Source organism: Macrosteles quadrilineatus, unplaced genomic scaffold, assembly GCF_028750875.1.
Source record: "Macrosteles quadrilineatus isolate MER2022 unplaced genomic scaffold, UCM_ALF_1.0 Scaffold_1__1_contigs__length_201487025, whole genome shotgun sequence".
In the NCBI taxonomy this organism is placed as follows: domain Eukaryota; kingdom Metazoa; phylum Arthropoda; class Insecta; order Hemiptera; family Cicadellidae; genus Macrosteles; species Macrosteles quadrilineatus.
In genome coordinates, this window is record NW_026542594.1 from 16,467,897 (window position 1) to 16,605,363 (window position 137,467).

A 137,467-nucleotide genomic window follows, 5' to 3' on the forward strand; every position below is an offset into this window, starting at 1 on the left:
GCACATTGGAAGTGGCGTACCTAATTGTTACAGTGATTCAGACTTTGGTGATGACCGTGAAACCAGAAGATCGACAACAGACTACTGACTCTGTACCCAGGTGGAGCGATATCATGGATCCACCAACGACAGCCTTCTGTTCAACTTTCAACCACGGGAGCAGAGATTGTAGTTGCGAGTGAGGCGGCCAGGGATGCAATTTGGTTAAAGCAATTACTAAGTTCATTAACTGAACTTAAAAGTACACCTGTGATCTTCATAGACAATGAAGCTGCTATATGTCTAGCACAGAATCCAGAGCATCACAGAAGAACCAAACACATTGTAATAAAACACTTTTTCATTTGAGTACAAGTGACAGCAGGAAACCTTGAAGTGAAGAAAATTGACACAAGTGAACAACTAGCTGATTTGTTTACAAAACCTCTTCTTGGACCAAGGTTGAAGGTTTTAAGCCAGAAAATTGGACTGGCTCAACATTCCTATGAAGCTCTAAGAAAACCTTAAGTAGGGGGAGTGTTGCATATAATAACTATTGGACTATGTTTATTAATACAAGGTGCGGCAGAAAGAACTCCCCTATTTCAGGACGCAATAAAACCAAAACCTTGTAAGATTTGATAAAATACGTTTTAATGAAATTAAGTATACAAAATGCCATTTACGTGGACATATTTTCATTCAATTACATGTAATTCAAGTAGGCCTACTCTTATGGGTTTTAAACAGTATGTTACTTAAATGCCGACCTTCATTGTTGATGCATTCATTCAGTCTGTCTCGGAAGGAGTCCATTACTCTGCGAGTCATCTCGGGTGGAATGGCAGCAATCTCATTTGTTATTGCTTCCTTTAGAGCATCTATGGTTCTGGGACGATTCACAAACACTTTGTTTGCTCTTGCTTGAGATATCCCCACAGGAATAATCGCAAGGTGTCAAGTCGGGTGAGCGTGGAGGCCACCCGATATCACCTCGAAGGGATAAAACGTGTCCAGGAAACATATCCCTGAGGATACCAAGAGACCGGCGAGATGTGTGCGCAGTTGCGCCATCTTGTTGAAACCAAACATTTTTGGCGCCGTGTTCATCCAAAATATCGTCCAACTTTGGCCGAAGAAAGTTTTCCAGCATTGCACAATTTTTTTTTTTTTTTTTTTTTTTTTTTGTGGGGGCTGGGGTAATGGCATACCCCTAGCTACTTCGGCCTGGAGACCTTTTGTAGCACCCTTTAATTCATTCTGACAGCCCTAGGCTCCTCAAGTAGCCCAGGAGCTGAAAGACACCCAGCTTCCTTATCTCTGTTGGTTCCAGGAATAACCTCCCCAGAGATATAAGCCTTCTATGGGCCAACGCTGGACAGTCCAGCCATAAGTGTTCTGAGGTTTCTACCTCGTTCTCACAGAACCTGCAGAGGTCTGTTTGTGACCTCCATATGGTCCTGAGATGTTTCCTGATAGGACCGTGCCCTGTTAACACTCCTACTAGCAGACTAATGTCCCCTTTCTTAAGGCTCAGCAAGTCTTTCCAGCCTTTATCAGTGGGGTCGATTAGTAATTTGGACGTCCTCATACCTGGGTGGTTGATCCAGGCCAGAGCCTTTTGAACCTTGACCCAGTCTTGGACTTTGGCTACTCCTGAGCTTATGGGGGTACCACAGTAGGGTTCTGGTCCTGACAGTTGGTCTTCCGCACCCTTCCTGGCCAATGCATCGGCTTTTTCGTTCCCCTCATGCCCCGAATGTCCAGGAACCCAAGACAATTTGACTTGGTTTCGCTCTGCTAACTTTTTGAGGGTGTTTTTACACCCTTTTACTGTTCGTGACTGTGTCACACATGACCCCAGCGCCTTCAGTGCTGCCTGGCTGTCAGAGAGAATAAGGATTTTACCCTTTCTTAGATTCTTGCTAATAATATTATTAGCACAGCACTCAATCGCCAGGACCTCTGATTGAAAAACTGTTGTTGTTCTGCCCAAGGCCAGAGATATTTTGGTTTTGTTACCATACACTCCCAGCCCTGATCTCTCATCCTTCCGACTTCCATCGGTGTAATAGACCAAGCATGCTCTGTCATTGCTGAAGTTGCACTGTTGCCAGTTGTCTCTTCCCCCTATTGCAACTTGGTAAGGAATCTCAGTCGTATTCCTTTGTCATGAGGTCTGGTGTGCCTAGTTCCATGTCCATGCTTGGGAATCCCCTCAGGATGGACAGGTGGCCAGACTGCCTCTGTAGATTCAGCTCACCTCTGCTGCCCATTTTTAGTGCAGATATGGCTGCGCATTTCTTAACTTCCAGCCCTAGTGGGAGCATGTCGAGTATTGCCTCCATTGCAGCTGTGGGACAGGATTTCATGGTCCCACAGATCCCCGAGCACGCTAGCCTTTGCAGCTGCTGCAGTTTCCTGCCAGCTGCTGTCTGCTCTGCCTTAGGCCACCATACTAAGGCTGATAACTGGAAGGTATGGGGGTTTAGTGAGTGGGAGAAAATTTCGCGCCGTTCCGGCCAAACCTCGCATGCGGGGTTGGTTCGGCAGATTGGCCACAACCTAAACCCCAACTCTCACTTGTTAGCTGCGGAGAGCTACCTTCTGCCACTGGGTGTTGGTCCACCTACAGAACCAAGTGAGGGGGGCCCTAGACTAAGGTGTAATGCGATCCGTGCCAAGAGTCTTGTGGCACTTGGGGCCTAATATTCAGTGTCTTAACGGAGCCTTCTGGGAACCAGGGGTAACCCAGTCGTACGCACCCCTTACCTCTCTAATCGGGTCACTGGGGAGGTGGACTTAAATACCCGGTATTCGTGAGAACAATGTAGACAATCTGACCCAAATGGAGGAGGAAGGTCTACTGAAATCTGACGATGACGACAAGCTCGCAGAAACCGGGAAAGGAACGAAAAACGACTTTCCAGGGGCGAGTTGCAAAGATGGAGGATAGCGGATGCTTAAGCCAAAGGCGAAAAGGTGCTATCCAGAAGTGAGAGGAGGCTGGTGTGGGCTGCCAAGCACCCTAACTCTGCTGCCTGCAAAGCCAGTTCCTCCGGGAACTAGGATGCTGGGAAAAAGCAGAGCAAGGGTGGTACCCCCAAAGCTGACTCTAATGAAGCCTCCCGGAAGAAAGGTGGAGGCTGTGCTGACGCAGCCACAAAGGATTGGCTGGTCAAGCAAGTTCAGGAGCTGAGTCCTTTCAGGAAAATCTCGCTTCGGCTTGCCCCAGCCAGAGACCTTGTGAAAGCTGTGAAGGTATATTTATATGCCCAGCCCTACAAGGTCTGCGTATGAGATCCCTCGTACGAAAAACGACTTTCCAGGGGTGAGTTGCAAAGACGGAGGATAGCGGGTGCTTTAGCCAAAGGCGAAAAGGTGCTATCCAGAAGTGAGAGGAGGCTGGTGTGGGCTGCCAAGCACCCTAACTCTGCTGCCTGCAAAGCCAGTTCCTCCGGGAACTAGGATGCTGGGAAAAAGCAGGGCAAGGGGTGTACCCCCAAAGCTGACTCTACTGAAGCCCAGGAAGCCCCTTCCAGGAAGAAAGGTGGAGGTTGTGCTGACGCAGCCACAAAGGATTGGCTGGTCAAGCAAGTTCAGGAGCTGAGTCCTTTCGGGGAAATCTCGCTACGGCTTGCCCCAGCCAGAGACCTTGTGAAAGCTGTGAAGGTATATTTATGTGCCCAGCCCTACAAGGTCTGCGTATGAGATCCCTTGGCCTATTGATGGGAGTTCAGAGGGAAAAACAGGTCACCATAGTCAAAAGGCTCTCACGGTTCACCAAAGACCTGGGATTTGACGGAGAATGAGGATCTGTGAACGAGGGTGCACAATAAGCTGTTCTAGCTGCGATGCAATCCCATGGTAACTTGTAAGCCTGGCCCTTTTTAAAAAAAAAAAAAAAATACTAAGGCTGCATATGTAACCATTGGTTTGACTATGGCTTCATAGGTCCAATGTGTGAGTTTGGGACTGAGTCCCCATTTCTTGCCAAAGGTTCTTCTGCAAGCACCAAAAGCACCTGTACCTTTTGCGAGTACATAGTCAAAGTGCCTGCTCCAGGTCAGTTTCTGGTCGAGGTAAACTCCAAGGTATTTTGTTTCCTTCACAAGTTTTACACTTTTCCCCTGAATTTTTGGGGCTGTTAGGTTAGTTCTCCTTCTCGTAAATCAAATCAAATCAAATCGTTTATTAAGCCAGAATTAACAAAATATTGTACAATTTGTATTGGCTATGTCATCATTACAACTATTTACAGAGGTCTTATGCAGTACTAAAAGCTATACAGTTCTATATACATATTTAAGCTACATCACTATTCATCGAGCTGATTTTATTTACAAATTCTTGGACGCTGTAACAGGTAAACTTTATCAACAAAGATTTTAATTGCTTTTTAAATTTTAGCAGGTTTGGTTCAAGTTTAAGAGGAAGTGGAAGTGAGTTAAAAAGTGTTATGCCATTGTACAGTAAGTGCTTCTTGAAAAATGTTGTTGAATGTTTAGGAATTGGTAATGTGTAAAGGAGATTAGCTCTGTTTTGTCAGGGTTAATTGTGAGCCCCTCTTTGGAGCACCACCCCTCAATGAAGCTAACGGCTGTCTGGGTAAGGTAGTTCACTGTGGCTGCGTGTTTGCCTCTAACAGTCAGCACTAGGTCGTCTGCAAAGGCTTGGAGGTCTATGTCTCTCCTGTCAGCCTCTCTCAGTAGATCATCCACCACAAGAGCCCACAGCAGGGGTGAGATAACCCCTCCTTGAGGGCAACCCTGTCGAGCAATGATAGCTGTCGAGTAGCCTCCCAATTCTGCCGTCACCACCCTGCTCTTGAGCAGGGCATTTATCCAAGCTGCTACGTCGGGGGAGATGCCCCTGCTTCTGACTGCAGCCTCTATAGATTTGTAACTCACGTTGTCAAAGGCACCCTGTATGTCCATGAAGACCCCTGCCATAATTTCCTGGTGTTCTAGGGTTTCCTCGATCTTTGCCACTAGGGTGCTTAGGGCCGTCGTTGTAGATTTGCCCTTCATGAACGCATGTTGGCTCGCACTTAGGGGGTTGATAACTAAATATGCATCCCTAATGTGGCGGTTTATCACTTTTTCCATAGTCTTTAGCATGAAAGACGACAGGCAAATTGGCCTGTAGGATTTAGGCTGGGCCTGGTCTCTACCCTTTTTCAGCAGAAACGCCACCCTTGATTTCCTCCAACAAATTGGGATGTAACCTAGGGCAAAGCTGCCCCTGAACAGAGCTATCATATGATTTAAAAGGACCTCTAGTCCTTCTTGGATGAGAGCTGGGAATATTCCGTCCCCGCCTGGAGACTTGAAAGGGCTGAATGAATCGACAGCCCACTTCACGACCTCCGGCTTGAACAGCTTACTCGAAAATCTTCTAGCCAAAGCAATGTCTCTAGGTGATTTCCTATTCCAGGGTATCAAGTGTTGTCCTGTTGAGTTGCCTAGTGGGGTGTTCCCTGGGAAGTGGGTGTTCATAAGGACTTCAAGAGTCTCCTCCATTCCTATTGTGTGACTCCCATCCTCCCGTTTTAATGTACCGAGCGGGTTAGGCACATCTCTCTGAAGGGCTTTTTGCAGTCTAGCTGCTTCTGGTAGGTTTTGAATCCCCTCACAGAACTGCCTCCAGGACTTCCTTTTGCTTTTCCTTATCTCTGAGTTGTACTCCGTTAGGGCTCTTGAGTAGTTAGCCCAATCCCTAGTTCTTTTGGTGGTGTTAAAGAGTTTACGGAGTTTACATCTCATCTTGTTTAGCTTCTCATTCCACCAGGGCACATTTCTTGTTGTCCTTTTGGTTTTGAGAGGGCAATTTTCCTCAAAGGCATTTAGCATTGACCTGTTTAACTGTTCTGCCTTCATGTCAAGGCCGTCAATGGTCATGAGTTGGATCACCTTTTCTTCAACTTCATCCCTGAGGGATTCCTTGTATCCCACTCAGTCTGTTGTTTTAGGAGCCCTATAAGTCAGAACGCTTTTGACGCTTGCTATCAAGTCAAACCTAATATGGCAGTGGTCAGATAGAGAGGCTTCATCAGAGACGTGCCATCCTTTTGTTTCCAGGTGACCAAGGTTTAACGATAGGGTGAGGTCCAAAATTTCCTCTCTTATTCTATTTCTGAAGGTTGGTACATTACCTATATTTTCTATCTGTAAGTCAACCTTAAATATAAATTCCAGGAGATCCTTACCTCTTTCATTAGTGTCCGAACTCCCCCAGATGGTATGGTGAGCGTTTGCGTCACAGCCGAGGATTAGGGGAATCCTCTTGCTTCTAGCATACTCCACCAACTGCACCACCGCCCCCGGAGGACAAGTTTCTCCTGGGTTGGGGAAGTAGGCTGAGGCAACTAGAGCTTTTTGCCTCCCTGCAGTGGAGTCGAAATCGACTTGGATTGTTACCAAGTCACGGCTGATGAATTCTGTAACAGCTAAGCATACGTTGTTAGGGTTCATGAGGATGCAGGCCCTAGGGTTAGCAGATCCCCTATCGTATACCAGCTTACCCACCTGGGTTGGAAGACCTCGAATTGTTCCTCCTCTTACCCAGGGTTCTTGAAGGAGGGCAAAATCGAGCCCTTCGGTGGCAAACCTCCTGCCCAGGGCTGCTGAAGCACCTTTGGCATGATGGAGGTTGGCCTGTATGAATCGGGAATTCATTCCCGTTTCCTGTCTGAGGGGTCACTCTTACCCCTCCTGTCACGGTGATGGGACTCCCTTCTGTCCCCTTGTCTAGGGTTGCTGCTCCTTGGCCGGTACTGCTCCCTTCTTGTAGTTGAGGGCCCCCTGTGCCTCTCCTCTCTCCTTTCCCGGGAGTTTCTCCTGTCGAAGATAGGGAAGTGCCGGGAGTCTTGGCTTCTCCTTCCTTCGCCCCTCCTTGACTCCACTGACCTCACCGTGGAAGTGGTTGTTGAGGGTGGTGTCTTTTTCCTTGCACCCAGGGTGGCAGTTGGTGGTTGCACTGGCGGAGCATTTGGTGACTGCGCTGGCGGAGCGGTTGTTGGCTGCGCTGGAGTGACGGTGGCCTCCCCTTCAGCGTTTGATGTTATGGTGGACGAGGGGGGCTCAGGCCGAGGTGCCGGAGCTGATTGAACAGCTCCCTCCTCCGGACCTTTGCCCCTCAGCTTAAGCGTGACTACACCGAATCTGTAGGCCACAATCAATGGACGGTCCCTAGTGATCCTGGCAGCCGTCTTTGGGTCGATGGACAGGACCAAAATCACTGCATTTCCTTCGACTTCCACTCTGCTCAGAGCCCTCCAAGTCTCTGCTGGCAGGTCTTCGTTTTGCCTGTTGAGTGCCCACAGGATGTGCTGGGTCGAGTACTGGCTACTGTTCGGGAAGTAGACCGTTAGGACTTTTGCCTTGGGAATGTCTCCCTCAGACACGACCTTCACGGTTCCCCCCCTCAAGGCTTATCCTTTCGCCTTTAGTTCTTATCCAGGCAGCCGTCTCCTCATTTGCGCAGACCAGAACCATGTAGCCCTGCCTGCTGTAGACTGCGTTGACGTTGCGTATTGCACAATAACGATCACTATTAACCGTAACTGTTACGCTGTTTTCTTAAAAAAAAAATACGGACCCAGCACACCACCCTGATAAATTGCACACCAAACAGTTACTTTTGGGCTGTGAAGAGGACGTTGGTGAAGTTCTCGGGGGTTTTGTTCAGACCAATATCTAAAATTTTGTTTGTTTACTGCACCTGACGGATGAAAATGGGCTTCGTCCGAAAAAAAGATGACATCTGTGCAGCGCACGTGTGTGAGAATTTCTTGACACAATCTTGTTCGAGTTTCGAAGTCTCTATCACTTAACTCTTGAGCCATCACAACCTTGTATGGGTGCATCTTCATATCTCTGTGGAGAATTCTTCGAACGCTGCGGTCCGACATGCGTAGAGCTGTCGCATGTTTTTGTGCTGAGCGCCATGGTGACTGTTGAATAGAGTTTCTCACCAAAGCGACATTTTCAGGTCCAGTTGCAGTGCGAGGACGGCCAGGAGATTTTCTTTTCAACGCAGAACTTGTTTCTCTAAAATTCCGATTCCTAAATTGTTTTTTTGTCAGGAACGGGGTCATGCTGACCAAGAGCAAAATGAACGCAGAACGATCGCTGTGTAGCTATCGGCGAGCCGCCATTTTTAATGAACTCTTCGACGACGAATGCGCGATGCGTCCCCGACCAAGCCATGGCTAACACTGAAAATGGCAAGTACGCAGCAGCCGAACAACGCTACCCCCACCACTCTACACCGTCCCCGCGCATAGCGGCGCAGCTTTAAAATCGGGGAGTTCTCTCTGCCGCACCCGGTATTTAGTACTCTTTGACTTCCTTATGAGAATTCAAATATTTTTGTTTTACATATGGTTTTCTGTTGTTAATTAATTATTCTGTAAATAAGTTTGACCAATATAGTACATCATAAAAGTTTCTTCCAGTAAAGTATTCTTTAATTTCATTCTATTAAATTAACTTGTAACAATAGTATTTTATAACAAAGGTAAATTGTCATTTTGGTGGCACGTGAATTAGGGATGAGCATTGATAGTTGAGGTTTTCGAAACATCGATGTTCGATGTGTTTTACATCGATGGAAGATTACTGAAGTTTTTTACATCAATGGAAGGTTACGAATGTTTTTTTTACATCGATGTTTTCATCAAACATTGATGTTATTGGCCAAGTATCGAGATAACGATGTTTTCCATCACTGGAGAGTACAAAGAGCAGACGAAAAACTGAAAAAACATCGATGTTTTAGTTCTGCAACGATGTTTTCGCAACGATATTATCGGTACATGTTGACATCAATGTTAAAATGTCAATGTTGATGTGGGTCAACCATGGATGGTGAACATAAATGGTTGACCTATTGATGCTCATCCCTAAAGTGAATGTTGGCGAAGCCCTTGAAGGAATGTCAACCTCACCTCCAAAAAGTAAAAACTTACTTGTTTTAAAGTGTTTGTCTATTCATGTGGTTAGCTTTGGAGAGAAAAAAAAACATGTTTAAAAATAAATTTCTATATTGTCATCATACACTATCAACAATAATACTGATTTGTTTACAAAATAAACAGATATATTTTTTTTACATTTTAGGTACAGTATCCAGATTCACTTTAAAAGTCCATCATGTTTATTTGGTACCTACTAAATTTAAGGTAATTATTTTAAAAGTTGTTTTGATACTAAAACAATTGTTACTTTACTCGCAAAATGTCGATATGACTTTCACCATTCATTTAACACTTTTATCTTTTAGTAGATAAATTGCTACATAAAATGCAAAACAATCAATGGTTTGTTGAACAATCACTTATAACACTAGCAAAAATTTAAGAACAACTAAACAAATATATTGATGAATTAAATAATTTATAATACAGGTAGATGGATTTACAAAAAAATATATGAATAGGATTTAACAAAATTGCACATTAGTGAAAATACATTTGACATGGGAATGTACTGAAATTTGGAAACATCTATTACATTTACTTTGTATTTGTCTTCAAAAAAATAAATGTTCAGGAGTAAAAGTGAAAATAATTGAAAAGAATTAGAAAATGTGTTTATAAAATATTTAAAATTAATTTGATCATTGAATTTTAAAGTTGAGGTAATACACAGCCTCAATATTCACTATTATTTAGTGGACAGTATTGGACAGAGAATGAAGGAAATTAAAAATATTAATAAACTAAAGGATAAAAGTACATATATTTTTTTCAATCTTCTTAAGTTTTGATTTGCCTGTTATAATAAGTTTAGCAGCTTACTTTTGTTACATTACCGCTCATATTTCTAAATATAACTTATAAAACTAAACAATAATTTATTATGAAAACAATATCTTACATAAACTTAAAATACTGGTACGTCTGGACGTTCTTTCTTCCTTTGTATTGTTTTGATACATATCATTAAAAAATTACAGTATTTTGACTTTTATTGGGTAACTATCTCGACCACATTGAATATCCCACAAGCAGGGGTTTAAAATTAGTAGCCTTATGGAAATACAACATAATTATCATCACTTTAACTCTGACTTAGCCATCAAGTTCTTTATCTGGTAAATGAGTGTTCACAAACCTAACCTAGGAAACTTAAAAGTATACAAGAGACTACGGAAGACGGACGATCGTTTGTGTCACGCAACATTTTCAGAATGCGGGATAACTGTAAAGTCGTCAATGGGCGATTGTAGTAGAGGTTTGGCTGTTTTTGGTCCGATGCAGCCGACCAATCGCTGCGCAGCGTAAAGAGACAGCAGTGGTACTGGAGACATCACAGCTACAGCCACAGGCACCACTGTGGAAAAGTGAAACATTACTTATCTCAACACTTAAGTATAGAAGGGGGTGTTGGGATAGCTAATTTTTCTGATAGTCAACCATTGTTGGTGAGATCACTATTTTTTTAAACTTTGCCTGATAAAATTTAAACTTATTAATTACATAGATATTTGCTGGTTTTCACTAATTGTATTTTCTGAGTGTTGTTGGGAGTGAAGCGCTGCATACTGAGGGAGTGATGTTAGGGTCAGTGAACCCACTACTCAGCCTTGCTATTGGCATCAACACCCGTGTCTACCCAAACCCCTAAGTTATTAGACCACAGTAATGTTTGTTAAAAGGCCCCCATTTACTGCACACAATAATTTCTCTACTGTTTGGCTGTAATTGGTTAAAGAAAAACTAGTGCATACCTTTTAGCCTAGTTGCATATATGTAAAATTATCAATTTTATCAAAAGTGGAGAGTCCTTTTCAGTAGATTTTGGTCCCAAAACATATTTAGGGACTGAAATCCCAAAACCTATCTTTCTTGTAGGCTGAAACACAGAGAAGCAAGATACAGAGGATACAAGCTTATCGGACAACAATGCGCTTTTAGCTCTGGTATGGTGGGACGGAAATGTACTTGTACCAAGTAAGGAAGAGCCCAAACAGCGATGACCACATAGCGTTGTTGTACAGCAGTTGTGGCGCACGGGGTCTTCCCATACTTGATGACAAGAGGGGGAAGGAGTGTGGAAGGGGATGACCAATGGAATTTGCTCTAGACACTAGCAATTGGTTCTAGACACCACTTAAGTCTAACATTGAATGTATCTTCTGTATCTTACTTCTCTGTGGCTGAAATCAATCTATAGCCACTACTTTCACTCATTTCTACCATGGTAAAGAATTGTTTTAGCTGCACTGTCTTTTAAAATATCAGGGTTTTCAGGCAAAATACTTTCCTAATAATTGACAATGCACTGTTTTTAACACAGTGTTTTACTTGTCTACGTTTATTTTTACTGACCGGATTACGACTTAATAATTTAAATCAAAAAATGCTGATGTAGTGAATACAAAAATTAATAATAACTCACCGATGCAATTACTTACGGCACAATTAAATAAATGAATACTAATAACTAACTTGGATAACTTCTTATATTCAAAAATCTGAGTTATGTTTACCAGATCTCAAACCTCTCTACAGTTCCAACATTTATGTTAAAATTAAAATTCAGGAACTGTTAAAATGTAGAATGCTGGCAAGCGACTCGGCGTATGTGAACCAGGCTTTCACAGTGGCAAGCAAATTTTTCCACACTTTCCCTTATTGTCTACAGGCCCTAGTCCTGTTGAAAAGCGAGAAGAGCTTCACTCCCAATACTTGACGAATGCAGTAGAATGTTGTTTATTTTCAATGTCAGATATCGTTGCATTTTCAGCTACATATTCCTAAGCTAAACTTTAACCATTTATACTTTTTTAACAGCTAAAAAATCATAAGTATCTTAGAAAGCACTATGATGTTAGATTTAGATAGGGTAGACTGTTAGAATCAAATCAAACATACCGACAGAATAGCGGAAGAACTGTCAATGACAAATGCCCAAAGGCAACTGAGTCGAAATGGCTTGCACAGTCATGGATCATGGGAACGGGGGTTTATGGGGGGTTTTATGGGGTAAAAATGGGTTTTTCCCATTTTTGACCATAAAAACAAAAAAAATTTCAATTTATTCTTAAACTGTTTTGTAGAGCTTAAAAAAGGAAATAATTTAGTATATTAAAGCGCTGTTGTATGCCTTACGGTCACAGAGAAAATTCAAAAATAGTGTAATAAAAAATTCCCATGTTATTCTTATGGAGAAAATGAAAACTGTTGTAGTTTACTTGTTTATGGATAGATATATTGATAAAATTTAGCAAATTTATTTATTTCATCCTATACTATTGACGTATGGTCAAAAAACACTTTTTACCTTCCCCGTAGCAGCAAACCTAAGCACTTGTTAAATCTAATGTTATTTAAATTGGGAATAAATATGTCTTATTTATGGAGAGAGTTTTAGTAAAAATGTAATCAGACAAGTTGAAATTCGCTTAGTCTGCAGGTATGCTGCGGCGGGGGTATTTAGTTTCTCTCTTCCTTTAGGTTAACGGACATTCTGATGACCAAACTTTGGATAATTGATGTTCTACTACTATGCTATTCTGATCCAATGTACATACAGATATACAGGGTGTTTCAGTAAAGCGTAGTGGGCCATGCAGATCCAGATTCTAAATGCAAAAATAAGTCAAAAATGTAGAAAAACTTTTTTTCGATTTCGGCTTAGTTTAGCCGTAATCCGCCATTTTGTATTTTTTTGAAAATGATTAATATCTCAAAAACCCTTGGAAATATTTTTATAACACTTGGTATAAACTTTAAGTCTACAGGTATAAACATTCTCCGAAAATATCTTTGATCAGGCTCATCAAATTTCAAAATGGCGGCCATTTAAAGTTTTTAAAGTAAAATTCCATGAAAACCAGCCATTAAAGCAAAATTTTAAATGAATTTAAACCATTTTGAAATTTGATGAGCCTGATCAAAGATATTTTCGGAGAATGTTTATACCTGTAGACTTAAAGTTTATACCAAGTTTCATCAAATATCTCCAAGGGTTTTCGAGTTGTTAATTATAAAAAAAAATACAAAATGGCGGATTACGGCTAAACCAAGCTGAAATAAAAAAAAAGTTATTCTTTCTTTTCGACTTTTTATTGCATGTAAAATCTGAATCTGCATAGCCCGCTACCCTTTACTGAAACACCCTGTATAGAATGACTGACGATCATATTATATTAACTAAGGTGATTAAAATAAATATCAATTCTTTAATACGTTCACAATGGAAATATTTTACTGTCTGTCTGGAAAGCAAAAATACATGAGAACATTTAAGGTTTATTCAGGGCCGGATTTACCATTTGGGGTAGGCCCAGGCCCATGGGCGCAAGCTCCCAGGGAGCGCACGGCTAAGGGGAAAATATTTTTTTAGTATCTAGGAATAAAAATAAATAGCCACAACTTATCATATTCTGCAAATTGGTTTTCAAAAAATCTGGCTAATAAAGCATTCTGATTTTAAACAAATAATTGTTATAAAGTTAAAGTATTTTTTAACATTACGCATCAACTTCATTACAACATTGGTCTTAAAAACAAGATAAGGCTGTAGGGTTGTCATCGAGCGGTACTCATTGTATTGCCACTGCCACTAGTTGGCTCGGTGCTACTGCTTGGAGTGATTCGGAATTAGAGCGCATGCCAATGTTATTGCCGAGACACTGTTACCATTCTCACCTCGCAAAACAAAAGTTATTAACCAATAGTTTTGTTTTTATAGCTTACAACCAGCAGGATCAAGTTCAAATATTGTGTTTAATGTAAAACAATTACGAGTTTGTCTTAAAAATTAACAAAAAGATATTAATCTGAGTTTGCAATAGGTTTTTCAAAAAATAAAATACTCTCCAAAGTGCCATTTTAATTCTACCATTCTCTTCTCAGGCCTGAGGATTGGTATGGTTGGTTAAAGTTAAAATATATTTCTTTGTGAATCTAATCTAGATGCAGTATCACCAATCACCAGTAAAACCTAACAGAATCAGGCCTCTAATCACATTGTTAAATCTAAGTATTGTTTTTCATGTCTAATTCATGTTGGAGTGCTAGTGTCAAAGAAATTTTTTTTTCTTATTTTGGGGTTCATTTTATGATTTGTGTTTTAATTTCTTGTAATATAACCAGAAAAGAAGCTCTTGTTTATGATTAGATTTTTTTATTTGGTTTTGGTTTTAAAAAACTTAAATAACAGGAATTGTCTTCAGCTGATCCACGAGGATGACAAATCTACAAAGGTAGTATGTATAATCTATGGTATCACTTACTGTACGGAGTTAATGTTTTTTACTTTTTTTTACTAAAAATTTGAAGCCACAACTGTGGCAGCAATGGCCATGCCTTGTTGCAGTAATGGTCTGCGGGTTATATCGCTTCGTTTCAGTCCTACAAACAGGGCATAAAAAAACATGTTATTTGGGCGACATTTGTGCTGAGATTTTGTCGCCCAGTGACTATGGGTGGTACCGGCATTTTTTTTTAATGATTCACATTTTAAATGTATCAAAATTTAAAAAATAACACTATGTAAATATTTTAGAATATTGAGCTATGATTTTGGCCTAAGAGGTCAAGAAGAGAGCCTTAGCCTGTTACAATGTTCTAGAATACGTAAATCCTATACTCTAATATGAGCAATGTTTGCTTGTATGCTTGCTTGCACAAAGATCTCGAAAACGACTCCGACAATTTTCTTCAAATGTTGTAAGTAGTTTATTTCTGGCCTAAAAACAAGTTTACTGCAGTTAGAACTGCCAACAAAAATCTAATCTATAAGTATAAAAGAGGATGTTTGTATATATATATTTGGCAGTGATAAACTCAGACACCGCTGAACCGATTGCCACGAAACTTGGTACATACGTGTAGAATTTCATGGAATAGGTTTATACACCATCAATTTCGTGATCCGTCCTATCGGCTCCGCCCCAGTGGCTCTGGAGTTTCCCATGTTAACCTTATGAGAAATGGAATTAATGAATCTTAACAGCTGTTTCAATTAAACAAGTTGGTTCTGTTCTATGATGTTCAATAGCATTAAAGTTACAAGGATTACCAACAGTATGCAGCACTATTATTTCTTTTACATTTATGACAACAGCTAATTTGCAACCAAAAGGTGAGTGAGCATAGCGAACGATTTTCAACCTGGAGGCGAGTTAGCGAAGTGAACGAGCTAACCTGAAGGCAAGTGAGCGTAGCGAACGAGCTAACCTGAAGGCAAGTGAGCGCAGCGAACGAGCTCCAACCTAAAGGTGAGTGAGCGTAGCGAGCGAGCCCCAACCTAAAGGTGAGTGAGCGTAGCGAACGAACTTCTACCAGGACGTGATTGAGCCATGCGAACGAGATCATCTTGAAAATTCAGAAGTTAAACGGGGCAAAGCCCGCGGGTTACAGCTAGTTACGTAGAAAAATGAAACTGAAAATCACATTTTTTTAACATTAGTCTTATGGGTTGCTAAGTATCCATCTTGGCTGAATTAAATAACAAGGAAATACCCCCGCCGCAGCAAACCTGCAGACTAAGCGAATTTCCATTTGACTGATTGGATTTACACTGAAATGTCTACTTAAAAATATAACATTTATTCTTGATTTAAATAGAATAAGTTTAACAAGTACTTAGGTTTGCTGCATCAGGGAGGGTAAAACTGATTTTTTTTGTAAAATGTGAATAGTTAGTAAGAAATAAAAACATTTTCCAAATTTGATCAAAATATGTTCACAAACAAGCAAACTACAACAGTTTACTTATTCTCCATAAGAATAACATGGGAATTTTAAATTTACAATTTTTTGGAATTTTCTCCGTAACCATTAGGCGCATAATAACGCTTCAATATACTAAATTATTTGTTTTTTTAAGTTCTACAAAATGGTTTGGAAAGAAATTGCTAAATTTTATGTTTTTTGGGTCAAAAATTAGAAAAACCTATTTTTACCCCATAAACCCCCCGTAAACCCCCGTTCCCATGGTCCGATCATGCTGGATTGCGAACTCGTTCAAATAAACGTACTTTTACACGTTTGTACCAATTTTCATCAAAATCGGATCATTTTTGCTCGAGTTATCGTGCTGACGGACACACATATATATATATATAAATATATAAATATATAAATATATATATATATATATATATATATATATATATATATATATATGAATTTGAACGGATGTTGTTTTTGGCCTCTAGGGACCTCAAAACGAAAAAAAAAAATCGGTCCCGCGTCCAGGTCTTACCATGAGTACTACAGTAATAGCTTATTCCCTATATGGGAAATTCGCTAAATTCCCTATATGGGAAATTCGCTAAAAGTAAACAAAAGACTTGTAAGTAAGTTGTCTATCCACAGTATACTAGCAAATTACAAATACAGTACAAAAGAAAAACATCAGTTGTTACCATTGAGCAAAGATTATACTGAAGATTGATACATTTTGACTTTTTTATCTATGATTATAGCATAGATAAAACATAGTTATAGTAAAGGCTTGCAATAACTATAACTTTTTAACTGTTTACGACGATTAGATTAAGGTATCTGCAATCCTAAAATGCTATTGGAAGGGAGGGAAACAGGTCCGCGACGTAGGAAGTGGTGAAGGGAGTAGTAAAGGCAAGAAATCCGGAGTGTGGGAACTGTTAATGCCGATTAGATTAAGTTATCTGCAATCCTAAAATGCCGCGGGAAGGGAGGGAAACAGGTCTGCGACATAGGAAGTGGTAAAGGAAGTAGTAAAAGTGAGCAGTCTGGAGTGTGGGAACTGTTTATGACAATTAGATTAAGGTATCTGCAATCTTAAAATGCAATGGGAAGGGAGGAAACAGGCCCACGACGTAGGAAGTGGTGAAGGAAGTAGAAAAGGCGAGCTGTTCGGAGTGTGGGAACTGTTAATTAAGATTAGATTAAGGTATCTGCAATCCTAAAATGCTATGGGAAGGGAGGAAAACAGGAAGTAGTAAAGGCAAGAAGTCCGGAGTGTGGGAATTTTTAATGAGGATTAGATCAAGGTACGGAAAGTAAATAAAGATACGTCTTATAACACTTTTAACATATATATACGCTTATACTGTTACTCACAAGACGGTAAATATACAAAAGATGGTAAGTGGTGATCGATTTCGATTGGACACTCCAATCATCATCAGACCCAATAGGCGAAAATAAGGAAAATAAGCGAAAATAAGCATTCGCCTATTGGGTCTGATGATGATTGGAGTTGTCCAATCGAAATCGATCACCACTTACCATCTTTTGTATATTTACCATCTTGTGAGTAACAGTATAAGCGTAAATATATGTTTTAAGTGTTATAAGACGTATCTTTATTTACTTTCCGTAAATTTAATAACACATACAATGCTGATCAAGAAGTTATTTAGATCAAGGTATCTACAGTCATAAAATGCTATGGGAAGGAAGGGAAGCAGGTCCGCAACGTAGGAAGTGGTGAAGGAAGTAGTAAAGGCAAGCAGTCCGGAGTGTGGGAACTATTTAAGACGATTAGATTAAGGTATCTGCGGGAGCGTTTCATAAACTCCAAATTTCACAAACTCCAACGCTTAAAATATTAAATAAACAGAGTGGTTCATAACCTCCAATTTGCATAAGCTCCAAATCTATAACATTCAAATAATCACTGTTTCATAATGTCCAAATTTCACAAACTCCAACGTTAAGATACCAAATAAACAGTGCGGTTCATAATGTCCAAATTTCATAACCTCCAACGGTACAGTCTGAGCCAGAAGTCTCTACAGTGGTTGCCACAGTCAGATAGCAGGCACCGTTCGCCAGCGCTCAACTACTGATTATACGTGCATTTTATGATTGAAGAACCCTCAGCTGTGTGACTCAAATATGTGTTAGCACACAATGTGCAAATCAAATTTACATTTTTACATTTTTAATACCTTTAATTCAAGCTTTCAGCTGAGTTTCTTAACTGTTCCGTCTCTCAATTAAAAAGCCAATTATTACATTACAAATATCGTAAGAGATTTTTTTACCGATGAAAAATTTAAAAAAAAAACATATAAATATGTTTTATAAGTATATTTTCTAATAGCTGTTAAAATTTCATAATGATTACATCAGTTGTTTTTTTTTTATGTGTAAAAATAGCCCTTTGTTAGAAAAGTGCCGAAAACCTTGCACTTTATTCATTCTACCCACTAAAAGGATGAGTTTAAACAACATAAAAAGGTAGAAACTAACATACACAAACGCAGAAATACATTTTTATAAGTAGGATTTAACTTATTCATCATATTGTAGGTATACTGGTCACGTTTCAATAAAAGCTCATACTCGAGTATTTACACTTTTTTACTCGACAGCAGTCTCGTTTCTCTTTGCAACTTAATGTGGCTAGTTCAATAATGTTAAAGTTTTGACAAGGTGATAATTTATATTTTGATTGCCTTTTCAGTGGAGAGCTAAGCATTGTATAACTTTTATTTACTAATAAAAATGCGTAATCACAAACAGTGGAGTCTTTGACTGTCGTATAAAATATTAAGGTATGAAGTTGTTGTTGTTGTAACGATTATTGCATATTCTATTTAAAAATAGTGTTCAATGTAAATAATTCAACAAGTTATTAGATAGGTACCTTTTATAGTTTTTAGATTCTATTTAGCAAATTTCCCTATAAGAAAGTACAGTAGCTATTACCGTAGGTGGCATGGTAAGACCTAGGCCCGGGACCGATTTACTTTTTGATTTTGATGTCCCCAGAGGCCAAAAACACAATTCGTTAAAATTGTTATATTTGTATATATATGTGTACAGCTGTCCGTGTGAAAGCATGCATTTTCTAAATTTAAACCGACGACAGTCAGGGATTGCCCTGGTGTCTTAAAATGGTTATTGCGAAAGCGAGACAAAAAGGAAATTTTAGTTTCTTAAATTCAGAGGGTAATTCGGATGAAATCATCATTATTCTTTGGATTATGACTATTTCTCCTTTAAACTTACCACTGATAATTTTTGCTTCAATCATTTTTGGTGTCATTTTTAGCGAATTTCCTTATAGGGAAATAAGCTATTACCGTAGGTGGCATGGTAAGACCTAGACCCAGGATGGATTTACTCTTTCATTTTGATGTCCCCAGAGGCCAAAAACACCATTCGTTAAAATTTTTATATATGTATATATTCAATTCAATTCAATTCAAACAATTTTAATTAATGCAATTTTTTTATTAAATACATAATCCCTTGTGACATGCAAAGCACGCGCGGGATGAAAAACATATTTTTCTTAATACATTTCATTTTCTTGTTTCTGGCAGAAAAAAGCTCATTTTTCCTTCTTTGTCACTTTAACAGAACAGTGAGTAGACATTTCCTATTGCAACAGTTTTAATCATATAAATAACACTTAGACAAATTAGAATAATTTAATAAGAACACGGTTTTTAGAAAGACAATAAATTCTACATGCAAATAAAATAGTTATTTATCTAAAACAAAGCTAAAAAATAAGTTACAGATTAGTTATGTTATATTATGATTGATAGAAAACAACAAAGCTTTTGACTTTATCACAGACCTTTTATCATTATAAACTTCATTACAGAACATTTTTACAAACGCATTAAAAATTTTGGACCAAGACAACAAAACTGATGCCTACTAGTTTCCTTTTTAAAAAAGCTTTCTGCTAACAAGTAATATTGTGCTGATCGAGATATTCTATTGACAGGTTTCATTTTAAACATGTACGGATATTAAAAAACAAACATAATCAAACAGTATACGTGCAATTGATTGAAGGTTAAAAGCTCTTCATGTTCAAAAAGATAACTTACTCTATCATATTTTTTAAATCCAAAAACAGCCCTCAGTGCATGTCTTTGGTTCGTGATGACAGGTTGTAATATGGCAGGATAAGTACCCCCATAATGTACTATTCCATATCTCATCACACTTTCAAACCAGGAGATGTATACCTTTTTTAAATGCTCACTCCTAATGTTGTCTCTTAAGTGATATAAAGCATAATTTATTTTCCTTAATTTAATTGAAAGTTGTTTTACATGCTGCTCCCACTTTAAATGATGATCAACAAACAATCCTAGATATTTAACATATTCTACTACTTCAATACAACTGTAAGAACAATTATACAAACAATGGTGTTTACGGTACAATAAATTAAATTCATTTTGTAAATTTTCTCGTGATTGATTATAATGTTTTGAGTGAAGTGCTTGATTTGCAATTTGACAACCCTCAAGGAGTGGTTTTGGGCCCCATTATTTTTTTATATATATAAACAACTTGCTGGAGCTTGATTTATGTTCAAAAATATTTGCCTATGCTGATGACACAGCTCTTGTGTGCTCAGCTTTCAATAAAAGGTCGCTGAAACTAAAAATAAGAAAAGATTTAGACATGATAACAAATTGGCTAATTGAAAACAGATTGTTAATAAACTCCTTAAAATCGAATTGTTTATTTTTCGATGTTTATATATAACGAACGATGTACGGAGGGATAATGCTACTTGATATTTAGATTCAGTGATATCACTACCGACCGTCCCCCCTCCGCGCCACTTCCGGCGTTCGAGGCCAGTAAATAGTATTGCAAATACTTCTTTTGGACAGTTTAATAACTCCCAATAAACGTGTGTTGTTTAAAATACAATTTAAGAATTAACAGCTGTTTAATTCAAAAGTATTATCCACATCATGAAAATGTAAACAAATCTGTGGAGGGATCTTTAAGGGCTTCTGGGGCGGAGCCCTGACGGGATTCACTTCGTTTTTTCTTTTGGTAACTCATCTAGAGACCAAGACCATTCTTTTTACACCTCTACCAAGTTTCTACGACTACTAGTAGTCGTTCTCTCAAATTAGCGGAGACAAAGTTTCCAATTAAATATTTAGATTCCTCCATGTTAATCCTATGGAAGAAAATCCAACTTTGATGGAAGATCCTGCCCAAACTAATAAAGATTTCAAATAATGTAAAAGACTTTGCAAAACTACAGATCAGGGCCATTCTTTTGACACTTTAATCATCGAAATCGGTCCAAAAATGAGGGAGGAGGTCTGTTTACAAAAATCGGCTTAGCGTATTATATATATAGATTTCCGTAGTGGTTAATTAATTATGAGATTTACTTTCTGGAGAGAATTTGTAGAATAGTGTTTTATTAACTGTAAGGGTTTCTGTAATATTATTTATAATATGTTACCTTAAATTATCACTTACATTTCATTACACAGTTTAACTTTAACTAGTCTGAATCTCAATTTTTCAGTGAATATAAATTAAAATGTATGCAGCACTTAGCTGGAATTGATTAGGGGTTTAGGTTGGATAAGAAAAAGTACAGTCCAGCAAAAACTTCGCACCATGGCCTTGCTGGCGTTGCAGTTAAGAGGGAAGCTATCGTCAAGAGGAAACACCATACTTTGCAAAAAAATATATAGGCCTATTTTTTGTTTTGGTCAGAGAGGTTCTGCCTGTGGCTAAGTTGTAGCCAATAGTTTAATGCATAAAATAGCCTGTATTTTTTAATTTTTTACAAACAATGTTTCTGTAGATTGCTTAAACAGGCAGGGCAATTTAGCATTTTGCAACGTGTAGAAAGAAACTACAATCGTACGCGTGCCGTATGGACTAATGTTTAATTACCTAAGGACAAAATAAAAATTAATTTATCTTTTACTGACTTTAAAAAAAAAACTGCAAAATCGGCATGTAAACTGCGAACTCAATTAGGCCTTTTACCATCACTAACTTTAACAACAAAACCAATATACCAGAAAACGCCAAATAAAATTTTAACACAAATCACTAATTTCACTAATTAATTATGGATTCAATATTAAATGGAAAACTCCTGCTTTGTTTTTATTTCAAAAACATTATAATGAGATGATATATTCTAAACGTTTCTGTAAACATTTGACGCTTACTTTAGTGTTTAATCAATATTTTGTTTAAAGTGGAATGACCTCAACGGCTACTCTGGAATTAACCTGAGAATTAAACTAAAAAAGTTCGTAGAGACAATATATTTTTTCACTAAAGCAATTACTATGACAAGTTCCAGTGAGCGGGATTTATTAATTTTGTTTGGAGAAGGTTTTAACTAGGTACATTCTGTTTCTCAAAGGAAAAGGGGTTAAAATCATATAGACTAGCATGCATAGTATGAATAAAGTACAGGGAAAACCTATAACAGTAATATTTTTAGGTAGTTTCCTTTTCTTTATATGCTTGTCAATGCTGGAGAAACGTAATTTTGTGATTGGTTTCGACAAATGGGTAATCAAACCCTAACCATGCACTGCAGTGGCAAAAATGTTAGACGTGAGCCGTTGATTAGCTTTTTCAAATATAGATGAATATAAACTCGTTAAATGTTTTAAAATAAAATCATAATATATCCATTGAATATAACATGTAATACTATCTAACAACTAAGTGGCTAAAGAGGATGAAGAAGCAAATAAATAGGTATTGTAATGTGGTCTCAACCATGGTCTCAACTATGAACCCGCTGAACGTTTTAAATAGGCCTATTTCGATAGAATGTAAAGTCAATCGCACTTTTAGCAGGAATTCAACCACATAAACTTAGAATAAGAGTAGTTTCTATTTTTGTTTATATTATTTTGACCAGAACCAACTCTAGGGTAAAGTTTAGTCAAAGGGATGCATTTACACTAATTTAGTTTACCTTAACGAAAGGAGAATAAAAGTAGAAATAATAACTGGGCCAGGTCGCTAATTCAGTGGGTTTTACCAAGAACTTAATTATCTCCACATCTTTATATGCCTTTTCATATTTCACGAAGACAATTTCCGAAATTACAATCGGGGAAGCATTTATATCAAAGAATTTTGTTAACTATAGACTACCGGTAAGCATTAAAATGCACAAACATACGCCTGTAAATTAAGTTACCATTCTTCGTAATGTAATGACATATTTGATGTAATATAATGATAATTAATAATGCTAGAAACTCAGTTTCTATATCCCGTAAACTGATGCTGAGCCGGCCAAACTCCTAGCGCCAATGCCGCGCCAAGCGATTTCATGCCTATTTTTAATCGCTTAAAAATGAAACAAGCAGGCTCCGTATCAAAAAAAGCTACAAATAAAAAATAAAATTCATACTTTGATCTAAAACTTTGCCGCAGGAATTTTTTTCCTGACCAAAAAATAAAAAAGTTCCTCGCTTACTACATTTTTCATGTTTTTATGGTGTTAAAAAACAATCATCTGTTTTAATTTGCCTAAATAAATTATAAAAATTATGTTAAGGTAAAAACTAGCTACATAGTAATGAGCACTGGTTTTTCCAGAAAAATAATATATCAATTTGAAATTTGTATGTTAACAAATAAGTGTAGCAGAGCAGGTTGAGTGAATGTATGTTTGTGTAAAACAGAGAGGTTCATTCGGCCCGTCCGCCTCGGTATCCCACCAATTCGATTGACTTATGGCAGAGACTGTACCGTTGGAGCTTATGAAACTTGGAGGTTATGAACCGCTCTGTTTATTTGATATTTAAAAGTTGGAGTTTGTGAAATTTGGACATTGTGAAACTGTGCTTATTTGAAAGTTATAGTTTTGGAGTTTACGAAGTTTGGAGGTTATGAAACACACTGTTTATTTAATATTTTAGACGTTGGAGTTTGTGAAATTTGGACATTATGAACCTCACCCGTATCTGCAATCTTAAAATGCAATGGGAAGGGAGGAAAACAGGTCCACAACGTTGGAAGTGGTGAAGGAAGTAGTAAAGGCGAGCTGTTTGGAGTGTGGGAACTGTTAATTAAGATAAGATTAAGGTATCTGCAATCCTAAAATGCTATGAGAAGGGAGGAAAACAGGTCCACAAAGTTAGAAGTGGTGAAGGAAGTAGTAAAGGCGAGCTGTCCGGAGTGTGGGAACAGTTAATTAAGATTATATTAAGGTATCTACAATCCTAAAATGCTATGGGAAGGGAGGGAAACAGGTACGCGAAGTAGGAAGTGGTGAAGGAAGTAGTAAAGGCAAGCAGTCCGGAGTGTGGGAACTGTTAATGAGGATTAGATCAAGGTATCTACAGTCCTAAAATGCTATGGGAAGGGAGGGAAGCAGGTCCGCAATGTAGGAAGTGGTGAAGGAAGTAGAGCAGTCCGGAGTGTGGGAACTGTTTAAGACAATTAGATTAAGATATCTGCAATCTTAAAATGCAATGGGAAGGGAGGAAAACAGGTCCACGACGTAGGGAGTGGTGAAGGAAGAAGTGTAGGTGAGCAGTGAGGAGTTTGGGAGTGGATTAATGTATCTGCAATACTAAACTGCTTTCAGAGTAAACTAATGATTTTCCCCGAGCAAAGCTCGGTCCCCAGGTACTAAGTGAGATTATATGGACTATTTACAAGCAAATACAATCGAAAAATTCATTAAAAGATATGTAGGAATGTATGATTTTCACTTTAATTTATGCCAAAATTTCTGGGGGAACCCTCGGACCCCCCTTTTTGATGGGAGTTTTCCATACCCTCCAGACCTCCCGGTAAGTCCGGTGCAACTGTTGCCCAGTGGAAAACCCCTAAAATATGCTCTGCCTACAAATGTGAGCTAACTACTTAATATATAAAAATGCTAAAGCTGGGTTTTCCTAGGCGCAGAAGCGGAGAGCGAAGAGAGGAACACGGAGAGCGAAGAGAGGAACACGGAGAGCGGAAAAGAGATTAACATGGTGTTCCCCTCCGCTTCTAGGAAAACAGTAACATTAAATTACCTAAGACAAGTGGAGTATGCTTTCCGCTTTCTCGCCTAGGAAAACCCGGCTTAAGCATTTTAAATAACAGAACCAAGAAATTTTTTTTTTTTAACCTGCAATAACAAAATTTGTTGTAAGGTGGTGTTAAAGCGATTAACATAGAGGCCTGATATGATTGTTTGATAAAGGTATATAGAAAAGTAACTTTAACCAGATTAGGGGCCGAAAACATTATTGGGCCTAGGGGAGCCAAAATTCTAAATCCAGCCCTGTGTTAAAATGTTTGTCTAGGTGTTTAGATTTGCAAACTCATCTTACATTTTTGAAAAAGTCCCTTGGGCTCTGCCCTAGTGGCTTTTAAAGTTCCCATGTTATCCTTATGAAGAACATATTTGTGCTGCATTTCTTGAGCAATTGTTGAAAGAGCCGAATCATTGCAAACCATGGAAACATAGGAAAGTCATAGAACACCACCAAGTAGAAGAAATAGAAATAATGTTTTTTTAAGAATTTATAATTGTTATGATGAGTGGGACACGTAGAAAACATTAAAAAATAATTTATGAATAAAATTTTTTTTTAAAATAAACGTTTCTAAACGCACTAAAAAGTTGAAAATAATTTATAAATATGTGGAGAGTATAAATACTTGTAAGATTTAAAACAAAAAATGTGGGGTGCATGCAATAGATAATTTACAATTACCTTCACCTATTGAACTACTGTAATGTATTATTATTATCAATTGCATGTACCCAACGTTTTTCGTTTTAAATCTTACAATTATTTATACTCTCCACATATTTATAAATTATTTTCTACTTTTTAGTGCGTTTAGAAACGTTTTGTTTTAAAAAAGTTTTTTATTTATAAATTATTTTCTTCTTTTTAGTTTTCAATGTGTGTGGATGTTAAATCTAGTTCAAGCATCTATATCAGATTAAGACAGAGGCATGTGGGAAATCTAAGGTTTATTTGAGATTTTTTTCATATAATTATGTATTAGATTGAATGTATGGCCTACCTACTAACTATAAATATATTAATCTATTTAATTTATTGTTTACTTTATAGAATCTTACTAATATTATAAATGTGAAAGTTTGTGTGTTTGTTTGTTTGTTTGAAGTTCAATCACGCATTAACTACTGGACGGATTGGGCTGAAATTTGACATGATTATAGCCAACATTCCCGATTAACATATAAGCATATTCCTATCTCAAAAATCCTTTCGGGCTCCGCCCCATTGGCTCTGTGGTTCCCCATATTAACCTTTTGAGTATTCATATTTAAAGGGAATAAAAGAATTTAGTCTGTTTCAACTAACCAAGTTGGTTCTATGGTATGCAAAAGCATTTAAAGTTATAAGATTTACCAACAGGGTGCAGCACTATTACTTTTTTTGCATTTATGGAAACAGCTAATTTGAACTAAGCAACAAAAAATCCATAATATGCAATGAGAAGTGTAAAAGTAGGATTGTTTACAGTTACTTAATTTCATGAATCATTTGTGATATTTTGCGAAACTTTAACAGTTTATTTTACTCTATTGTTTAGGTGAAGTGGTACATATTATGTCTATGGTAGATGTGTAATACTATAGTATACTGTAAATTTAAACAAGCAAATTTTATCAAATCGTGTCCTCCCCCATTGCAAACGCAAAGCTTGAGTATAACTGCAATAAGCATTTTATACTTATATGGCAATCCCGTACGTAGGACGGGTACTCGGCTAGTACTAAATAAATAACAAATAACATTATTAACAAACACCTTTATATCTTCAATCAGATTGTTTATCTTTATTTTGAAATGTTTGTTTGTATAAAGAATAAAGAATCTCTTGGAAGCATAAGGTATTTACTCAGGGGAGGTATAGATGAGCTTACGATGACAGCTGTGAGCTTCTCATTAGCTGAGGGAACACCATTACCGTAACAATACGGTTTGCAGCCGTCAGCCTCGGTGGTCTAGTGGTTAGCGTGCCGGGCTGATATGCTGAGAGTCCCGGGTTCGAATCCCGCTGGAGGCACTAACTTTTTGACTAAGATTTTTTCATTATCAGCAAGTTTGGTTGGTTTGGTTCGGTTATGACAGTTTAATTTTACTATTAAGTCATTATAAAATTTTAGTTGAGCAATTTCTAGTTTTATTTAATGAACAGAATTATTTTTTCTATTAATAAACTTTTTTTATATTATTTTATTATCAGCAAGTTTGGTTAGTTTGATTAGGTTATGATAGTAATTTTATAATAAAAAAATTATAAAATTGAATTTGAGGCATTTATAGCTTTATTTTATGAACAGAACTATTTTTGCGATTAGTAAACCTTCATTGCCAAAATGCTCTCTACTACAGCGCTGTTCACGGAGGAATTTTGAACTAATGCCTCAATCATACCTCCCCTAAGTCAGACCCGGAGCATAACCTGTACCTCTTAACCTCTGCTCTTCGAACTGTCAAATTTAAGTATTTACAGCTGACTTAAATTAGTTGATATATTTACATTCTTTCAAAATGTACACATGGAAAATTTAGAAGCCCATGGGGCGTAGCCCAAGGAAAATATGAAAATTAAATGATATAATATTGCGTTGTCATCCATTTCTGAGCTATGTTTCAAGTTTCAAGTCTCTAGCTCATCGGGAAGTATCAAAATTTGCAAGAAACCGAGTTAATAAAAACAAGCCCATGGGGCGTAGCCCAAGGGAAATATGAAAATTAAATTATATAATATTGCATTGTCATCCATTTGTGAGCTATGTTTCAAGTTTCAAGTCTCTAGCTTATCGGGAACTTAGTATAAAATTGATTGCAAAATTTGTACCGGAAAAGAAAGTGAGCTAATAAAAACGTTTTAACAAGATCAGCTTTTGAAAAATGATAAGATATTTACAAAAATATGTTGATTATATCAGACTGTTACATACATCGTGAGTATTTCCATAATCTTTGAGTCGACTATTTTTTAAAGTCATCGGAAATTATGACTGTTATTCATTTAAAAATAACACCTTCGCAAAATAATACTTCGCAATTGCTCGAATTCGAGCAACAGGTACACTAGGATTTGTTTTATCTTATTCACAGCTTGGGAATAAAATAAACATTTGGTTTGATTTAGTGAACAGTTATGAAGCAACAGTGTTAAAAAGCGATATATTTTTATGGATATAGTTTTAGCAAATTTCCCTATAGGGAAGTGGCTATTTCATTCTACATTTCTACAAAACTATATCAAAAACAGTTTTGACTAATGACTTATATTGTAAAAGCAGATGTACAGCAGCATTACCCAATATAACACCAGTTAATATTGAGTTAGTCCTACCTCCTATGCCAATTCACGATATTTGTTACTTTTGGAAACAAAGTGAGGTTTGTAAAACCAGAAAACCAGTAGAGGAAGAGGAGACATTAAAGCAACCCCTACTGGAACTGCTGTAACAATATTGTAAACTTTGAAACATCCAAATAGGATATAAAAATAATCTAAAAATAATAGAAGGTTCTTGATGAATATGTCCCATAGAAAGATAGTTTTGCCTCACCTAAAAGACCAGTACAATTTTCTTGCTGATTTAGTGGGTCTACAGCTAAAAGAGGGAGCTTGCTGCGTTTGGAATTATTTTATTTTAAGAAAAGCTTAAAAATTGCCAAAAGGCAGTATTTGAACCCAGAACTCCTTAGTAGGACATCTAGTCTGGGACCACAACTGGTTGAATTTCTTTGCCTTTAACGGAACATTAATTCAAGTTAGGGAGTGGACAGAGTTTGAGTCCTGTTTGTCACCAATGTTATTCTATATAAGATAACCAGCAGCTATACCCGTGCCTTGCAACGGGGTCAGTATGCAAAAGAGACAATTTTGGTTCCTTGAAAATGGCTTAAAAATGTTTTCACACCAACCATTTAATTTAGAAACAAAATTTAACTGTATTACTTAACCTGATAATAGTAAGTTTTCGGTAACTCAAAGACTGTAAACACTTATTTAGGCTACATAGGATACAAAATCTATGAATGATTTTAAGGTGCAGTAGAACCTTGATAAGAAGACTCTCATGGGGATTATTAAATAAGACTTGTTATCAAGGTTGTCTTCTTATCGAGGTTTGCAATAACATGTGATTAGGAGTAAAATAAATTCTAGGGGATTTAAAGATGACCCTTGTTATCAAGGGTGACTGTTATCGAGGTTCCACTATATAATCAAATAACATGTTGAATGGTTTGTACTGTAAACAAAAAGCTATCACAATAGTTCCAAACCTGTCAATCATGTAATTTTCTAACATATTTCAGTGAAATTATTTCCTATATCAATGAATAGTTAATTTACAATGACATATTCCCTGTAGAATCTTATTCCAGCATATCACAAACAAATATTAGAACAGACTCAATATAGATTATAAACATAAACAAATGACGTAACTGAAAGAATCCTATACTAATGACATAAACATAATGATTTGACAGTTCCATTTAATGTTAAATAATGTTTACATTCGGGTGAGTAACATCATTTTTAGCGAATTTCCCATAAAGGGAATAAGCTTAAACTGTAGGTCTCATGGTAAGACCAAGACCCGGGACCGATTTAATTTTTTGTTTTGAGGTTTCCCGGAGGCCAAAAACACCCTCCGTTCAAATTCATATATATATATATATATATATATATATGTATTTATAAATATATATGTGTCCGTTAGCGCGATAACTAGAGCAAGTTTGCAACTAGAGCAAAATTTATCCAATTTTGATGAAATTTGGTACAAACTTGTAAACTTATGTTTATTCGAACGAGTTCGCGAACCAGCATGATCGGACAATGGGAACGGGGGTTTATGGGGGGTTTTATGGGGTAATAATTGGTTTTTCCCATTTTAGCGAATTTCCCATAAATAGGGAATTAGCTATTATTATTATTAGCTATTACCGTAGGTTTCGCGGTAACCTAGACCCGGGACCGATTTACTTTTTTGTTTTGAGGTCCCCAGAAGCCAAAAACACCCTCCGTTCAGATTCATATATATATATATGTGTGTTTCCGTTAGCGCGATAACTCAAGCAAAAATGATCCGATTTTGATGAAATTTGGTACAAATGTGTAAACCTACGTTTATTCAAAGGAGTTCTTGAACCAGCGTGATCGGACTATGGCAAGGGGGTTTTATGGGGTAAAAAAAGGTTTTCCCATTTTTGACCCTAAAAACACAAATTTTCACAATTTCTTTCTGAAAAATTTTGTTGAGCTTAAAAAAAGAAATAATTTTATATAATGAAGCATTGTTGTATGCCTAACGGTTAGGAAGATAATTCAAAAAATTGTTACATTTAAAATTCCCATGTTATTCTTATGGAGAATAAACAAACTGTTGTCGTGTGCTTGTTTATGGATATACTAGCGGAATACCCGTGCTTTGCTACAAAAACTTTCAGGTTGGTTGACATTTTTAATAAATTAGTGTTTAAGTTCCAACAACCTTCAGTCAACAATTCAGCTACAACCTGTTTTGCTCCATTCGATCACATATTAAAGCAGCTGTTATAATGTCTCACCCGGTCCATAAAGTGTGTATGCTCAGGGTGGTTGCCCATTACCAGACTGCATAAAGGTTTAGATGCAAAGGTAGTAGCTGCACTTTACCACCATTGCAGTGCATGCCGGGTTTTTATTCTTTCCATTTTAAGGCTTCGCGAGCTATCTTCTTCATAGTCTATTTTCGGATGATATGTCATTGTTGATAGATGTTTCACCTTCCATTGAATCTTTGGTAAATGTATTTCAGGATGAGTTTGTTTCTACCTTTTGCTTGCGTTCTTCGCCTGCATTTCCTTTTGTTTGTCTGTGTACCTGCTACGCCATTTTTTGGCTGACGATTGGGAGAAATGCTTTTTTTTGTGGCTCTAAAACATCGAAGTGCCCGCTAGACAGGGATTGTGTCAATTTTCATGGGATTACGGTTACAGTAGAACCTCAATTACTCGAACCTCAATATCTCGAATTCCTCAATATCTCGATTTTTTTTAAATCCCCTTGAAATCCACATTAATCATAATGTTAAAAGTACCTTTATAAGTCGAAGTTTCTAAATATTTAACCTCAATAAGTCGAATTTTAACAACTTTTGAACAGTAACATTCTACCTCTATAACTCGAATTTTCCCGTCATCGAGCCTCAGTAACTCGAAGTTTACCTTTATAAGTCGAAGTTCGCATGAATGTGCCTCAATAATTCGAAGTTTTGCCATAACAGTGCAAGTCAGTTGTGATTCCTGTCGAGACGTGAAAATCAAACTTCCTGTGTTTGCTTCCCGTGTCTGTTTGGCTAGGCACTGTAGTCAGTGTAGTTTACCCGTTTTGCCAAAGTAGATTCAGTACTTAACTACATTACGATGCATTTTGTTTATTATTTTAATCACACTAGAATTTTCCCTTTAAATATTACTCTCTACAGTCTACATACTTTTTGTATGTACAGTATTGTACCTATTCAGTATTTTTGTTGTTACAGTACCTAGCTTGTTTTTACAGTACATATAAAGAGGTTGACTAACGTTTGCTTTAATCAAACATTATACACAGTAAATGTAGTTCCGTGTATGGATGATATATACTGTATTATTGTTTTGTACAGTATTTAAACTATTTTTTTTGTCATTTAACATGTTTTTTATGTACTTTATCAAACTTATTGCCAAATAATAAATACAGTACTTTATGTGCATTCAAATTGTTTTATTTTGCTTCCAAAGTTACTCTTCAGTAAGTTACGTATAAATACAGTTTGAGTTCGATTATTAAGGTTTAACATGTATAAGTCGAGTTATAAAGGCCATGACGTAACATCACTGTCAGACCCCAACACCTCAGTATCTCGAACTTTTTCATATGGAACCTTCATAACTCGAACCTCACTAACTTGAAAAACTTGATAACTCGAATTTTTATCATAACCCCTTCAGATTCGAGATATTGAGGTCCTACTGTATCACCAAACTTGACATATAATTCACACTATTCCGATAAACCTCGAAAACAAATTTGAATAGGATTGAAGCTACAACCTACCGTCCTACCGGCTTAAAAATTGCTTTGCACACAGTTATTAGTGTGTGTATGTGTGTAAAGTGATAATAAATTAGAGTGAAGTAAATAAACACGCTTCATCTCCTCTGATCACTAAAAGTATTAACTTAAAATATTAACTGTCTACTTTCCTTTTCCCAGACATTATTTTTTGGGAAATAAACCATACAAATACAATAGGCTTTTATAAATATTTTGGAAAAAAGAAAGTCAATAAGTTAATGAATTACGCACTTAAAAAATAAAACTCCTTATTCACACACTATCAAAAATTATTTATTAAACAAACTTCCTCTTTTATAAATATAAATATAGCTAATAATGCTAAAAAAAATTTACAATTAATAGTGCTGCACCCTGTTGGTACATTTTGTAACCTTTTAATTCTATTGATCATCACAGAATCAAATTGTTTAGTTGAAATAGCTGTTAAGATTCTTTAATTCCATTTAAATATGAGTACTCATAAGGTTAACATGGGAAACTCCAGAGCCACTGGGGCGGAGCACGAGAGTCCGATCAGAATAAAAACAGCTTAGTTTTCCTATTTAATGCCTAAAGAATCAGTGTACCAAATTTCAGCCTCCTAGGTAAATGGGAAGTAAGAGAATTAGTGATGAGTGAGTGAGTCAGTCAGTGAGGGCTTTGCCTTTATATAATTATATAATTTATATAATTATCGACCAAGTGCTGAGCAAACGATGATTTTTGTTTTGTATTACGAGGATCTGGTCTGGTCTGGTCTTCAAAAAACCATGATATGAACGATATTAGTAAAGGCCTTGAAATCCTACATGTTTGCAAAAAGGGAAGCAGACTTAACACTCTCGAAGAATTCAAAATTTATAAGGCACAGGTTAATGAGAAAAACAATTTTGAGAGCGTAATAATTCTGAACGAAAAACTTAAATTCAAATCCCATCACATTTTCAATAACATATTAAAACAAAGGCAGAGTTTGACGCCCATTGGTTAGCAGTCCACATCAGCTGATAAGACAAGACCGACACAACTAGTTCAGTCCGCATCCTGACCTTGACAACGGTGTGCGTGCGTCCTGCCCGTGTATTTAATAGGCCTATTTTAAGTATTATTCGTTTTCGTAATGTTTTCATCCCGTCCGTGTGTATGTGTTTGTGTATGTACTTTTAGTAGAAAACAATGACAAGGATTTCACCATCCAACTGCGACGTTTTGACAATGGCCGATACAAGCCGAAACATGTAAACAACCTTAATTTAAAATGAGCTGTTTGTCGGATTTATAAGGTATGTAACCTATTTATTATATTATAAATATAAATATACGAACTTCCTCTTTTATAAAAATAGATTTAAACCAAATTTGGAAATTTTGTTTATTTAATACTAAGCTATCAACATTGCAATAAAAAACACATCTCAATATCTTCCCTGTAGCAGCAAACCTAAGTACTCATTAAAATTAATGTTATTTAAATAGGAAATAAATCTGACAATTTTAAGGGAATATTTTAGTAGAAATCCAGCCAGGAAAATTGAAATTCGCTTACTCTGTAGGTTTTCTGCGGCAGGAGTATTTTACTCTAAAAACATAAAATTTTACAATTTCTCTCCAGAACATTTTGTAGAGCTTAAAAAGAGAAATAACTTGGTATATTGAAGTATTGTTATATGCCTAACGGTTATTGAGATAATTAAAACGTAACAATTAGGCGCATAATAACGCTTCAATATACTAAATTATTTGTTTTTTTAAGCTATACAAAATGGTTTGAAAAGAAATTGTGAAATTTTGTGTTTTTAGGGCCAAAAATGGGAAAAACCTATTTTTACCCCATAAAACCCCCCATAAACCCCAGTTCCCATAGTCCGATCATGCTGGTTTGCGAACTCATTCAAGTTTATCCCGCCTTACACCTTTAAACCAAGTTTTATCAAAATCGGACAAAAATTACTCAAGTTATCGTGCGGATGGACACACACACACACATATATATATATATATATACTGTATATATAATTATCTCTATTAGGGATGGACGAGATTGGATTTTTAGTTCGAGACGAGACGAGACGAGATTTTTTATTTCTCATAAAATTTCGAGACGAGATCGAGACGGGATTTCCCTTCTCATACACAACGGGAAATGCACGTTCAAAATTTTTACCTGATTTTGTAACATTGTTAGATGATTGTTTAAATACAAAAATAATGATAATAGGCAAGAATATTTACAATCTTTCATTAAAAAACATCAGCATAACATTTTTTATTAATCACGCCTAACTTATTAAAAATGCCTACGATTAGGAAACAGTGATATCAGTTAGGATAGAGTTCAACTTATCCTAAAATAAAATAAATCATAAAATAAAAGCAATATTAATTTTTATAAAATAGTTACTTGTTTTGACTTTTTATAGTAATAAAACATTCCTCACACTGCTTACACTTAACAAAACTTCTCAAATGTTATTAAAGTAATATTATTAAAATAATTAAAGTAATATTTACATTTAAAGAATTAATTAAATAAGAACGCCTTCGCAAAGGAAACGCAACTACAACACGCTCCTGTATTGCGGGTATTGCATTGACTTTCTGCAGGCGTTTTTAATTTTTTTTTTTTTTTTTTTTTTTTTTTTTTGTCTCGATAAAAATCTTGGCCAAAAAGAAATCTCGTCTCGTGTAACGAGATTTAAAATTTCCCGAAAACTTCCCGAAATTTTGAGACTTGACCATCCCTAATCTCTATATATAGATATATAAAAATTTGAACGAATGGTGTTTTTGGCCTCTGGGGACATCAAAATGAAAAAGTAAATCGGTCCCGGGCTTAGGTCTTACCATGAGACCTACGGTAATAGCTACTTCCCTATAGGGAAATTCGCTAAAAACTTTAAATTTAAAATTCCCATGTTAATCTTATGGAGATTAAATCAACTGTTGTATTTTGCTTGTTTATGGATATATTTTAATCAAATTTGGCAATTTTGTTTATTTCATACTAAGCTATCAACATTTCAATATAACAAAATTCGATACCTTCCCCATAGCAGCAAACCCAGGTACTCAATTAAAATAAAATGTTTTTTTTAATAGGAAATAAATCTGACATTTTTCAGGGAATATTTTAGTAGAATGCAGCCAGGTAAATAGAAATTCGCTAAGTCTGCAGGTTTGCTGCGGCGGGGCTATTATGTTTATGATCCATACCCTTTCTGTTCTAATATCTGTGCAGTATTTAATATGTTTGAACCAGCTGTGTGTAAAATTGAAATCAAAATTAATTTATTTGACAGTCTGCTGTAAACTTTAAATAACTTCTTGATCGGCATTGTACGTGTTATTAAATTTAAGGACAGTAAATGAAAGGTACGTCTTATAACACTTAAAACATATATTTACGCTTATACTGTTACTCACAAGACGGTAAATAGATAAGTAGTAAGTAAAGGTAAATAAGACGGTAGATGGTAAGTGGTGATCGATTTTGATTGGACACTCCAATCGAAATCGATCACCACTTACCATCTTTTTTGTATATTTACCGTCTTGTAAGTAACAGTATAAGCGTAAATATATGTTTTAAGTGTTATAAGACGTATCTTTCATTTACTTTCCATAAATTTAAACTTTGCGAGATCGTACTTTGTTACAATGGAGACCAATCAATATTTACTTTTAAATCTCTCACCTCAGAATTTTGAAAGCCCGCGGGGCCGAGTCCTAGTTCAATATCGAAGGGGGAATAGTTCTATATGTATCCTCGGAGCGGCACCTTTATTTTTTGTCCAATTTTAGCCCAATTGGCTCAGTAGTTGAGTTTTTGAGTTTAGCTCATACAAACACACAGACACACAGACAAAAAGTATAATAGTATATAGATAGATAGATGATTCATTATATCAACTAGGAAACCTGATAGAGCAGATATATTTGAGTTTAAAAATGATTATCATTTATCATACCACAAGTTATCTATCACAGTAAATAATTAAAAAGGTTAGTTACTGCATGTTGAGTTTTGTTTCAATGATCAATGATGGGTGTGTACCTATTCTCCCACTAAGTTAAGAAACACTAGTTTTTGATTGTATAGTTGTATTTACCTGTGGTCAAGTCAGCTTCAGGCTGGCCTAGACAGAACTGCAGCATAAAGATAGCGATGCCTGTGTTTTGGATGCCCGTCTCCACAGCAATGGCTAGGATATCTTGAGGACTCTGGCCTAGGGTCCAGGCTAGCATGGCTCCCAGCAGATAGCCCAAGAGAGGCAGCAACATTCCTCCCAGCATAATCTGGCAGTCAGAGTAAACAGTTAGTGGGTGTTAAATAGTCAGAGTAGTTGCCTCTTCATGTAGGCCTACTGTGGACAATTTCAATCAAACTGTTAACATTGCACAAAAGTCCAGAAAACAGTTTAGTTTTTGTAAGTACAATCAAAAAATTGCCAATTTATCTCTTCAAAAAAAATAAATAAAAATTGTTTTAAACACATTAGTTTGGAAATATTTTTCAGCAAATAATGTAGTGTTTGCTACATTATCTTGCATTAGAAGTGTATTGGTAAAGCATGGGCTCATACTATTGTCGTCACAAAAATAAATTTGCAGTTTCTACAAGCGCAAAAACGCTTTACAAAATTTTGTTATTTTGTTACTGTAAAAACAAACAGTTTTAAGCAAACTATGGGCTATTAATAAACAGCCTTGTCGAATTAAAGTATTATTTAAAACCAACTACAGAAGCTTACTTGCATACAAAAAATCCATATTTTAAAATTATTACTACCAGCTGTTGGCCCGTCCTACGTACGGGGATCAAGTAGTCGATTAAAACCATATAATTCAACAAATAATATAATTCAGATCAGTTAGTTTACACGCATAAAGACACATTCTGGCAGTTTTAGTAAGGAAAATCATCTTCTAAACAAATCTCACGTGACCACCTATTTCTTTCATCCGATTATAGGCCTATACGAAGTGCGTTTTAAATCCGATAATTTTACAATAAAACAGTGATTGTGTTGATTTGAAAAAAAAAACTTGAAATGATATTGCCGGTCGATTCACACACACACACACTGGTAACTGGTTTTAAGTAGCCTACTGTAGCTACACCACCTTCCATAGAATAGTATCACTTAAATAGTACTTTATTTTACCTCAGTGGCCACTGAAACCTTAAGAGGATTTTGGCCTCCCATTCTCTTCTATCCATTGTCTCTTTCTAATGTTGGTTGCACTTTAGTTTACGTCCTACATTTACTATTATACATTAACTACCAGCTGATTATAAAATGAAACTGTTCTAAACTAAACCTAACCTTAACCAAACTGCAGTATGTGAGTTAATTAGAACATAAACTAAAGTGGGTATTTACTCAGGGGAGGTATAGAAGAGGCTACGATGACAGCTGTGGGTTTCTTATTAGCTGAGGGAACGCCATTACCGTAACAAAACGGTCGGTAGCCATCGGCCTCGGTGGTCTAATGGTTAGCGTGCCGGGCTGATATACTGTGGGTCCGCGGAATTGGCTAACTCTGGAACTCGCTAACCCCATGTTAAATGTCCTAACTTCAAATTTGGTCGATGAGAGGAACTCGCTAACTTGTTCGGTTTCGGAACTGGCTAACTCCGGAACCCGCTAACCCGCTCTAGAGCCGGGTTAGCGAATTCCGTCCTCGTACGGAAGTCGCTAACTCGGTCCCTCGGCGGAACTCGCTAACTCCCAATCAGAAGCCTCGCGGGCTGTCCAATGGGAGCCAAGCACGAATATTTTTGGCCAGTGTTGCCGAAAGTGTAGTACCTATTCGTATCGGCACCATAATGTCGTATCCTACGATTAATAACAATAATAATAATAATATATCTTTATTGTCGTTTGGTAATATAAACATTACAATAGACAAGGTCAACATGTTTTGTTACATATGTTATATAAAATATTAAATATTCTACAGAAAATGTTAAAATAAAGTTAAAAGAATCTTAAAAGGATAAAGCATCAGTAATAATAAAAACTTTGAAATTAACAGGGAAAAGACCATAACACGAAAAAGAATCATCAAGACTGCTTGGCCTCACATTTAAGCGTTGAAAAATCTACATTCTGCAAAAACTCCTCAACTGAATAAAAAGCACGACTTGTAAGCCAATCTGATAATTTTGACCTATACAAATGAATACTTTCCTGATTTCTAAAATATATTGGAAGTTTATTAAATAGTTTTATTTGCAAGTATTTATAACTTTTGATAAATTTTGATAGCCTGGCTTGAGGAATATATAAATCTTTTGATTGTCTGGTGATATACCCATGGATTGAGTTGCAAGGAACAAATTTATTCAGATTCTCTTTAACGGAAACTAAATTGTAAAAAATGAAAATATTAGAGAGTGTCATAATTTTATTTTCAGCAAAAAATGCTTTGCAACTAACCCTATCCGGAATTTCAAACATAATTCTGAGAGCCTTCTTTTGCCATGTAAAGACCCGGTGAGCTCCTGAGCTATTACCCCACAGTATATTGCCATACAGCAAGTGTGAGTGAAATAAACTGTGATAAACAATTAGAAGTGTTGGTTTAGAAACACAATTTTTAAGTTTTCTTATCAAACAACATACTCTTGACAATTTTGAAATGATATTATTGGTTTGTATTTCCCAAGTGAGTTTAGAGTCTATGGATATTCCGAGTAATTTGACAGAAACTGCATTGTCTGCTTCAAGATTACGCAAAGTAAAACAAATTTTTTCTGTTTTATCATGATTTATTTCCAGAAAATTACTTTCAAACCATAGATTACCCAATTCAATGGCGTTTTCTATGCTTTGGTTTGCAGAGTAAAAGTTGTCAGCTGATGAGATGAAGGTTGTGTCGTCAGCATATAAAATTGTTTTGCAAGGAATGGAGTTTGGCAAATCATTAATATAGAGAATAAACAAAACCGGACCCAGTACCGACCCTTGAGGAACCCCAGCAAGGACCTCCTTAAAATTTGACCTATCTTTTCCTAAATTAACAAATTGTAGTCTTCCACAGAGGTATGATTCTAAAAAATTTAGTTCGTGCTCCATTATTCCATAAAATTCTAATTTCTGCAAAAGAATTGTATGTAAGACCGAATCGAAGGCCTTACTGAGGTCTAAAAGTGCCACACTAAGATAACCACCAGATTCAAAACTATCCAAAATATCAGACACCACCGATTCTATAGCCAAAGTAGTTGAACGACCCGGTCTGAAACGAAATTGGTTATTGTTTAAAATATTATTTAAGTTAAGAAAATCAAAGATCTGGGCTTTAGCACAGGATTCAACTATTTTTGATACCACTGGAACCATTGAAATTGGTCTATAATTTGAAATAAGAAATTTATCTCCCTTCTTATAAAGAGGGATTGTTTTACTGATTTTTAAGCAATTTGGAAAGGTTGAAGTAGAAAACACCATATTAACAAGATGAATCAGTGGTTCCATAATGTAAGGAGCTATGAATTTTACAATTTTGTTTGAAAAACCGTAAGCATCTTCACTATTTGATGGATTAAGAGATCTTATTATTTTTTTCATATCATTCTCTGTTACCAATTTCCACCAATTTCCAATTAGGAGTAAGAGCAACGTAGTCGATAAAATAAATATATTTAGAAGTATGTTTAACCACAGAGAAGTTCTTATGATTATTAGGGTGGAAAATGCATTATAGTCTTACCATAGACTAACCAACACAAGTAAACTTTACATCCCATTGTAAACTTTGAAGCTCGTTTTTCGTGTCTAGTTCATGTCCGGTGACACTGATCGCTAGTGTCGACAAAATTGTGTTTCTATTATTTTATAGTTAACTTCATGATTTGTTCCTTACTGTTTGGTTATATAACTAGGGGACGTGTTATTAGTTGTGATTAGAACGTTTTATTTGGTTAAACGAGGTTTTAAATTACTGAAAACAAGAAACAATTGTAAACAAAACACGACCTCTAAAGACAGTACACCTGACAGAACTAACAATACAACTGTCTTCAGATCATCCATAAGGATGAGAAATGTACTAATATAAGGGAGTATGTTTTATATGTGGGTTTCTTACTTAAATAGTAGCTTATTGGTATGAAAAAGATAAAAATGCACATTTAATTTGGATCTATTACATGTTATGAAATATCTATTTTCGTAGTCCGCCATTTGTTTCTTTTATTCGAATAAATACCATTTTGTGAACTTCTGCAAATACAATTTTTGAGTTCGTATTTTATATACTGGGCTTGTAGTAACCTTAAATCATAAATCATAATAAAATTTACACGTTAAACGTCATTACAGAATTACATTGTAGTGGTTATGTATTTTTAAATAGAGCTATTGAATTTAAATAAATATTTATCAATACATTATAAAGTGGTAGGCCTAATGTATTCATGGATTGCATTAAAAGTTAGTCTATGCGTAAATACAACTTGTAAATTTCTTTTATCGTAGGCTATTAGTGTAGAACCCGGGTCATCCTCTAAATTTTGTTAAATTAATATTAATTTTCCGTCTTTCAGAAGGCTTACTTTTTAAAAGTCTGGAGTTTTTTTCCAGGCTGATTCTATCTTATCCAAAAACAAAGCTATTGTCTATTGTGTAGCTCAGTACTGGGGAACGGTGAACCGAGCAATGGCTTGGTATAGTTTATATCGATTGTGAAAGCAATATAAAGGAAACCCAACACTCAAATCAGGAAAATCTGTCAATTAGTTTATTAAAAATCGTGAATTAAAATAACCCTGTCACGTTTTATTATATGAATATTATATCTTCTCCTATTTTTTACTAGTGGGGCTTAGGTGTACAATCTAAAAACTGTGTTAAAACATGTAACATTATTGCTAAAAAATTCAACACATTTTAGAATTAGGCAACTATTTACTAGTAGGCCTACAATGCTTTGGTTCAAACTATTAGGCCTAGATAAAAACTTAGTCTATGTCATCATATTTGTACACGTAAGTTGGACGGTTCAACGACGAACATTTAATTTAAAATCTATGAACTAATTATGAAAGTTACGATGGTTGATGACTGTATTAATTAATGGTTTTGGTTTATTACGACATTACAACTAAATCTGTTTTCCGTGTTTAAGAACTTGCGTGTATTTTAGCTTATTTTCGTAGAGGTTTAATTATTTATTACCAATTAAACTAAATTTTGAATATTTTTCATATTCTATTATTTTCTTTTATACTGATGGCATTTATATTTAAGATCGAAATCATAAACATTTAACTGGCTATTGTACAGTTTAATAAAAAACACTTTTTCATGATTTTTTAATTGTCTTTTAATTACTTTGGGCTAGTTATCTGTTAAAAGTGGAATTGATAACAAAAAAAATAACATTTACTGTATCTTTATAGACACTGACATTTTGAAATACGGCAGTGTACGATTATTTTGTCGTACAAGGTTGGCAACGCTCCGAGCAGTGGGCGCGGCCGGGTTAGCGACTTCCAGAGTTAGCGAATTCCGCCGCGAGACAAAATCGAGTTAGCGGGTTCCGGAGTTAGCCAATTCCTGACTGAGACGGTTAGCCAGTTCCAGAGTTGCCAGTTCCGCCACACGACCAAGTTAGCGAGTTCCTGAGTTAGCCAATTCCTACGTCTCTATACTGTAGGTCCCGGTTTCGAAACCTGCTGGAAGCATTAACTTTTTGTCCAAGATTTTTTTATTATCAGCAAGTTTGGTTGGTTTGGTTCGGTTATTACAGTTTAATTTTATTATTAAGTCATTATAAAACTTTAATTGAGCAAATTCTAGTTTTATTTAATAAACAGAATTATTTTACCGATTACTAAACTTTTGTTATATTATTTCTTTATCAGCAAGTTTGGTTAGTTCGGTTAGGTTATGATAGTTTAATTTTATATTTAAAAAATAATAAAATTGAATTTGAGACATTTATAATTTTATTTTATGAACAGAACTATTTTTGCGATTAGTAAACCTTCATTGCCAAAGTGCTCTCTACTACAGCGCTGTTCACGGAGGAATTTTGAACTAAATGCCTCATTCGTACCTCCCCTAAGTCAGACCCACTAAAGTGCAGCCTTAATGTTGATCCCGGTCTGTAGAATTCTTTCATGGCTTGGTCCTCCAAGTGGTCGTCTTACTTCTAATTCTTCTTCGAATACAGTGTTTAAAGTTGATGTATCTTCTCCCCTCCACGCATAGCCTGTCTATCCCAGTCTTTTACTTCTGGAAACCACCCATTTATCTGGGTGTTTAAACATTCCTCTTAGCTCTCTGTTCTTTCGTATCTCAACCATACAGAACTACTGGGACAATATGGTATTGTATCAATCGAATTTGGCTTCTACTGACACCATGCAGCTTATTGGGTTGTTTCCAAGACCTACCACAACAATTGACATCTTTCTTCACCAGCCAAAAATTTGGTATGCCGTCATAGTTCTGACATTAAATAAATCGTCCATAACCTATCCTTTAAATCAATTTCACTGAATTAATTTTCTAAATAAATAAGTAAACAAAGAAAAGTAAAAACAAAAACAGATAGTTTGTTTTGAAACAGATAGCATTAATTCAAAAAAGTAAACAATCTAGTAAGATAGTGACGTAATTTGTCTATGTTTATTATCCATACCATTATTCCTTCTAATATCCGTGATAATTACCCAAACTCATTGACTCTATCTATGTCCATCATAATTTCTCCATCTATATATTAATAGGCAAGCATGTTTCAAACCTTTTTTCTCAGCTCGTGTGCATCGCAGGGAAAATCTACGCATACTGATAGAAAGATATTTTCCTGTAGATGTGCAAAATCCCTTTAAAAAATTAAATAGGCTCAAATATAAGCACAAAACATGAATTTGAAATTTAATAAAAATTAACATGGGCTTTATGGGTTGCCATGCTGGTGACGAAATAACAACGAAATATAAACAGAAAATCAAAACAAATCGAAGAAATTACAATCACATGTCTTATTTACAGCGTGGGGTGAAAATAGAGACGCTACTTTTGACTTACAACTAGACATTCCATCCCATGTTGGTTGTTGTTGTTACCAGTTTTTTAATTAATTCGAAGTAGTTGATGTGAGCCATCAACAGATTGCGCTGATCTAAATGACTAATTTCTGTCGAATAGGCCCTACACGATGTGTTTTTACCAAGTCAAACTTATGGAATGACTTATTATGAGCTAAAGCAACTGTTTATGACCCATCAACTTTGCCAGCAACAAAAATAAGGTAGAAAATATAATTTTAGAAACACATTCTGTGACTGGCTCACACAACTACAAGTAAAAATTATAAAATGGCGACGGCTGGTCCATATCGATGGGATGTCTACTTCAGTATCCAATAGTCAATGCTTGCACATTAAATATTTTTGGCCAAGTTTTTGACCACTAGTGTTCATTAATTCAAACTATAAGATATTTAGTTGAAATAAATGAGATATTTTGCCTACATCAGCGCACCCAAACGTAATGAACACACGTAACACATGAACACACGCCAAAAACTTTGTAGATTATACAAAACGATAATAGGTCTACTTGCAGTATCCTAGGTCAATAATAACATTGTGTTTATGCCATCCATCTGTTTTTGTCTGGATAAAACCCGTCAGAGGTTGTGATAGTAATTTAAAAACGTGATTCCTGACCATCCTCGATCTCCTTGATTGATAACATCAATATTTTCAGGCCTAATCCTAACAAAGTTTACTCTATAGTCTGTGGTTTAAGTAGTCAAACATTTATTATAAACAAAAACCTTCCAAGATGAATTAAAACGTGTAAACATTGTTATTTACCTACTCTTTCTTAACATTTTGAGCAGTAAAATAATTTTCATAGGCTTTTCTTTGAATAATTGAGGGCAGAGCCTCGATTTGTATACAGCAATGGTCTTTCTTATCTCTGTGGTCTACTAATCTCTACTAATCTTACTTATTTCTTATAATCAATGACAAAATCATAGACGAAATAATCAATTACAAAATCATAGACGAAATAATCAATTACAAAATCATGGACGAAATAAAAAACCTCATAGTTCCAGCTGTTAGTTTTGAACAAATTCTATTGCACTAAAACAAACCCAATATTTTAAATACTGTTCTAAAAAATAAATTAGAACAGTCAGTATTTTACTATGTATATTTAAATAATAAGTCATCCTATTACCAAATAAATTAACGTATCAATGATTATAGCATTACAAATAGTATAAAATGAGTCAACACTACGTATGCCATTTCATTTTTTTTCCAAATGATGAATTTGTGTCACAAACTCTGAATGTTTACAGCTGTTACGTTAAGCAAATGGTATAAAAAAGCTAGTCTAGAATCTTAGCGTCGGCTGGTAGACTTTTTAAAAATTAAATCTTAAATTATAAAAAACTGAAAACCTAAACTAAAATTATGGCTTCGACATTCCCTAGTTCTCAAAATTATCTTTCTTTCAACACAAATATAATGAAAATCTGTCTAGAAACGTGAAATAAAACACACTGTCACGTTTTAATATATTCCTTTTCTTGACTAAAGTAAAGACGCAATATTGTAATACATTGTTAACGTTTTTGATTTGCGTTATTAATTAATGTACCTAGGTAAATCATGTGCCTGCTATAGAAAAATATCAAAACTATTTTTATTTGTTTAATAATACTATGATTCGGAATTATTTCGGTAACAATACAGAAATATTAAGAAGAACCAAACTATTGTTAACACTCGCACGACAGATATAATAGGCCTTTAAAGAGTCAAATATTATAACCTATCAAGGACAAGCATTCAAGGTTACAAGCCCAGTATACTAAATACGAACTTAATCATTTTTTATTTGCAGAAGTTCACAAAAGTGTATTTATTTGAATAAAAGAAACAAATGGTGGACTACGAGAATAGATATTTCATAACATAAGATCTAAATTAAATATAAATATACAACACTATCTTTTTGCATCCCAATAAACTACTATTTAAGTAAGAAAACCATGTATAAAACATCATCCTTATGGATCAGCTGAAGACAGTTTTATTGTTGGTTTTGTCCGGTGCACTGTCTTTAGATATCGTGTTTTGTTTGCAATTGTTTTTTGTTTTCAGTCATTAAAAACCTCATTTAACCAAATAAAACGTTCTAATCATAACTAATAACACGTCTTCTAGTTAGATAACCAAACAGTAAAGAACAAATCATGAAGTTAACTATAAAATAATAGAAACACAATTTCGTCGACACTAGCGATCAGTGTCACCGGACATGAACTAGACACAAAAAACGACCTTCAAAGTTAACAATGGGATGTAAAGTTTACTTGTGTTGGTTAGTCTAGACTATAATGCATTTTCTACCCTAATAATAATAAGAATAATACTAAACATACTTCTAAATATATTTATTTTATCAACTATGTTGCTCTTACTCCCAATTATTCACAGGATACAACATTATGCTACCGATACGATCATAGGTGTTCACTTTCGGCAACACTGGCCAAAAATCTTCGTGCTTGGCTCCCATTGGACGGCACACGAGGCTTCTGATTGGGAGTTAGCGAGTTCCGCCGAGGGACCGAGTTAGCGACTTCCGTAAGAGGACGGAATTCACTAACCCGCCTCCAGAGTGGGTTAGCGGGTTCCGGAGTTATCCAATTCCGAAACCGAACAAGTTAGCGAGTTCCTCTCATCGACCAAATTTGAAGATAGGGCGTTTAACATGGGGTTAGCGAGTTCTAGAGTTAGCCAATTCCGCGGACCCTTTCAGATACATTAATCTAATTGCCACAGACGGTTCCCACACTCCGCACGGCTCGCCTTTACTACTTCCTTCACCACTTCCTACATCATAAGCCCCGTTCACACGGGGCGAGTTTACAAGCTACAAGCCGGATTTTTTACACGCAGCTAGTAAAATAGCTCAGTGTGAACGACGTACTCGCTCAAAAGCTGCTTGTAAAAAAGCTCTGGAAAAAGTTGACGCTGCCGCTACTTTACACGCCAACTCGCCAGCTTTTGAGCGAGTAGGCGTGCAAAGTAGCCCAGTGTGAACACAGTTGCTTGTGCTTGTGCGCTTGTTACTCAAAGATGTTGGAGGATTTGGTTCAAGCCAGCTACTGAGCGAGTGGAAAAAGCATCGTGTGAACGACTTCAAGCGCACTCGCCGACTCGCCGGTGTCTTTCTACACGTCTGCGAGTTGGCGAGTGGACAAGCTCCGTGTGAACGAATACAAGCACACTCGCCAACTCGCCGGCTTCTTACACGCTGGCGTGTAGCTTGTAAACTCGCCCCGTGTGAACGGGCCTATAGACCTTTTTCTCTCCCTTCCCATATCATTTTAGTGTTGCAGATACATTAATCTAACTGCCACAGACAATTCCTTCTTTGAACGACTCCGTATAATAGTTAATATAGTAAAACAGAAATTGTCCAGTGGTTGAAAACTCGACCAAAAATATGTAGGTCTAATGTAGGCTACAGACTTCTCTTTTTCACCCCACACTTTAAATAAAACATGTGATTGAAATTTGTTAGGATTTTCTGTTTATATTTTGTTGTTATTTTGTCACCAGCATAGTAACCCATAAGGCCCATGTTAATTTTTTTTTAATTTCAAATTCATTTTTCATGCTTATTTTTGAGCCTATTTTAATTTATAAAGGGATTCTGCACATCTACAGGAAAATATCTTTCATTTGGTACCAACCGTGTGTAATTCGGTCCAGTAGTATGGCCAGGCTAGCTGTCATAGGTTTTGCAAAAGTTTTTTTAGTATATAAGATTACATTTCTTTGTAGTGTATTTTTCTGTTGTTTCGTTAACCTTTGTGGTTTATTTAAATTTAAAATGAAATGACACCTGTGAGACGATAAAACTGTGAGTGGCCGGAGAAAACGAGAACGTGGCCACTTGCAACACCCTCCCAATGGAACATTTTGATGGATACAGAGCGGCAGTACTAGACCGCCGTGGTGTTACATCCAACCTTGGACAAATGAACGTTAAATGTTTACATTGTGGTGGCTTAAATTCTTTTTTATAAAGAAAGAAAATACTAGGATTGCTTTCAGATCAGTGAAAGCCAGTTGAGCGGAGCAATCATGTTTCACGGTTTATAAAGTAATAAATGAAAAAATGTTTATAGATATAATACAAAATATAAATGTTCCCACACTCTGCACTGCTAACCTATACTACTTTTTTCACCACTTCCTACGTCGTGGACCTGTTTCCCTCCCTTCATAGAGCATTTTAAGATTGCAGATACATATTAATCTAACTGCCACAGACGGTTCCCACACACCTGGCCTGTCCTACTTCCGTCATCGCTTTCTAAGTCATGTACCTTTTTCCCTTCCTTCCCATAGCATTTTAGGATTGCTGATACGGATATATTAATCTAACTGCCACAAAAGGTTTCCACACTCAGCACCTTTAGCCTGTACTACTTCCTTCACCACTTCTTATGACGTGGACCTGTTTCGCTCCCTTCATAGAGCGTTTTAAGATTGCAGATACATTAATCTAACTGCCATAGACGGTTCCCACACACCACACTCCTAGCCTTTACTACTTCCATCACCACTTCCTACGTCATGGACCTGTTTTCCTTCCTTCCCATAGCATCATAGTATTGCAGATACATTACTGTAACTGCCACAAACGGTTCCCACACTTCGCACTGCCAGCCTTTGCTACTTCCCTCACCATTTCCAACGTTGTGGACCTGTTATTGCAAATACATTAATATCTGCCACAAGCGGTTCCCACCCTCCGGAGTGTTCGCCTTTACCATTTCCTTCACTATTTCCTACGTCTTGGACCTGTTTCCCTCCCTTCCCATAAGTTTTTAGTATTGCAGATACATTAACGTAACTGCCACAAACGTTTCCCAAACTCCGCACTTCTTGCCTTTACTACTTCCTTCACCACTTCCTACGTCGTGGACCTGTTTAAGTTCGCCATCTATGAGATTGATCCATGTGATTCACCTACGAATAGTTATAGATAAAATGTTATTGTTATAACCTTATTTAGCTAGGTAAATCAAATCTGTTAAATACTGTTCCTAAGAAAGTATGATTTATCTATGACTGTACCTATTCGATCAGTGGTCGTTTTCATATTGCGACTTAAATGTAAATCTAAGACTTCCTCTGTATTATTTAATCAGTTGTCATCATCAAATTTTTTTCCTTTGTGCTATGTTTACTTTACTTTTTTTTCCTTTGGCTTGATTTGAACATATGCTATGATTCTTTGTTTTGTTTACATTTACGTTGTTATTTTGTAACCATCATGGATGGCAACCTATAAGACCAATGTTAAAATTTAAAACTTTGAGTATATTAACTATAAAGTAAAAAAAAAAAAAAACTTTAAAGTTATATAGGAATTATCAAAAATTGAAATTAATTACGTCTAAACCATCTAAACATTTGACAAAACAACCTTCGTAAGTTTGGCTAAAATATGTTCAGCCGTTATTCAGATGAAGTGTTATAAAGATTGCATTGAAGTTGATCTCAAAGAGCTTCGCTTCGCTCCACTCAATAATAGATTAATAGTTGTTAAACTTAATCATAAACTTTGTTTTCAGAAAATGATTCAAGATAAAACAAACATACACATGATTTTATTAATTATAAACTATGTGATTATAAGTTACAGATTCAGATATTAAAGATATAATAAAGATTCATAATTAAGATTCAGATAAAGATTCAGAAATTATTCGGATTACATTCGTCAACTCAATTTCGCATTTGTCATGGTCAGCTCCAAAGCTCATTTAGATTAGAGGATCACGCATGGGATCTACAATTTCAAGACGAATGACTTGTTTTACCATCGAGTAGGTCCTCTCATTCCTCAAGAAGGTTGGGATCCTAAATACGCAGAAATTTATATGTACGACGTTGACAATGGAACCCAACCCAAGGGTATGAAACAAAAAGCTGACAAAAAATGTAATGGGTAATAGGGTCACTCAATGAAAACACCAACCAATTTGTCCAATCTTTTAAGACTGTGAAAAATTTGTAGGAACAAGAGCTCCAAAAAGTCAAATGAGATTCTTATGTGACTCTTTGATTAAAGTGTAGCTGTTTATTTTTTGTTCTTTATTCTTTTATTGAAAGTTGCAGTTTTTCTCGATTATGAGCAACGGATTAAACTAGGTAAAGATTAATTGATTTAAGTAGGCTAACTTAATATTCAAATATGGTGAAGTAAAGTTAGTATAGGCCTACCCTGCCAATTCTAACAAACCTGCCAAGTGAACAATCGGAAGAGATACCAGTTGGTGACCGTAGCAAAGATGATGATACTGAGGATGAGAATGATAGAGAAAGGCTTCAGTATGCGGACAAGTAGCTTGGAGAGTGACGGGGCGAAGTGTTGCACAGCGTAGCCGATGGAGAGAGGCACAACGAGGCCAATGGCTGAGGAGGCAATACGGTTGTATGGGACAACCATCGCACCACTGCTGAAGATCTCCTGACCCAGAGTGAATGCCCACAGGGGAATCATCACTATATAGAGACAAAACATCAACACCTTCAGAGTAAGAGTTTTCAATAACTTTTCTGGTAATGTAAATAATCACTGGGGAACTTATTCAAAATGTTGGAATTACAGTAGAACCTCAATAATCTGTCTTAAACTATAAACATAAATACACCAAAAACGGGTTTTTGTGGCCACTACTATATTATACAGTAACCCACCATTGGGTTTTAGGCAAATGGTCAATAGGCTGGATTTGAGAAAAGATCACATCGTGGTCATTCACCACAAAACTGATTATCATCATTCAAAACTAAAAAAAATCTAATTTAACTTCAAATTCTACACTCATAGTGAAAATACACTCAGTTGAAATTCAGTGGAAATGCAAATTAAATAAATGTGCTTTTTGAATTTTAAATAAGAACAAGTAATCGTCCAGTGGTCGAAAATTCTACCAAAAATATGTAGGCCTACAGTTGTTGTTTTTTCTAGCTAAATCAACCCAATTATGTACATACTTCTCTATTTTTCACCCCACACTGTAAATAAAACATGTGATTGGAATTTCTTACATTTGTTTTGATATTCTGTTTATATTTCGTTGTTATTTCGTCACCAGCATGGCAACCCATAAAGCCCATGATAATTTTTTTTTAATTTCACATTCATTTTTGTGCTTATTTTTGAGCCTATTAAAATTTTAAAGAGATTCTGCACAGCCACAGGAAAATATCTTTCTAACAGTATGCGTAGATTTCCCCTGCGATGCACACAAGCTGAGAAAAAAGGTTTTAAAGAAACATGCTTGCCTATTAATATATAGATTTTAAGGAAAAAAATATACTTTCTGAATTCTAAATTAGAAATGTAAACTAAGCGCTTTTTGCATTTCTTTAAGAGTTTTATGTCTTAAATCAAAAATCTAAAGCCAGTTTACATATCTCAGAATATTTGAGGGTAAGTTTTGAAACAAAAAAATCTTCACCGTATTGAGTATACAGATTGAAGTTAATACGTTTGCAAAACATCTTCTTTGAGTTGTTACTTGAAATGAGTAAACAGGTAACAAAATCTCATTTACCAAAAGATGCAATAGTGCTGACAGCCGTCATAGTGATGGAGAGGTTCAGGTTTCCACCGAGAGTGAACGTCCAGATGTTAGAAGCTCCGCCAGCCGGAGCTATCCCTGTGAAGAATAGACCGAGACGCATTGGCACTGAGTTTGCGAAGAGCAGCAAGCCTATCATGTAGGATAGCTGTGAACACAGTCACATAGGTTAGAGTTCATGTCTTAGCCATCTATTGTACAACTCTGTCTCGTCTGATTGAGCCTAAAATCCCAAACCCCAATGAATTATAGATTAGTGGCTTGTGGGGGCAAGGCCTCGAAAAATCCTAAAAAAGAAAACTAATATAGTAAATCAAAGGAACTAATAAAGAAATTATCTATGTGTCGTAATTTCCCTAAAAGTGAGTATAGTAGGCCTATTAGATCTCAATGTGGACTCAACACGGAAAGCAGTTATTTAACCACCCTCTCTGAAAATAGCTATATGTCAATTTGCTGGAGGTTTGCCTTCGGTTGAATTGAAGACACCACAATTTCATGTGGGGTAGGTTTATTATATCTACAAAATCCATATTTGTGTTATCTACAAATATAAGTTCGAATTCATTACTTTCTTCTTGTGCAACCATTTGTCCTGAAGCTCTTTTGTAAATATAAACATATGTCTATATATCTCAGGTAAAACTTTAGCTACTCCTACACCGTGTTGGACGTGTAGGACCTCGACACTATCTCATGTTTCAAGTCCCATCACTATTTTCTTTGCCCCTTAGACAAATTTCAGCAGCCGCTGAAGTTTTAATTATGAAGGCCATAGTTGACCATAAGAATGGTCTTTCTTTGAGTGTTGGCAGCAAATCAGAGATTGAACGATAAATCTGGCCAAACAAAAGGGAAATTTTTTTGGAATGTATTTATTTGTGGCTAAAAAAGTATCAAAAGCCATTGCACTGGTCTATTGACAAATGAATTGAATGAATTGTAAATGGTTGTGGTCTTCGTTCAAATAAATATTTTTGTTTTTGGCTGGGGTAGATAAATAAGTTTGTTGTGATAACATATATTTAAATGGTTATTATTACGTCTTTACTCTAAAATTAAGAACACCTGCATTGCAATGTTACACCTGCATTATCTATATTCATATTTCTCTCGCCAATTATCGGTATTCTGAATGGTGGTTGTAACATATATCTTAATTTTCCGAGATCATTTCTGTAAACGATTCCCCACCTTTCCTTTTGGGTCTTATCCCCTGGTGTTCATAGTTTTTATTTTTGAAATCAAAGAGTTTATTCCATGTTTATATTTGTTAAACGCTACAATAACATTAAAAGTGAAAAGTTATAAAAAAAATAATAATTTACGTTTGAGATTGAACATTTGTTTTAAAATAAAAAGAAGAAGTTTTTTTATTACATCTTCAATCTGAATCTATCTAAGAAAAAAAAATTTAATTATTCTGTATTTTATAGCTATTACATGTACATTAACTAGGTTAATATACCTGTAATTAACTTAAAAAAAATTAACTTAAAAAAATGTACTTTAAAAAAAAACTAAAAAGCGAAGAAATGTAAACAAATAGTTAACAATAATAAAGCTTTAACATATTATGTTAGAAAATAAAAAAAGCAACTGTGTTTATTTCGTGTTGGGTACAAAGTATCTATAATATTAAAACGAAACAGTGTTTTTTTATTTCACGATTCTGAATCAACCACTCGACGGATTTTCATGATTTTTATGTTGAAAGAAAGATAATTTTGAGAACTAGGGAATGTCGAAGCCATAATTTTAGTTTAGGGTCCCAGTTTTCTAGAAATTAAGTTTTAGTTTTTAAAAAGTCTAGCAGCCGACGCTAAGATTCTAAACTAGCTTTTGGCATAAAATAATTTGCTTAACATAACAGCTGTAAACATTCAGCTTTTGTGTCACAAATTCAGCATTTGGATAAAAATGTAAAGACATACTTAGGGTTGACTTATTTATACTATGTGTAATGCTAATCATTGATACGTTCAATTCTTCTCTAAGAGGATGACAGATTAATTAAATATACATAGTAAAATACTAGGATGTTCAAATTATTTTTTAAAGCAATCTTTGTAATCTTCGATTTGTTTTAGAGCAATATAATTTGTTTTAACTAACAGCTGGTTAAACATAAACTATGGAACTATGAGGTTATTTTATGTACTCTTATTTTGTCATTGATTATAGGAAATAAGTAAGATTAGTAGAGATAATTAGACCACAGTTTAAAATAGTTTAGACCAAAATTAATTAAACCACAGTACAAATCAAGGCTCTGTACACGAGTCTTAATAAAAAAGGATAAATGCAAATTATTTTACTGCTCCACTTTTCAAGGAAAGATTAGAAAAATAACAGTGTTTACATCTTTTAATTCTTCATGGTAGCTTTCTGTTTACAATTAATGTTTGTCTGCTTTAACTTTGTTTGGATTAGGCCCGGGAATATTGATGTCATAAAAAGAAGATCAAGAATAATCAGGAATCATGATTTTAAATTACCACCACAACCTCAGCCGGGTTTTATACAAAGATAAACAGATGGATGACATAGATTGAACACAACGTCAACATTACGAAATTACGATGTACATTTATTCGATGAGGGTGGATAATTATCAAGGATAGCACTGATAACGGTATGGATAATAAACATTGACAATTACGTCATTAGCTTTACTAGCGTGTTTACTTTTTTATATTCCTGCTACATGTGACCAGTTCTTTTTTTCAAATGAATGTTATTTGACCAAACAGCTGTTTCAAAACAAACTGTTATTGTTTTTACTTTTCTTTTTTTACACTTATTTATTTAGCAATTAATTGATGTTAGGACACCAAAGTTAAATTATGTGTACTATGAATTTTATTGGATATTATCGTTTTATTTTAGGTCGTTTCTATTCAGACCTACTGGAAATTGTGTATAGTAGTATTGTGGTGATAATAATTATGGAAGAGGCAGGTATGCGATGGAAGGTGGTATCGTTGCCTAGGTCTATACACTTCTCAATTGACTGTTACTCTCTCTACTATAGGCTACTTATAATCAGTGTGTGCGAATCGGCTGCAAATCTCACTTCAACGCTTTTCACATCGTAAAAATTGCAGAATTGAAATGAAATGAAATGAATGAAAAAAAATGAAATGAAATGAAAAATCCTTTATTTTTTCAGGCAAAGTTAGGGCCACATGGCCCTTTCTTACACTTAACCTGACTTAACCTGACTATGACAGAATTGCTGTTTTATTGTAAAATTATCGGATTTAAAATGCATATCGTATAGGCCTATGATGGAATAAAAACATATTTGGTAACACAACATTTGTTCACAACATGATTTTTCACATTTAAACTGAAAGAAACTTTGTCTTTATATGTGTAAACTAGCTGATCTGAATTGTACACGGTTTTAATTGACTACTGAATTCCCGTACGTAGGATGGGCTAACACCTCGTTAGCTTAATTATTTAAATAACCGTAAACTGTGAAGAAATGTTAACATAACAAAATAATTTAGAATGAAGTTTGATAGTTGAGTTATAAAATTGATCACATGTATCGATGTAAACCAAATCAGCTGTTTTTTTTTTTACTTCTAATGCTATTCTTATGGAGAAAATTTTGTGTTATAACAAATTTTCTGTTAAAACTATGAGAATTTAACTATTTTTCCTGCTGTCAAATAAAAAAGACCTTTAATTTGAGCCCTCTCTCGTCTTTCTATGACTTGCCGGACGCCCACAATTTTGACGGAAAGAATTGCCTTACGAAATATAATACAGTATATAGATAGATTGAGGTACAGTATTAATAAACTATGTGACTTTTATTTACCATGGGCAATTGATTCAGGTGAGTTTCAAACCAAGAAACAAACCACAATCAAATATCAGGCTTCTACAACTCACTTGCATTGAATCTATTATCTATTATTTACTATTAACAATCTCATTAAATAAAAATTACACGAATCAAAAATGTTATTTATTGAACCCGCAACACAAAAGAAATTACTGTTAAAAGAGAAATTTTCACTGATTAAAACTGGAAATTTATACAATATTCCTAGGAATGCCTACATGGTTTACAGTCAATCTGCTGATACAATATCGAAACTCACCAAAGGCATTATGATAAACTGGCTGAAGAAACCGATGGCAGGACCTACAGGCCTTCGGAGTGACTTGCGCAAGAAAGGCCAGTCCAGAGCACAGCCGAAGTTGATGAAGATGATAGATACAAGTACAATCACGCTGGACATGAATACTGTGTCGATTATTCGCTTCTTGCGGGTCACAGTGACCTTGAGGGGATCGGATGTACGAGATGATGATTTACCTACACATGGGATATCATATTTAAAACTACTTTTAACTCCACAAACACCATAGTTGACTACATTGACTTTAAAAAAATTTAACTAATCACACACCTCAGCTTTACTGAAGGATAAAAGCTTTGACTTTGAAATTTGCTTAGTGGAAAAACTGAAACTAATTCAAGTTCATCATTAGATTGATCGCTAGGTCATTTGGTGGTAGAATGGTCTAAGGTATTTTAAAAGAATTAATTATAATATTTTAATAGAAGGAGGGTGAAATATCAAGTAAGTTGAGTTGTGCAGGGGGTTTTGTGACCTATCAACTCCTTGACACTGTTTTCTCAGGTCAGTTAGTTGTGTATCCACTCCTTTTTCCTTATGTATAGCCTACATGTTTATTGTAATGTGTTGCTGGTCAATTTTTCTTTCATACAAACAAACATGAAAGACGTCAAGTCCACACATTATTTAATTTAACATTTGATCTATAGTCTGTATGATGGAACCTGTCTCCTAGTCTACCTGGGACTGGTGCAGGCCTTAGACAAATTACCAGTCCCAAAGTAGACGAAGGGTCGGGAGACATGTTCCATCATACATACTATAGTAAATTACCCATTATAGAGAATAATTTGTTGCATTTATCTTCTTTTTAGCCTAAATTAATTTTGAAAGAAAATTTGGTTGAAATACGCAAATCTAATTAGGCTAATTTGTCTTAATCTCAGGGTCGTTTTTTTTTTTATCTAAATATTAGGGTGCGTGGTGGAGCTGTGTGAAAATGATAACTTACAACATCAATTACTGAAAGAGTTATTTACTGTTTTAGAATCAATTACAATAAGTTAATTTTACATAGCCCAAGGTATAATTTAAATACAATAGGTAATAGAGTTAGCCTAGTTTATGATAAAATTAATTAATCTACATTATGGATGGGATAATTGAGGTTAAACCTACACCTGACTTAAACTATATGGGAAAGGTATCATAGAGTTTATAGTGGAGTCTTTGGTTAATAGATTGTTATCAAAAGTTTTTATATTAGTTCAATTTGTAAAAGTTGGTATGTACTTGCGAATTTGGTCAACGTGCAGATCTTCAAAATAGTTTACTTACAGTCTTCTTCGCTAATTTTAATGTATAATTAATAATTGTAGGCCTATTTTGCTTGTAGTTGATTTATTAATAGAATTTATGCCATTTTCAAAGTTTAAAAACAGTTTGTTAATTTCTTAAAATTGAGAACATAATTTTATGGCCACTTCCTTTGACTCGTTATCCCAAGAAGAAAGAGAAGTACGTTACGTTAGTTCTTTTCTTCATTGCCTCAGATTCAAGATGGCTAGCTTCTACTTACTTTTTTTTTTTGTTAAAAACGAGATAATTTTCAGAAATTGTTCACCTACACCGACTTGAATGTCAACTCGTAATCCTATTGGCTTAGAAATTTACGTGGTTTAGTCCAAATATATTGTCTGCATGTAGCTTTCTCTCAGCTTTTTTTTAGTTTCGTTGCAAAATGATTGAAAACTATTCCCGATCTTTGATCTAACCTCTTTATTTTAGTTCTCTTTGGTGTCTCGAGTTCTGACGTCATCCACCTTTTTGATTTGAATCTAACTTTCCGTCTGCAATGTTTTATGGTTATGTTTCTAAATTACCATTATTTACGATTTCGGCAGAAAAATATGTATTATCATTATTTAGGTTTTTATCACGGTTTTTTGTTTGCCGTTAACGATCGCTTTTACCCACCGATTTGGTTGTATGATTTGAATGCAGATTTTTAACATGTTATGAGGATCAGAATACAATTTTATTAAACAAATACCATTCCTTTTATCCATTTTTCCTACTAATGTAATATATTTCAGAAGGTTTATACTATTTATTCATAATTTACAGTAGAAATTAGTTAGTTGAGCCTAACTAGGCCTAGGCTAGTAACTGATTAAATAGTTAGGCTTTAATATGTTGGCTATTTTTTATTTAGGCTTTGTTTTGCAAATAGGCTATTGATATATGACCTGCCACAATTTTATCTTGGCAAGTTCATTTTTACTATGTATTTTGTGAGTTAGTTGGAGCACAAAACCATGTGGTAATCCGACAACTGGCTAAACAGGACTAGCTATATCCTGGAGCAAATGATTCCACACCATGGACGTTTGAATATTAAAAATCGTGAAACCTTACAACAACATTCAATACTCACTGTCAATCCTCATCTTCACTTCTGTGTAACCGATGAAGTTTGCGCTGACATTGAACGCTGTGGTCCAAGTTCCACCAGTGATGTTTTGTGTGTTGAGCACTATTGGCTGATCTACAAGAAGCTCTGCTATGTCTGGGTGATCGCTAAACACGCTCACTCTCCCACTCGCTAGATCCTCTTCGCTCAGATCGCTAGTTGTGAGTGAGACTTGTGCTATGTCATACATTGGTAATCCTAACAACTTGTCCGGATGAAAGTCAACTGCCCAAGTCGCCTTTTTCACCACCTGAAAAGTTATTTTATTTTTTGTTTCAAATTTTATAAAGTTGAAAATCACTGATAATTTGGTGCAAAATTACTTTTTTAGTAACATTTTTACTAAGTCTAACTTGTCAATTTTGTTTGTTTAATATAGCGTATTTGACCACGAAAGGTTGGGAAAAATCCAGTTTCCGTCCTTCAGCCTTTGAAATGCCCATGTTATTGTTATGGACCTTTTTGTAGCTGCAGTTAACCAAAATAGCTGATTAGCTGATGGCACGATAACTTCAGTAAATAAATGCCACAGCAAACCTGCACTAAGTGAATTTCCATTTGCCTGATTGTACTTGCATTAAAATATTTCCTTAAAAATGTCATATTTTACATACAGGGTGAGTTTTAAATGTCCCCCCCCAACTTTTTTCTACATTTTTTCAAATATCAATCCCAGACCACTTCCAAACATTGTTGGGTAGTAAGTACTTCATTTTGACAGAGTGGTCATTTCTGGCCGCCATCTTGGATGCAAAATATATTTTTCAAATGTAAAGGTGAAGTTGTGACCCATTATTTTGAACTAGATTTTTACCCTGATTACAATGCCACAAACCGTTTTTTAAAATCTTGATTCATTCAAAAGTTATGAGGGCTTTTTAAAACTTGATTTTTAGCCCATTTTAACATTGTGCATTTACAAACTAAGGACCATAATCTCAAAATAGTGCTAGATAAAGATAAGTATACACTACCAGTCATTGTCGACTTATTTTCTCCTGACCCTCAAAGGTCAAAAATATGTAAACCTAGATTTATTCTATCAAGTTCGCCAACCACTATAATCGGTGTGTTCGCTATAGGAACACATTATGTGGTAAAAGGTGGTTTTCTCCATTTTTGAACCCCCAAAAAATTTATAATTTTTCCAAAACTATTTTGTAGAGTACCTACATAAAAAAATAACAATGTAGAGTAGTGTAAAATAAATTGTACCTCTAGTTACAGGGAAATAAAAAAAAAAAATATGAATTGATAATGTTCATGTAATTTTTATAGAGAATAAGTAATCTGTTGTAGTTGCTTGTTTAGGGGTACCGGTATATTTTGATCAAATTTGACAATTTTTTTTTATTTCATACCTAGCTATTAACGTTTTTATTAAAAAAAAACTTAGTTACATTTTCTGTGGTTGCAAACCTAAGTACTTATTAAAATTTATTCATTCGATTTTGATCAAATTTGGAGTTAGCAAACCAGCATCAGACCATGGGAACGTTTGCTAGAAGTTTTATGCGTTGAAATATTTTTTATTAATTTTTGACCCTCAAAACATAAAATTTCCTAATTTCTCTTTAAACTATTTTGAAGAGCTTAAAAACAAATGATTTAGTATGGTAGCATTTTTCTACGCATATTGGTTACGGATAAAATTCCAAAAAAATTGCTTCCATTTAAATAATATAAAATGTGTTCACATTGATAACATAACAATTATTTTTTAATTTAGCTAATCAACTTATCTCATAAATGATTTATTCAATCCGAGCAAAAATCCCGGTACTAATATTATAATTACATACTGTATAAGAGCATATGATAAGAACTGTTAATGTGCCAACACAACCGTTTTACCATTCACAAATAACATTATCTTCAATAAGCATAATTGTATCGAACAATAAACATTTGTACAGTGCTACAAAGCCAATATCAACATAGCCCAAAAGTAAAAGTGATGGAAGCTGAATTATACATGTTCCAGTGCTACCAACCTGACATGAGACCATCCACAGAGGTGCCAACATTACTAAGTACATCAGTATGATGTGTAGCGGCCACAACGGACACATGTCTGTAACAGTAAACATACAGTAAAAAACTAGACAGGAAAAACATAGAGTACAATTTGAAGGTAAAGATTGTTAATTAGCATGGCGTGTGGGAGGAACGAGGGAGAGGCTCCAGCAACACTGAGAGGCACATCAATATGTCATGTCACCTTCACATCCTATAAAAAAAACACCTTAAAATCACATTAGGATCTATACAGGTAACAGATACAGCTTGTGAACTGTTATGTAAAGGTCATTTGGAAAATGTCTTAGTAATGAAAATTGCAAGAGACTGTGCAATAGATTGTTTAAAAGGATTAAAACATTACAAATCGCTAGCCTTTTGGTTCATTTATAATGGTTCTAAACATATTATAACTGCAACACTCCCAGGTTGTAAATTTAATTTAATTTTACGATGAAATATGAAAATAAATTACAAGCGGTTTTTTGGTTTGGGTAATATACGCTTTTTAAGGGGATTTTTTACTGTAATTATAAAAATACTAGATGAAACCCGTCAAAATCGTCCAGGTCTTACCATGAGACCTACACCAATAACTTATTTCCTGTGGGGAATTTGCTAAAAGGTACACTAATATCAAATCAAAACAATGAACACGTTCCCTATATTCAGGATGTTTTACTAAGTATGCAGGTGCACGGTAAAGATAGAAGTAGTCCCTTTAAGGTCACATAGTTTCACATGGTTGATTCCGAGGCAAAGGAGGAATCACAAGGACTATGTGAAGGCCGGTGCAAGGATTTTTATTTACACTAATAATTGTGTTAGCAGAACTTACCTAAATAATTTAAATATGTCCTGAATACTAAATGTAGAGTTTTCATTTCCTTCTTAATTGTCATAAATGTATCAAAGTGTTGTTCATAACTGCCAAATTAAAAGAAATCATCTAGCAAGCATTATTATTATACATCCAGTAGTATTAAGCATTATTAGTATGCTGTGTTATTTCTATACGCCAAATAGAGTGTACTAATATTCTATCGATTTATTAGTTGTACTCACCCATATTACTAAAGAAAATTTTCAAACAATTTTCATACACCTATGTCTCCGATTAGAAATAATAAACTTACATTGACAACCTAAAAAAATTACCAATATTGAAAAAAATATATCGATGGTGTCAGGGAATCATTGACAAACCTTCCTTGCGTTGAACAAATTCATTATAGAGAACTGATGTTAGTTTTCAATAAAACACATAGCATGATCCTGTCAACACTGATAATGAATTTGGGATAGTGTAGTTTCCTAAATGAACTTTTGATGTATATAAGATAACTCTCAACAGTACAATTGACTTGATAGTAGAGTAGTTAAACATAGCAAGTCATATGATAGAATCACAGTTTTTGCCTTTTTATAGCGAATTTCCCTATAGGGAAGTAGTTATTACCGTAGGTGGAACGGTTATTCTTATGGAAATTGGAGGGAAATGAACTTATTAATAAAAACTAGAGGACACTCAGTGGTCAAAAACTCTACCAAAAATATGTAGGGGTACATACTTCTCTATTTTCACCCCATACTATATTAACATTTGGTCAAAAACACCTTCCCCATAGCAGCAAACCTAAGTAATCGTTAAATTTAATGTTATTTAAATCCTACTAATATTATAAATGTAAAGTATAGATGTTTAATTGTAACTCTGAAGTTCCATCACGTGATAACTACTGGACCGACTGAGCTGACATTTTTCAGAGGTACTTGATAGTCTTGAGAAACACATAAGATATTATTAATAGCATTAAAAAGTTACAATGTTTATCAACAGAGTACAGCACAATATTATTTTTTTCATTTATGAGAACTGTCAAAGTACGATTATTTACAGTTATGTTTAAGTTTTTAACTTTATAAATAATTAGTAATATAGGGCTTATGTTTGATAATTTACTTTTTGCATTGTTAAGGTGCAGTGCATTATGGCTATGGTATATGTGTTTACTATAGCATACGGTATATTTAAAGAACCAATTTTCCTCAAACCGTGTCCTCCCCCATTGCAAACGCAGAGCATGAGTATAACTGCAATAAGCATTTTATACTTATACGCCAACCCCGTACGAAGGATGGGTACTCTGCTAGTGGGAAATAAATATGTCAAACCGTGTCCTCCCCCATTGCAAACGCAGAGCATGAGTATAACTGCAATAAGCATTTTATACTTATACGCCAACCCTGTACGAAGGATGGGTACTCTGCTAGTGGGAAATAAATATGTCTTGTTTAATGGGAATACTTTGGTATGAATCCAATTAGACAAATCAAAATTTGCTTAGTCTACAGGTTTGCTGCGGCGGGGGTATTTATTACCATTTTCTACAGAACAGTTTAAAAAATAATCGGATGATTTCTCAAGCAACAATTCATAACTTTAAAAAGAAAAAATTGACATATTATCATAAATAAGTTTCATGATCATTTTGTCCTTTCTATTTGAAACCCTGCAAAAATATTTTAAAGGAAACCAAAGTGATATCAAATAACCATTTGGGAAACTTCCCAGTTTACAATGACATGGCAAATGTGAAGGTCATTCAAAGTGTCTAATCACTCAAAACCTCTGTCTCTTGAGAAATAGATCTGGCATTGGTGAAACTTGAGAAGAAACCTTTGGTGGAGAACCCCTTTTAAGGGGAAACCCATATAAGTATACAGATCTCTTTAAACTTTCTTCCAATTGTCTTTTTGATGATATTAGTTAGCAATAAAATTGTTGGTAAGTATACTAAATATTGACAATTTCAGACATTAATATTAAGTTAGGAATGTAGCTGTGGTGCTAATATAAAATTATATGATAGAAGATCATATGAGTTAAAGTGGGTGTGCAAATAAATGAAAGTAAACCCCTTAAAATAAGTAGAAAAGATGAAGAAGACTACCTACTTAGAAGTATTAAGCTACAGGTTCGGGTCGCCGGAATTTTATCTCACTGAAATTTTACCCCCTGGACAAAGCTGACGTCACTATGACATAGTAACCTGAGCGCTCTAAAGTTTGTTCGTGGGCGGAATTTTACCCCCGGGGATTTGGAAGTCTAATGGAAATAGACAGAGCGTGATAAATTAGATTAGCAATAAAAACCGGAATTTTACCGCCTGACCATATAACTAGCATATAAACAACTGTGGATGTATGGCCCAGAATTTTACCCCCAGATTTTTAAGAAAGAAAGAAAGAGTTTTATTTCTCCATAAATATACAAATGTGTACATAAAGAATATTCGTACATTGATGATGAGTAAGTACAATGTCATCTCAAATCTTAAACTATCTTAGCACTACTGTTTAAAAGTCATTCAAAGTATAAAATGCTTTGTCATACAAGTATTGCCTGACCTTCTTCAAAAAACAATTGTCAAAGTCTTTGTCTTTTTCTAATAGTAAGAATTTATTTATTACCCTACGGGTCATATAATCAGGAGATTTTTCAAATCTTGCTGTTGAGTGCGAGGGGTATATTATGAAATTACGTCTTGTGTTATACGCATTTGTGTGATTTTCAAAAAGGATTCTTTTTTTTCATGTAGAATTTTCATCATTCATAAATATTAAGACAAGGTAAAGTTAATAATTTTAGTATTTTAAAGTTAATAAAGTTTTTAAACCAGGTGCTTAAATTAAAAATGCAATCCTCAATATTAAGATCGAGACCACCTTGACTCCTTTCTTGGACTACTACAGTAGTGTCATCAGCGTACTGAATTGTATTTGAAAAAGTGGAATCAGCTTTTTAAAATGTTTGTTTACCCCCCGGAATTATACCCCCGGATTTTTACCCCCTGGTCAGACATAGGAATTATTGAGAATGATTAATTTTCTTCTTTCAGTTGTAATTTAATAGAAAATATTTTATTATTAAACAGTTTATCTTAATTTATTTGTAATCTCAACTAAGTAAACTGGTTTTGCTATTAATTTTGATATTCGGGATTTGGGTTTGGGCCCAACTGTTGATTAATGTGTAATTATGTAAAGTAAACTGAGTAACTTATCAAATTTAAATGTAATGATAATTGGGTGAACATTTCTTTAACAATTTATTATATACCGCTGTGGAAAAAAATTTATTTCGTTTCTGTTGTACAATAATATAATATGCCTTTTTGTTTCTTCAGGCACAAACCGTGAGCTATTTGCTATAGCCATGACTAACCAACACAAGTAGACTTACTATCCCATTTTAAATGTTGAAGCTCGTTCGTGTCTAGTTCATGCCCATGACACTGGTGGCAAGTGTTGACAAAATTTTTTTCTATTATTTTAGAGTTAATTTCATGATTTGCGCTTTACTTTTTATGAGTTATTGTTCATGATTATATTGTTTTATTTGGTTAAACGGTGTTTTAAATGACTGAAATTACAAGAAACAAATTAAAATATGTCCAGTTGCAATTTATGTTTTAAAATTGTTGTGAGCAAATACACAACAGGTTTTGATAATATATGCATACAGGATAGCTTATAAATGTTTGATTAGATTATTTTTTTAAAGATTATGAGGCAATCAGGATTTATAGGAGACTGCTAAAGATTTTACATCTCCTATTCCACAAATACCTGTCAATAGTGTCACACAAGGATCTATTTTAGGCTTGCTACTATTTCTTCCAGACTATTGATCTTTTAACCTCAATAAATCAATTGATTAGAGCAAGTCACACATTTGGATAAGGAAAACAGTCCAATATGACCTTGGAGAAGTTACATAAAGACTCGCGGGGAATAGCTCAGATGATACACCAACAGTCTGGTGTTGTGATTGGTCGAGGCCCAAGGAAGCCTGGTCCCCTCATGTGGCTAATGGGCTATCAACACATCCTCCGTCCAGGTGGAACGTATACCCAAGTCACATATCAATCATACAATTTTACTGCTATCCATTACAACCAGCATACAAACATAAACAGACACAAATGCAAATTAATTGATTGATTCAGGCTTCTTAGAGCAATGTATGTCTATTTGTATATTATAACAAATTGTATCCAAACATATTTGGTGTGATTCAATTGAATTAAATTGTATGATACATGTTTTCAAAAAGTGAAATTGAGTATTACTGTTGTTGGCCAATAGTAAAATACTTCAATGATTAATAATGTGGCAATAGTATCTTTCAACAGCTTTAAACATCTTCCTTCAAGTCTTTAAACATCTTGTTATACAAAAAAGTTGTAATCACTTTTTAAAAGTTAAAATATATTATAACACTTTTTGTCTGATTGAAAATTTAAAAACATTAATTCTCTTCAAATATTGCTCTTCAAATATTGTGTTTTCTACGATATTTTACAAAAAATGTGCGTACACCAAATAAAATGTTATGTTCATTAGTAACCTGCGAGTTGTTAGCTCAGTACCGATCCCCACGGATTATAAACCTAAACAGTGATATTTTGAGTTTGCACCTTAATTTGCTAGATTTGTTATAAGCATAGGCTCTTGAGGCCTGTGGGCCATGAGGAGGAGCAAATGTAAGGTCTAATAAGGCAGCCCCTAACGTTTGCGACGTTGTCCGCCCAATCGGGTACACGAGTGCTGTTTTAAATGGGGAGCGTGTATCCGATGGGGTTCATGCAGTACATTAGTAAAGCACGTCGTACGTCCGACCGAGTACATTTTGTCTTTGTTTTGTAATACCTTTGTTAACCAACACCAATTAACATTGTTGAAATGTGTTTCCGCACTAAGTAGAAGGCCTATAGTAAATGCAATCCCGACGGGGTACTTGATTGCATCTATTTCAGGTGTGTAAAAAAATAATTTGGAATTCATCCAGGTATTTAGTATGTAATAAAATAAAACAAGGAACATTATTTTTAATTGGTTTAAGCCATTGGTTTTGTATTTTTTTTACCGTTTAATGATATTAAAAATAATGTATTGATAACTTTTAAACAGTCCAGCACTGATAACTGATGCTTATTGTTGAAGCAATCCAAGGACATTGCAGAATGATCCGGGCAGGTTCCACAAAAGGTATGACTCTTTTCCTGGCTTTATTTGTTCCCATCTTATTCACAAGAGCCTCTTAACAAGGGTAACATTGTTTTCTGCTGTTGTGAACAGGTCCCTCCTTCTTCCTTAGGGTGTGCTTCACCAAGTTCCGTCTTCCGTTGTCTTAGGGCTCCAGGCAATGGTTGTAGAAGTCCTTCATTATTATTTACCATATCATGAGTAGCTGAAATAAGCTTCTTGATTAGTTCTTCTCTGTACTGGAGCTTCTCCCACTTCCTTCTATGTTCACGGCCAGAATTTCCACCGGTACCTTATTGTACCATTTAGTAGTTTTTCGGAGCAAGGTGTAATGAGAAGACATCTGGTCTGATATGTCTATTCCTTTTTTTTATGTCCCGAAAATCCCACTGTTGCTGTTATGGCCAGAAGAGGGTATACACGAACGGCGCACTCTGTCCCAGCGTGAACATTCATTCTGTATGTGCATCGTGTACCCCATTGGGTACACTCATTAAATTACAAACAAAAAATATTAAAAAATTGATTTTGGTAAAAATCATGAAACCAGTGTATACTTAAGTCGTAAAAACAAAAGGGAATATAAAAAAACTACAGTTTTTGTCATGTTTTATGTGCTTAAACTGACCCCCCTATTACAAAAATCGAGATTTTCACTGCCGTCGGAAACGTGTTATAAAAACAAATTACGATTACTGTACTCAATTGATTATCAGTTGTAAAAGGTAGCAAATTTTAGTTATTTAATTGGGAAGTCCCAATCATTCTGTAACTACAGAAATGAACTCAAATTCTGTATTTTATTTAAGAAAGGGATTAAAATATTTTAAGATAAAAATTCACATGAAAAAGAAGTATATTGTTACCGGTATTTGAGAAAGCAGAAAAACCTTGTTATGATAAATAACACAGTTTTTTGTTTTTAAGATATCTAAGTTACTTAGAGACAGAGCTGCCAAAGACAAACATTTTTTATAACTGCGTAAAAACAGCAAAAAATATGAAAATAAATAGTTGCATATGAACTGAATCCTATAATATAAAACAAGCGCATGTATGTGCAAACTTTTTCTTTTGCCCGAGAATTTTTTTATTTTTTGTTTAATATGGTGTATTTGGCCACGAGAAATCGATTAGAGTTGGTCACAAGGCTGGGAAAATTCCAGTTTCCGCCCTACAGCCCTTGAGTAGCCATGTTATCGTCAATACCTTTTTGTAGCTGAAGTTAAAAAAACAGCTGCAAAGGTTATTTTTATTGTCATCATTTGATTTGACAAGAAAACAAAAATAACCATATAGGTTAGTTTGGACTAACTGTTTTAAAGAATAGTTGTATTTAGTTTAGTTTAATAGGTACATAATAAAATTAGATTAGCAATAAAAACCGGAATTTTACCGCCTGACCATATAACTAGCATATAAACAACTGTGGATGTATGGCCCAGAATTTTACCCCTCGGAATTTTACCCCCAGATTTTTAAGAAAGAAAGAAAGAGTTTTATTTCTCCATAAATATACAAATGTAGTCGTACATTGCAAACTAAGCTACAAAACTAAAATATTTTACACTTAGAGATAACCGATTTGCTTCTTTAAATTGGCGGTATACTATGGTATTACACATCTACCATAGCCATAATTTTCTACCACTTCACCTAAACAATAAAGAAAAATAAATTATTACAAATTCACAAAAAATCACAAAGTATTCATGCCATTAAAAACATAAACATAACCTGTAAAAAATCCTACTTTGACAGTTCTCATTGCGTATCACAGTTTTTTGTTGCTGCTTAGATCACATTATCTGTTTACATAAATGCAAAAAAAATTATAGTGCTGCACCCTGTTGGTAAATCTTATAACTTTTTAATGCTTTTGTATATCATAGAACCATAGACAAAAAGAATTAAATATAGACTGTCAGCCGTGCTGCGGTTGCCATGGTTACCATAGGTTCCGGCGCACACCGCTGCAGTTTACGTAGCGCTTACGCCGTAACTACGGTGGTGCTCCAAGCTGTGTGCGCCAGAACCTATGGTAACCGCAGCACAGCTGACGGTCTATATTTAATTCTTTTTGTCTATGATAGAACCAACTTTTTTAGTTGAAACAGCTGACTAAATTCTTTAATTCCCTTTAAATATGAATACTCATAAGGTTAACATGAGGAACTACAGAGCCACTGGGGCGAAGCCCGAAAGGATTTTTGAGAAAAGAATATGCCTATATGTTAATCAGGAATGTGAGCTATCATCATACCAAATTTCAGCCCAATCCGTCCAGTGGTTTATGCGTGATTGAACTTCAAACAAACACACAAACTTTCACATTTATAATATTAGTAAGATACACGCCCGTGAACGCGATAACTTGAGTAATTTTTGTCCAATTTTAATGAAATTTGGTTTAAAGGTGTAAGACGGGATAAACTTGAATGAATTCGCGAACCAGCATGATCGGACCATGGGAACGGGGTTTTACGGGGGGTTTTATGGAGTGAAAAATAGTTTTTCTCATAATTTTTAAAACACAAAATTTCCTAATTCCTCTCTAGAATTTTCTAAAGAGCTTAAAAAAAAAAAACAAATAATTTTGGGCGGGTTTCTGATTCAGGTATTAGCGCTAGTCCTAGACTAAAGCTCATTTTAGTACTGGACTAAGAAAAATATCTTTCTGATTCGAGTACTTATAAGTCAGCGACTAATCTTAGTCAAGAACTAGTTTTTAAGTCTGAACTAAAGAAATTAATATGCTTTAGTCCACGGTATAAAACATGCTAGATTTTAATCCTGCATAGGGGTAGGATTAATTTTAGTCGTCCACTTTTAACCTAAGCCATTTTTGTGTGTTAAAGTTTAAGATGATTATGGATTACACTGATTACCTATCATGATTTTTACCGTTTTCGTGGGCCGCGAATTCGTTGTGAGCGGGAAAACAATCCATTTGATGACTTAAGTGAGGATGAATTCAAGGATAAGTTAGGTATAGATTTTTCAAAAAAACTCTGTGAGAGAACTAATTGAATTGATAAGGCCTAGTTTGGGAGGCACTTCCACAAGGGGAACTAGGTTACCTTTGTGGCAGAAAGTGTTGGTAGCGTTGCGCTTTTTTGCAAGTGGAACACTTTTGCGGGAAGCCGGCTATCTAACTAATATTTTAGAATCATCGTCATGCCGCTATGTGCCTAAAGTGGCATTGGCAATATATGCCGTGAACTGAGGAAAGACTACATCAAGGGGAGATGTACGTCCCTATGCCTGTAATGTTAAAATTATGCATGCAATTAATTGACCCATTATCTCAGAAAGTATATGAGATACAACATTTAAATTTTCCCACATAATTATATATGCTACAATAAAGACACCCAAGTAATTTTATTTAATTTAATCTATGGTATGGCATTTTTTTAATAAATTATAAAATAAAAAAATATTTCGGCTGCAATTTCTGAAAAAAAGATTTTTTTATTATTTTTTGTTTTGAGCTAGATGACTAATTCTACTACGGGGTGTGTATATACATATGTTAAATACACAGTAAAAATTTGAATGATTTTGGCCTACTATTTCTTGAGATAATGGGATCTTTATGTTTAAAAATTCAACTTTCGGTAAATCGCAAAAACGCAGGAGAAATCGTGAACTTATACATTCCAGCTTCATAATCTTGCTTCTTTTCTTTTTCAGTGTCCAGATTTTTTTTTCTTATCATCCTGTTTCTTTTCCTTATAAGACTACCTAATTTAACATGTTTGTTCCCTCTAAAGCCTCTTTTCATCCAATTTTTTTAATATTTAGTCATTTTACAAAGTAAAACTCAACTCACGTTTGCACTTTCAAAACACAACTTCCACAAATAACATAACTAATCTTTGTTTGTAGTTTGTAAACAAAACATAAGCAGAAATGTCACTCAATAAATCAGGTGACATGTACAGACAGACCATGGGAAGAAAAACATCAGGTTAGCCAACGGTATCAACAGAAAGCTTTTATTAATTGAGTTGACAATACGTTGTTGTTGGTTGCTAGGTGACTATGCAAACATTTTTTCAAAACATTATTTCTATATTATTTTTTATTCGAGTATGCATGTATTATATATAATTTTAATCAAAAAATCCTAAGCAATAAAAGCAATTAAAAAACAAAATTTTTTCAAATTTTAGGTTTTTGGCCGTGCATCTCCCCTCAAGAGCTTTTACCCCCACCCAAAACCTCTAATTCCCACTGGTCCCCTAAGTTATATGGTAGAAGTTATTGCTGATATATATGAAATTGTAGGGATCAAAGGAAGCCTCGACAACAAAAAAGTCATTTGAGAAAGTTAGTTTTGGTGTCTAGGAACAGTTTAAACACGTCTTATAGAACATTTTAGGTGATTGGGAGAACAAGGATTGGTGCTGATGAAAAGCAAAACTTAGTTTAGAGTAGTATCTAAGTAAGTTAAACAGTGCGTAAAGAGACTTCCGCAACTTATCTGTTGTCAAGAACAACCGAATGAAATAATTGATTATTCGATATTTCGATTATTTCATTAGCCTGGTCGACAAGTTTAAAAGGCTAGGGTAGGCCAGTAAGTTAGTACCGGTAAATTATGACTCCCTGTTGAAATTACCTGAGCATTATTACAATAAGCCTATTCAAACTATGGCTGCACTTTACTTTACGTCCTACACTCATTGGAATGAAAATATCGATCAATATATTGATTATTCGATAAGTTATATCGTTTGGTTACCAAACGATCTATCGAATGAAGCAATTGAATAACCGATATTTTAATTTGAAGGAGTGTAGGACGTAAAGTGCAACCAAAAGAAATAGGATGAAACACCAATCCTACCTTTAAAACACTTTTAAAATTTTACGATACAACTAGTTTATAACAATAATAAAATATATTACAATGAAATGAATTAAAACAGAAATAAACCTCAAAACCAAGGTTTGACTGAGATCGTTGTTTGTTTACTTTTTCAGAGCAGTGCTCAGTGCGCACATCAAACTGACAGTGTTGCCAGCACGGCGGCACAAATTACCCTACATTTCCCTTGAAAATCATGAGCTCTTTTAATCTCTGACTAAACTAAGTACCCGCTTTAAATTAGTCCGTGTGTCCTTAATCCTTGACTCAGAAAGTGAATTTTTAGTACATGACTAATTTTAATCTCTGACTAGCTTAGTTCTGGACTTATAAATCCCTGACTCAGAAACCCGCCCTTAGTATATCAAAGTGTTTTTGTGCGGTTATTGGCAACGGAAAGAAAATTCAAAAAATTGTAAATTAAAAATTCCCATGCTATTCTTATAGAGAATATTGTAAAGTTTTAGTTTGCTTGTTTATGGATATATTTTGATCAAACTTGGCAAATTTATTTATTTTATACTAAGCTATTAATATTTTACAAAAAATACACTTTATTAGTTTCCTTGTTGCAGCAAACCTAGGTACTTGTTAAACCTAATGTTATAATTAAATAGATTTAATTGAAAATCAATTCAGACAAACTGAAATTCGCTTAGCCGGCAGGTTTGCTGCGGCAGGGGTATTTTGTGTATTACGATTGTATTCTAGTGTGCATTATACTATCGATACGAGTATCATACTATTGACAAGAAAGTAACAATAAGCTACAACTGATTAAAACAACCGATACATACTTTTGATACATGCAACTGCTTACAATCGAAGTTTAGAACAGCTGGTATTTACTCCTCGGGGAGAAAAAGAACTACTCTAGACCTGCAATGCATGCATAAAAAACAGCTGTTTTTGCTGCAGCATGACAAAAAATATGTTATGAAATAACAGACCATTGACATAAATTCCAAACCAGCATTTATTTATAAACAAAAAATAGCACTTATAAACTTTGAAAACACAAACAATCAAGTCCAAATTTCATCAAATGAAGTGGTACAATTGATTTTGTTGCTCAAACTGATGGTGAATGTGTATTCTTAATTTTATACAACAAATGTTAGGGAAAAAATTCTGTTTAGTGTCCTTTCCCGTTGCAAAGCACGGGTACAGTAGCTAGTATTTTATAAGCTTTGCATTGAGCTAAAAGTCAAAACATAATTAACTTATCACTTCATGATATCTTAGATTAAGTTTGTAAACATGAGAGAGCACTCAAATATTACGTAACAGATGACACAGCGGATATGTAACAATATCATGTTCTGAGAGAGTAGCTTGTAACATGCAACTATACCTAGGCTCTCTTCATGTCTTTGGGACAGAGTTAAATATAAACGTGGCAGGTTCAAGGGGACCTATTGTTACGCTCATTTGAAATCCAAACCAACATTGTATAGTTTTCATTCACACTTTGAGACCTTTGTCATGAAATCCATTCAAATTTTTCTGGGACGATGAATTTATCACAATTAATACAGAAAATGCTTTAAAATTCAAATCCTGTCCAATTTTCTGAAGTAAATATAGGATCTTTAGCAGTATTTGTCAAATATAAAATTATTTTTATTCTGTAGTTTTTTTCATTTTTTCTCGAATGGGTAGCCTCCGGATTATCAAGATACAATTAAAGTGGTTTAAATACCTGTAATGTCGATAATCCAATCGGTTGTGAAACAACTAGTTTCGGCTCACAAAGGAGCCTTCTTCAGGTTTTCCCAAGGACATTGTCACTTCTTCTGAAGGTCGTCAAAGATCACAATATTTAAAAAACATTTAAAACACGTAACACGCATGCCTAGGCCTAGCTTTAACGATGTGTGTTTTCATGTTTTTTAAATATTGTGATCTTTGACGACCTTTAGAAGAAGTGACAATGTCCTTGGGAAAACCTGAAGAAGGCTCCTTTGTGAGCCGAAACTAGTTGTATCACAACCGATTGGATTATCGACATTACAGGTATTTAAACCACTTTAATTGTAGTTTTTTGTATGATTTTAAATGTTCGAAACAGTATTTCTTTTTTCTGTATGATTAGAACTTATTGGCCAAAGATTAATTTGTAGCCTTTATGTGCTATCTAAAGTTATGAGTTAAATAGTCATTACCGGTATTCATTAGCCCTATATTTTTTAATTCATAAGTTTGAAATCATCGACATTAGTTAAATTTCATACTTTAACAAAATTATGTAAGTGTTAAATTTGTAATGTTGTGTTACAACATTAAAGCTTAATTTTACTAGAAAATTCCAATATTTTTTAAACCAAGAACTAACAATAAATTATTGTTGAGTTTTAACACTAATTGAGAGAACTTCAAATATCTAAAAGTGAACGACAGGTGCGTCAAGCAAGAACTAAAGCAATATCAGGTACTATTACCATCATAATTACCTAAAATAAATGGATTTACTAACTTCTCTAATTTTGACATAGGTACTGTAATGAGAGTAAGAATGAATGAAAAGAACTTTTATTACCTTTAGAAAGGTTTTTAATAACTTGAACAATACTACATTGAATTAATGGACTTGTTTACAAACACAACAAAACAATAATAAAGAATTGAAGACACATGTTTTTTACTACATTCTTCCTCCCTAATGTTAATGAACGTAGTCATTTAAATAATTAGGAGGTCTTCTGCTTCTGAAACTTCTTCTCGGATATGTGTTATGGTTCTCTCCTCTAGAAGCTTCTTGTCTAGGTTGTAAATTCTCGGCAGTAGTATTCATTTCATCTTCTTGGTTCTGTGTTGATGATGGACTAGGAAAGTATTCAGGTTCAGGTTGAGAAGTGGGTAATAGAATATTTTCATCACTCTCAAAATCGGTTTGCTCTATGTCGGTTTGGTACTCACCAACCGGAGCAAGATGACGTGTAGACACGGTAGTTTCTCTTCCGTCAGGCAACTTTACATGAGCATACTCGGCATTCCCGTGAAGAAGTTGGACCTCTTCAACAAGTGGCTCATACTTGGACGTACGATTGAATCTCTTCAAGTAGACAGGGCCGGAATTGAGAAGCCATGAAGGAGCTGAAACACCATTGTTCCCAGATCTACGTGGATGTAAGAACATACGCTCGTGAGGAGTTTGATTTGTGGCTGTGCAAAGTAATAATCTCACTGAGCTGAGGGCATCCTCTAAAACTGTCTCCCATTGGTTTATTTCTAAGTTAAGTGATTTCAACGCCAGTTCAATTGTTTTCCATAGAATGCCATTATACCTTTCAACTTGCCCATTACCTGCTGGATTGTACGCAGTGGTTCTACTAGTTGAGATTCCAAGTGAGTTCAAGCATAGACAAAAAGAATTAAATATAGACCGTCAGCTGTGCTGCGGTTACCATAGGTTCTGGCGCACACCGCTTAGAGCACCACGGTAGTTACGGCGTACGCGCTGCGTAAACTACAGCGGTGTGCGCCGGAACCTATGGTAACCATGGCAACCGCAGCACGGCTGACGGTCTATATTTCATTCTTTTTGTCTATGGTTCAAGTAGCTTTTTAAGTCTTGGCTCAGAAATGATGTTCCTCTGTCCGAATGTATGTAACTAGGAACCCCAAAAGTAGAAAATAATGTTTTTAGTTTCGACTTAACTGTTGACGATGACATGTCTGAACAAGGGAAAGCGAAAGGGAACCGTGAAAACTCGTCTACTATTACTAATAAGTAACGGTTTCGATTTGATGAAGGCAGCGGGCCTTTGAAATCGATATTCAGCCGTTCAAATGCTGAAGTGGCTTTAATCAAAATCCCTTTGTGTTTGAAGAATCTAGGCTTCACAGCAGCACACACATTGCAGGAGTTTGTTATTCGTCTGATTTCATCAATCGAGTAGGGCAAGTTTTTACTTCGAACCCAGTGGTACAAACGTGTCACACCTGGATGACATAGATTCGCATGTAAATCAATCAACAGTTTTTCTTGATTTTGGATTGAAGAACATACTCTAGTCAGGGCATCTGCAGCCATATTATCTTTACCGGGTCTATATACAATATCATAATGAAAGCACGACAATTCCAGTTTCCACCTCATTATCTTTTCATTTTTCACTTTGCCATGACGGTTGTTATCGAACATAAAAGAAACCGACCTCTGGTCAGTAATCAGCTTGAAATGTTTACCAACCAAATAGTGACGCCATTTCCGCAGTGCTTCCACAATAGCTTGTGCTTCTTTTTCGACACTTGAATGTCTTTGTTCTGCTGGAGAAAGTATCCTTGAGAAGAATGCAACTGGACGGTTCGATTGAGTCAAAGTAGCAGCAATGGTACTCTCAGATGCATCAGTTTCTACAATGAACTGTGCTTCAGGGTCAATGCAGCTTACTACAGATCCGATGATTTCACTTTTTATAGTTTCGAAAGACTGGAGCCCTGCTTTGGACAAAGGGAATGTAGTACGCGCAAGTGGAATCACTTTGGTAGCATAATCTGGTATAAGTGATGCATAATGTGAAAACATACCAAGGGTCCTCCTCAGTGATGCGGTGTCTCTGGGTGGAGGTAAATTTTTCAAAGGATCTAGGCAACTGGGGTCAGGCTTGATAGTTTTGTTTGATATATGATAGCCCAACAAGTTGATCGATCGCAGTGAAAATGAAGACTTCTCATTATTAATAGTTAGGTTGTATTTGGATGCAGCTTCGATAAACTTTTTTAAATTTATATCGTGTTGTTCTTGTGTTTTTCCACAGATTGTGACATCATCAAGATAGGCGTAAGTGTCTTGTAACTGTTCTGTTCGGATGACTTGGTCAATTACACTTTGGAATGCTGCCACCCCATTAGTGACCCCAAACGGGATACGTTTAAACTGGTAGAGTTGACCACAGGCCTCAAAAGCTGTGTAGTGCTTTTCTTCATTTCTTATCTTTACTTGGTGGTACGCACTTTTCAAGTCGATAGTACTGAAAAACTCATAATTTGCAACTTTGTTAACGATATCATCGATTCTAGGTAGTGGGTAAGCGTCCAGTAATGTAAAACGATTTATAGTCCTGGAGTAGTCAATGACCATTCTTTTTCTATGATTTTCAGTAGTAACTACTAATGCTTGAGCCCTCCATGGAGACATACTAGGCTCTATAACATCGTCTTTAAGCAATTTACTTACTTCGTTTTCAATAAACTTTAAATCATCGGTGCTATGGCGATGATACTTGATTGCGATTGGCTTACATTCCGGTTTTAAATTAGAAAACAAAGATACCGGTTCTACAGTTGAGGCTGCCACGCTACATACGGTTAGTTGTGACTTGTTGCCACCAAAGACTACTTTATTACTTGCATGGTTTTTCAAAATATCATGTCCAACAATTATATCAGCACAAAGATCTGGTAACAATGAAAGATTAACTTGCTTGTAAAAGTGATCAAGAATGACAAGATTTACTTTGCATTGACCTGTTATGTCGGATGTGATTGATGTAGTAGCCATTGAGACAGTACCCCTACCTGGTTTTATAGGAATACCTAAATTAAGAGCAGTAGATTTGTTTATAAAACTTAGAGAGCTTCCCGTATCTATCAAAGCAGAGACAGATTTACCATTAACTAGGGCTTGTACTGTACTCTTTGTTAACCCACCGGGCGAAGCTGCTAGGTCAATAGAGTTCATTACTTCTTTAGATTTATCCAATTGCTTGGTTTGTAGTTTATCTGCCCTGCAGACCTTAGCAAAATGCCCCTGTTTACCACAGTTATGACAAATTGTATTTTTAGCTGGACATTTGACCCTAGGATGTCTTAGATTACCACAAAAGAAACATTTTTCAGTCACAGCAGCTAGAGAACACTTTTCTAAACTGCTTGAAGTTGCATCAACATTCTGATTGCTCGCTTGAGTTTCTTGGGACGAAGTTGCATTTACTATAGATTGGAAAGATTGAAAAGCTAATGATTGCTCATGTGCAAGTTCTAGGGATCTGGCCTGATCTAGTGTCAACGAAACATTTTCTAGTAAGCGCTGGCGAATTGCAGAAGATTTTATTCCAGCAATAAATGTGTCACGGATATAATCATCCCTATTCTTTTCTGCTGTGACAGCTTTAAACTGACAGTCTTTACTTAGTAATTTTAAAGCCTGGAGATATTGGTCAATAGTCTCCTCAGGTTGCTGCTGACGTGCAGATAGTTTATGTCTGGAATATACTTCATTTACAGGTTTTACATAGATACTTTTTAGCACAGATATAGCATCGTTATACGTACCGCTTTCACTTATGTACTCGTTGATTTCTGGAGTAATAAAGTTTATAAGTATTTTGAGTTTATCGGAGTCGGATGGTTGTGGTGTGATGCTGGTAACAAAATTCTGAAATGTTTTGTGCCAATGTGTCCATTCCTTACTTGCAGATGATGAGCTTGGATCTACACTAAACTTGACTGGCTTTAGGATCGTATCCATTTCACAATATCAAGTTATTAAAATTGTAATGAGAGTAAGAATGAATGAAAAGAACTTTTATTACCTTTAGAAAGGTTTTTAATAACTTGAACAATACTACATTGAATTAATGGACTTGTTTACAAACACAACAAAACAATAATAAAGAATTGAAGACACATGTTTTTTACTACAGGTACACAGTAAACAAATAGTACTAAGGACATCACACAAATGTCCTACAATGACAGTGGGCATTGTAATTGGGCAAAAAGTATCAAACTCACAAACTTCAATGGATTACGGATTATGTCAGAACTTAAAAGGTTAACTAATAGGATGTAACAGCGGAAGCTAAAGAGATTAAATGAAGCTAGATGGTATGAATAAGGTGAAAGTGAAGATGTGAAGTGGGACGGGTCTGGGAAAGTGCTTTCTCTCAGATGAAAGTAAAAGTCATCCTCTAGCTTGGACTGGTCCACTGGCTTTATTATCACTTTGTATATCAACTCAGCAAATAACCACTAATGATTGGCAGGATCAGAACTTGTGCATCCAGTACTAAAGTCCCATGTTTTACCACCAGTCATTTATTAATAAATTATTCCACTGCAAATTAACTAATCAATTGTTGTTTTACCAAATAACATTTAACTATACATATTTCTTTACAAGAATGTGTACACTTAAAATACAGAAAACTCCCTCTAATCAAAAAACCTCTTAACCGGACAACGGTTTAACCGGCTGGGCTACATCCAGAAGTGATATATCTTTTAACCGGACAGGGTAGGCAGGAAGTGGGCAGTACTGAAACGACTTATTTAGTGGGAAAGATTTGAGACCAATGATCACGTGTCTAAATACAACGCTCTCCTGAATTTAAGTATATTTTCTTATTAAGTTATTTGGGTTAGTTTTCTAGTGATTCCTGTGGTGTGCACATGTATTGTTGGTTGCATTCATACTTGTGTCATTATTGTTTTATATAGTATGCATTAGAAGTGCTCCTAATTTAACGAGTTTAAGGGGGCGTCAATTTAACCAATAAACCAAGTCCAGATGAGAGGGAGTCTACTGTACTTTCAAATAACTTTCTAAGCTATTAGCTAGTGGAGTAAAACATTTTTTACTTTTCAATAGTAATAGGCCCAAGTACAAGCACATATTAACCACAAAAGTTCAGGCAGTAGCGCTGGATTGGTTCAAAAAGTCAATCAGGAGTTGTTAAAGGTAGCACTCTTAGTTAATTTATTCCTACTCACTTAATAGCATCAAGACACTAAATATTGTTTGAGATACAAGAGTGGTAAGTGGCCTGTTAATACTTCCAGTGCAATGGGTTCAGCTATGTGCACACAAATCTAGTAGTTAAAAAGTTACAATCAGAGATGCCAAGATGATTATTTAATTTACAATTCATCTCAATGTGTCAAGGACAAAGATAACAGTTCCAAATGTTGTACATTCTCTGAGAGGTTGAAGCCTTCACCTCTGCCAAGCCCACTGCTACACTGCGAGGCGAGGGCAATACAAGGTTACAGTCAGTAAGGGAATGAGAAATGGAAAGTGACCCACATTGGACAACCTGACGCGATCCGTCGCTGTCGGCCACCTGAAAAGAGCTGTCAGGCGGTGGTAAATTGAGGGTAAATCAAAACCATTGACAGAAGATTCCCGCCAACAGTTATTCTTTTATAAGTTACAGATTGTTTTACCCATTAAATGCAATTAAAATTACCCTCGCATAAACATTCTATTTGCTCTGCTGAAAGTATCTTGCTAGAATTTTGAAGGAGCCTTCCAAGTTTCATTGCAATTGCATATTATAATCTTCATATTTCATACAACATCTATACTTATTTAATATGCAAGCAGGATTTTTGTGACAATTACTCCTCCGAAACTACTGAACCGATTGACATGTTTTTGGTGTCATTGGAAAGAGTGTGACGTCGTGAAGTTGTGCAGGAAACTTTCTTTTTAGGAAAATAATTAGAGAGTGAGGCCCTGGGGCCCTTTAAAGTTTTGTATTTCTCCATAAGATTAACATGGGATAACAAACATTATTTTGAAACTCCAGCTGTTATCAGAAATTAAATCTATAGCCTACTAGCTGTACCCACGGGCTTTGCCCCGTTTAACTTCATAAGTATTCGCATGGCTCAATCACGTTCCGGTTGAAGTTCGTTCACTACGCTCACTCACCTTTAGGTTGGAGCTCGTTCGCTGCGCTCACTTGTTTTCAGGTTAGCTCGTTCGCTACGCTAACTCGCCTCCAGGTTGATGTTCGTTCGCTACGCTCACTCACCTTTTGGTTGCAAATTAGCTGTTGTCATAAATTTTAAAAAGTCATCCCTTTTATTGTTTATATAATACTTAGATAAAGGTTTTTATGTTTTAATATTTAACATTGGAGAATTTAAACGTTGTTAAGTGCACAGGTGTGCTTCGATTGGGGTTTAATACATTTGGACTTATTCAAAAGTAAAATAGTTTTCTGTGCTGCACTCTGTAGAAACACTGTGGCACTATTTAAAATCATGACTAATGCTAATACAGAATGTTGTAATTATTCAAACCTACAAAACAGTTGGTAAAAGTAAACATCTGCTTTTAAATTATATTTACGAGAGCACGCCCCGTGGTCGAAAAATCGACTAAAAGTATGTTTTGTACAAACTTCTCTATTTTCACCCCACACTGTAAAAAAAACATGTGATTGGAATGTCTTCCATTTGTTTTCATTTTCTGTTTATATTGTGTTGTTATTTCGTCATCACCATAGCAACCCATAAGACCCATGTTAATTTTTTAAAATTTCAAATTCATTTTGTGTGCTTATTTTTGAGCCTATTTAAATTTCTAAAGGGATTCTGCACACCTACAGGAAAATAGCTTTCTAACGGTATGCGTAGATTTTCCCTACGATGCACACGAGCTGAGAAAAAAGGTTTTAAAGAAACATGCTTGCCTATTAATATATAGATAGATTCGTAAACATTGTAGATCAAAAAGTCTGACATTGGCCCACTTAAAACCCTCTGGGGCAGAGCCCTTTTGACAGATCTGCACCAAACTTCACTCGAACCATCCTTGAAAGATGCTTAATAATGCCTGAAAGTTTCATTACAATCTGTTGAGTGGTTTTGGAGTACATAACGTATATACATATATATATACACACACACACATACATAGTTCCTCTTTTATAGAAATAGATACGCAAGCAGTTTTCTTTTCACAGTCATAACTCGATAACGGCTTGACGGATTTTAATGTTTGAGGTGTCAAATTAAAGGTATTTTCACGTAGATGTGCAAATAGGTCTCAGAATATTAAGAAAGGGCATCACTTAAGTAGAGTTAAGGGCTAAAGTTTGGGAACGGCGGCGCTATCTGTTGACATTAGATCAAACAATCAAACTCAATTCTCTTTGTTTACAGCTGAACATATGGACGTAGTTTGAAATAGTTTTTAAGTTTAACCACAGACTTCAGGACTTATTACTTCCAGAGCAAAGCCGGCATTTTATATTTTTATTTTAAACGTCTGTTAACTAAGTATGGTTCATAAATAAAGAGTTTCCTAGCAAGACTTGACAACAAATTCTTTGTAATGGTTTAATTTATTTACCTTACATTGTATTTTACTGAATTATCATGTAGTTTTGGTTACAGTTTGGTGTGAGTAAGTGAATGTTTGAAAGTGATTATTCACAGTGCAGTTACCCGTTACATTACCATATTATCATGTAATTTACAATGTGTATCAAAATTCCTTTGTAGTGTTTTCTGTTGATTGGTTAGCTTTCGTAATTTATCTAAATTTAAAATTAAATGCCACCAGTATGACGAAGAACTGTGAGTGGCTGGAGGGAACGCAAACGTGACCGCTTGCGTCAACCTCCTATTTGACGGATACACAGTGGCAGTACTTCCGTGGCAGTACTTCCGTGGTGATAATGCACAATAAGCTTCGGTTGACGTGCTTGGACCTTGAGTCCACCCTCACACAATCAATCAATCCGTGGTGATACATCCAATGTCGGACAAATGAACGTTACATTTTTACATTGTGGTGGCTTACATTTTAAGCAAGAAAAGACTGGCCGAGACAGTTCAATTTTTACTCTTTGTTGCCATAAATGAAAGGTTTGTTTACCTCATTTGCGGAATTCACCATACTTTCAGGAACTTACTGGAAACTCCCAATCTGAAAACAGGGCTGTGAGGCTTGGATTCAGAAATTATCTGGATAAAATTCGTCAATTCAATTTCGCCTTTGCCATGGTCAGCTCTGAAGCTCATTTTGACGAGAGGGTCACACAGGGGATCTAAAATTTCAAGATCCATGACACGTTTTACCACCGAGTAGGTAATCTAATTCCTCAAGAAAGTATTGATCCTGAATAAGCACAGATCTATAAGTACGACGTTGGCACTGGAACCCAACAGCGCATGTAAAACAATTCAAACAAAAAATGCAATGGAAAAATATGCGGTAAATAGGGCCACAATGCCAACCCAATTACCCAATCTTTTAAAACTGTGGCAGAAATTTGTAGCTCTAACCAAAGCAGTATGAGATCGGATCTACATTTAAATTTAATATTGTACCGTAGATTACTTTTATAATTTGTTACAACATAATATTTTTCACATTTCTATAATCAGTCATAGAAATTACTTTAGAGGGACTCTATGATTGAGGTTTTGCTGTTTATGTTTTTTGTTCTTCATTATTTTATTATTAGTTGCAGTTTTGCTTGATTTCGAGCAACAGGTTATCTAGTAAAAACTTTATTTGTTAACATGATTTTAACCTGAGTACCTACCATTTTTGTATTTAACTTATTTTAACAACTCGTTTTGGACATTGATGCATAGTTTATGAAACGTAAATTAAATAAAATGCGATAGATTATTGATATTTTGTATTGCATATCTGTTTTCAGGCAAAATGAACAACATTAAAATGGAAGAAATACAGGTTTTGGATCCTGTATGACACTAGCTGTCTCTGTAACGGAATTAGGGGGATAATATTGCATGGTAACTACCAGGAGGATTTATCTAACAAACTGTCAAGTTCAATAGTGTGAACTTGAAAATTAAAACAATCCGGTCAATTGTATGGTAATAATCCGAATGTTTACATCTGCAACCTGCAAGTTTGAACAATCACTATACAATCAAACTTGATCTATCCTATCTTACATTCAACTTGGCTGTATAACAGACTAAGTTAGAGGTTATTGAGTAAAGGTACATTATACTACACAAAGTTTGCTAAACTTTCTGCTTATTGTCAACTTTCTAACTTTGAACACAAGATTTTCTACCAAAGCGGAATAGCAGTTTTGAGGCATATAACTGGCAATCTACAAACCTAAGTGTTGGAAAGTAAACTAAAAATGTATACAAAACTAGTCTACCGTCCACCTGATAATTAACACATTCACTACCAGGTGACAAAAGGTATATTATACAGATGAGTGTGACGACCAAAATAATCTGTTAAAATACGGTCATTCAAAAGCTTGTCGTGCAACATTCTAAAATAATTGAAGTAAGGTTCAAAAACAAAATAAACAAAAAAAATTGTGATTTCAACTAATTTTATACAGAAAGAGTTGGATTTTAATTCAAATAAATTATCACTTTCAACCTCTGTAAATTACAAATTACCAGTTGAAATTGATTGTTTTTTCCTCCAAGGGTCAGGAGGTCAGTTAGTTTTGCAATACCGGTAATAAATAAGTCAGCAATGGAAAAATATGATTACTCAAAGTTAAAGGTTTTGCAGAACTAACTGGGAAGTACAAGGAAAAAGCAATAGCTAAATGCTTTTGATATGTCAACAATGCTAGATACAGAGGCAATTTATTGCTTATCTATATATTAATAGGCAAGCATGTTTTTTTTACCTTTTCTCTCAGCTCGTGTGCGTCGCAGGGAAAATCTACACATACTGTTATAAAGATATTTTCCTTAGATGTGCAGGATCCCTTAATAAATTAAAATAGGCTCAAAAATAAGCACAAAAAATGAATTTTAAATTTAAAAAAAAAATAACATGGGCCTCATGGGTTGCCATGCTGGTGACAAAATAGCAACAAAATATAAACAGAAAATCAAAACAAATGGAAGAAATTACAATCACATGTTTAATTTACGGAGTGGGGTGAAAATTCTGAATTCATGAATAATACTGTTTATTTATTATGAGATAAAACCATCATTGAAACTGGTTTTGGATAACACGTTTTTTTCTTAGACTATGTCCTTTAATTCTAAAGCCCAAAAATATGAATGTATTTAGATTGTTGTCAAAACATGTTGAAATTTGTAAACTTCTGGGCCGATTGCAAAAACGTAGGCCTATTTAATAACAAGGTCAGACATTAGTAGAGCAACAAGAATTAAGGAATGTAATCTTGTTAAAAGTAGACTAGACTGTATTGCATAACAGAGCATGTTAATACCCTGGTAGCCCCATTGAAGGATTAGAAGGGAGAAAGGAGAGGGAGAGAGGGGGAATTCCGAGAAACCTGACAAGGTATGTTAATGACTGTCTATATTGTGCTTTGTGCTCAGGGCAGACATATTCATCCTGTTTACCATCACCAAAGGTAGAAGGAAAAATACAATGCAGCAGGTTTTGTTTGCACACAGTGGCGGCGATGCCCACGAGCTAGGGGGCCCGTGAGCCTTGACCGGGATTTTTAGGAAAATTTTACTGGGTCACAGGCCCGCGATTGTGCGACAGGCTCAGCCTCACGGGCCCCCTATCTTAAAAAATTTTTATATGAGAATTACCATTCGTTTTTTTTATGACGAAAATTTTTTTAACCCAGTAAGAGCACTAGGACAAGTAGTTTACAACAACTAAACTGACATTATTACTTGACCAATCTATCTATATATATACCGGTATATAATACGCTAAGCCGATTTTTGTGAACAGAACTCCCTCATTTTTGGACCGATTTTGATGATTTAAGTGTAAAAAAAATGGCCCTGATCTGTAGTTTGGCAAAGTGTTTTCATTTTTTGAAATCTTTATTAGTTTGGGCAGGATCTTCCATCAAAGTTGAGTTTTCTCCCATAAGATTAACATGGGGGAATCTAAATATTTAATTGTAAACTTTGTCTCCACTAATTTGAGAGAACGGCTGGGCGTAGAAACTTGGTAGAGGTGTCCAAAGAAAGGTCTTGGTCTGCAGATGAGCTATCAAAAGAAAAAAGAAGTAAATTCCCTTAGGGCTCTGCCCCAGAAGCCTTCAAAGATCCCTCCACAGATTTGTTTACATTTTGGACATGTGGATAGTACTTTTTTAATGAAACAGCTGTTAATTTTTAATCTATATATTTAATACGTTAGGCATATTTTTGTCATAGTTGTTTTGGAGCGGAGGTGCTACCGATCACCATTTCCAAGGTGTCGTTCGAAAGGTCTTAGCATGTAGTTTTGCCATCAAACAAAAAACTTTGGAATTCCATCAGGGCTCTGCCCCAGTGGCCTTCAAAGTTCCCATGTTATTCTTAGGGAGAAAATGTTTGTTTACATTTGAACAGATGGATAGTTTAGAGAGTATGCTCATGCTGAAGTTTTAATTATACTTAATTAAATCTTTCTTTAAGTATAATTAAAACTAAGAAAATCACTCCCCTTACGCTGTACACACTATGCGGTATTAATGCTATTGTAGCTGATTGCTACTGATTAACCTGTGATTGTACAGCATATTCATTCCTACTGTAGGAACTAATATCAAAAATACTTCTTTTATTTTTTTAACATGTGTTTTATTTATTTAGGCTACAACGTAAGAAATGTGTAAGATTAAAATAAATTAATTTGTTGGATTGCCAAGTTAAAATTTCCATCATAATAAATTAAAATTCCACTGAAACTTAAATAATAAAAGCCGAAATTAGTTACCTATAAAGATAACGCAAGTTTCCATATCGAGTCGTAGCTCCATCCCCCGGTACTACCAGGCTATATTGTTAAGGTATCTCACAAATAGCACAACCAAACAATCAAAACACACAGACAGACTGATAGCTAAACAATGTGAGATGATTATGTATCTGATTCGATTCAATCAAGATTCACACCCTCTGAATTCAACACGTATCCTTGTTGATGGAAGCTGTTGAGCGTTTAATCAATAACTATAATTTGTACATTTTAGCGAATTTCCTATGTAGGGAGTAAGCTGCTATTACCATAGTAGGTAGGCTACTCATGGACCTGGAATAAGACCTGGAATCGGGACTGATTTAATTTTTTGTTTTGAGGTCCCCAGAGGCCAAAAACGCCCTCCGTTAAAATTCATTTTATTAAACAACTGTAATAATAAAATATAGGTAATAATAAAACAAGTTGTTTAGTAAAATGAATTTCAAAAAGGGTACTTAGTTTTTAATAATGCATTTGTATATCAAAATAGTAGCCCTAATCACTACAGTTTTTATAATATAAATATATATATATATATATATATATATATATATATCTTACTAATATTATAAATGTGAAAGTATGTGTGTTTGTTTGTTTGTTTGAAGTTCAATCACGCATAAACTACTGGACGGATTGGGTTGAAATTCGGCATGAGGATAGCTCACATTCCCGATAGGCATATTCTAATCTCGAAAATCCTTTCAGGCTCCGCCCCAGTGGCTCTGTAGTTCCCCATGTTAACCTTATGAGTATTCATTTTATTTAATGTGAATTAAAGAATTTAGTCAGCTGATTCAACTAAAAAAGTTGGTTCTATATTATGCAAAAGCATTGAAAGTTATAAGATTTACCAACAGGGTGCAGCAGTATAATTCTTTTTGCATTTAGGAAAACACCTAATGTTAACCATACAAAAGCTGTGATTTGCAATGAGAACTTTCAAAGTAGGATTGTTTAAAGTTACGTTTATGTTTGTAGTTTCATGAAAAAATTTTATTTTGTGAATATTTAATAATGTTTGTTTCTATTGTTTAGGTTGGGCGGTGGAACATTAAGGCTATGGTAGATGTGTGATACTAGAGTACTGTAGGTATAGGCTACCGTAAATTTAAAGAAGCAAATTTTATCAAAATGTCTCCTCCCCAATTGCAAACGCAAAGCTTGAGTATAACTGCAATAAGCATTAAGTTATAATTATATGCCAACCCCGTACGAAGGACGGGTACTCTGCTAGTATTATATATAATTATATACTAATGTACATGTTGCTCGAATTTGAGCAATTGCAAAGTATTACAGGAGTTATTTCAAAACGAATAACAGTCATATTTACAATGAGTTTAAAAGAGTCAACTCAAAGATTACCGGTGTGTAACTCAGACCATGTTTATCTTCATTATTGATAAACCTAAAACATTCCAGCCTGTTTTCTCCTTCTCAAAATGTCTCGCTGTACATGCAACACAGGTCGTTGAGAAAGGGCCAATTGAGAACGAAAAGTCTTTTTGGGGTAGTTTTAGGGCGCATTTGTAACCTAATAGTTGAGATTGTCCAGGGTCCGGTGCTGACTGTGATGAGTTAAGCCTATTACGCGCCACTGTTCTGTAGCTGCGGTCGTAATCACGATTACGCCTCTTGTCTATGTTTCGTTGTCGTCGCGTCGGAGGCATTTAAAAGAAAAAAAAAACAACAAATAAACAAATTATAGCTACACAAAACAACGATAAATGCACAAATTTCAGTTACAATCATGCTAACTCGATCCGTCATAGCGACACAAAACAACGATAAATACATAAATTTAAGATACAACCATACTACAGTAACACGTCTTGGGGGTTATGTTTACACAAACTCAGTAAATAAATGTACTCAGTGTGTTTATTTATTTATTTATTTATTTATTTGTTTACGGTATAACACCATTTTTACAGGGTTGACATGCTGATCAGATACAATATTGAAAGATTAGATTGATGAACGAAAAAAGTGATGATGAATGAAGGTGAAATGTGAAATACAATTGCTTAGCCTAATTAATTTTCTTCCCTTCTGCCTTTTCTCATGCTCTTTTACATTTTTTGTTATTTTGCAGGATTTATTGAAAGGCAGATAGGGACTAACATCACATATGTGCTAATGGAAAAAAAACTGGTTGAATAGCAAGCATAACAATGGATAGAATTAGGTAACAATAACAATCGATAAATACTACAAGAAAATATGCGACTAGATAACAAGAAAGATAATACATACATCAATTCAATACTAACATCACATGCTAATAGAAGAAAAAAAACTAGTTGAATAGCAAGCATAACAATCTATATATTTAATACACAGTTGTAACACTGTTTTCTCAGTAATTAATGGACCGATCTACAAGATTTATGTCTCAATTTAAAGGGGATAGTGTGTAGATTTGCCGAACTTCCTTAGAATTTACGTTTTTTCTAAGGGCTACGACCTACAGCCCTTTAAAGGTCGAGTCAATACAATTCTTATTGAAGAATATAATATACAGTTTATAAATTATTCGTCAGCTGTTTAATATTTGTCAGACATTTGTTATTATTTTTATAGCCTCACTTTCAGTATGCAATTATTAAGAGGGTTCCCTACCCCCATTGAAAAACGTCAGAAAACCGCTTCGCGCGGTATCATATAGCGATTCTAGTTTTGACATTTAAATTGTGAACCAAACACCATTTTGTACATAAAGAGTGGTTCTACTAAGTTTGCTTTTTAAAAAATGTCTATGCTTACGCAATCAAGGGCAACGACTTGTTAAAGTTAGTGAACTTTAACTGTAAAGTTCACTAACTTTGACAAGTCGTTGCCCTTGATTGCGTAAGCATAGACATTTTTTAAAAAGCAAACTTAGTAGAACCACTCTTTATGTACAAAATGGTGTTTGGTTCACAATTTAAATGTCAAAACTAGAATCGCTATATGATACCGCGCGAAGCGGTTTTCTGACGTTTTTCAATGGGGGTAGGGAACCCTCTTAAACTTGGAGTTTCTGTTCTTATTTTTGAAATGTTTTAGTTTTCCTGCAACGTGATCTGAAGGAAAGTGGTAATTGAGTTTAAGTTTGAGTATGGAATGTGAAATAATACCCATAGTAGGGAACGGAAACTTATTGTTTTGATCAATATAATTTATTCTCTACGGCCACCAGAATAATCATGGGGAAATCCGCTTGCAAGTTGTACATATAATTGCTAATGAGTGGGAAACATACAAACATTTTATAGTAGGTGACGAATCTTACTCAAGATCAGTGTTAGACATTCAGTGGTACCAAACTTTACCTTCTCGAGATGGCGAGTACGCTGGGATACGTGTAACTACAATATAACAGTAATTTTTTTTGTTTCAAGTACACAAGGAAGTTGCTTGAGAAACTGTGACTTCCCATTCGGTTCTGGCGAAGAAGTATGTGACTTGATGTTTAATGGCAATGTTGACTCGACTCGGGTCATTATAGCGTTATAAAACTTTATCATTAACCCCAGGGTGTGAAAAGTACAAAATCAAAAAGAAAAGGTAATCATTAACCGGGCGTAAAGAGACATACCGAACGGAAAAAAATGTAGAGAACCATCGAACTAAAAAGGTAAAGAGCAGTGTTGGTGTTAAATGTGCTCTGGAAGTCCCTACAAAAAATACCAACTCTTTTGAACTGGGGTCGTTAGATTGGATTTGTCACTACTTTAAATCTATGAATTTCGAGTCAGAACAGACTAACTGGGACACAAAAATGTTTTAGTTTTTCTGCAAAGTGATCTGAAGGAAAGTGGTAATTGAGTTTAAGTTTGAGTATGGAATGTGAAATAATACCCATAGTAGGGGACGGAAACTTATTCTTTTGATCAATATAATTTATTTTCTATAGCCACCAGAACAGTCATAGGGAAATCCGCTTGCAAGTTGTACAGATAATTGCTAATGATTGGTAAACATACAAACATTTTATCAAGTGATTAATCTTACTCAAGATCAGTGTTCGACGTCCAAATTTTACCTTCTCGAGATGGCGAGTACGCTGGGATATTTGGAACTACAATTTATCAGTGAACTATACCCTAACTATATTTGTTCGAGTAGGCCTACACAGGGAAGTTGCTTGAGAAACTGTGACTTACGATTTCGGTTCTGGCGAAGAAGTATCTGACTTGATGTTTAATGGTAATGTTGACTCGGGTCATTATAGCGTTATAAAGAAAAAGAAAAGGTAATCATTAACCGGGCGTAAAGAGACATACAGAACGAAAAAAAATGTAGAGAACCATCGAACTAAAAAGGTAAAGAGCAGTGATGGTGTTAAATGTGCTCTGGAAGTCCCTTCTAAAAAATACCAATTTTTTGAATTGGGGTAAAATGAGCTCCTTATCAACATTTTGAGTTAATGGAAAATCTTATCAACAGCGACTATAAAATAAGTATTAAGGGTCAAAAGAGACAAAAAACTATTTGAGTAACATATAATACAAATCTGCATTTGAAATGGCCAGTTCTAAGTCTCACTTGAATCAACATCTTTCTGGTAGTGGTAGTCTACATAGTTTTAAAATCCACTACTCCTTTTCCATCAAATTGGACCGTTAATACCCTCTAACATTGGACAAAGTATGCCCAACTTTATATATACGACGTAAACACAGCTTTTACTCACAGTATGGGTCAAAGATTCGTGAAATGCGACCAACTGCTGATGCGTGATTTACATGTAGACTAAGTGACTATCTTTATTCCATACAACAAATGTAATGAAAAAAAACGACGAACATAGGAATATACTTGACGAAATTATCTAAATATCATAAATAGCTGCTTATTAGGTTATCAGCATTGCCCAGTTCGTATACTATTTATTTTTCAAATGAAACTCGAATTAATATAAAACATTCATTTGGTTAAATAATATATCGGTTTGATTAACATAAAATAGTTTATACAGGTAAACTATCAGTTCTATTTCATATAAAAAATTAAACAACCCCTAAACAAAATACAAAGATAAACAGTATTTGTTAATTATTATTTCTTTTATTGCTGACAATATTCCCGTGGCGAAGCACGGGCGGTTAACTAGTAGATAGAAATTTGGAAACAATAACAGTCGATAAAATACTACAAGAAAACATGCAACTAGATAACAAGTTTCATTGAATTGAAAAATAAATAACAGCAATTAAATTATACCTTTGACTATTAATACAACTTCTGTATCCAATAGTCAATGATTATACAGCTGATCAAAATGTAAACAATCATGTTCTCCATAAGGATAACATGGGAACTTTAACAGCCACTGGGGCAGAGCCCAAGGGACTTTTAAAAAAATGGAAGGCCAGTTTGCAAATCTACGCGAAACGCTCTTTCCAATGAGACGTCAATGGATAAAATCGGTTAAGAAATGGCGGAGGAGTTCAACTGACAAAGTTTCATGTACCAGTAGCGTATTAATTATATAGATATGTATATAATAATTATATGTATATTATTTTCTTGTATGTTTAGGGCTAGTTATATAATAAAAATAGACGGTATCAGCATTCTGACACATACTTTCTCCCATAAGTTTGTCATAACCTTTATCATGTGTAAGCAGAGAGAGTAAATATACGGAAATGGGATTTGTACAATTTTGTTCAGAATTTAAAGGACTATAACATACTAAATTTTTATCAAAATCGTTCGGGCCATTTTTAGGGAAATTCGATTTTTCCGTTATTTTATGGGGTTTTTATGGGAAAATAACATAACTAATTTACAATAACTTTTGAACCGTAATTTTTACAGAAATGGGATTTGTACCATTTTGTTCAGAATATAAAGGACTATAACATACTAAATTTTTTGCCGAAATCGTTCGGGCAATTTTTGGGAAAATCCAATTTTTCCGTTATTTTATGGGGTTTTATGGGAAAATAACATAATTTACAATAACTTTTAAACCGTAATTTTTACAGAAATGGGATTTGTACCATTTTGTTCAGAATTTAAAGGGCTACAACATACTACATTTTTATCAAAATCGTTGGGGCCATTTTTGAGAAAATCCAATTTTTCCTGTTTTTTATAAGTTTTTATGGGAAAATCCCCATTAAAAATCAAAATTTAAAAAAATGAAAAAAACGCCTGGAGATACGGTACCATAGATTAGAACCTACATACCAAATTTCATCGAAATCGGACCACAGGTGTAGTCCCTAGCTCTGTACACATCCAGACACACCCACACAGACATCACTTCGAAAACCACTTTTTTAACGAATATATCCACTCAAAACTCAAACTCGAAAATTTTGACGAAAACAATACTTTCTCCATATACTATGGTATAGGGGGAGAAAGTAGGCTAATTAAAAACATACTTAACAAAGTACCCTTTTTAAATATTTATTTTATTTTGATTGACAACATGTTTCGGAAACTAAGTCCATTATCAAGTCACATTACCATAACCTCATTCTTAAACACCACTATACAAGAATAAGGTTACCTATGGTAAATATGACTTAATACCGTAATGGACTTAAGTTTCCGAAACATGTCATCAATCAAAATAAAATAAATATTTATAAAGGGTACGGTACTTTGTTAACTATGTTTTTAATTTTTAATATACCGTAGCCTATATATATAGGCTATGTGTGTGTCCGTTAGCACGTTAACTCGAGCAAAATGGTCCGATTTTGATGAAATTTGGTAGAAACGTGCAAACATACGTTTATTCGAACATGAGGGCAAGGGGGTGGTGTTGGACTTTTAACAAGAAACCACTAGCCTACTAATGCTACACACCAGTTAAGTTTACCGTGGAGTGTATCCTCAGTTTCTTACTTCTCTGTGGGTAGTTAAAGGGGTCCTGATTAATAAATGAAATACAATAGAGTCTAAGTTAAAATACCTAACATTAGAACAAAAGAAGTTGTCTTGAGTAAGGCTGAACAGTTGTGACCGGCTCGACGTGCACGCACCACAATGTATTCTATCTCAGTTCAAGAAAATAATTGTAAATACTTTGTAAATATAATGTCTCCTGTATTCGGTGTAAACTTTTAGTGTATTTAACGAGTCGTTCTACGAGGATGGACCTGATGATGTGACCGCCATCACAAAACCAGTCATTAGGCTATCTGACAAAATCAAAGGATATTGAACAAGTACCTAAGTTACCAGTTTATTTAATAATTTAAAGCTGGACCATAATATTATATACAGAATTAGGAAATTAGGGCCTATTTCTAATATTTATATTGATATTTACTTCTTTTTCTTTACAAAGAACAAGGTACCGTACAACTAAAATGATTAAGTCAAGGTTAAAAATTGACTCTATAAAAGCTCTTGAAAATAACAAACGTTTTGTCAACTAAATGTATTTTTTTATGAATGCCCCAATGTACGTGAAGATAATTAATTGCTAAGGAAATTCGTTAAACAAATTGCTAGGCTTATGCCTATGTTAAAACATTAACCTAAGTACAAACATTGCATCATGAGATTTTAACTCACCTGAGAATTTTTGGAGATTCAAGTTTGGGTAAGAAAGAACAGTTTTTTATATCAATTATAATCTTCAATTCAAACCAAAATCATCCGAGATTATAGAGTTTTCATTCACTAAAAAAACAATACCACTTTCACACCACACAAACAAAATCCTCTCATTCATTCACTCGGACTCGATGCAGACGACACCACGGCCACCTCTATTCTGTCACTGGCACTGGAGCGGTCTGGCTGGAGTCTAAACCTTCGCTAAATCATCACGATGTTGTCCCCTGGCGCTGCGGAGTGGGGGAAATGATTCTCCCTCCACCTCCCCTCCAGACGGCGTCCAAACAAGCCCGCGTTGTTTGACATGCATTTCATATATCTATGCTGCAGTTTTTCAATAAGTTAAAAAATGAATATTTATAAAATTAAACTGTCATAACCTAACCAAACCAACCAAACTTGCTGATAATGAAAAATCGAACAAGGTTTACTAAGGTTAGGGTTCACTTACTCTACGAATCGGTGGGGCACACGGGAGGGACTAAGGCTAACATATCTTGTAGTGTCAGCGTTCGCCGCTAGGACTGCTAAGTTGAAAAATTAATTTTTTATTTTTTATTTTTTGTTATAAGTTATAAAATTAACTTTTTAATTATAAAATATTGTTTTAAAATTATAAAATAAATTTTTAATTTTTAAAATTAAACTGTCATAACATAACCTAACCAACCAGACTTGCTGATAATATAAAAACTATATAAGAAAAAATCTAATTAATGATTACTTATAATTTTTAATTAATTATAAAATTAATTTTAAAATTTAGTATTATAAAATTAAACTGTCATAACCTAACCTAACCAACCAAACTTGCTGATATGAAAAATTTGTTGACAAAAAGTTAGTGCTGCCAGCGGGTTTCGAACCCCAGACCTCCTGAACTCCAATCCGAAACGCTACCAACTATGCCACGAACGCCGCTGAAATCACATCGTTTCGTTACGGTATTCGTGTCGCCTCAAGAGAAGACATTAACCACTAGAGATATGACGTCACTACACCTTTAGCCTTAGTCCCTTCCGTGTGCCCATTCCCTCTACGAATCATTGACACAATGAGCCTCCAAATATGTAATTCTTAAAACACATGGCTCACTTACTCTACAAATCATAGTCTATACGAGCTTCGTAAATAATATTGAAGGTTCACTTGCACTACAGGCTCGTATACTATACGAGCCGATCAAAAATATCAAATAAATTAAGAGGGTTCACTTACTCTACAGATCATTGTGCCTATGAGCCAAGCGTATGAATTCTTGAATAATTCAGGAATAAGCTCGTATAGTATACGAGCCAAAATACTGAATTTAAATAAATTACAGGAGTAGGCTCGTATACTATACGAGCCTATTTCATGATAACTATTACACAAATAGAAGACGGCTCACTTACTCTACAGTTCATTGGCACAATGATCTGTAGAGTAAGTGAACCCTCTACAAATATTAGAAGGCTCACTTACTCTACGGTTCATTTAGCTACTCGTCGCGCGGTTTGCAGCGCATCGTTGCAGGCGTGTATGGTAAACCAATACCGCAGTTCTGCCGTTCTGCCTTACTTCTGCCGTTTACTAGTCTTGCAGCGTGAAAGAGAGCTTGTTATGTTAATGCATTGTTGAATTTTTAACTTGTGTACTCGTTGCTAGAAATCAAGCAATTATCAAGTACCGGTACAGGAGCTATTTTAAGAGTTATTACAGACTTAATTTTCAATTAATTAAAAAGACTCACGTAAAAGCTTATGCAACTAATGGAATTACTTACTGTGTTATGAACATTTCTATATAATTAAAGTTGTAAATATTTTAAAATTGTTTAGAAGATTGCCTTTTTAGTGTTTTCTACAAACGTGTCTAAACTTATACACATAGACTGGTGGAGTGGTAATTTATATTTCTAATCATTTAACTTTAAATTATGAACGCTTTCAGTCACGTGAAGTTGAATTAATTAAACTGACATTAGTTTTTACCATAAATGATAAACCTTTTGAAATTGACTTAATAGCTTTGTATAGAAACTATAAATATGATTTTTATTTTTTCCGCAATGATTTGCAACGTATTTTGAGTAATTGTAAAAACACAGCTATTATGTTAGGAGATATAAATTTATGCATTTTAGAACAAAATAACAGTGTCATTGATTATTTAAGTATAATGAACTCATTTGGTTTTGAGTCGTTTATAAATGAGCCAACTTGGGGGAGAGAAAATTGGGTAAAGTGTTTAGACCATGTATTCATCAGAAGTAAGACTAATTTAATTTTTCATAGTAATTTAGAAAACTATGACTTTACTGATCATGCTGGAGTTAATGTAAATTGCGTAACAAGTTGTGATAGTGCTTTGAAAGAGGAGTTTGTCAAGGCTGTAGATCATTCAATTTTAAAAAGAAGGTTGGCTGAAGTGAGCTGGATGCCAGTGTTTGATTGTGAGGATGTTGATAAATCTCTAACAGTTTTTTACGATATTTATAATAAATGTATTGAGCAATCAAGTTTTTTAAGGCCTATTAACAGTAAAAATAGGCATCGAACTCCATGGATATCGGACACACTAATTAAAAAGATAAATGAAAAAAACAGACTTCACTCTCGATTGAAAAAGCACTATGACATACATTTGTTTAATAGATATAAAGAACTCTCTAGAGAATGTTCTAATTTGAAAAGACGGGAAAAAATTAATTATTACTCATCTAAAATTGAAGCAGTAAAGGGCTGCATCAAAGTCTTATTGGAATATATGCAAATCTATTATGAGAAAGTCAAAAAATGAACTAACATCGATTAATATAGATGATGAAATTGTACAGGTTGAGGGTAATGAAAAAATAGTTGCTGACTCATTCAAATAACAATTTTACTGGTATGCCGGATAAGCTGATTAGAGAATTGTATGGGCCGGGATTCCCCGCCATGCCGGATATCGGTCTAGCGTGCAGCTCAAGGTTACGTTTATCTGAAATTACTGAGGTAGAATTAGAAAGTTTAATCTTAAGCAAACCAAATAAACAGTCTGTTGGCTTTGATGGTATTTCCATAAATACTATAAAAGAAAATGTTAAGATTTTTGTCCCAATATTACGTCACATTTTTAATTTATGTATAAATCTAGGTTACTTTCCTTCTAGTCTAAAAACAGCACTCATTGTTCCAGTATATAAGGCAGCTGATCCATTGCAAATGAATAATTACCGACCGATCACTTTTAAATACCTTTGCTAAGCTGTTAGAAACTTGTGTGAAAAGCCAATTAGTTAAATATTTTTCAGATAACAATTTATTTTCAAATAATCAATTTGGGTTCATGAAAGGTAAAAATACTGACCTAGCAGTTGAAAGACATATAAGCGAGATAGTTAATCATGTTGATGAGCGTAAACCAACAATAGGAGTTTATCTTGACTTTACTAAGGCATTTCACTTAGTTAATCAAGACATATTATTACATAAACTAAAGTTATATGGAATTCAGGGAAATAGTTTTAAGTGGTTTGAGACTTTTTTAAATGAAAGAAAACGGATGGTTAAAATAAAAAACGTTTACTCAGATGTATGTTCTCAAAGGCTTGGCGTCCCTTAAGGGGGAGTGCTTGGACCAATTTTATTCATAATTTATATTAATGACATGTTATCAATGGATTTAAAATCGAAGATATATGCTTTTGCTGATGATACATCTTTAGTATGCAGTGCTAACAATTATGATTTACTGAGGATGAAAATTAATAATGATTTGGACGTAATATCAAATTGGGTGATAAGAAACAAATTAATCGTCAATACTTCTAAATCTAATGCAATGATATTTACTTACAAACCTCATTTGACAGAGTCGTTGAAAGAAGAGATCGATCTACGTTGTCATTTAGTTACTTGTTTTCGTGATTGTTGCTGTACAAAAATAAATTTTGTTGATTCGGTCAAGTATCTTGGCCTTCATATAGATTCAGATTTAAAATGGCATACACATGTTAATCAACTATGTAAAAAACGTAGAAAAATTAACTATAATTTCTTTCATTTGAGACAGTTTATTACTCCTAAACTTCTTAGAACGCTATTTATCCTGGTTTGAATCTACTCTTAAGTATGGTTTAATTCATTGGGGAGGGACGTTTTCAACAATACTTAAACCAATTGTAATAATGCAAAAGCTTACATTAAAAACTATTTGTGGTGTAAAGAAATTTGACTCAGCTGCACCACTGTTTCAGTACTTGGACGTAATGCAGCTAGAGAAGATATATTTATATTCAAATAGCTGTAACCCGCGGGCTCTGTCCCGTTTAACTTCTTAATTTTCAAGATTATCTCGTTCGCATGGCTCAATCACGTCCTGGTTGAAGTTTGTTCGCTACGCTCACTCACCTTTAGGTTGGAGCTCGTTCGCTGCACTCACTTGCCTTCAGGTTAGCTCGTTCGCTACGCTAACTCGCCTCCAGGTTGAAGTTCGTTCGCTACTCTCACTCACCTTTTGGTTGCAAATTAGCTGTTGTCATAAATGTAAAAGAAATAATAGTGCTGCACCCTGTTGGTAATCCTTGTAACTTTAATGCCATTGAACATCATAGAACAGAACCAACTTGTTTAATTGAAACAGCTGTTAAGATTCAATAATTCCATTTCTCATAAGGTTAACATGGGAAACTCCAGAGCCACTGGGGCGGAGCCCGAAAGGATTTTTGAACTAAGAATATGCCTATATGTTAATCGGGAATGTGAGCTATCATCATGCCAAATTTCAGCCCAATCCGACCAGTATTTTTCGCGTTCACTTGTCACAAACATACATCCATACATCCATCCATACATCCATACATCCAAACTTTCTCATTTATAATAGACTAGCTGTAACCCGCGGGCTTTGCCCCGTTTAACTTCTTAATTTTCAAGATTATCTCGTTCGCATGGCTCAATCACGTCCTGGTTGAAGTTTGTTCGCTACGCTCACTCACCTTTAGGTTGGAGCTCGTTCGCTGCGCTCACTTGCCTTCAGGTTAGCTCGTTCGCTACGCTAACTCGCCTCCAGGTTGAAGTTCGTTCGCTACGCTCACTCACCTTTAGGTTGGAGCTCATTCGCTGCGCTCACTTGCCTTCAGGTTAGCTCGTTCGCTACGCTCACTTGCCTTCAGGTTAGCTCGTTCACTACGCTAACTCGCCTCCAGGTTGAAGTTCGTTCGCTACGCTCACTCACCTTTTGCTTGCAAATTAGCTGTTGTCATAAATGTAAAAGAAATAATAGTGCTGCACCCTGTTGGTAATCCTTGTAACTTTAATGCTATTGAATTGCATAATAATAATATTGAATTGCTATTGAACATCATAGAACAGAACCAACTTGTTTAATTGAAACAGCTGTTAAGATTCAATAATTCCATTCATAAGGTTAACATGGGAAACTCCAGAGCCACTGGGGCGGAGCCCGAATGGATTTTTGAAATAAGAATATGCCTATATGTTAATCGGGAATGTGAGCTATCATCATGCCAAATTTCAGCCCAATCCAACCAGTATTTTTCGCGTTCACTTGTCACAAACATACATCCATACATCCATACATCTATACATCTATACATCCAAACTTTCTCATTTATAATATTAGTAGGATGAGTGAACGAAGTGAACGAATCTATGTATCGTGTATAGCATAGCGGCGTCGGAGAAAAGTTGTCCGCTGGAGTATGTGTGTGTGTGTGTGTGTGTGTTCGCACCTAAAACTCAAGAACCGTTGCACTTATAGCGTTCAAATTTTGCACAAATAGTTATGACACCAGTGTAAAGACACCATTAAAATTCTAGACAATTCCACTCAGTAGTAATAATAAAATACTTAAAAAACATTTTTAAATTTGTCCCATAAGAATAACATTAGGAGCTACCTTCTTCTTCTTTTTATTTGTTTACGTTTTGCGACCAACAATTTTGTTGTCTACTTAAGACAGAGAGAACGACTTTTACTCTAAGCTCTTTCATTCATGGAGTAAACAGTTTGGCGTCTATGAATATATATCATTATAATTTCACAGCTTTCAGAATAATGTTATTTAAGCTAATTAAATTTCACAACTTTCAGAATAATAAATTGAACTTAACAATATTATTCGGCAGTTATATACCGTTTATTTTCAGTATTAAAATTCACCTTCAAATTAAAAGTATATAGGTATGTATGTATTTAGAACCAAGCAGCTTTTTACATTTTAATGTTGGCATTGAATATTAAATATTCAAAGATGTTGGTATATTTTTATACTAAAATGCTATGCGAAGGGGGGGAAAGGTCCCCGACGTAGAGAGTGGTAAAGGAAGCGGAAAGGTGAGCAGTGAAAAGAAAGGAGTACGGAAACCCTTTATGACTGTTAAATTAACGTATCTGTAATACTTAAATGCTATGGAAAAATAGAGAAACAGGTCTACGATGTACGAAGTAGTGAAGGTAATAGTGAAGGAAGTAGTCAATGCGAGCGCTGCGGAGTGTGGGGGGCCTTTATGACAGTTGGAATAATGTATCTGCAATTCTAAAAAATGCTATGGGAAGGGAGAGAAACAGGTCCACGATGTAGGAAGTGGTGAAGGAAGTAGTCAATGTGAGCAGTCCGGAGTGTGGGAAGCCTTTGTGACAATTAGAATAATGTATCTGCAATTCTAAAAATGCTATGAGAAGGGAGGGAAACAGGTCCACGACACTTAGGAAGTAGTGAAGGAAGTAGTCGAGGCGAGCAGTCCGGAGTGTGGGAACCCTTTGTGGCAGTTAGATTAATTTATCTGCCATAATAAAATGCTATAGGAAGGGAGGGAAACAGGTCCACGACGTAGGAAGCGGTAAAGAAAGTAGTCAAGGCGAGAAGTCCGGAGTGTAGAAACCCTTTGTGGCAGCTAGATTAATATACCTGCAATACTAAAATGCTATAGGAAGGGAAGGAAACAGGTCCACGACGTAGGAAGTGGTAATGGAAGTAGTCGAGGCGAGCATTCTGGAGTGTAGAAATCCTTTGTGACAGTTAGATTAGTGTAACTGCAATTCTAAAATGCTATGGGAAGGAAGGGAAACAGGTTCACGACGTAGGAAGTGGTAATGGAAGCAGTCGAGGCGAGCATTCTGGAGTGTAGAAACCCTTTGTGACAGTTAGCTTAATGTAACTGCAATATTAAAATGCTGTAGGAAGGGAGGGAAACAGGTCCACGACGTAGGAAGCGGTGATGGAAGTAGTTGAGGCGAGCAGTCCGGAGTGTAGAAACCCTTTGTGACAGTTAGATTAGTGTAACTGCAATTCTAAAATGCTATGGGAAGGGAGGGAAACAGGTCCATGACGTAGGAAGTGGTAATGGAAGTAGTCCAGGCGAGCAGTCCGGGGTGTAGAAACCCTTTGTGACAGTTAGATTAATATACCTGCAATACTAAAATGCTATAGGAAGGGAAGGAAACAGGTCCACGACGTAGGAAGTGGTAATGGAAGTAGTCGAGGCGAGCATTCTGGAGTGTAGAAACCCTTTGTGACAGTTAGATTAGTGTAACTGCAATTCTAAAATGCTATGGGAAGGGAGGGAAACAGGTCCACGACGTAGGAAGCGGTGATGGAAGTAGTTGAGGCGAGCAGTCCGGAGTGTAGAAACCCTTTGTGACAGTTAGATTAGTGTAACTGCAATTCTAAAATGCTATGGGAAGGGAGGGAAACAGGTCCATGACGTAGGAAGTGGTAATGGAAGTAGTCCAGGCGAGCAGTCCGGGGTGTAGAAACCCTTTGTGACAGTTAGATTAATATACCTGCAATACTAAAATGCTATAGGAAGGGAAGGAAACAGGTCTACGACGTAGGAAGTGGTGAAGGAAGTAGTCGAGGCGAGCATTCCGGAGTGTAGAAACCCTTTGTGATAATTAGAATAATGTACAGTATCGAGCATGAGGCGAGCAGTGCGGAGTGTGGGAACCGTTGGTGGCAGTTAGATAAATGCATCTGCAATTCTAAGAATGCTATGGGAAGGGAGGGAAACAGGTCCACGACGTAGGAAGTGGTAAGGGAGTAGTCGAGGCGAGGAGTCCGGAGTGTGGGAACCCTTTGTGACAGTTAGATTAATGTATCTGCAATAATAAAATGCTATGAGAAGAGAGGGAAACAGGTCCACGACGTAGGAAGTGGTGAAGGAAGTAGTCAAGGTGAACAGTCTAGAGTGTGGGAACTCTTTGTGACAGTTAGATTAATGTATCTGCAATAATAAAATGCTATGAGAAGAGAGGGAAACAGGAAATACATTACGTATATTACCAATGACTTTGGTTAATTAATTGACTAGAAGTTAGGATTGTTGTTGACTGAGATTTGGTTTTTTTAACAGGTTGGCAGCCTCTTTTAACCTTGCATTTGCCCGTCCACATAGACTAAGCGCCCGTGCGTGGATCGTTTACAGCAAAGCAAGGGGTGAGCCGGTACGGTACAAAGGTGAACTGTACTGATAAAATTTAGTGGCAGTGACCAGGATCCGAACCCACGACATTGCTGCCTTGGGCCCGAAGTTCGCGTGACGCACCTAAAACTCAAGAACCGTTGCACTTATAGCGTTCAAATTTTGCACAAATAGTTATGACACCAGTGTAAAGACACCATTAAAATTCTAGACAATTCCACTCAGTAGTAATAATAAAATACTTAAAAAACATTTTTAAATTTGTCCCATAAGAATAACATTAGGAGCTACCTTCTTCTTCTTTTTATTTGTTTACGTTTTGCGACCAACAATTTTGTTGTCTACTTAAGACAGAGAGAACGACTTTTACTCTAAGCTCTTTCATTCATGGAGTAAACAGTTTGGCGTCTATGAATATATATCATTATAATTTCACAGCTTTCAGAATAATGTTATTTAAGCTAATTAAATTTCACAACTTTCAGAATAATAAATTGAACTTAACAATATTATTCGGCAGTTATATACCGTTTATTTTCAGTATTAAAATTCACCTTCAAATTAAAAGTATATAGGTATGTATGTATTTAGAACCAAGCAGCTTTTTACATTTTAATGTTGGCATTGAATATTAAATATTCAAAGATGTTGGTATATTTTTATACTAAAATGCTATGCGAAGGGGGGGAAAGGTCCCCGACGTAGAGAGTGGTAAAGGAAGCGGAAAGGTGAGCAGTGAAAAGAAAGGAGTACGGAAACCCTTTATGACTGTTAAATTAACGTATCTGTAATACTTAAATGCTATGGAAAAATAGAGAAACAGGTCTACGATGTACGAAGTAGTGAAGGTAATAGTGAAGGAAGTAGTCAATGCGAGCGCTGCGGAGTGTGGGGGGCCTTTATGACAGTTGGAATAATGTATCTGCAATTCTAAAAAATGCTATGGGAAGGGAGAGAAACAGGTCCACGATGTAGGAAGTGGTGAAGGAAGTAGTCAATGTGAGCAGTCCGGAGTGTGGGAAGCCTTTGTGACAATTAGAATAATGTATCTGCAATTCTAAAAATGCTATGAGAAGGGAGGGAAACAGGTCCACGACACTTAGGAAGTAGTGAAGGAAGTAGTCGAGGCGAGCAGTCCGGAGTGTGGGAACCCTTTGTGGCAGTTAGATTAATTTATCTGCCATAATAAAATGCTATAGGAAGGGAGGGAAACAGGTCCACGACGTAGGAAGCGGTAAAGAAAGTAGTCAAGGCGAGAAGTCCGGAGTGTAGAAACCCTTTGTGGCAGCTAGATTAATATACCTGCAATACTAAAATGCTATAGGAAGGGAAGGAAACAGGTCCACGACGTAGGAAGTGGTAATGGAAGTAGTCGAGGCGAGCATTCTGGAGTGTAGAAATCCTTTGTGACAGTTAGATTAGTGTAACTGCAATTCTAAAATGCTATGGGAAGGGAGGGAAACAGGTTCACGACGTAGGAAGTGGTAATGGAAGCAGTCGAGGCGAGCATTCTGGAGTGTAGAAACCCTTTGTGACAGTTAGCTTAATGTAACTGCAATATTAAAATGCTGTAGGAAGGGAGGGAAACAGGTCCACGACGTAGGAAGCGGTGATGGAAGTAGTTGAGGCGAGCAGTCCGGAGTGTAGAAACCCTTTGTGACAGTTAGATTAGTGTAACTGCAATTCTAAAATGCTATGGGAAGGGAGGGAAACAGGTCCATGACGTAGGAAGTGGTAATGGAAGTAGTCCAGGCGAGCAGTCCGGGGTGTAGAAACCCTTTGTGACAGTTAGATTAATATACCTGCAATACTAAAATGCTATAGGAAGGGAAGGAAACAGGTCCACGACGTAGGAAGTGGTAATGGAAGTAGTCGAGGCGAGCATTCTGGAGTGTAGAAACCCTTTGTGACAGTTAGATTAGTGTAACTGCAATTCTAAAATGCTATGGGAAGGGAGGGAAACAGGTCCACGACGTAGGAAGCGGTGATGGAAGTAGTTGAGGCGAGCAGTCCGGAGTGTAGAAACCCTTTGTGACAGTTAGATTAGTGTAACTGCAATTCTAAAATGCTATGGGAAGGGAGGGAAACAGGTCCACGACGTAGGAATTGGTGATGGAAGTAGTCTAGGCGAGCAGTCCGGAGTGTAGAAACCCTTTGTGACAGTTAGATTAATATACCTTCAATACTAAAATGCTGTAGGAAGGGAGGGAAACAGGTCCACGACGTAGGAAGCGGTGAAGGATGTAGTCAAGGTGAGTAGTCCGGAGTGTGGGAACACTTTGTGAAAGTTAAATTAATCTGTTTGAAATTCTAAAATGCTATAGGAAGGGAGGGAAACAGGCCCACGACGTAGGAAGCGGTGAAGGATGTAGTCAAGGTGAACAGTCCGGAGTGTGGGAACCCTTTGTGAAAGTTAAATTAATATATTTGAAATTCTAAAATGCTATAGGAAGGGAGGGAAACAGGTCTACGACGTAGGAAGTGGTGAAGGAAGTAGTCGAGGCGAGCATTCCGGAGTGTAGAAACCCTTTGTGATAATTAGAATAATGTACAGTATCGAGCATGAGGCGAGCAGTGCGGAGTGTGGGAACCGTTGGTGGCAGTTAGATAAATGCATCTGCAATTCTAAGAATGCTATGGGAAGGGAGGGAAACAGGTCCACGACGTAGGAAGTGGTAAGGGAGTAGTCGAGGCGAGGAGTCCGGAGTGTGGGAACCCTTTGTGACAGTTAGATTAATGTATCTGCAATAATAAAATGCTATGAGAAGAGAGGGAAACAGGTCCACGACGTAGGAAGTGGTGAAGGAAGTAGTCAAGGTGAACAGTCTAGAGTGTGGGAACTCTTTGTGACAGTTAGATTAATGTATCTGCAATAATAAAATGCTATGAGAAGAGAGGGAAACAGGAAATACATTACGTATATTACCAATGACTTTGGTTAATTAATTGACTAGAAGTTAGGATTGTTGTTGACTGAGATTTGGTTTTTTTTAACAGGTTGGCAGCCTCTTTTAACCTTGCATTTGCCCGTCCACATAGACTAAGCGCCCGTGCGTGGATCGTTTACAGCAAAGCAAGGGGTGGGCCGGTACGGTACAAAGGTGAACTGTACTGATAAAATTTAGTGGCAGTGACCAGGATCCGAACCCACGACATTGCTGCCTTGGGCCCGAAGTTCGCGTGACGCTACCGACTGAGCCACCGACTCACCATTATTTGCCCCGACTCATGGGTTGATTTGCCCATACAAATAACATTATTGTGTTCACCAGTGACACCGGTAAGTATGCTAGGTGAGGGTGGACTCTTTCATTATTGCGCTCATGTTCACTCATCCCGTTACGCGCAGAATAAGCGTACTACTAGTATTAGTAGGATAAAAAGTTTACTAGTTTATTTCAAACAGTTGTTATTAATAGGAGTACGAGAAACTATACTGAGGGTATGCTTATGATACCACCTGTTATGAAAGACACAAGCAGGTTACAGTGTTACCATAAAGTAGTAAAATGTTTTAACTTTAATTTTAGAGTACTCAAAAATATGCAGGATTTGAAAATTGAATTATATAAAAATAAATTAAAGGAATTGATAAAGAATAACTCAATCAAACAAAGTGAAATAATTAATTATCGAATGTAGCATATACCGTTAAACGATTTGTAAATATAAAATAGTATGTAAGAGTGAATAGCCAGTGAAGGGATGAACCATAAGTGTTTGAGAAAAATCTAATTAGATATAAGGTATCAGTGACAGTGAATTTAAAGTTAAACAGAAAAAAGACAGTTAAAATAAAATGAACCTACTCAAGACAGTGTTAAGTTTTTCAACCACACGTGTTTTACAACACATGGTTGAATGTTTGTATAAAAAAAATGTTTTTTATGTGAATAAAGATTTTTGAACTGAACTGAACATAGCCGCATTAATGTTAATGTGCATGTGCATTTTCGCCAATGATAATGTACCAATGTCGACCGTACCAATGTCTAAACTTTACTTTCAAATGAATTTGTTGTTAAATTTTTTTATGTTTATACATCATACAGAATTTAAATGTTTTTACGTGACAAAAATAACGAAATATAACAAGCTACATTACATACAATATAATTTAGGCTTGAGCTAATGGAAAACTGTAGTTTTCGCATACTTGTCTTAACTTACAGATTCAATTACATCCTTTGTTTACCAAACAAGATATTTACATTTATTGAAAAAATAACACTTAGACAGATCAATAATTGTAAATTACGATGACAACTGCATTTACATAACAATCCTTATACAAAGAAGTATGTTTTTGTGACAAAGACCGGCCTTTTACAGTAATATGGTTTACAGTACTTATTAATTGCGCGGTTGTTAAATGCCCTTATAAACATATGGAAATTAAAAATTTAAATTATTAAATCATTTTCTTTACATACTCATGAACAATACAAAACGTTCGCTGACCCCTCATAGGAATGAAAAGTAAAGATGATCGCAAGATCTCAAGTTCAAGTCACGTTCTCATGGGCAAAGACCTGGCTGAGAACAAGCCAGGCATAGATTGAATTTCGATCTGGAATGCATCGTAGAAGAAATTGTAACCGATGGGAACAATCGACGAGAAACAATATTGTTCCCATCGATTCCGAGAAATTTTACATGCATAAAGAAATAATTTTACTTACGGTCAGCACCACGCCATCTGGAGGCTGGTCATGAGGGGAGAAGCCAATGAGGACGATGATCGAAGATATTCCACCGATGATTGGAGGGTAGGCGTTTCCCGAAGACATCGGGGGGAAGAACCGATAATCCAGGAGGGGAAAGGAGGTCTTGGGGAAGAAAAGTGTTAATCAGTCTTGGAGAGGTCTCAAGAAGTAGCACTTCAAAGAAGAAACCGTCGGGAGTCCCGGATCGAGTAGGGACAGTGACTTAACAGGGTAGTTTGAAGCACCTATTAAGATCCCGACCAGACTCAAGATCACGAGGACACAACCACGGCTATTCTTCAAGACCAAAGGCACCACTACACTACCACACTACCAAGGACCAAAGCAACCCGAAGAGGACGGCCCATAGGACGAGCGACCGACGACGAGAGGAAGGACTACGCTTGGATCAACCCTTGAGTCTCGAGCGAACAACCCCGGAGTCTACGCCCGCACCAAAGCACAGAAAACGTACTACTATAACCATAGGGTTATAGGTACGTAGTAGTAGGTCATAGTAGTACGTTTTCTGTGACCAAAGGAACGCCCCGGGGAACCTTCCAATCGTTGCCCAACTGCCTCGTCTTGTGGTATGTCCAAATATCTTCACTCAATTGGTAGCGTGCACAACTTAAATGTTAAGGAGAAACTCCATAAGATATAACAAAATCTATATATAAATGAAATAAATAAACTATAAGAAAGATAAAGTAAATATATAAAAATAGGGCAGACGAAGTAGAGTTTCTTTAAAATTCATATAAACTTCATCCCTCAATTAAACTAAAAGGGGTCAACCTAAACAAGAGCAATTTTGAAGTTTGAATAAAACAGGATTCAAAACGAATCCAAATAAATAAACCTGTTAGTTAGACTATTAATATAGACGTGTATATAATAATAGAGGCAATTTCAAATATGAGTAAATAATTGAAAATTAGGGTGTTAACCACGTAAGCACGTATTTTAAATGTATGTTTAGTTAATATATATTATCAGAGGGATGAACTAACTTGTATGTAAATATTGGGTTTAATTTAGCTTAGAATGTTTTAAGTGTTTACGATTCATATAACTAATAACATTTAAGTCTCAAGGGAAATATTTTATTTCTTATCATTTTGTATAAAGAATTTTTTAATACAATTTAAGTGTTAAGGGAAATTTTCTTTAAATATCCTTATACAAGAAACAGAGTATAAAAACAAAATAGGCTCTAAATAGTCATTTATATTATTTCAATTTTATTTGTAATTTTTCTATTCTGAATAATAATAATATCACTGTATAACAATTATCTTCATTTTATGTACTTATTTTATGTGTGCACATTTAGTTATTTTTATTAAATCATAATTATTATACTGGAACTGGTGTTCACTTATTCCACGATCCTAGAGGTCCTCCACCTAGTGAGTACTCTACCCTAGTTACATTCCCCCCTTTGAAGTAAATTTTGTTTGGTCAAGGTTTTCGTAAGTTTCTTTTACCTCTACAGAGGAGTAGAGGCTAGAGAGTTTTACACCCTCAAGAACTAACTGTGTAAATTTCTTTAGTGTGTTACGTTATATGAAAGATCCATGGTTTAAAAAGATCAAAATCACTCATAGAGAGGCTTACTGATGTGATGAGGTGAGGGAATTTACTTAGCTAAATATATAGTAATCCTGGTAATTATATCTCAGTACAATTATATCTATTGTACCAACACGTACAATAGATATAAGATAATTCGATAAGAAATTATTTTAAGAGTTATTGTAGTATTCAGATTTTCCAAAGATTTCGTAATTGATCGTTATATTGCAAAACATCAGATGATGCAGAACAAAATATCATCATCATCATCATCTATATATACTAGGTGTGCAATGCAGTTGTATGCTTGCAATATTGAGCGGAGCAAGTATATTAATAATTTTTTAAGTCAATGCTACGTCTGTTATATGTAAATGGAATGTCTACTTGCTGTATCCAAAGTCAATGCTAAATCTAGTTCACGTAATTGAGACATCTCCTGGTTGAATCCTCTTATTCAGTGGTACGTTTGGTTCACATAAACAATGGAATGTCTACTTGCAGAACCCAAAGGTAATGCTACATTTGTTATACGTAAATGGGAAGTATACTTACAGTATCCAAAGTCAATGCTCCTTTTGGTTAACGTAAATGAGATGTCTCTTTGCAGTATCCAGTGTCAATGGTGCATTTATATCACGTAAACGGGATGTCTAGTCTACTTACAGTATCCCAAGTCAATGGTACAATTGGTTCACGTTAATGAGATGTATACTTGCAGTACCTATCTAAATCCAATGGTCTTTCTGTTTTTATAAATTAAATGTCTATTGATGTATCCAATGCAAATGGCACATTTTGGTTCAAGTAAATGGAATGTCTACTTGCAGTATCCAAAGTCAATGGTACATTTGGTTCACGTAATGAGATGTCTCCTTAACGAATCCTAAGTCAATGGTACGTATGATTCACATAAATAATGGAATGTCTACTTGCAGTATCCAAAGTCAATGGTACATTTGGTTCACGTAATGAGATGTCTCCTTAACGAATCCTAAGTCAATGGTACGTATGATTCACATAAATAATGGAATGTCTACTTGCAGAACCCAAATGTGTTATATGTAAAGGGGATGTCTTCTTACAGTATCCGAAGTCAATGGTCTATCCGGTTCTAATAAATTAAATGTCTACTTGAAGTATCTAATGTCAATGGCACATTTGGTTCACGCAAATGAAATGTCTACTTGCAGTATTTAAAGTCGATGGTTCATCTGGTTCTCATAAATTACATGTCTACTTGCAGTATCTAAAGTCAATGGCACGTCTGGTTCAAGTTAATGGAATGTCTACTTGCAGTACCTATCCAAAGTTAATGATACATTTGGTTCACGTAAATCGGATGTCTACTTGTAGTATCAAAGTCAATGTCTCTGTTTCTTGTAAATGGGATATCTATACTTCCAGTATCTAAAGTCAATAATGCATCTGGTTCACGTTAATGTAATGTCTAATTGCTGTATCCAAAGTTAATGATATATTTGGTTCGCATAATTTGGAATCCCTATGTGCAGTATTCAAAGTAAATTGTACGTCTGGTTCACGTAAATGAAAAATGTCTACTTGTAACATCAAAAGCCAATGGTGCATAATCCTTATTGGTTATACATTTTGTAGCAAATAATGCTCAACGGTATCAATCCGATTGTTCTTCCCTTTTGTTCTCTATTTTGCAATGTGCTAGTTTAGATGATTTATTTGTAAACACATGTTACAACTTTTGTTTACCTTTTTGAACGGAGCGAAGCTCTTATACTACACTCCTGCTTTAGTTTTACAAATACTCCTCATGAACGGCTGAAGCGATCTGCATGAAATTTAGCACAGTCATAGTACCCAACCACGGGAAGGTATAAATCTGAAATGGAACAAATCGGACCACGGGGGTTTTCCCAATGTGAATTTAAACTTTTAGAAATTTAACATGGGCCTTATGGGTTAAGTGGATGTCATGACAGTATTTGCAAGATAACAATAAAAAGGTATTATTCCCCTAAAATGAAAGTCTCCTGCACAACTTCACGTTACGCTCTTTCCAATGAGACCAAAAACATGTCAATCGGTTCAGTAGTTTCGGAGGAGTAATTGTCACAAAAATCCTGCTTGCGTATTAAATAAGTACTAGTGTCCCTCTTGCTCGAATTCGAGCAATTGCTAAGTATTACAGGCGTTATTTTAAAACGAATAACATTCATAATTTCTGATGACTTTAAAAGATTCGACTCAAAGATTATGGAAATACTCAATATGTACATAACAGGTCGATATAATCAACATTTCTTGTAAATATCTTATCATTTTTCAAAAGATGATCTTGTTTTTTAGAGTTTTCTACAAATAGACTTACTCATAGCCGCATTAGGTTGTCTATAATAACGATTATAAACGAAAAAAAAAACATTATTTCTATTTCTACTCCTTGGTGGTGTTTTACTACTTTCCTATGTTTACATAGTTTGCAAATCGACTCTAGATATTTCATTTCAACAAAGTCAGTAAATGTTTGTAGTAAACTGTTAAATTAGCAAACTTATTGACTGTTTTCAATTCACATATTTTCTTTTTCTCACTTTTAATTTCTGACAACAGTTGGAGTTGCATAACAATGTCAACAAAACACACCCTACATGAGCATGGTGGTTTTTTGTGTTTATTACCATGTTAATCTTATGGAGAAATACGAAACTTTAAAGGGCTCCAGGGCCTCACTCTCTAATTATTTCCCTAAAAGAAAGTTTCCTGCACAACTTCACGTTACGGTCTTTCCAATGACACCAAAAACATGTCAATCGGTTCAGTAGTTTCTGAGGAGTAATTGTCACAAAAAACCTGCTTGCGTATTAAATAAGTATAGATATATGGATTTGCTTATGTTAAATTTATTATTTTAAGAGCAACCATCACTTAATTTGAAGACGATAATTAAATAATAAATAATAATTAGTTGATTTGGAATTAGGTAGCTGGTGCCCATTCTACGTACGGGAATCTTAGTAGAAATTTCTTAAATTCAGAACAGGAGTTGGTTTCCATATTTAGTGTGCACTTTTCCAGATATGCTGGGAAAACTATTACTGTATAGGAATACATATAAACCTTCGCAAATACAATATCTGACAGTTTCAAGCCAAAACGAATGCTTCGCAATTAAATGTTACCCAATCTTGTTAGTCCATATTTTATATCTAATGAAGGAAGCAAAGGAACTGCTTTATAGATCTACTAGCAACAGTGCCCGTTATGGTTAAACACAACGGTCTCTAGTAAAATAATGGTTATGAAATCCATACACCACTTTACTCACTAATATTAACTAGTGCACATGTTGCTCGAATTCGAGCAATTGCAAAGTAATACAGGAGTTATTTCAAAACGAATAACAGTCATATTTAAAATGAGTTTAAAAGAGTCAACTCAAAGATTATCAACGTGTAACAAAAAAAGCTATTCACGATTTATATAACATTTATCAACGTTTCCTGTAAATATTGCATCATATTTCATACCCTGGAGTTGCTTTTTAATGTTTTCGACAATCATTTCTTGACTTATAGCACAGAAAACATACTAATATTTTCTGTGTAAATAGCCATATAAGGTTGTCCATGTTTATCTTTGTTATTGATAAACCTAAAGCATTACGGCCGGTTTTCTCCTTCTCAAAATGCCTCGCTGTACAGGCAACACAGGTCATTGATAGGGGATCAATTGAGAACGAAAAGTCGTTTTGGGGCGCATTTGTAACCTAATAGTTGAGATTGTCCAGGGTCAGGTGCTGACTGTGATGAGTTAAGCCTTTTACGCGCCACTGTTCTGTAGCTGCGGTCGTTATCACGATTACGCCTCCTGTCTATGTTTCGTTGTCGTCGCGTCGGTGGCATTTAAAAGATAAAAAACAACAAATAAACAAATTATAGCTACACAAAACAACGATAAATGCAAAAATTTTAGTTACAATCATGCTAACCCGATCCTTCATAGCGACACAAAAAAAAACAACGATAAATACACAAATTTAAGATACAACCTTTGACTATTAATACAACAACATACAACCATACTAACACGATCCGTCTTATGGGTTATGTTTACACAGACTCAAATAGTAAATAAATGAACTCAATGCGTTTCATTGAATTGAAAAATAAATAACAGCAATTAAATTATACAGCTGATCAAAATGTAAACAATTATGTTCTTCATAAGGATAACATGGGAACTTTCAAAGCCACTGGGGCAGAGCCCAAGGGTCTTTTAAAAAAATGTAAGGCCAGTTTGCAAATCTACGCGACACGATCTTTTCAATGAGACGTCAATGGATAAAATCGGTTAAGAAATGGCGGAGGAGTTCAACCGACAAAGTTTCATGTAGCGTATTAATTATATAGATGGTACAGTTTAAGCACATAACATTAGAATGTTTAGAATGTAGAAAATTTAATCAAAGAAAAATTAATTAGATAACAATAAGCTGTTGAATTATTAACACATGTTTCGTATGATTAGATTATAGATACTGGTAAACCAATTATTACCATCTATAAAAATAATTGGTTTTTCTTTTCCGAGTCGGGTTAGCTCTTCTACCCGACCGATTTTCATAATTTTGGCCAACTAAGGACGTACCGCAGATTTATTTGAGCTACTGTATTGTTTATTGAGATCGGACTACCTAAAGCACACTGCTGAATCACGAATCAACGATAATTACCTATCTGCAATCAATGATACGTAACTCTATTTTTATTTAAGTTATTTTATATGTCTTAAAATACTTCAAAAGCTTTCACTTGAGATATTGATAGTTTTAATCAATTAAGTTCAAGATACTGTATCGCTCAATCATAAAGTATAAATTGCATTATATCTTGGATATGGAATTTAGTTTTAAATATATTTAATTAATTCTAACTACGTTATTCTATTTGTTTTGACCTAAGAACCTTCATTGAAATACCACTCCCATTTCATTAAAGCACACAGCTACATCACGACCAACACAAATTGTTAAAAAAATTGAGTTCTTTATCATCGATTTATATCCAAACGATCTTGCTTGCAACCTCAACAGTACTTTCATAATTATTTGCAAATACAGTGTATTCACAAATTAGGTTATCCAATGACCTATTAATTAATAAAATCGGTTCAGTAGAACTGTAGATTTAATTGTACAAAGCTTAAGAACAACATCTTTAATTCAGTATTTTCTCACTACTATACATTTGGAGGTTGCTTAACGTTTTTGCAAATAACTTTGAAATGGCGAGGAAATCGACCAAGGTGGAGCGTGATATTCTGAAAGAGAATAACATTTCCTACAAATTACCATTATGTATTTCTTGAAATTACAAGAAATACATACTGTTTCATTAAAAAGTAGTGTAAAATTATACATATTGTCATATTTGATAGATAGATTGGCATTAATTTGGCTAGTTACGTATACAGACAAATTAATATTTACGTAACAAACAATTTACAGTATTTATTTTGCTTTTTGGAAATGCCACATTGCTATTTTATTTGCATCATTTGTTGCAAAAGAAGCCACATGACCATATAAACGAGTAAGCCCCTAACATTACGTAGAGAGATTAATTGACAACTTTATGTAGCCTATGTATAAGGCTGAGACAACTAACTGACATCCCCCATGTCAATGAATTTTAGCTTTAACAGTAACCCCACAACCAATTTCTCAAAACTATGATAGAGGGTTATTCATTTGCACAGAAGTACATATGTACGATATGAACTGACGCGACAAGACGAAGGAAAAATCAAAAACGGATATACATCCCTTTGAAGTTACAACGTGCCTTCTCAACAAACAGATATTTTTTCTTATATAAAATCATAGATTAATCTGCTTTACACTGGTAAAATAGCGGACATATAGAAATCACTACTAAAAAATTATAAAAATTTAGCATTTTTTTTTAAACCAGAGCAGGTAAAGTGTTTAACTGCAAAAGATCCACCAATACGATTTCAATAAACCCTGCTATAGTAGTGTGCTGCTCCTAGTATATCGAGCTCTAAATATTTGCGTTACCAACGGAAGCGCAAACAATGGCATTGTTTCCTATTGTACAAGCCTTCGAGCGCCCGGTTGGCGGTTTTTTGCTGTGTCTGTATACTCACTACTGCTTGATTTCATCGCAGAGGCGCAGTGTGCGTGATGTTAAGCGTCACAAAAATGCAAATACCCCATTTATATTATTGAGCGAAGCACTTATAATTTTGTGCTTATTTTTGTATTTTAATTTATAAAGGCATTCTGCACATCCACAGGAAACTATCTTTCTAACAGTATGCGTAGATTTTCCCTGCGATGCACATAAGCTGAGATAAAAGGTTTTAAAGCATACTAGCTGTTACCCACGGGCTTCACCCACCCCGTTTTAATTCATAAGTATTAATAAAATTATTGATTGGTTAAGTTAAACTTGAATAAACAAAACAGAATACAGAAATACAAACAAATAATTACACCTGATTTTAATAAGGAAATACATTGAAAGAATAACATACAAATAAGGACAGCTGAGGTTTTTTTTTAACATTATGTATAAGGAAAGTTCCCTTTGGAAAGAAATTACGACCTTAAAGGGTGATTTATGAAATAATGGATAGTTTTGCGCAAGGTTTTTCTCGTCATGACGAACATTTTAAGTTTATGGTTTATGGGGGTGTGACTTGTAGTTTTCTCAAAAGTTCATGGGTACTTTTGGCTTTATATATAGATTTCTGCTTGCCTATTAATATATAGATTCACTTAGATCAAGCATCTGCAGTTGTTCGCATTTCACGGATTGTGGCCCATTCTGTAAGTAACAGCTGTGTTTAAGTCGTATACATAAAGTTGGGCATACTTTGGTTCAATGTTAGAGGGTATTAACGGTCCAATCAGATAGTAGTATGTTTTCTGTGCCGATGGTAAAAGTAGTCCGAGTACTTAAAGTTATATAGACTAACTGAATGATGTCGATTCATTTTGACACATCGTTTTTAAAAATCCATCCATTATTAACGGAGGAGTGGTGTTTCGTAGAAATCACCTTCACGTATTATACAGTATATAAGGAGTACCATAAGATATTTTTATTAACATTTGATATCATTACACACCAAGTTTAACATGGAGGATTCGAAATGTTTAATGTCAAACTTTGTCTCAACTAATTTGAGAGAACGGCTTGATAAATAAAGGCATGTTTATTTATTATTTGTTTTATTAATTAGTTTGAAATAAATAGAAGTAGGGAAACTTCTTTTTTTTAGCAGTAGCAAAGCTCTGCCAAAACAATTACATATAAAAACCGATGTTCATAGTTTGGTTTACTGATATCAATATTTAAATGAAGTATGATAGCATTACTAAGTGACAAATTATCAGTTCACTGAGAGATTATGTGAACACGAGACATCTTCTATATAAATAAAATTAGAGTTTTGTCTGTACATTATTTCTTAGTACGATCTAGGACTTGCCTGAAATATTGTGTTCAACTGTTACGGGCTAGAACTAGCGTAAGATGTGTTGGTGGGATAGAAAAAAGGTAGAAAAATTACAGGGTCACGTGACTTTCTCTCAGTAACACTCTTAAATTGTATTTTAGCTTTTATTATGGTTTAAAACGCAATACCATAGATCCAAAATGTTATAACACACATATTTTTCCTTTGTTCAGTTGAATTAGTGATTAGGGTAGAGGCAGCGTAAAGAAAATGAGCAAAATACAGGGCAGATAGTGGCGTACACAGGGTAGTATTTAAAGGCTAAAAATAGATCGTTTAAGGAGTTTTCTTATCGAATAAATTCCTACTGTGTGTATTGATGTCATTAGCATTGTTTTTCAAACGTGCTATTATCTCACGTCAAAAATGTGCTAGTATAATTAACGACTAGTGTACATGTTGCTCTAAATCAAGCAATTGCAAAGAAGTAAAGTAGTTATTTAAAAACAATTATTAACTTATTTAAAAACGAATAAAAGTAATAATTTCCGATTAGTTTAAAAGACTAAACTCATAGATGGAACGTACCTAACATTTCCATATAATAGCCTAAACATTTCTTGTAAATATTTTACCATTTTTCAAAAGCTGATCTGGTTTTTAGTGTATTCTACAAATATTTCCCACTTATAGCCACATAGGTAGTCCATGTTGATCTTCGTCAATGATAACGTAGTCAGCATGGTACTACCCATTGTCACCAGTACAAATTTCAGTAATTTTTTTATAGAGATACAATTTTGTTTACAATAGGTACTTAAGAACTGCCTGATTTTCTGCATAACCTCTCTGTCACAATTTTATTTGCCTCAATTGGCATTAATTTGGCTAGTTACTGTTACAACGTAAGTTATATTTACCTGAAAATATGCAGAATTGTAAGGCCTACTGTTGTTCAGATGGGTTTTTGTTTCCCTTGAATGTGAATAATGCGAATCCTTCAATGCAAGTTTTAATAAGGTTTCTTGGATGTAGTCATATTATTTTAAAATCACTTGACTTTTATGAAAACATATATAATGTCCTTGCCGTACCAGTTTAATTCAGCCTTAGAGGGGTTTCCTTTGCAAATCATCATAAAGTTAAGTCCGTGTTTCCTACAAAATAGTAGCACTTCCGATAACATCCTTGTTCATTGTTTGTGGGAATCTTCGTATTGTAGGTGTTCTTCTTTTATATAGGATGATAACGATAATATTTTTAAAAAATCTCGATTTCTGCTAATTGGTGGCGTTCTATGACTTTCCTATGTTTCCTTGGAAAGCAATTACGACCTTTAAGCGCAGTTTATGAAATAATGGATAGTTTTGCGCTAGTTTTCTCGTCATGACGAACATTTTAAGTATATGGTTTATGGGGGTATGACTTGTAGTTTTCACAAAAGTTCATGTGTACTTTGGGCTTTATATTGATAAACTAGTGGCTTGTAGGGACATAAGTCCCTAAAAAGCTCAAATGTAAAACAAACTATTGTAATATTTAAACAAACTCAGAATAAAATTATCTATGTGTCAGAATCGATACAGTGCTACAATACTACATGTACTCATATTAGTACCCTGGCCCAGTTATTATTTCTAATATTATAGCTCTACTCCTTTTGTAAAGGCACAACTGAATTAGTGTAAAGGCTGCCCTATAAGTTATAGTTGATTATAGTTTCGTTTCTGATCAACATAAAATATAAACTACTCTCTGTGTCAGCTTATGTGGTGGTATTCCTCCTAAAGCTGTGGTTGATTTTATACACTCTTTAAAATAGGCCAATTTAAACGTTCAATGGGTTCATAGTTTGTTAAGACCATAGTAAAGTATTTATTTGTTAATCCGTTATAATTTTTAAGTTAATAACACAGCGCTGTCTGATGTTATGATGCAATGTACAGATAGCCGACAGCTAAGCCATATCAGCTATAGTCATGTTAATAGTATATTATTTTTCATTCAATGGATGTAAATTTTGTTTGAAAACATTTTACCGTTTATATTATTTATTTAGCCTACAGTTAAAAAAGCGAATCATCGACTGATTACTTGCCATTGGTTAGGGTTCCATTATCATGTTAATGAAACCAATCAAGAAAACAAATTCATCAGCATTGATATACAGTAGGTACATATTTTTGGTTAGTGAAACATAAAGAATCGGAAACTACCTCCAGGGTTTACTGTTATATATTCTATCTTTACTATCTATATAGATTGTATATATATACAATGCATGTTGGGCTATATTATTTTAACCTTTTTTCCTTGGAGCAACAGACAGTAGATACCTGGTTAAAATCTACTCCAAACAATTTTATTTTTCCGCCCATTGGAATTTGTTATAGTAATTAATGAAAGGAATATATGTATTGCCTGTACAAACCTATTTCAAATTTTATTCCCAGGTTATTCTCTAGAGTAACTGTTAAGGGGATCCAGGCTTCAGAAAGTGAAAGAATTGCCAAAATTCACTTCTTTTTTTTATAGTATTTTATTGTTATTTGGTTATTTATGTACAAGAAAATATAAGTTTTATAGGTATCCTACACGTTTTTCATAACAAAAAATATATTTTCCCCAGATACTACATGCGCGCGTCTTAGTATTTTCTAGGACTTCGATCGCGATTCCCCGAAAGTTGTGGTTTTTAGTGTTTTGTAACAGAAAATTTGATATATCTCAGCCAATTTTTGTCCTATCATGTTGAAATTTTTACCAGATGTTCTTTATAGTATTTACAAACTTTTGGGTATAATTATTAATATAAGTCAAATAGTTAAAATAATAAAAAAAATTTTATTTGAAATATAGTATAAGAATTTTTTTTTGTTTTTCAACCTTTATAAAATAAAAACTAATTATCCTACAAACAAAGTAATACCCAGGATTTCAGTAAGTGTACATAGCTACAAAAAGACACCTAGTTGAACAAAATTGATCAACTATTTTATGAGTTATATCAAAAATAAAAATGTGTTACGTTATGATACATAAAAATACATAAAATGGTACTGTGGTACATAGAGTGGCTACAACAAATAAAATAACAGTTCTTAGGCCCATTTGATATAATAAATATCTTAAAAAAATGATAAACATAAAAAATTTTAAAAATGTATTTTCTGAAGCCTGGATCCCCTTAAGGTTATTCCACTCGATAAAATCATAGATTAAACACTACAATTACGTGTCAAATTAAATGTTATGAAATTTAAAACAAAAGTTTTGAATAAATTTTCAACATATGTTTTGAAATAAAAACAAAACAGAAGTTTTCTAACTAATCTTGCATCGTTGATTATTTAGTCAATGGGGCTATTTCATGTTAAACATTCCTTCAGCACAACAATAACCTACTAATGTGAAGAAATGTAATCAAAGTAAAATAATTTTGTAAACTTCGTGAACATATGTTTAAAGAAACCAAATCTTAAATGTTTCAGCCATTCTACTTCCATTTACTTTGATTTTAACCATCTCCCACGATTCTACTAAATTTCATGCGCTTGGCTAATTTACATACAAATACACAAATTTGCAAATTGCACAGTAAAATTAATTTCAACATTCTAAGACATAACGACAAAAGTCTCAATTGTAGGTAACGTCATCCCTGGTTTTATATAGTATACAGTACATTGCAGATGGAATTTACTGGCAAATGAGTTAAATCCAAATGTAATATTGCTTACTGGCTTAGATGAATCACGATCAGCTGTATTGAGGTAAACAAAAATCAACAGACAAATGGCTTCTAATGCTATTCTTATGGAGAACATTTTACGTTATATTATTGACTAAGTCAAAGGTTTTATCTAATTTTGTGTTAAAATTTGGGGAATTTCACTATTTTTCCGGGATCGAGACCTTTAATTTGAACCCTCTCCCGTCGTTCTACGACTACCCAGTCGCCCACAATTTTGACGCAAAGAATCGGCTTTCGTAATTAATATATAGATAGATATTTAATTTCCACAAAATCAGTTAATGTAACCAATGCGTTTCGTTGAATTGAAAAACAAAGAACACAATTAAATTAAACAGCTGATGTAAACAATATTATGTTCTTCGAAAGGATAACATGGGAACTTAAAAAGCCACTGTGGCAGAGGCCAAGGGACTTTTTCAAAAAATTTAGGCCAGTTTGCAAATCTACGCAACACGCTCTTTCCAATGAGACGTCAGTGGATAAAATCGGTTAAGAAATGGTGGAGGATTCAACCGACAAACTTCGTGTTCGCGTATTAATTATATAGATTTCATATGTGCATGAAATGTTGGTGTGAAACCAACTTGTATAACTTTAAGCTAAATGGTTTAAGTTACCTGGCTTCGTCAAGTGATCCTTCTTCAGTATCACACTACTATAGTTTCGGACTTGAAAATAAGTCCATCTTCAGAAAACGTCAATAGGTCATCTAACCAAATTGGTTAGATGACCTATTGACGTTTTTGTTAACCTGAAGATGGACTTCCAGAGGCTACCTCACCATGTATACCTTTGAAGTAGAGGCTATATTTATTCCCAAAAGGTATCAAACGCCAGATCCTGATCAAATCTTTTCTATCACTTTAAAGTTTGTTTCGTGTTTTTAGTCTTCACGTACAGAGACTTAAATCTTTGTATTAAATTGTTAGCAATCATAAATCGTGGACAGAATCTTCCACAAAAGATAAATACAATATAGTTCAACACCCTAGAACTCCTTAAAAAAAAAAATGTTTTGTTAAGGCTTCGTCATAATGTTAAAAATACTCAATACAACAAATTCATTAATTTTACATATGTAAACGTTGATAGTTGTGTGCGTATTGTATTTTAATATATCTTCTGTATACATATAGTCCTCTATATTTTCTGTGTACACAAATGCTTCTGTATACACGTTTTTGCAACTCACAGTAACTGAGAAATATTCTAAACTGGTGAACTGTTTTTATAAATTTTTGCCATTATTTCTCAACCCGTGCTTAAAAAATTAGTGACTCGTGGATAAATCCAGATACGAAATTTAATCTAAATCGGACCACAGGTTTTGTCTGTAGCTCTGTATCTGGATCATACAAGTGGGTATTATATAACCTGATATTAGTCAAAATATGTTTTATTCTATACAGTTTAATTTAATTGAACATAAAAGTCATGCTCCCTCCATTTTTAAAGTATTCAGTCCAAAAATGTAATAAATTTACTCGTGCATACATATTTATTTCGTTTTAATAAATAATTGAGGTGATGCAATACACTTATGTAGGCAGTCGCAGCAGTCGAATCCGGGCATAGCGCCTAAAGTTTCACGAACGCAAACCGCGCAACGAGTAGCTAAATGAGCCGTAGAGTAAGTGAGCCATCTAATATTTTGAAGAGGGTTCACTTACTCTACGGATCATAGTGCCAATGAACTGTAGAGTAAGTGAGCCATCTAATATTTTTCTGCAGGCTCGTATAGTATACGAGCCTATTCCTATAATTTATATTATTCATTATTTTGGCTCGTATACTATACGAGCCGATTCCTAAATTATCAAATAATTCGTAAGCTTGGCTCATAGTCACTATGATCTGTAGAGTAAGCGAACCTTCCTACTGTATTTTTAAATATAATACACGAGGCTCATAGGCACAATGATTCGTAGAGTAAGTGAACCCTCTTCATTTATTTTTTATTTTCGATAGGCTCGTATAGTATACGAGCCTGTAGTGCAAGTGAACCTTCAATATTATTTAAAAAGCTCGTATAGTCTATGATCTGTAGAGTAAGTGAGCTGTCCCCTTTACTAATAGAAAAAAAAATAGTTCTAAAATTATAATAGCTCAAATGGAATTTTATAATGTTTCAATTAACAAATTAAACTGTCATAACCTAACCAAACTAACCAAACTTGCTGATAATGCAAAAATCTTAGACAAAAAGTTAGTGCTACCGAGAGGATTCGAACCTGGTACCTTCAGAACTTCAGCCCAGCACGTTACCCATTAGACCATCGAGGCCGATGGCTATAAACCGTATCGTTGCGGTAATGGTTTTCCCTCAGCCAATAGAATGCTTTGCTTCCCCCACTCCGCAGTGTCAGGGGACAACATCGTGATGATTTAGCGAAGGTTTAGACTCTAGTCTGGAGCGGAGTCTAAACCTTCACTGTATCCGCGATGTTGTCCCCTGGCGCTGCGGAGTGGGGGAAATCCTCCACCTCCCCTCTAGACGGCATCCAAACAAGCCCGCGTTGTTTTACATGCATAACCTATGCTGCAGTTTTTCAATAAGTCAAAAAATGAATATTTATAAAATTAAACTGTCATAAACCAACCTAACCAACCAAACTTACTGATTACCATATAAAAAAAGATATAAAATAAAAATACTGTTTTAATTATCAAATTAAACTGTCATAACCTAACCAAACTTGCTGATAAGGAAAAAATCCAACGAAGGTTTAAAGAAAAAAAAATAGTTCTAAAACTATAATAGCTAAAATTGAATTTTATAATGTTTTAACTATCAAATTAAACTGTCATAACCTAACCAAACTTGCTGATAATGCAAAAATCTTGGACAAAAAGTTAGTGCCACCGAGAGGATTCGAACCTGGTACCTTCAGTTTCTCAGCCCGGCACGCTAAAGCGGGGTTTACATTGGTCAAGTTACTTGAATCAAGTTTACTGGAGCCAAGTAACTTGAACCGTGCTTGAACAGTGTAAAGCCTTGTTTACATTGGTCAAGTTACTTGAATCAAGTTAACTTGATTCAAGTCAACTTGAATAAATTTTGGTGTTTACACTATATGAACGATTTTTGCAAACTTGAATTCAAGTGGAGGGATTGGTGACATTCCCAATAATTTTGTGTTGTTGTCTGCAGTGAAAATGGCCGTCACTCCTGATGATGTAGCTGATGCTCTCCGTCAAGTCGGTGCACTGGCGGTGGGGCACACGGGAGGGACTAAGGCTAACATATCTTGTAGTGTCAGCGTTCGCCGCTAGAACTGCTAAGTTGAAATAATTTAAATTAATTTTTTTTTTAGTTATGACATTAACTTTTTAATTATAAAATATTGTTTTAAAATTATAAAATAAATTTTTTAAATTAAACTGTCATAACATAACCTAACCAACCAGACTTGCTGATAATATAAAAACTATATAAGATAAAAATCTAATTAATAATTACTTATAATTTTTAATTAATTATAAAATTAATTTTAAAATGTAGTATTATAAAATTAAACTGTCATAACCTAACCTAACCAACCAAACTTGCTGATATGAAAAATTTGTTGACAAAAAGTCAATGCTACCAGCGGGATTCGAACCCGGGACCTCCTGCACACCAATCCGAAACGCTACCAACTATGCCACGAACGGCGCTGAAATCACATCGTTTCGTAACGGTAATCGTGTCGCCTTAAGAGAAGACATTACCCACTAGAGATATGACGTCACTACACCTTTAGCCTTAGTCCCTTCCGTGTGCCCATTCCGGTGCACTGGTAGTACCATTAGTAAGCAATATTACAGAAAATGCATTAAGAAAAATTAAAAGAAGAAGAGGAAGAGTATGGGTACGGAGTTGGATTAGTCGTGTCGTAGTCGTAGTCTCGTGTAGATCAGTACTTGGAGCCTCAAACAGCTTACTCAGAGAATTAGCTTTAGAGGACGTGGATTCATACAGAAACCACCTAAGAATGACACCACAAAAGTTTGATGAACTTTTGTCTTTGGTTGAAAAGAAGATTACAAAAAAGGATACAATGTTCAGGCTAGCAATACCGGCAAAAACAAAACTTGAAATAACCTTAAGGTATTTAGCTACTGGTGACAGTTTCACTTCTTTGCAGTATCTATACAGAGTGCCAAAAAGTACAATCAGCAAATTCCTACCTGAAGTTTTGGCAGCGGTTTACGAAGTACTTGAAGAATATATTAAGGTAAACTAAAAACACATTATATTTTATAATTATGTTTACTGTTACAAGTAGGATGTCAATTAATTTTTAAATGATTTCATAATCACAATTGTTGTTGTCAACAACAATTTCTTCCATAACCATAAAATTGTCGGAATCATTTTGTTCTTTGTCGGTTTCTAGTAAGAAACTGGTTTGCAAAGCAGTAGAAAGTAAGTCGTTTGAATTTTCTTGGTGATGAATATCTTCCACATCAGTTCTGTCAGATCCAGATACAGAGGTAGCTATGGTTGGTGATGGTGAATAATATCTGTGAATTTGCATGTTTCGATTCAATGATTCCATTCTTGCAGTTATAAGAATGTCTTGGATAGCTTTTTGAGCCTTAAGAGAATCAATTGGGTTTAATTGCCCCAATTGTGCTGAAACGTACTCTCCAAAATGAGACAGTTCATCACTAGTGTGTCTAACAGAACCATTTTTGCCAGCTGGCTTAACGTTTTGTGATATTACATGTAGTTTATCAACTATGTGTTCAACAGCATGTATTTCGGTTATTTTTTGCTTTTTGGAGCGTGGAGGCTGCATTCCAGGTGTTTTAGATTTAGTTATTTTTTGTTGTGGTTGAACAATTGGAGAACTTGGAGAATCCACATCCTCTATATCGTCAGTCCCAGATGCGTCAGTAAGTGTGGGCAGAATTTGGAATTCCTTATCCTGAAATGAAACAGAATAACTGTACAAAATAATACAAATATTCTGAAAAAAATTGATGCAATACATTTGTTTCAGGTGCCAAGTACAAAGGAAGAGTGGGAATTGGTGCAACGCAAATTTGAAGTGCAGTGGAACTTTCCCAATTGCATAGGAGCAATTGATGGGAAACATGTCCAAATTAAGTGCCCTGCTGAGAGCGGTTCGATTTACTACAATTACAAGGGTACATTCAGCATCATACTGTTCGCATTAGTTGATGCCGAATACAATTTCTTATACATAGATGTCGGTGCTAATGGAAAGTCAAATGATGGTGCAGTTTTACAAGCATCAACATTGAACATTGCAATGGAACGTAACACCCTAAATTTACCACAGAATGCGGTTGTTGTTGCAGATGATGCATTACCTCTAAGAAAGGACATACTGAAACCTTTCAGCAAACCTAACTTAACAAATTCAGAAAGAATATTCAATTATCGACTTTCTAGAGCTCGTATAGAGTTTCGGAAAAAGCTTTCGGCATTTTAGTTTCTAGATTTAGAGTATTCGAACGGCCTATTGCATTGATTCCTCAAACTGTAGATTTGGTTGTCAAAACTTGTTGTGCACTTCACAACTGGCTACGCAAATCATCAGGGAAATATTACCTTCATCCTTCATCTGTAGATGTGGAAGACAGGACAACATGCACAATCATTTCAGGCACATGGCGCACCACTCTCAATACATCATGTCTGTTGAGGACATCGAAACTGACTTCGACAAATGCTTACAAACTTGAGCTCAAAAAGTTTAGAGAACAGTATGAAAATTTCTTCTGTTCAAAACAAGGGTCACTACCGTGGCAATGGAAGTGGATTGGTGCTGATCAACCATCGAACAGCCTTTGACTTTGTACAAATGTAATATGTTAGCCTTTCCTGTATGTTGTATGCTGAAGGTACTCAGTTAAAATACTATTACTGCAATATTTGTATGTAAATATAATATATATAATACGTGAAGCCGTTTTTTGTTAACGCAACTCCTCCCTTATTTGTGGACCAATTTCAACGTTTGAGGTGTCAAAAGATTCGTCTCAATATGTAGTTTTGCAATAAGGTTTTAGAACTTTAAAAGTCCTGCTCTTAAGGGCGTGAGACCCTCTCAAAGGTCGGGGTTTTCCCATAAGAAATACATAGAACAAATTTAAAAACAAAAAAACAGCTGTTTATAAAAAGAAACTCATTAGCTTTTTGGGAGTAAATATTGATGTTTGTATATTCAGTAGGTTAAGACCAAGACCAAGTTAAACAGTTAATCAGTTTTTTTAAAGAACAGAAAATGCCTCAAGTTCAAAGAAAAAATATTGAACACGGGAGGAGGATCTTGTGCGTATGAGGAGGGTAGAAAAAGAGAGTCCTGGTCTAACAGGTACCCATCCAGATATACATACATTCACTTGGTAAGATGAATAAAAATTGACAGTTCTGCTATGCAACTTACTTTGGAAGTGAAAAAATATACGAAGCTCATAGTGTTGTCACGGTGGGAAAGTAAACTTGCCTAATGTCAGATCAAATGAATGCATGCAAGAAATGTTTACTTCAGATACTGATATTTCAAAACATTTAGTAGAAACTATAATTATAATGCCTTGACTATAATAAGTTCAAGTAGTAAGATTATCCCAAATCTTGGCGGACCTTATGTTTTTATTGTACACTTTTGTATTATTCCCTCTACTTCTTGAGAAAAAACGTAAATGGATTGTTTACTACTGTGTTATGTTGCCAGTTCCTCGGACAAACTTATACAACGTTTTTTTGACTGAATTCACCAACACAATCCAAACATTTCAAGTAAAAAATGAAAAGTTTCTAAAACTAATTAGCTATTGAAAATTTTAGTGGCGATATTAGACCATGCATAACTGAAGGAATTAGTTTAAGTATTGAACGATCGAGTAGTTACGGTCAAGTTTATTTTGATAATTCAGGAGAGGCAAATAATATATGATGTTCAAAAAGAGAAAATGTAAATTGTTATCCAAATATTATAGCTACAAGAGTTATCCAACCTATTTCGACAAATGTATACATACTTTTAAAACTTTGGGACAGGTATTTAGAACAACTGCACTGAACAACGTGAGAACGTTCTGATGCGGGACATATACCGTAATTGACAGACAAAACGTTAAATTACGTTAACCAACTTTCAATGGTGTTGCTGCTTTTGCCTATTCAAAGCAGATTATGGCTATCCGCAGTTGGTAACCCAGAGTTTGTGGGTAAAAAATGGAGCACATGAAATAGTTGACATCACCCCACTTTTCAGGTTACTCTACGGAGAAAATTCGTTTGATCGGGATGTCTCAAATAAAAGAAATAAAAGACCCAACTTTAATTACTTAAGACAGGTTTTTAGTAAGGTAACTAGGAAACAGTGTTCTTCAATTTTCAATGCTGGAAAAACTTTGTTGCAAGATGTTAACTTGAATTGAGACATATCGTTTAGCACTCATTAGAAGTTAGGTATCAGTTAAAACTGAGAGCAGAAATAATGTAGGTGAACCTTGACGTCAATAGAGATATTTAAAATTAGTTTCTAACCAGTTTTCAAACAACTCTAAGATGTAACTAAAGTTACTCGAATTTAAGCATAAGGTTTTCCTCAGCGTTATGTTTCATACTATGCGGCTCATTGAGCCGCACGGGTTCTCTAGTTTTATTAATAAATTGTGTGTAGACATAAAGAAATGTAGTTTTTACTTACCAGAGTTGAAGTAGAAGATCTGCTGGACGAACGACCCATTAAAAACTTTGCAGCATGGAACCAGCTAAGTTTAGGTTCGTACAGTTCATCTGCAGCTGAACCAGATTTTTTGGATTTCGCAATTTTAATGCATTCTTGACTGACAATGGTTTTGATTAGTTTTATTTTGGCTCTTACCACATCCAAGGTGATGTCGGGAAAATTGGTTTTCAATTGGTCTACCAAACCTTTAAATCCGGCATCTCTTAAATTCCTATTTTTATATTCATTTAAACCCGAGCTCCACAGTACAGGATAGTTTTCGTACACCTCCAGGAATTCAATAATTTGATCACTTGTCCACTTAACACTTTTTGAACTCATTTTTAGAAAGATGCTTTTAACATAAACAAAAACAAAACAACACCACTCAACGTGACACTAGATTTTTAGGTTAATCCTTGAAGCAAGTGAGCTTGAATGTGTGTTTACACTGGGTCAAGAGACCTTCCTACTTGTTTCAAGTGCAGCCAACTTGACTCCAAAAATCAAACATGTTCAACTTTTACTTGACACTTGAATCTAGGGGTCAAGCACTACTTGAACGAGGTAAAAATCACTTGAAGAAGCGTTAGACCATTAGACCATTAACCATTAGACCACCGAGGCTGATGGCTCCAAACCGTTGCGGTAATGGTGTTCCCTCATTCCCTCAGCCAATTCTCTTCCCCAAAATTGTGCGTCCCCCACATCCGCAGTGCCAGGGGACAACATCGTGATGATTTAGCAAAGGTTTAGACTCTAAGTTTGTTTTTTTTTTGTTTTTTTATAAAGTTTTATTTACAATCTGTTTAACATTAAACAATAAGTAAATATGGTGACATTTATAGATTCAAGATTTGTTATTGTCATAAACACAAAAACAGTGCATGGACAAGCTCAATATTATACAACACATAAACTGTTTTATCCTACTAATATTATAAATGAGAAAGTTTGGATATATGGATGTATGGATGGATGTATGGATTAGATATAGTACAAGGATTACCAACAGGGTGCAGCACTATTATTTCTTTTACATTTATGACAACAGCCAATTTGCAACCAAAAGGTGAGTGAGCGTAGCGAACTAGCTCCAACCTAAAGGTGAGTGAGCGTAGCGAACAAACTTCAACCAGGACGTGATTGAGCCATGCGAACGAGATAATCTTGAAAATTAAGAAGTTAACGGGGCAAAGCCCGCACTGGAGTCTAAACCTTCGCTAACTCATCACGATGTTGTCCCCTGGCACTGCGGAGTGGGGGAAGCACAGCATTCTATTGGCTGAGGGAACACCATTACCACAACGATACGGTATGTAGCCATCGGCCTCGGTGGTCTAATGGATAACGTGCCGGGCTGACAATGTAAAGGTACCAGGTTCGTAACCTCTCGGTAGCACTAACTTTTTGTCTAAGATTTTTGCATGATCAGCAAGTTTGGTTAGGTTATGACAGTTTAATTTGTTAATTAAAACATTATAAAATTCAATTTGAGCTATTACAGTTTTAGTTTAGAACTATTTTTTTTTCTATTAGTAAACCTTCGTTCGATTTTTTCATTATCAGCAAGTTTGGTTGGTTTTGTTAGGTTATGACAGTCTAATTTTATAGTTAATAAATTATAAAATTGAATTTATGGCATTTATAATTTTATTTTATGAACAGAACTATTTTTTCGATTAGTAAACCTTCATTCGCTTTTTATTTTAAATCTTTTTTTTATATAATCTGCAAGTTTGGTTGGTTAGGTTAGTTTATGACAGTTTAATTTTATAAATATTCATTTTTTAACTTATTGAAAAACTGCAGCATAGGTTTATGCACGTAAAACAACGTGGGCTTGTTTGGACGCCGTCTAGAGGGGAGGTGGAGGGAGAATCATTTCCCCCACTCCGCAGCGCCAGGGGACAACATCGTGATGAGTTAGCGAAGGTTTAGACTCCAGTCAAAGCCCGCGGGTTACAGCTAGTATATAAATAAAATAAAAAATTGGAAAACATGAGTTAGCAGCTTAACAGCTTTAGTACTAACAAAAAAGCAAAGAAAAGAAATTTCAGAGAACCAAGCTTTCGCATTCTTAAAATATACACAAATACCATTATTCATATGCCTTCAAAACAACAGCTGTTACAACCCTACGTGCGATGTTGCCACTTCAAAGGCAGCAGCCTGGAGTTAAAGGGGGCTGTGATAGGTATATATATATATGTCCGTGAACGCGAAAACTTGTTAAAGGTGTAAGGCAGGATAAACTTGAATGATCGAGTTTGCAAACCAGCGTGATAGGACCATGGGAACGCAGTGGCGGATCCAGAGGGGGGGCGAAGGGGGCGACCGCCCCCCCCTCGGGCATACATATACATATATTTTTTACTGCATATAATACAGTAGTGCATACAAATTGGGTAAAATAATTTGTTACACTAACTTTGGACAAAGAAATGGTATAAAACTGCCATTTTGGAGACTTAGTTTACACTAATTTTTCGGAGGGTACCGCCGAACCCCCCAGACCCCCTGGTTCGCCCCCCCCCTTGTGGCTGTTCTAGATCCGCCACTGTGGGAACGGGGTTTTATGGAGTAAAAATTGGTATTTCTCATTATTGACCCTCAAAACACAAAAATTAACAATTTCTCTCAAGACCTTTTTAAAGAGCTAAGAAAAATTATGATGTAAAAGTGTTCTTGTATGGTTATTAGTAACAGAGAGATTAAAAAAAAAATTGTTAATTTAAAATTCCCATGTTATTCTTAGTAAGAATATGTTGTAATTTGCTTGTTAATCATTGGATATATTCTTATCAAACTTGGTGACCATACAAAATGAATGGAGATGAGTGTAGGATGAGTGGCGCGATCTTGTAGTCTTGTTAGTGAGAATGCAGTGCAGTTATCTGCTTGCAATGTTGAGTGGAGTAAGCATATTAATCTAACACTTTTTTTTCCAAAGTCAGTGCCACATCACTGTTTTACTTTAACTTACTATTGTTGTATCTTGATTTTAACGTGCAATATTTATTTTTCTTTACGTAAATGGGATGTCTACTTGTAGGTAGTATCCAAAGTCAATGCTAGAGCTGGTTCACGTCCATGGTGGAAGTAAGACTAAATTTATCTTACTTCCACCATGAGTTCACGTAAATGTGACATCTCATTTCAGAATCCAACTTTTCAATGAAACGGCGACCATACAAAGTAGGTATTTTAAGCCTAGTATGAATGGAGATAAGTGTAGGATGAGTGGCGCGATCTTGTAGTCTTGCTAGTGACTAAGGCCGACTTATTCCTTAGACACAGCTGTTAATTAATAGCCCATACAGCTAATGGCAGCTAAGGGACCTACAGTTTATATTGGAATCCGAACCACATTTTTGCCTTGATATATACAAATTGGTCTAATTTTCAGGATAGTACAGCGGATAGTTGTAGTACTCCCTCATGCGGATGTTAATCCACACCAGGGAGTATAGCATCCACAGTGCATGCCTATAAATATCCACAATTCGTAACCTCCTAGTAGCTGGATTACAGGACGACGCCACCCGTTCCAGTTATAGTCAGTGGCTCACTTTTTTACGCATAATAAAGGAAAAGGAAGTCTACTCCCAGTATCCAAAGTCAGCAATGGTTCATCTGGTTTTCACTTTAGCAGTCGGCATCAGAGGCTATTCGCAAGACGCCACATAACATTCATAATACAGTTACTTTTATAACTGTTTGGGAACAGGTTGCACACAAAGAAAACATAGTATTAGGAACGGTAGTAACTCAAACCTCATTAGCCGAAATTAATGGAATCAACTTCACGTTATCTGACCGCAACTATATATTGATTATGAAATGAAACTGTTCTAAACCAACCAAACTTGCTGTAACATTTCAAAATTTTTTATCTTTGGGCAGAATCACTCAATCTGGTATTTTCTTGGAAAAGGAATTTGTTCCCAGGTCCCAACTGTCAAGAGATTTTACCACTATTGTGAGGACGATGATTATGTCTCCACGATCACGGTGATCACGATTTTACCGCTATTGCTGGAGACAACGATGATGTCCCTGCAATGTGGGAAGATGATCATGATTTTACAATGTTTGTGGGAGAAGATGATGTTTCCCCGATTGCAGAAGACATTTACAAATGTAAACTCACCTTACAATATTCATTTAGGCTAGGCCTATTCTATAAATGTTCAAAGTTAATAAGTTAACAAAGATATGGATTACAAAAGGTGTTTTATTTAAACAGATGAACAATTAACATGCAATGAGAAAAGGCTTGACGTTACAATGAAAGGATTGACAATGGTGTATGGGGTTAAAATTAAATTGAAATAAAAGATAAATTTGAATAATAACTTGAAGGTTCAAATAATTTAGATGTGATCTATCTCAGGGTAGGGTGTCGTGCTGGCTTGAATGCTGATAATTAATAAATTTAATAGCGTCCAAATAGGCCTAATTAAAGTGTTAAATTTACACAATCTCAACAATGGAAAATCTAATTTTGGTGTTGTCCAAAAGGTAAGTCCAATTAGCACAAAATTTAAAAGAGTTTAAAGAAAAGGTTATACTTAATTTTGAAGATAATGATTGAGTTGAGTCCTCTTGAGGTTTAGGCTACTATGTGATATAACTTGAACCTGGTCTTCTTGATAAATGAATTTGATTTTAACTTAATTAAAATTTTGACTCCTTCTTCTAACAATTTCAACTTCTCAATGGCTTCCTTCTCTCTCAATCTCACTGTTCACATCACTGATTGTTGAACACATGGGATCACTTTCACTGCTTCTTAAATTTTGATTCCTTAAGGACTAATTTTGAAATGATATTATAAGAAATTTTGATGTATTGCAATTCTCTTACATATTTAATAAATAATTAGGTTGTGGGTTTTGTAAAAAAAAAAAAATATACGCTATGAAATTAATATTATTAATGATTAATTAAACATATTAATGAAATTATATAAATTAGGGAAATGGATATTAGGGCAGCCTTTCTGAGGAGTGATTATTAGGTGTATGAATAAAAGTTAACATTTAAAAAAAACTTAATACTAAATAATGAATGAAATGGAATGAAATATTACAATTTATCTCCTCAGAAATTTGTATGAGATGGAATGAAAGACAAATTTCGAACGAATATGAAATGGAATTCATGAATCATTTAGTATGAATCGTATTTAAAGCTAGTTATGGGTCACATTAAATGATTGATAATATTGGATGATGATGATTAGAAACTTCTTAATCTAAATTTACATAAACACAGGAACAAACATAAATGGGGAAATTAGTGAGAGTTAAGATAGTTCATGACCTGACACAGGGGAATAGCAATAGAAGCAATGTTAAGGATATTTTTTCACAGTTTTCACTTGGGAAATGGGGAAAAGGGTACACGCACTCGCGATTAAGGTTCATGACGATCTCCTCTAATATAATTTATGACACTTGATTAATATGGATTGAATAGGATTTTATTTACACAATGTTTTGAGAGTTTATGTCGCTGAGATCTTCTTCACTATTTTCTATCTCCTCTTCTATGATCATTTTGAAGCAGATATGTGATTTGGTCCAAATTGGACCAAATCACATATCTGCTTCAAAATGATCATAGTTTCCAAATAAGATATCTTCATTCTTCAGAGAAAATGTTTTTGCATTTTATTTAATAGTTTTTTTTTTATGTGTTTGGTGATATGTATTAATCTCCTCAAATGTCAATGTGCATGCTGTCCTTTAGTGGATTACTTTGTTGATCACTGAAGTTGTGTGTTGTGCTATCATACTCATATATATTATATTATTATGGTACTTATTGTACATCATATTATCAAAATTATCATTTATATTATTATTTGGCCTATGGCTATTATTATTAACAACTATTTGACATATTTGTCCTTCATGATGACACAAATTAAACTTCACTGTAACATTATTATTATTGATTTGCATATTTATTTCATTCGTATTAACATTCAAATCCATTTTAAGGGCAGATAGTACATATAATCCAAGGATGACTGGCTTTATTAAGTTTGAAACTATTAAATATCTTATTATTCATCTTCTAAGAGAAAGTTGTTTTTATCACATAAGTATTTCGACACTGTACTTAATGAAGGATCAGTTGGCAACATAACTCTTTCTCGGCCTTAGTCTATATCGACGAGTGGTTTTCCGACCTCTGTGGAGATGGTGGAAAATGAGAACTTGGATGGTGGCTGATTAGTTGTGGATCAATGGGTGGAGCAGTCGGGGCATTAGGCAAGTTGGGATTTTGCCTATACATCGCACATAGTTGGTTTTGTTCCTTCGTAGGATGATTCCGATTATAATTGTAGTTTTGGCCATAGTTCCGGTCCGGGTAGTGGTCACGCTGATATGGTTTGTAGTCTCGGTGCACCCGTTGGTACTGTTGGGACTCATTACCATTGTTTCTGTTGTATCGGTAATTTTGTTGATTCCTATGATGTTGGTTGTTCTGTGCATAGTTATATCGCTGTGTTGGAAGTTCTGGCGGTTCATCTTAGGCACGTAAGCTTGTTGGTTAGTAGATCGATCATGGTAACGTTGCTGGTTCTGTATGTTAGGGCTAGACGGTCTGCTGTTCTGATGACTGTTGTTGTAGCTCTTAATTTTCTTCGGTCCGTCTCGAATATCATCCTTCTGTAGAAGTCGTTCCATGGCTCTTATTGTGGTGATATTTTGCACATTAACACTATCCTGGATGATTGGATCGAATCGCTCTGCCAATAATGATACGATCTCCTCTTCACTTAAACTAGGGGAGATGGATTGCAATAAAAGTACACGTTCGGTTAAATATTCCGTACGGCTCAAAGTTCCATTAGCTCGATATTTTTCAGACTCAATCTTGGCTTTTATTCCTCTTTGGACGGCTTGACTCCAATACTTGCACTCAAATTCCTTAACAAAATGGTCCCAATCAAGAATGTCTGATCTGATTAGTTGTAACCATCGGGATGCGGGTCCTTCAAATGACGTTTCCAATAGGTCTTTAAGGTATTCGGTTTGATCGCAGTTCATATTCCTTTCGATCCCTCTCTCGTAATATCGCTTAAGTTTGCGCAGATATTCCATTGGGTTACCGCTTCGTCCATTAAATTTCGGCAATTGACGATCATTGTTCTCATTACCGCTACAGATTACTTGAATCGCACCTGCTTGTCCATTTATTGGGTTAGCTTGCTTTAAAGTTGTTTACTTCAGACTCACATTTGATTAAATTTTGGTTGAGAGTTTGAATTTCGAGCTGTTGTGTTTCAATTAATCTAGTTTGTAGGGTGATTTTAGGCAATACTTCATTTTGTAGGGCAGTTAAATTTATTTTTGAGTTACGTTCATTGTCAAGTTGTGTTTTAACTGTGATTTCTTCTATTTTTTGCTCAAAATTAGATTTATGTTCTTCTAACTGTGATTTTACTGTTGAGATCATTTGTTCTTGGAATTTGTTATGCTCTATTTCTGAATTAGATTGTTGTTTTGATATGCTATTAACAACAAATTGCTTCAACTGATTTTGAGAGTCTTCAATTTTTAACATTAGCCGATCATTTAGTTTAGCTGTTTCTTAAGTTAAAATACTTTGTGTTAATTTTATGGCATTTATTTCAGATTTTATTTCAATTTGACTTTCTCTAGTTTCACGTATTTGTGATTCAAATGCGTTTCTACAAGCTTGGATTTCTTGGTAGGTTTCGTTTATTTTATTGTTAAAGGTTTGAATTAGTTTAGCTTCAGTTTGATTAATCTGCAGTTTTGTTATTTCTTGGATTTCTGATTTAGTTTCACGGATTTCGTTTTTAGTTTCACGGATTTCGGACTTTAATTCTGCAGTTATTTCTGACTTTAATTCAGCACTGGTTTGTTCAAACTTATTACTCAAGTTGGTCATAAGGTTAACTAACATGTTCATATCGATTGTGGGTGTCTGTACTGGAGGATTTGTAACGTTTAATTCATCAGTTGAAGTGTCGGAATGTGTAAGGAGCTCGTGATTCACATTATGAACGGACTGAGACTGTGTTTGAATTATATCAGCTGTTAGACGGCTGTCTGCAATATCGTCTATCATCACATTTGTCGAGGTTCGGGGAACGTCGTTTAAGTCCGGCTGCATTCGGCACGACGGCACAATTGTGTTTTTTGTCGGTGACGTTTCGGCTAGAGGCAGTTCGGGCGGCGGAACAAAGCCGGTTAAAGTCGAATGATCAACGCTGTCTGATTGGTCAACGGAGCCGGTGAACGGTTGGTGGTCGTTGCAACTTGAGGCTTCTTCTCGGGTTTGTTGTTGTTCTGCTCGTTGCTCAAAATGGCTGCCGTGTGTTCTGTCATTTATGTCATCGTCGGCGTCGTCACTTGAACTCGACAATCTATCCAGAGACGCGTAGTTTCGTTTAGGCCGTAAATTATACTTATTTTCCGACATTTTAATGTGAAATGTGTTAGGTCATGCGTGAAATGAAATGAAATGAAATGAAATGCTTTATTGTCGTTAAAACTGAGTACAAAGTTCATGACAATCGTCAAAAGAAAAAGAAAACAATCAAGATGGCAACTAAAACTAAAACTCTAAACCAAAGTACTCTTCATGTTTATACAGGCAAGCCTGGGTTAGAGTAGTTTTTAAAACATGTTTAAATTTTGAAACACACAGGTTTTTGATGGATGCAGGCAAGAAATTGTACATTTTAACACCTTGGTACTCAAAACTATTTTGAGTGGCTGTATACTTATGCCTTAGTGTAGACAGATTATCTTTAGATCTAGTACAATAGTTGTGAACATCAGATATCTTTTCAAAGTGAGAAATGTTTTCTTTTACATACAACAAACTTGCCAAAACATACAAGGATGGAAATGAGAGAATGTTAAGACTCACGAAAAGGGGCTTACAATGTGTTCTTCTATTCACACTACAAATTAACCTCACCGCCTTCTTTTGTAAAGTAAAAAGCAGCCTGTTAGCATAAAAACTGTTGGCCCACAGTGAGGTACCATAGGACAAATAGCTATGAATGTGGCCATAATATATACAAATAAGGACATCATCTGAAACAGTGGACCTAAGTGCTCTTATCATAAATATGCCTTTTACAATTTTAGATGCTACAAAATCTACATGTGAAAACCACTTCAAGTTTGACTGCAAATGAAAACCCAAAAACTTCAGAGTGTTTACATCATTACCATTACTGCTTAGACTAATAGTCAGGTCCTGAGTCTTATCAGCATTAAGACATAACTTGTTTGCATTACACCAGTCGTTAATAACAGCAGATTTTGTGTCCAATGTGTCTGTAACATCATTCAAAGAGTTACCCCGTACACACAAGGCCAAGTCATCAGCAAAAAGAAAGCTTTTTACAGATAAGTCATTAATATTACAAGGTAAGTCATTTATATACAGTATAAACAGGGTAGGGCCCAATATAGAGCCTTGGGGCACTCCGTGGGGCACTCGAACAGGACTAGAATAAGTGCCATTTAGATAGACTTTTTGCCATCTGTCACTAAGATAAGATTGAAAAAACCTAACCAAAACATCATCAAGGTTATAGCAAGAAAGCTTATTCACAAGGAGATCATGAGCCACTGTGTCAAAGGCCTTAGACATGTCGTACGATCTGAACACTATACCACTTTTGGCCTCTAAACTTTGAAAGCAATTTGATATCAGTGCCTGGGTTGCTTGGACAGTGCTGTGTTTGGGCCTAAAGCCAAACTGACTACTTGCTAAAAGGTTACTATCCTCAAGATACTGAGAAAATCTACGATGTACGAGATGTTCCAAGACCTTCGACACTGCAGGGATAATAGATATAGGCCTATAGTTAGCAATGACATTTTTAGGCCCTTTTTTATGGACTGGTATAACCTTAGAAATCTTGAACTTGTTTGGGTAGCAGCCTTGTGTTATACAAAGATTAAATAGGTAAGTCAAAACTTCACTTATGTAACTAGAAGCTAACTTCAAGATGGGGACATTAATTCCGTAAATATCTAAACAAGAGCTATTGTTAAGACTGTTGATGGCTGCATACACCTCTTCTACAGTAAATAGTCCAATCCTAAAAGCATTGTTGTCCTCAATAGTCGGAAGAGCGTTGCAAGAGGTCAAATTTCTAAGATATTGCTCAGGACCATTTGAAGAGGCGGGAACATTACTTCTCAGGTTTTCAACACAGTCGACAAAGTAGGAGTTCAGTCCATCGGCAGTTAGGCAGTCAGGAATAGACAAAGGCTTACTATTACAGTTGCTTATTTCATTAATGATTGACCAGGATGTTTTAGAAATATTACTAGAGTTTAGCAGTAAACTGTTGTTATGGTCAAGTTTGGCTTTCTTGATTTCTTTGCGGTACTGCAACTTTAATGAGTTGTACTTAGTTTTAACTTCAGCAGTCCCTGCATTACAAAACAAAAAATATAGCCGGTCCAGCTCATTTTTCATATTTACAAGTCCTTGATGATACCACCTTTTGTTAGGTTTGTTGTTAAAACCGACAGTAGTTTTCAAGGGAATCGAACCATTTAAGGCCCACAACAGTTTGTCAAAAAACACTTTGAATTTAGCATTTAAGTCTAGGCTATGGTCATATAATTCAAACCAATTCAACTGACTAAGGTTGGATAAGAATTTTAAGGAATTCTGATGATTTAATTTCCTAGTAACTTTTCTCGGTAAAGAAATTGGATTAGATTTAGAATATGACTCGATGTTCATTGACAGAAAGGCCGCATTATGATCTGAGACAGGAGTGTGTATAACTGAGGCTTCCCATCTATCTGGGTGTACTGAGGTCACAATATTGTCCAAGCAGGTACCTTTGTTTACACTTCCAGCTGCGACATTAGGCCTAGTGATTTCATTAATTGCAGTGTGAAGACCAAAACTAGATATTAGGTTTTTAAGTTCCCGGACTTCAATGCTGTCAGAAAGTCTATGTTAAAATCACCTGTGCAAAAGAAGTCAAGTTTCACACCATGCATAGTTGAGAAGACATCATGCAGTTTATCCAGAAATAAATAAACATTACCTGAGGGTGGTCTGTAGAAGTTTACGATCACTGTTTTGTGCTTAACGATGTACACCGCTGAGGCTTCAAACGTGAGTTCTTCCACTAATATACTCAAATTTAACTTATTGTAAATTATAAAGTCTAGGTTCTCTTTTACAAGTATTGCAGATCCACCATGTTTAGACATTGATCTAGCAAAAGAGGTTGCAACTAAGTAGCCTCTTAGGCTTAAGTTGTTAATATCATTTTGTGAGACCCAGTGTTCAGTCAAACAAATCACATCCACACTACTGTCATACGCAAGCAAACGTAGGTAATCTAGTTTGTTAGTAATGGATTGAATATTCCACAGGAGGATGTTTAGTTTTTTAGCTGACCTAGATAGTATTTTATTAGACGACTGCTGTAAGCAAATGTTAGAGAAGTTCCCAATCGCTTTGTTATGCGTTGAGAGTTGTGTGTCAGAATTATCTGTCACTTCAGACTCTACGTTAAATTTACAGAGTTGGGGGGAGTTTCTAAAAAATTCTCCTGACACTGAGCAGTGCTTGTTGCTTTTTTAGCAAACCTGAAGGCATTTATATATGCCCCAGTAGGCCAGAATTCAGGCAAATATATTTTGTCCCACAAGTGAGCAGGAACCCCTACCTTAAATGTCCGATAGCCTGGGAATCTGTTCCTCATTTGTGTGACTTTGTAATCACCACTAATTTCATCACTTATATATTTATTAACTGTATCACAGTCAACGTCTGTAGCCAGCCTTGAGATGAATAAATACCTGTATTTGTTGACAGTTTTTAATTTATTGC

General features: G+C 35.2%; 1 protein-coding gene across 1 annotated transcript; it reads right to left on the reverse strand.

Annotated features, from left to right (window-relative positions):
- Positions 1–9,007: 9,007 nt before the first annotated feature.
- On the reverse strand, positions 9,008–92,147 carry LOC129004382 (ileal sodium/bile acid cotransporter-like). Its single transcript, XM_054432957.1, has 8 exons — positions 91,939–92,147; positions 59,032–59,111; positions 57,002–57,287; positions 54,583–54,800; positions 50,435–50,609; positions 49,114–49,376; positions 35,911–36,097; positions 9,008–10,316 (listed from the first exon to the last, which is right to left on the reverse strand). Exons 2-8 carry the CDS (start codon positions 59,107–59,109, stop codon positions 10,156–10,158), a joined length of 1,368 nt encoding a protein of 455 aa, XP_054288932.1. The 5' UTR covers positions 59,110–59,111; positions 91,939–92,147; the 3' UTR covers positions 9,008–10,155.
- Positions 92,148–137,467: the final 45,320 nt, after the last annotated feature.

What these genes read in the sequence shown, in the direction of transcription:
- LOC129004382 (XM_054432957.1), bottom strand. Translation starts at nt 59,109, where the DNA reads ATGTGTCCGTTGTGGCCGCTACACATCATACTGATGTACTTAGTAATG. An exon ending in CAGCACTATTGCATCTTTTG is followed by an intron (nt 49,377 to 50,434) that starts GTAAATGAGATT and finishes GTCTCTATATAG; the next exon opens with TGATGATTCCCCTGTGGGCA. An exon ending in TCCGATTGTTCACTTGGCAG is followed by an intron (nt 36,098 to 49,113) that starts GTTTGTTAGAAT and finishes TCTGACTGCCAG; the next exon opens with ATTATGCTGGGAGGAATGTT.